The sequence below is a fragment of the Bos indicus x Bos taurus genome, chromosome 12 (assembly GCF_003369695.1).
Source record: "Bos indicus x Bos taurus breed Angus x Brahman F1 hybrid chromosome 12, Bos_hybrid_MaternalHap_v2.0, whole genome shotgun sequence".
Taxonomy (NCBI): domain Eukaryota; kingdom Metazoa; phylum Chordata; class Mammalia; order Artiodactyla; family Bovidae; genus Bos; species Bos indicus x Bos taurus.
This window is the reverse complement of record NC_040087.1, coordinates 54,671,079-54,815,257: the sequence shown is the minus strand read 5'-3', so window position 1 is coordinate 54,815,257 and position 144,179 is coordinate 54,671,079. Positions and strand designations below refer to the sequence as shown.

The 144,179-nt window shown below is 40.3% G+C and overlaps 1 non-coding gene across 1 annotated transcript; it reads left to right on the top strand.

Moving 5' to 3' along the window:
• The first annotated feature begins 36,237 nt into the window (after positions 1-36,237).
• On the top strand, positions 36,238-36,310 carry TRNAW-CCA. The gene has a single exon. It is a non-coding gene; the product is annotated as a tRNA-Trp (tRNA).
• The last annotated feature ends 107,869 nt before the right edge of the window (positions 36,311-144,179 follow it).

Below are 144,179 nucleotides of genomic sequence, written 5' to 3'. Positions count from 1 at the left end.
ATAGTTTCAAATATTAATATGTGATATTAAAATGTCAATATGTTAATCAAAAAGCATGATTAAATATGGTAAACTAAGAAACTAAGACATCCTTCCACAAAACACTAAGGGTAGGATCTTCCTATATTTTGACCACATTGAAATACACAACTGGATCAATTGTTAAAAAGAACAATTCAGTAAAAAGACTCAGTCCATAAAATTTTGGTTAAATTGATAGTTACAGCCTTTGGTTTTTTAATGAAATAATCTGTTTCTGCCCTAAATGGGGACACCTTGATAATGGCTTCTACTAGAGATCAAATTCCTCAAGGGGAACCATCATCTCTACTTCTTTTGAATTTCATCCCAGTCTCAGGACAAGAATTCTGCACCGAGTGAAACTTACTGAAGGTTGAATAAATCAACTTTGACCCTCTTTTCATACTATTTAATATTAAAATGAGGGCTTCCCTGGTGGCTCAGCAGTAAAGAATTTGCCTGCAATGCAGGAGATCTGACTTTGATCCCTGGTTGGGAAGATCCCCTGGAGGAGTGCATGGTAACTCACTCCAGTTTTCTTGCCTGGAGGATCCCATGGACAGAGGAGCCTGACAGGCTATAGTCCATAGGGTCACAAAGAGTTGGAAATGACTGAAGCGACTGAGCACGCATGCATGCACACAATATTAAAATGAAATAAATTTAATCAATACACATTGTTTTATGCATCCTCTGCTCTCTGTACTCTTTCTTATCATGGAAGCTCTTTGGCTCTGTGAATCCTGGAATTGCATGAAAGTACTAACCCTTTGGGAGAAGGCAATGGCACCCCACTCCAGTACTCTTGCCTGGAAAATCCCGTGGATGGAGGAGCCTGGTAGGCTGCAGTCCATGGGGTCGCTAAGAGTCGGACATGACTGAGCAACTTCACTTTCACTTTTCACTTTTCATGCATTGGAGAAGGCAACGCAACCCACTCCAGTGTTCTTGCCTGGAGAATCCCAGGGACGGGGGAGCCTGGTGGGCTGCCATCTCTGGGGTCGCACAGAGTCGGACACGACTGAAGCGACTTAGCAGCAGCAGCAGCAACTAACCCTTTAGAGTAGAACAGTACTGAATAAGATGGGCTTCAGGCACATTTTAGAAAACTAGTGATCTGTGCACTGTTGGTAGGAAAAACTGCCAATTCATTGGTAGAGATAAGGAAAAAAAAGAGGTGGTGTTGCAAGAGTAACGTGGGAGAGGCATAAAAGGTGACATGAAGAGGAGAGATAGTCGCTCAGTCGTGGCTGACTCTTTGCGACCCTATGGACTGCAGCACACCAGGCTAGAGGGCAGTGATATTTAAAAAGTTGGGTTTTAACTTCCTATGAAAGGAAGCATTTACTTTTCATTTTTTAAAAAGTTGTACATTAGAAATAAATTTCAAATCCAAATTATTGTCCAACAATATTGAGTACATTTGCTACTCGGTTCTGTTTCGAGAAAGCTCCACTGAAAGCTGTGTGATCTTAGTGTAATGAAGAAGAAAAAAAAGAAACCTTGAAAATCTCTCACTTTGTCATGACTGGGCTGAGAGCAGATGACTCAGTGTGAATTCAAGTTAAATCATTTAACCTTTTTCTCTTACTCAACCCATCTGGGGAGCTGAAACACAAGCGCTTCACCGTGAAACAGATGGTGCACTAAGGCTAAATTTTCCCAGATTAAAAAAGAAGAAGAGAAATGTGTTATAAGTGCTAAAGGAACCAAACGTGGAAGAAGACCAAGGATTAAAAGGAACAGAGCTATAAACTGGATCAAATTTTTTCCTTTGTAGAAAATAATGTAAGTAATTAAAAAATAAGCCCTGTGAAATGATCTGGGGACAAAGTAAAATGTTTCCTCAGCACCATATGTGTAAAGGTGATCATTAGCAGTGGTTATGTACTGAAATAAAATGCTCTTTGTTGGTACAGAATTCTGTGTTCATTTACCTATCTGTCTCAGAGAACAGGTATGATTCCTTTAGAGTATTTTTTTGTGTGTTATTTATTTGATATCTGTGAAGGTAATACTAATAACATTTCTTGAGAAAATGTAGGGGACCCATCTGATTATAGCTCTGATGAAATTTATCACTAGTTGACAAATTTAAAATATTTCTAGTGTGGTCTAGAATAATTATGTTTTCTAACCTATTCTCACTCAATGTATTATATATTTGCCTACATATGTGTGTATTTATGTCTATGTATATATATATATAATTCTAATTTTATTGTATATGAAAGAGTATTTCGTTCAAATCTATGTATATGCCAGTAGTTACATCTGTCATATTTTATGGGAGAAGATGTGTACTGTTGCAGTGAAAGTCAAGATATGTTGATGAATAAAGTAGAACATAATAGAAAGTAGAAATATTTCCAGGCTGGTTGTGATAAACTCAGGGGAAGTAGGCTTACTATTTAAAAGACATAGTTCATAGATGAGGCTAAATGTGAAACCCAGGAAATTCACATTGCAGAATCCAGATGCCATAGAATAGAAACCGAGATTGGACTTTAGGCCCAGGACTGCCTCCAAGGGTAGGTGGCACTGTGGGTCATACAAACCAGTGTTGCCTTTGATAGAGAGCCTTGGTCCTCTTTGATGGTCATATTGATTTTTCCACCATTATGTCTAGAGTGAAAATGAAAGTGTTGCTCAGTTCTGTCTGACTCTGCAACCCCATGGACTGTAGCCCGCCAGGCTCCTCTGTCATGGGATTCTTAGGGAAGAATACTGGAGTGGGTTGCCACACCCTCCTCCAGGGGATCTTCCTGACCCAGGGATCAAACCCAGGTCTCCAGCATTGCAGGCAGAGTCTTCACCATCTGAGCCCTCAGGGAATCTCTAGAGTACCTTCATATAGTTTCCCTTCTGAATGAAATACAGAACATAAATTCCTCTGTATCTACTACTGAATTTTTCTCCCTTTCCCTGCTAAACTAATCCTGAGATATGACATGTAATCTGGGTTCCACGTAGATTAAGAATCATTTCTAATCCTTTAGCATGACCAGAAGTACATCATGACTGACAGTAGGTAAGCAGTCAGGCTCACTTAAGAACAGTGCATTTACATTCCTTTATTGATGGTGTGTAATGGAATTTGCCGAGTATAAACTCATATAAACACTTTAAAATCATTTCTACTCTCTCCATAAATCTAGCATAAAAGCATCTGGTGCTGTGTCTATAATTAACATTAAAAATAACTAGTGTTTTTTATAAAGTCGTTGTTATCATTTCTCTCTGAGCATCAATTCTCTATATATTCAAATCACACAAGCTGTTCCCTGTCCTCACTGCACGGCAAGAATTGCAACCAAAACAACGAATGTAATTTGAACACGTCACAAAATCCCAATCGGTGGCTTCAAGTTTTATGTGCTCCATAGTTGCACGAACCTTATAACTCTCAGTGGCTAGGAAGAGTCTCTAAATAGGTGAAAGATATGAAAAACATTTCCTTAAAGGAAAATCCTCTAGATTACTGTCTAAGCTGAAACTTTATTTCAACTCTGCTGTAGTATAGTGAGGGCTTCCCTGGTATCTCAGCTGGTAAAGAATCCATCTCCAAGGCAGAGACCCCGGTTCAATTCCTAGGTCGGGAAGATCCCCTGGAGAAGGGATAAACTACTGACTCCAGTATTCTTGGGCTTCCCTGGTGGCTTAGATGGTAAAGAATCCATCTGCAATGCGGGAGACCTGGGTTTGACTCCTGGGTTGGGAAGATCCCCTGGAGGAGGGCATGACAACCCACTCCAGTATTTTTGCCTGGAGCATCCCCAGGGACAGGGGAGCCTGGTGGGCTATAGTCCATGGGGTTGCAAAGAGTCAGACATCACTGAGAAACTAAGCATGGCACACAGTATAATGCATTTAAGTTACAACATTTTAGAATAGATAACCAAACTTATGGCCACTAAGATGACTGATGGTTCTATCAAATGAGAAAGTGAATCTTCCTGGTTGTAAGGTAGTGGCTGACAGCATACTCTTAGCACACCATGAAGAAAGAAAGGAAACACTTTTTGTATACCTTCTATTTCCTAAACACCATGTTGAAAATTTTACCTGCTCAGTCACATCTGATTCTTTTGTGACCCCATGGACTATAGCCTGCCAAGTTCCTCTGTTTATCCAGGCAAGAATACTATAGTGGGTTGCCACTTCTTTCTCCAGGGAATATTCCTGACCCAGGGATTGAACATGAGTCTCCTGCATCTTAGGCAGACTCTTTACCATCTGAACCAACAGGGAAGCATTTTAATACCATATGCTTACTCTTTGGAAGAAAAGTTATGACCAACCTAGACAGCATATTAAAAAGCAGAGACATTACTTTGTCAACAAAGGTCCGTCTAGTCAAGGCTATGGTTTTTCCAGTGGTCATGTATGGATGTGAGAGTTGGACTATAAAAAAAGCTGAGCACCAAAGAATTGATGCTTTTGAACTGTGGTGTTGGAGAAGACTCTTGGGAGCCCCTTGGACTGCAAGGAGATCCAACCAGTCCATCCTAAGGGAGATCAGTCCTGGATGTTCATTGAGGTTTCAAGCTGAAACCTCAATACTCTGGCCACCTGATGCGAAGATCTGACTCATTTGAAAAGACCCTGATGCTGGGAAAGATTGAGGGCAGGAGGAGAAGGGGACGACAGAGGATAAGATGGTTGGATGGCATCACCGACTCAAGGACATGGGTTTGGGTGGACTCCGGGAGTTGGTGATGGACAGGGAGGCCTGGTGTGCTGCGGTTCATGGGGTCACAAAGAGTCAGACAGGACTGAGCAGCTGAACTGAACTGAACTGATTCTACCTTATTTAATCTCCAAACTCCCTCTTTGGTAGATGTTATTATACCAATTTTACAGATGAGTGAACTGAGGCACAATAATTAAATCATCCCAACTCTAATCTTTATGGAGCTGAAGTCCAAGCTCTTCCCACCAAATTGCATCAACTGCCACAAGAAGGAGAAACTTATATTTGCATTTTTAGACATCTTAAACACAAATATTTTTATGTTAACCTACAGATGTCCCTACTGCTTCAAGGACTTTAACAGCCCTGTTCAATTACATGTGGTTTATTAGAATTAAGATTCTCCAAAATGAGTTCTTGAAAATTCTGGATTTCCACTCAAGAGCAGAGAGAAATAACACAGATCTCCTCCTTTTTCTTCCTTTTAATGGTCCTGAAATAAAATGAAACTTCTATTCTGCAGTGTGTTGATATTTTTAACACATATGCATCAGCACATGTTTAAATAATTTAAAATCTCTAATATTATTCTTAAAGCACTATCTTATTTGGGATTCTGAGTGCAACTTTCTGATTAAATTAACTCATAATTATCATGTGTGAAAAGAATAACATATCCAGGCTTCCATCAACATGGCTCTTTTGGTTTCTGCTTTTTAAAGCCTTTTCTCTTCTTGGAGTTTGCTTCCCCCAAAAGGTAAACTGTAAGAGAACTTTAACTTGTCTTGAAAGTTGCAACAAAATAGCTAAAAATCCTTCAAGCTAGGCTTCAACAATATGTGAACCAGAACTTCTAGATGTTCAGGCTGGATTTAGAAAAGGGAAAGGGACCAGAGATCAAATTGCCAACATCAGTTGGATCAATTCCAGAACGACATCTACTTTTATATCACTGACTACGCTAAAGCCTTTGACTGTGTGGATCACAACAAACTGTGGATGCTTGGGGCTAGTGCACTGGGACGACCCAGAGGGATGGTATGGGGAGGGAGGAGGGAGGAGGGTTCAGGATGGGGAACACGTGTATACCTGTGGCGGATTCATTTTGATATTTGGCAAAACTAATACAATTATGTAAAGTTTAAAAATAAAATAAAATTAAAAAAAAAAAGAAGTTTACAGAAGTCACAGAAAAAAAAAAAAAAAACTGTGGAAAATTCTCAAAGAGATGGGAATACCAGACTACCTGAGCTGCCTCCAGAGGAACCTATATGCAGGTCAACAGTTAGAACCAGACATGGAACAATTAACTGGTTCCAAATTAGGAAAGGAATACTTCAAGGCTGTATATTGTCACCCTGCTTATTTAACTTATATGCAGAGTGCATCCTCCAAAATGCTGGGCTGGATGAAACACAAGCTGGAATTAAGACTGCCAGGAGAAATATCAATAACCTCAGATATGCAGATGATACTACCCTTATGGCAGAAAGTGAAGAGGAACTAAAGAGCCCCTTGATGAAGGTGAAAGAGGAGAGTGAAAAAACTGGCTTAAAACTCAATATTCAAAAAACTAAGATTGTGGCATCCATTTCCATCACTTCATGGCAGATAGATGGGGAAACAATGGAACAGTGACAGATTCTATTTTCTTGGCCTCCAAAATCACTGTGGACAGTGACTGCAGCTATGAAATCAAAACACACTTGCTCCTTGGAAGAAAAGTTATAAGAAACCTAAACAGTGTATTAAAATCAGAGACATCACTTTGCCAAACAAAGGTCCATTTAGTCAAAGCTATGGTTTTTTTCCAGTAGTCATGTACAGATGTGAGAGTTGGACTATAAAGAAAGCTGAGTGCTGAAGAATTGATGCCTTCGAACTGTGGTGCTGGAGAAGACTCTTGAGAGTCCCTTGGACAGGAAGGAGATCCAACCAGTCAATCCTAAAGGAAATTAATCTTGAATACTCATTGGAAGGACTGATGCTGAAGCTGAAGCTCCAGTACTTTGTTCACCTGATGGGAAGAGCCAACTCATTGGAAAAGACCCTGATGCAGGGAAAGACAGAAGGCAAGAAGAGAAGGGGATGACAGAGAATGTCACGGTTGGATGGCATCATGGACTCAATGGGTGTGACTTTGAGCCAATTCCAGGAGATGGTGAAGGACAGAGAAACCTGGCACACTGCAGTCCATGAGGTCACAAAGAGTTGGACATGACTGAGCGACTCAACAACAACAGCTGAAAATTGTGTAACATTATTTATTTTCTTAGTATGGCTTTCATAAACAATATTTCTCACAATCAAGGCCAAATGAACAATTACTGAATCATTAAAGATGTGAGCAGTCTGATCTGAACCAGATTTCTCCAGTCTGTGAACACATCCAAAAGACACATAAGAATAAGAGCATCTTGGATGGCTTCCTCTCCAACTGCAATTTAGGTGTTATGTAAGTAATTCATATATTAATCACACTCTCAGTCAATATCATCCAGGATTTTCTAAGCTAATCCTTGAGCTGGTAAGCATAATAAAGCATTCTGTGGACAAATAAGTTTTAGAGAAGTTCTCAATACTTCATTGACCTCATGGAGTTTCATATTATACATCCATAATCCAAAAGGTCCGTCTAGTCAAGGCTATGGTTTTTCCAGTGGTCATGTATGGATGTGAGAGCTGGACTATAATGAAAGCTGAGCGCTGAAGAATTGATGCTTTTGAACTGTGGTGTTGGAGAAGACTCTTGAGAGTCCCTTGGACTGCAAGGAGATCCAACCAGTCCATCCTAAAGGAGATCAGTACTGGCTGTTCATTGGAAGGACTGATGTTGAAGCTGAAACTCCAATACTTTGGCCACCTGATGCGAAGATCTGACTTATTTGAAAAGACCCTGATGCTGGGAAAGATTGAGGGCAGGAGGAGAAGGGGAGGACAGAGGATGAGATAGTTGGATGGCATCACCTATTCAACGGACATGGGTTTGGGTGGACTCTGGGAGTTGGTGATGGACAGGGAGGCCTGGCGTGCTGCTGTTCATGGGGTCGCAAAGAGTCCGACAGGACTGAGCGACTGAACTGAGCTGAACTGAACTGAATCTGTTTAATACTAACTTTGAGGAGATTTGCTGTAAAGGAGCTATTTAACTTTTTTTAGTCTTTGGCTTCTCAACATTCCAAGAAACTACTGCTTCTTATACCAGACACTGGGAAATTATGGAGTGGGGAGATTTCTATAGGCTGTAGGGTTTTAAGTAGCTGAAGTGCTCATTAATTAACTTTATGACATAAAAGAATATAAAGAAGAAATATAACATTTACAGCATACATAATTAAAAGAGACAGAATATCTTAAAATTTTTTCAGTACAACCTTCGACTTATCTAGTTTATTTATCTAGTTAAACTTTTCCTACTAGAGAAGACTGGTAGTATTTAAGTGTGTTTTCCAATAGCTGTATTTACTTTTGTTGGTAAATAAAGTTACACTGAGGTTTTAGACCAAGAAGTCTCCCTAGATCTTATTCTCTAATGCAAACATGCAGAACTCTTTGTAAAAACTTTTCAAGAGCTCCCTGTCATTCAAACACTGAGAATCAGATCAAGGTGGACAGCAAACCGTGACTTTTGTTCTCCTCTGAAATTGGCCACAAAGATTCCAAAAGACAGTTTGTTACAAATAAACAGGGTTCTATGGTTATTGATGGTCTTAAATTTTCATGCTTTTGTGTTCATTTTCGTTTGCAAATATGGAGGGATAAGATCCAACCTCCTGTTCTTTTACCTCTTACCTAAAAATCACTGCATTCATATATAGATGAGTAGAAAACTGTGTTCACTTTGAAGAGCTCATTAGAGTGTCTACAGTTCCAAAAATACCGTTAACAATCCATCTTTTTTTTTTTTAAACTGAATACCTATTAGAATAGCTAAAAAAAAAAAAAAAAAAAACACTGACAGTACCCAATGCTGGCAAGTATATGGAGACACTGGCTGTCTCATAAATTGCTGATGGGAATGTGAAATGAGGCAGCCACTCAAGAAGTTTCACAGTTTCTTTTAAAAATTAAACACAACTTAACATGGCTTTCCTGGTAGCTCAGATGGTAAAAGCGTCTGCCTACAATGCGGGAGACCTGGGTTTGATCCCTGGAGAAGGAAATAGCAACCCACTCCAGTACTCTTGCCTGGAAAATCCCATGGACCAAGGAGCCTGGTAGGCTACAGTCCATGAGGTCGCAAAGAGTTGGACAGGACTGAGCGACTTCACTTAACGTGTAATCATACTCCTGGACTTTTATTCTAGAGAAATGAAAATATGTGTTTATGCAAAAACTTGTAGATAATGTCTACAGCAATTTTAATTGTCACAGTCCCAAACTGGAAACAATGTATAAGTCCTTCAGGGGGTGAAAAATAAACGCTGTGGTAATTCATCCTAGGGAATACCACTCAGCAATAAAAAGGAATCAACTATTTTTACATGCAGAAACACGAATTAGTCTCAAGATAATTATGGTGAATTTCTTTAAAAGCCAACCACAACATGCTACATACTGTGTGATTTCATTTGTATAACATAACATTTTAAATGATAAAACTATAGGAGTGGAGAATAGATCAATGGTGTCCATGTGTGGTGAAGGAGGTGGTGAAACTATAAAGGATTCCACAAGGGAGCCCATTTGTGATGAGCTGTGTATCTTGACTTTTGTGGAGCTCATATGAAAAACATAATAAAACTTCAAAGAATTATGTACACACGTATACAAATACATATATATATATATATATACACACACACATTTAAAAACCTCTAAAATCTAAGTAATGCCTGTGGGCTAGTTAATTGTACTGTGTCAATGTCCATTTCCTAGTTTTGAAAAATGTGCTACAGTTATGTAAAATGTTACCATTAGGAAAGACTAAGTGATGGGTACAGAGGACTTCTCAATACTATTTTTGCAACTCCCTGGAGGTTATAATTATTTAAAAATAAAACACTTAAAAGCTTTTCAAAATTTCACCTGTTTTTCAGGGACAGGGGAGTGGGAGGGGTGGGTGAAGATATAAGCTTCTAGCTATAAAATGAATAAGTCATGAGGGTGTAATGTACAGCTTGGAGACTAGAGTTAACATTATTGTATTGTATTATTGAAAGTTGTTAAGAGAGTAGATCCAAGAAGTTCTCATCACAAGAGAAAGATTTTCTATGTGTGGTAACGGCTGTGACCTAGACTTACTGTGGTGATGATTTTGCAATACAAATAAATATTAATCATTATGCTGTAAACCTGAAACTAATGTCAATTATACCTCAAATAAAAAAAGAAAAAAAATTCATCCATTTTTAAAAGTCTTGTGTCTTAGGTCATCTATCCAAATTCAACTATGATCAAACTGTCTGAGAATTCCACATCATTTTGTTCTCAGTATAATTCTTTACAGTGAAACTTAGAGGTTAGATTTATGTTAATGTTTTTCATTATAAAAATGCTATCTTAGGCCTCATAGAGAGCAAATGAAGATCATTTTCAAATCAAATTTAGAAAAAAGGTGTTACCTACTTTCTAAACACAATGAAATTTAACATGGTAGGTGAGGCTTAAACTGCAGCTTTGTGGACAACACCTTTTAAGCTATGGTGGAAATTACTAATATTTTCTTTGGTATAAGTGCAGAAGGGAAAAACTAAAATAGAGTAATCATGTCATGTGGACAATGATTTTATTAAATGCTTTCGTGATTCAAAAACAGTGTCAGATGTATGATTTTGGGAGTTGCACATGGAGGAATTACCAGTGAAATTCTGTGAAAAGTTGTAAACTTCTTATAGATGATTTGAAGGTCTACAAAGAAAACGTTGATTAAAAAAACAAAAGTGTTGGATCATGTCTAAGATACAACATGATACTGAACAAGCTTCTTGAGTGACCCACTAGAAAGTCATTTATATATTTCCGAAGTTGACTTTGGCCATATCTTCTTTATGTAAAGCTGTAGATGATCCATTTAGTGGAGGAAAAAAAATACATAAGTTGTTTAAAATATTTTTCATGATTCAAATCATGACTAGATCGACAGTTATAAATGTTTCTCTTTGCATTGTCTTAGGGCTTCCCTGGTGGCTCAGAGGGTAATCTGCTTGCAATGCAGGAGACCTGGGTTCGATCCCTGGGTCAGGAAGATCCCCTGGAGAAGGAAATGGCAACAAACTCTGGTACTCCTGCCTGGAAAAACCCATGGATGGAGAAGCCTGGTAGGCTACAGTCCATGGGGTCACAAAGAGCCGGATATGACTGAGCGACTTCACTTTCTTTTGCATTGTCTTATCCAAGACATTCTTTTGCATTGTCTTAACTCCAGTACTTTGGCCACCTCATGCAAAGAGTTGACTCATTGGAAAAGACTCTGATGCTGGGAGGGATTGGGGGCAGGAGGAGAAGGGGATGACAGAGGATGAGATGGCTGGGTGGCATTACTGACTCGATGGACCTAAGTCTCAGTGAACTCCGGGAGTTGGTGATGGACAGGGAGACTTGGCGTGCTGTGATTCATGGGGTCGCAAAGAGTCGGACATGACTGAGCGACTGATCTGATCTGATCCAAGGCATTTACAGTCTCTGCTTTGCTTTAGGCATTTATTCCCAAAGACTTGTAAATTTGTTGTCCTGTATGTCCCAGGGGCCTTTCATACCTCAGCCTTAATGTATCAATACTGAGTTCATGATCTGAATACAACTTCATGCAAACTTTTTTCTCTTCTGGAGTTTCAGTATTGGTTAATGATATAGCCATCCACCCATTTCCAGGCTGGAATACCTTTCTCCTTCACCTGCATCCCATCACCAAATACTGCCAACTCTCACATTTTCAAATTCAGACTCTAGTGGCCACTGGAATCACCATCTCTACCTGAGCATGTCACCACTCTGTGTTAAACCTCCACTGGCTCCTTAAGAGACTAGGGCTTAACTGTTCTCAACACAAACAAGCAAGGATAACTATGTGACATGCTAAAGGTGTTAGCTAATGCCTCTGTAGTAACTGTATCATGACATATAAATATATCAAGCCAACACATTGTATACTTTGACCCTGCACAGTGTTATGTATCTGTTATATCTCAACTTTAAAACAACAACAAACAAGTGAAAAACCTCTCCCTGGCTCCTGATGATATTCTATGAGTTTTCTGTGGTTGCCATAACAAATTACCACAAACTGAGTGGGTTAAAACAACGCGAATGATTGGCTCCTGTGCATGTATGTTAGTCACTCAGTCATATCCAACTCTGCGGCTCCATGGACTGTAGCCCACCAGGCTCCTCTTTCCATGGAGTTCTCCAGGCAAGAATACTGGAGTGGGTTGCCATTCTCTTCTCCAGGAATCTTCCCTACCCAGGAACTGAATCTGGGCCTCCTGCATTGCAGGAAGATTCTTTACTGTCTGAGTCACCAGGGAAGCCCAAATGATTGGTTACCTCACAGTTTTCTAGGTCACAAGTCTGACCCGGGTCTTACTTGGTTAAAATCAAGGTGTTAGCCAGGCTATGTTTCTTCCTTTAGACTCTAGGGGAGAACTGCTTTCCTGCTCATTTGGGTTGTTGGCAGAATTCAGTTCCCTGTGGTTGTAGGACCAAGGTCTCATTTCCTTGCTGGCTTTTGGCAGGGAGTTTATTCTCAGCATCAGGAAGCTGCCCACATTCCTTGGTTTGTGGCTTCCATCCTCCATCTTCAAAGCCAGCCACGTCTGGTCAAATCCTTCTCATGCTGAATTTCATTTCTCTGACCCTTCTTCCATCCTCACATTTCTCTCTGACCCAGCTGGAAAGACTCAGTTTTTAAAGACTCATGTGATTAGACTGGCATAATCCAAGATAATCTCCCCATCTCCAGGTCCTTAACCTTAAGCACTTTGCGAAATTCCCTTTGCCACATAAAGTAACATAGTCACAGGTTCAGGGGAGGAGGATGGTGACACCTTTAGGAACCATTATTTTGCATTCCAGAAGTGTGATGTAGTTTTAGGAAAGCCAATAGGTAAACTCACTCTTCTTCCAAATCAAAAAAACAATTGAGAGAGAAAATGCGGAAGTCAGACAGACTGCAGGGCATAGAAATAGCAGCTTCCTTAGTGATAAAGCTGTTTTAGAGATGTTGACTTTAGACTCACGGCAAAAAGCCTTTCTAATACGCCATCCCTGAATTAGCTTGTAGTCACAGCTCATAGGAGCAGACACAAGCTCCTGTAAAGATCTCAGTGGAGGAGCAGAGTGTTTGAACTGCGCACGTTCAGTTTCATCCCCAAATTTTTGAACCTTCCAACTTTGCAGAGATGAGTGTGAAGTGGGACAGTGTGGTGAGAGGACAGTGAAAGTTCTCTACGAAAACATGGTGGAAGGAGACTAAAAGTGACATAATTTTAGCTACCATTTCTTAAACAGTTAGTATGCGCCAGATATTTCACATACTCTATTGTCAATATGCCACCAATCATGCAAGATGGATATTATTAAATAGTAAACAATTTGCTTGACTCATCACAGTCTGCCAACTGAATCCATACCTCAAGTACTATATTTTTCAGAATAGAACCACACTCACTACTTTATCTCCAGCCAATGCCTTTCTTGTATTCAGCATCCCATTGACTAGGTCTTCTTACTGTTCCTCTGAAACACACCAACTTTCTTTTTAGACCATCTCTTTTCTATTTAGACCATCTCAATGGCAACCCACTCCAGTATTCTTGCCTGGAGAATCCCAGGGACGGGGGAGCCTGGTGGGCTGCCTTCTATGGGGTCGCACGGAGTCAGACATGACTGAAGCGACTTAGCAGCAGCAGCAGCTGCAGTCTTTCTGTGGTAAACTCTTATTCCTCCTTTAAGACAATGTGGTATATCTCCTCTGGAGACAGCTCTGTACCTCTCTCCAGACTCCCTTTTCTGGAGGTCATACCTGTGAGTGTATCTTCAATGTCTCACACACTGGCATAATAGAATTTAGGCATAAATTCTATAATAGGATTTGGGTATAATAGAATTTCACTGAATGTTATTATATGAATGTAATGGGTTTTGAATAAAATTTGTGAATGAATTTCTCTGTTTACATTTCTGTGTGCATGCTCAGTTGCTCAGTGGTGTCTGACTCTTTGCAACCTCATGGACTGTAGCCTGCTGTTTACATGTCTGCCTTCCTCTTATTCACTGTTTTAGCCCCAGTACCACCATCTCCATGTCTGACATATATTAACATAATGTTCTGCATAAACTTTTCCTGAAAGAATATGTAAATTAATGATTTAATTAATTCTGGCAAAGACAGAATATATTATTGGAGTTGTCTGCATAAATATACCTGGATTCTGTGATCAATTGGATCTTGTTCTCTAAAGGGAACTAATGATATATAAATCAAGAGGCCTTCTCATGGCCAATAAAGTCCTAAATAGTCCATCCTCAGGACGCTTCTCTGATCTGATGACCAAACAATCTTTCCTGGTTGGTTGCCCTGTTTGTTTTTATTTTATAGCAGGTATAACAACATACCTAATATTATACTATGTTATATTGTATATTGGTTTATTTCCTTTATGCTCAACTAAATGATCAGCCCTGTAAGAACGGTGACTTTGTTTTATTCAACAGCTCACACAATGCCTACAGCATAATAGGCTTTAAATTAATTCTTGTTCAGTGAATGAAAGGATGAATGAGATAGTGTGGAATGGGAGAAAAAACAGGACTTTGTAATCAGAGAGGACTGGATTAAAATCAAAGTTCTCCAATGTCACTAGCTGTCTGGTCTCAAGCAAAGCGTTTAATATTTAATAGTATCCATCTTGCCCTGTTGGTGGGATATTGACAGCGGTATATGTAAAATATCTGGCACATACTGTTTAAGACATAGTGGCTATAACTATGTCACATACTTTTATAGTTCAAGGTTTTATGTTAAAATTATTAACGGAGATCAGTTTTCTCACTGCTGGTCAAGTATATTTTTACGTACCTCTTCACGAGGAATGAAGTGAAATTTTAAGCAACATACCCTGCTGCTATCAGCAGGGTCAAGTATCTTTAATGGAGTGTCCTAATATCTACTAAACTTACTAAGAATGCTATAAAAGGATTTTAAACATTCCTAAGCAAGAAATATTTCAAAAGCTTCCAAAAAGCTCTCCAAGGTTAGTGCTTCTCATTCAACCCCAGAATGCTGGGCCAGAGTGGCAGTCATAAGACACCCAGGGCCTCTGCAAAGCTAAAAGGTCTTTGTGTGCATATGTCACAGGCTGGTTGATAAAACAATAACAAAAACCAGCCTTCTATCCTTTTCAGAATGTTTCATTGTGTCTGCAATTATCCTAGATATTACACTAAATATAGTCACAGTTTCAAGTTAGGTGATAAGAGAGAACTTTTTATCTTAAATTATTCTGATTATTTTAAATATAATCACTATTTTCTATCTGGCATCATATGGATTTCAAAGAAAAGTTGTGTCCATTGTATCTGCAGGATAGGGAAACACAAACTATGCACTGTAGGCACCTCATCTCAATTAAATTTGAACCACCCAAGGCTGTATATTGTCACCCTGCCTATTTAACTTATATGCAGAGTACATCATGAGAAACGCTAGGCTGGAAGAAGCACAAGCTGGAATCAAGATTTCTGGGAGAAATATCAATAACCTCAGATATGCAGATGACACCACTCTTATGGCAGAAAGTGAAGAGGAGCTAAAGAGCCTCTTGATGAAAGTGAAAGAGGAGACTGTAAAGGTTGGCTTAAAGCTCAACATTCAGAAAACGAAGATCATGGCATCTGGTCCCATCACTTCATGGAAAGTAGATGGGAAAACAGTGGAAACAGTGTCAGACTTTATTTTTTGGGGCTCTAAAATCACTGCAGATGGTGATTGCAGCCATGAAATGAAAAGATGTTTACTCCTTGGAAGGAAAGTTATGACCAACCTAGATAACATATTAAAAACAGAGACATTACTTTGCCAACAAAGGTCCGTCTAATCAAGGCTATGGTTTTTCCTGTGGTCATGTATGGATGTGAGAGTTGGACTGTGAAGAAAGCTGAGTGCTAAAGAATTGATGCTTTTGAACTGTGATGTTGGAGAAGACTCTTGAGAGTCCCTTGGACTGCAAGGAGATCCAACCAGTCCATTCTAAAGGAGATCAGTCCTTCCAGTGATATCCCAGGACTGGGTGATCACTGGAAGGACTGATGCTGAAGCTGAAACTCTAATACTTTGGTCACCTCATGGGAAGAGTTGACTCATTGGAAAAGACTCTGATGCTGGGAGGGATTGGGGGCAGGAGGAGAAGGGGATGACAGAGGATGAGATGGCTGGATGGTATCACCGACTCGATGGACGTGAGTTTGAGTGAACTCCAGGAGTTGGTGATGGACAAGGAGGCCTGGCATGCTGCGATTCATGGGGTCGCAAAGAGTCGGACACGACTGGGTGACTGAACTGAACTGAACTGAAAGTAGGTATTCCATAGAGTTTTTGATGAGTTTAAAGTATAAGTCTGTGACAGGGTCTAGTGTCTTTTAATAGACATATTTTCCATGTGGTAAAAAAGCAAACAAGCAACACACCATTTTGTTTTTCATTTTGTTTTCTGCTCTTGCGGTTGAGTCTTCCATCATTCCTGAACCACTTTTATAGGACATGTACTACATGCTTTACTGAATCATGGTCAAATCATCCATTCATCCTTTCACTAACAGATGCTTATAAACAACTATTATATTCCAAACACTGTATTATGTATCCAACTTGCGTGTTGAATAAGATAATCAAGGCTTATACGCCCCTGGGAGAGCCAAAAAAAATTAAATAATGGAACAAACCAAAATATTAGGTCTTTGGATTATTATCTGAGCTATAATGAAAACATGTGACAGAGTAACTTGGAGCACATGTAGACTGGTGTCTCAGGGAAGACTTAAGAGAAGACGTTTCTGAGAAACTGACACACTGAAACCACGATGAGGAGTCAGCTAAGTAAAGACCACAGCAAGAGTTTTGGATTTTGTTCTTTATTTAATGGGAGTTCATTCTGGAAGCTAAGAGGACAAGTGTTGTAACAGTGGCAACAGTGAAAACAATGAGATGAAGTAGAAAGCTATTTGTCATTAAGAAAAGGTAATAAAGGTAACAGAAGATTGTACATTTCTAAGAACTTGCCCATTTCTTCAAGGTTGTCCCATGTATTAGAAATAGTTGCTCATAATAGTATCCTTTATGCTCAATAGATCCTTTGTATTTCTGTATTGTCTGTTGTAACTTCTCCTTTTTCATTTCTAATTTTATTGATTTGGATTATCTCCCTTTTTTTTTTCTTGATGAAAAAAAGTCTGCCTAGTGGTTTATGATGAACCTATATGCCGGGTAGCAATGGAGATGCAGACAGTGAAAACAGACTTGTGGACACAGAGGGGAAAGAACAGGGTGGGATGAATTGAGAGAGTAGCATGGAAATATATACATTACCATATGTAAAGTAGATAGTCAGTGGGAATTTGCAGAGAGCTCAAACTCAGTGCTCTGTGACAACCTAGAGGGGTGGGATAGGATGGGAGGTGGGAATGAGGTTCAAGAGGAAGGTGACATGCATACACCTGTGGCTTATTCATGTTGATATATGGCAGAAACTAACACAATATGGTCAAGCAATTATTCTCCAGTTCAAAATAAATAAGTAAATAACAAGAAAATTTAAAAGCAATAGAAAGTAATAAGGGGATAGGAAAAGATGAGCAGTGGTGATAGAAAGAGTGATCAGGAAAGGCATCTCTGTGAAAGAGTCTACATTTGAGAAGGGATCTGAGTGAGGTGAGGGAGGAAAAATATTTCAGGCTGCTGGACGCAGCAGTAACAGCAGGAAGGAGGAGAAGTGAACACATGGAGGCTGCAGAGATGACACAGTCTGCAGGTGGATTGGATGCTGAGTGTCAGGGAGGAGAGAGACCTTAAGGCTTGAATGGTTTCATGAAGGCTGATGTAGAAATCTAAGAGGGGAGATTTTTTTTTTCTTTCTTTGCTGTGCTTTTCATTGCTTTCTTTGGTTAAGAGTTGCTGCTTGTGGGCTCTCTAGTTGTGACACATAGGCTTAGTTGCCCCTTGGCATGTGGGGTCTTGATTCCCAGACCAGGAATTGAACCTGTGTCCCCTGTATTGGAAGGCAGATTCTTAACCACTGGGTCACCAGGGAAGTCCCCAAGGAGATTTTTGAAAGGCTTGGTGAATCAAGAATGTATTTTGTTTATCAATGATAACTTTAATGATCTGTGAGACATAAAATAGGAAAGCAGTAAACCTTTACATAGAAAGCCACCTGCAGTCCCCTTATCTGGTATGATTCTATTTTCCAAAGATGATCAAACTTTCGCTCTTTTATTGAAGACTGCCGAGAAAGAGCGCAGTCAGGAGTCATCTCCCCTGGGTTGTGTGAAGGTAGAAGGCAAGACCACAGCATGAAGCTATAACATCCTCCTTGAGAATTAATTTTACTCATAGTTTAGGGGAAAAACAGCATTTTCACAGAAACACAAATACAGAGAAGTTATGGAGTCGAGTAAAATATATGCATGGATTTTAAAGATGAAATAAACCCAGAAAATGCTACAATGAAAATACAAACGCTTGTGTGTATAACACCTTGGGGAAACAATGTATATGTAAATCAAAAGAAATATTTTATAATTTTTAAATATAGAAAGTTGGAATTATTGATTTTTTAGTTTTTTGCTTAAAAGCAGAAAAATTAGGGGAAATATGAAAATTTTGTAAACGAGCAGCAGAAAATGTACGGCGAACTATTGACACTGACTTCCTCAAAATTCAGGTAAGAAACAGATGGCTTTTCTGTCACAGATTTTTTTCATGCATAATTACCTGTTTAAGTATTTAATTTTATTTCCTCTTCATTTTTCTTATTTCTAGAATCATAATTGTGAGATCAATTGCATTCTGCTTCAACCATTTAGCCAATAACCTGCTAATCCATTAACCTATCAAATTTTGGGGAGAAAAATAATCCAGGCGTTTACATACAAAGGAGGTTAATCACTTTCAATTGTTTGATTTTTATTTAGTTTGATCATCTGCAACTGAAATGCATGGGAGGCCTGGGTTTTAACCCACCAAATTCTCTGGACAAATGTCACTGCCTATTCCTAGGTCTGATTCCATTGTGCCAGGCTTCCCAGTGGCAGTTTGGGTAATCTGTTATTCAGATATCTCTGCCCTGCCAAGTTTCTATTTAAGCAGTAAAGGAAGTGATTATGGATTTGTCCTCCTTAAAAGAAAAGCCTGAGGGACAGATTATTGTCAGAGTAGCAATGTTTAAGTTATTGAGGCAGAAATAACTTGTGCAGAAAAAAAAATACATAAAGTGGTCCCAAGAGGATTAACACATGACTTAAATGCCTCCGCATCAACCTTATTAGACAGTTCAATGATAATTTTTCCATTGTAAGTACATGGCACTTTTATTCATAATGATGTTAAGAAAAAAAAAGAATAATTATCTTTTCTAGCATTTAACAAAAGATTTTACAATGACAAAATAGTTTACTGAAAATAGCAGTTGAGAGGTCTGTTATAATTCTATTGTTACTTTCAGAGCAGATGCCATGTCACATGTAAAATGCCAAGACCATGGAAAAATATTTTTAGCTGGGTAAAAATATGTGACATTTAGGAAAGAAATGGTAGTGCCTTGATTCATTTGTTAATTGAGCACTCCAACATTTTCTATACACAATTGTTTGAAGGTTACAGAATGTAAAAGAGATGCAATCCTTGTCTTCATGGAATATATATCTTTAGACAATTAAGAAATACTTTTCTTTATAATTTTTAACATACAAGAGACAAAAAGAGAAAGGTAGATAGATCAACCCACTCCAGTGTTCTTGCCTGGAGAATCCCAGGGGTGGGGGAGCCTGGTGGGCTGCCGTCTATGGGGTCGCACAGAGTCGGACACGACTGAAGCGACTTAGCAGCAGCAGCAGCAGCAGATAGATCAAATGTGTTTTTGGTCTCATCAAGAAGAGGTCCCAGTATTGACTCAATATGACCAAAGCTTGGGCTGGACCTTAATGGGGAAAAAATGTCTTAAATGAGCAAAGGGGATTTTCTGGAGTAGAAGCTGCAAATGGGAGAGAAACATTGTAAGAGAATGTGGGAGAAACTCACATAAACTTCAGACAAAATTAAACAGGGGTTGAGGAGACAAAAGACAGAAATTACCTTAATTCACTGGAAGGTCTTTGAGCAATATTTAAGGTAAACAGGTGTAAGGTAGGTTAGAAATAGATGACGTTTTTTGTTTAAAGTTGGGATATAGGCAACAGAATCTTAAACTTTGGGAAATCTTGAAAAAATCAGTCACATAAGGGCATCAAATCTACAGGCAGTGAGGCTGTTATGTGTCATTTTTTAGTCACTAAGTCAGGTCCAACTCTTTGCAACCTCAAGGACTGCAGTGCACCAGGCTTCCCTGTCCTCATCATCTCCCAGAGTTTGCTCAAACTCATGTCCATTGAGTTGGTGATGCCATCCAACCATCTCATCTTCTGTGGTCCCCTTCTCCTCCTGCCTTCAATCTTTCCCAGCATCAGAGTTTTTTCCAATAAGTCAGCTCTTCACATCAGGTGGCCAAAGTATTGAAGCTTCAGCTTCAGTATCAGTCCTTCCAATGAATATTCAGGGTTGATATCCTTTAGGATTGACTGGTTTGATCTCCTTGCTGTCCAAGGGACTCTCAAGTCTCTTCTCCAGCACCACAGTTGAAAAGCATTAATTCTGAGGTGCTCAGTCTTCTTTATGGTCTAACTCTCACATCCGTACATGACTACTGGAAAAACCATATCTTTGACCATATGAACCTTTGTCAGCACACTCTATATAAGACCTCAATAACTTTTAAACAACAACAACAACAAAAACCCATTATTTATATATTGCCTATTGATTTTTGTCTCCAAAGTGAAGAGACAAATTTCACTTTGGAACAGATTTTTTGGAACATTGTTTCATATAATAATTTAACATTGTAAGTGTATATATATATATATATATAGAGAGAGAGAGAGAGAGAGAGAGAGAGAGACAGACAGACAGACAGACAGACAGAGAGGCCGTTTATGTCCTGATGGGTGAGCTGGATGAAAGGAATTAAACAAAAATACTACAAAGAGCATGATTGGTTGTTCAGTTTAGAGCCATAACCTGGGTGTGTTAGGAATTCTAAGTCTCTTTAAATCTTATTTCTGATAGAGACACAGTTACTTTCCTAAAAGTAGGTCTAGACCATTTTTACATGCATATTTTATCTTGCTCTTTGGAGGCATGTATGTTCTGTTGCCTAAGCAGCTGCCTACACGTGATGGGTGAGGAGACCCTGAAATATGAAAGAAAGATAGAAAGACCTGATGTTCCCCTCATCTTATGGCCACATGCTATAGGAGGCAGACCCACATTTATGTAGTACATCCTGGACAGAGAGAGGGATGTTTCACCTGTAAAGCTATTTAAGACAAATAACATGGAATTTGATGAATGTCCTAATACTAATCTGTTATATCTTGATGCCTTCTAAGAGCCATTATAATCCTGGGTATAAAGCAGGATATGTCTCTGCGGTAGGCAGGCTGATAGCTCCCAAAGATGTCCATGTTTGACTCCCTAGAATCCATGGACATGCTGTGTTACATAATTAGGGGCGATTAAGGTTGCTCATCAGCTGATCTTAAAATAAGGAAATTATTCCAGATGGTCAGGGTGGACCCAATGAAATTACAAACGCCCTTTAAATGTCAAAGAGAGAGGCAGAAGAACCAGAAGAGGAGTTAAGACAACACAGTCAGAGTGATGTGATATGAGACTCAACAGGCCATTGCTGGCTTTGGAGATGGAAGAGGGTGGCTGCAAGCCAAGAAATGCAGGCAGCCTCCAGGAGCTGGAAAAAGCAAGGAGACCAAATCTCTGCTAGAGCCTTCAGAAGGAATACAGCCCTGCCACCTTCTGGATTTCAACTCCCTGAGACCTGTGGTGAATCTCTGACCTTCAGACCTGTAACATAATATCTTTGCATTGTTTCAAGCCGCTGCAATTTTTCACTTGTTACAACAGCAATAAAGAAAGAATACAACTTTAAGTGCAGTGGATTATGGAAGATCAATGTCTTGGTGTTCATCCTGTGAACTACACCAATTATACTGCTGATCCTGCTCACTGAGTCAATTGTCTTGCTGTTCACACTGTTCACACTGTTCAGTGAACCCAGAGGAGGCAAGGCACGAGCTACAAGATGGGAAGCAGACTCAAGGAGCAAAACTGCAGACATGTTTATTTTCTCCTGACTGATGCAGCAGCTGCTACAGCTGCTAAGTCACTTTAGTTATGTCCGACTCTGTGTGACCCCCTAGAAGGCAGCCCACCAGCCTCCCCCATCCCTGTGATTCTCCAGGCAAGAACACTGGAGTGGATTGTTGTTTCCTTCTCCAATGCATGAAAGTGAAAAGTGAAAGGGAAGTCACTCAGTCGTGTCCGACTCTTCACGACCCCATGGGCTGCAGCCTACCAGGCTCCTCCGTCCATGGGATTTTCCAGGCGAGAGTACTGGAGTGGGGTGCCACGCTATATTCTCTCCTCTCGTGGCTGACCCAATGGACACAGCCATGATGCAGCAGTAATCAGTTCAGTTCAGTTCAGTCTCTCAGTTGTGTCTGACTTTGCGACCCCATGGACTGCAGCATGCCAGGCCTCCCTGTCTGTCACCAACTCCTGGAGTTTACTCAAATTCATGTCCATTGAGTTGATGATGCCTTCCAGCCATCTCATCCTCTGTCATCCCCTTCTCCTCCCGCCTTCAATGTTTCCTAGCATCAGGGTCTTTTCCAATGAGTCCGTTCTTTGCATCAGGTGGCCAAAGTATTGGAGCAGCATTAATATGCCACTGCTTTCTAGGCAAAGTTCATATATATGTGCACCACACGAAGTAGCCCAAGACCAAGCAAGTACTTCATGATGCCCATGTGCGGTGCTATCAGTGATCTCAACTGTTACATAAACCGTGCAAAGTCATTGTTTACAGAACATGGGCCGAGGAGGCCTGAGGGCATGGGGCGAGAGAGCCAGACTGGCGCCATCTTGTTAATTTCCCCACAACCAGTCATTCCAGAGGAGAGTCAGCTACAGAGCAGAGACAGAACTCAGGAAAAAAACTTGAAAGTGAAAAATTTTCCTCTTTCTGAGGGTCAGAGTTCATGTTTAGGACTCTGTGCCATGGAGATAGAACAGCTCTATGGTGGACAGTAAGGCAGTTCTTACCTCATAGAGTTAGACCCAGAGTAAGGGAGGGAAGTGGCTTAAAAAGAGAGCCCAAAGCATGGACACAGACGGGTGAAGTTCTGTTTCCTTCTCTTAGAACCTTCAGCAGAGTACCGTTAACTGCAGGACTTATTAGTCTTGGCTGTGCAGTGAGAAACTGAGCCAGCTCAGGAAAGAGGGAGCAACACATTGTGTCCCTTATCCCAGCAGGAGAGTGGTGAGCACTGTGGCCTCTTCCTTCACCAGCAGAAAACAGTTCATCTACCAAAGTGCCAATCCCACTGGAAAATGAATAGAAGGAAGATGAGGGGCTGAATGAGAGGGTTTTCCTGTGTGTCTTTTAGCCGTTCTTGCAACTAAAGCTGGGGTTAGTATATGACAATACTTATCTGGTGTTAGCCTCAAGTGATCATAATTTGGGTTCTAGAAATAAATAGATTTCTGACTCATAGCAATAAACAAAAATGTGAAAGAAAACCATTAAGTAAATTTAACTGAGTTCAAAACCAAAATGGACAAAATGAACCAGAAAGAGAATAAGCTGGAAGTGAGAAACACATGACCAATCTAGACGCATATTGAAAAACAGAGACATTACTTTGCCAACAAAGGTTCGTCTAGTCAAGGCTATGGTTTTTCCTGTGGTCATGTATGGATGTGAGAGTTGGACTGTGAAGAAAGCTGAGGGCCGAAGAATTGATGCTTTTGAACTGTGGTGTTGGAGAAGACTCTTGAGAGTCCCTTGGACTGCAAGGAGATCCAACCAGTCCATTCTAAAGGAGATCAGTCCTGGGTATTCATTGGAAGGACTGATGTTGAAGTTGAAACTCTAATACTTTGGCCACCTCATGCTAAGAATTGACTCATTGGAAAAGACTCTGATGCTGGGAGGGATTGGGGGCAGGAGGAGAAGGGGATGACAGAGGATGTATGGTTCGATGGCATCACTGACTCGATGGACACGAGTTTGAGTGAACTCTGGGAGTTGGTGATGGACAGGGAGGCCTGGTGTGCTGTGATTCATGGGGTCGCAGAGTCAGACATGACTGAGCAACTGAACTGAACTGAACTGAGGAACACATGAAGAGATCAGTGCCAAGCAATAATTCAATCAACCATTTGAAAAGAAATTCATGATTAATTTCTTGGCATATAGGGACCTAAACTGATAGTCTGATAATAGTCATCTTTTGAATACTCAGAAACTGATACACACAGATAGCTATATATGTAACTTTGTACATAACAGACATGGCATGAATAGTCATTGGGAACTTTTAAATAAATCATGGTGGGATAATATTTTTCTAAATGGAAAATGTAAATTAAAACACTACTTCACACAATATTAAAAATAATTTCCAAGTGAATCTAACCTATGACTATGAAAAGCTAAACTTTAAATCTTTTAGAAGAAAATTCAACATAATGACAATACAATAATTGGTTAGGGAAAGATTTCTTTGCTACAAAACCCAGAAAGCATAAAGATTAAGGGACAATATTGATAACTCAGGTAGCACTGAAGTCTATCAATTGGACATTTAAAAAAATCTGATCACATTATACAGAGAGAGTATGAATCTGTTTAAACAAAGTTTCAAAACTTGCAAAACTAGAGTGCATATTGCTTTTAGTTGTATAGCAACATAGAAAAACACAAAAAATACATAAGAATTCAGACACATGGTCTAAGAAAATATTTTTTTTTAAGAAAATATTTTTAAATGTTAAGATTTGTTAGAGCTAAGAAGTGATTTTACATTTATTTTTATTCCTATAATTAATTTTTCCTAGAATTTCATAAATTGAAAATACAATAAAAAAGCAAAAAGGGGTGACTTTGGTTTCTTGAGTAATATATTTCAGACATATAAGATGGGATGATATGAGCTGATATGGGATGATATGGGATGATTTCATATATATGACAGGAAGAACACTCAGAGAGGACTGTACCTCATAAACAGGACAGCACTGTGTCAATTACTCATGAATAGTAAGAAGCAAAATGAGTGAATGTCAGTCATGTAACATTTTCCATTCAAAAGGACATATATTTTGAAAAGCCTTTGGGAAAACTCAAGCTCACTAAAACTATAGTTTTATAAACTGAATGAATATAACCTGTTATAAATCACCATTGATAGAATGTTCATGATGTAAGATCAAATTCTATTATAGCTCCATGCTTCAAGGGCTATAAGAAAAGCTTTTATTTCCAGTTTCCACGTTCAGATCCACTAAAAGCAAACCAACTTAAAGTCTTTGCAACAATTTCTAATGCCAGAATATCAAGTGGACTGAGTCAAAGAAAATAAGATTTAACCCCAGATGAGTAATGCATTAAAAAGAATCATGAAATTTGTTTGTTAGGTTTTTTTTTTAATTTAATGCTTTTTGAAAAAGAACTGTTTAAAAATGCACATTTTCTTCAGCCTTATCTTCTGATTTCTCAATAAAAAGAAACATTTCTCCTAGAATTACCATCTAAATAATAAGTGGCAATTTGCTGTATGACTCAGGGAGCCAGCCCAAACTGGCACTCTGTGGCAACCTAGAGGGGTGGAATGGGGTGGAAGGTGGTAGGGAGGTTCAATAGGGAGGGTACATATGTATATCTGTGGCTGATTCATGCTGATGTACAGCAGAAACTAACACAATATTGTAAAGCTATTATCCTTCAATTGAAAATAAATAAAAAATGAAAATGTTTATGTAAACTGTACTACTTAATCACTCTGCTTTTTAATGCTTAACATGTCATTTATATAAATTTAAGTGATTCACAAATAAAATTTCAAATTCTATTTTTAGATTACTCTTGGTGATAGTACTTCTGTTTTTATCTTATTTGAAACTTTGAATATAGGAGAAATTGTAAATTTTATACCTAAAACATTAAAATACTAAGATGACACATATCTTTGATACAAAGTGAATGTATCAGTGATTGTTTAAGAAGGAATACATGCATTTACAAATTAAATATCAATGAGTAAATATTTACAGATGCCTACTACCAAAAAGAATTTTTAAAATTATAAAAGATTTGTAATATAATCCTGAGAGTATTAGCCAGTTAGAGTTCAGTGGGCTAAACCCAAATAGTAAAGCTTGGAGCTTTCTCAACATTTACAAAATGCCTGACTTATTGAAAAAAGAAAGTGTCTACACACTCCTTGTCTTGTCATTGCCATCCCACTCACAGACTTCTACTTGTGCTGGACGTACTGCAGCCATATATTAAGGCAGAAACAGGCATAGCAGTCAGTGGAGAGGAAAGCGCAGGGAGAGGGACCCATCAAAGACAGCAAAGAAGTCTCCACACAAGACCACAAAGGAAGGGCTTCTGTAGGTACTGGAGGGAGAAATGTTTGTTGTGGAATGAACTTCGTGCTAGTCGTTTCCACCTCAAATACTGTGTAACAAAGCGGGATTATTCTTGAGTCAATATTAGAAAACCCTCATGATTCACCCTAAGAACCGAAGATAACTATTGGTAACCCGTCCTGACTCCATGAGACATTATCGCCTCATCCGCCTTCACCAGCACCACCGCGTCCCTCCCAGTAAACTCATCACTCTCTATTTAAAAAACACAATGTTATCATTGGCAGGATTATTGATGTCCAAAAGGAAAAAAGTACAACTCACAGAAAAGCCCAAACAGACTGACCACTCGTTCAGTCCAGCAGCAACACTGAACAGTGCTCTAGTCACAGACACAGATAAAAGAATTTTGGAGATGGCCCAAAGTCAGTGGAGAACGCACTCAACGCTCATGCTCAAACAACTCAAACACAGAGAAGGGAGAATATTACAGGCATGTAGATTTAATTGATATCATACTTTGCCATATTTGAGTCAAATCTTTCTCATTAAAAAAACAGATAAAACAGTTCAAGGTCCACTTCCAACCCTTCATTTCCATTAATGACTACTATTCTAATATCAGTCTCTATCTTACCCATTGATTTAAGAGTTCTCATTTTTCTCTTCATATATTTTCTTTTATTTAAATTATTATTAACTTCTTGGCTGAACCCTAGGTATGTGGGTAGTTCCCTACACGTCCTGCATTGGAAGGTGGAGTCTTAACCACTGGACCCCTGGGGAAGTTCCATGTATTTCAACTACATATTAGAATTCGTAAATGAAATAACAATTGTCTGAAAGAATAAATGTGGGTTCTTAAAAAAACTTGCTTAAAAGAAGAATGAGAAACAAGAGGACAGGAATGAAGGAGGAAGAAAGTTGGACCACAGGTCTATTGGTGTGTGGTTTCTGGGTGTAATTTAAAATGTGTCCATCTTAGAGATCTGCTAAAACATCTACACTTCAGAATTTCTCTGCCTACAAACTATTTTAGGGTCTCCAAACTGAGAAGACAAATTGAAAGAGAAGAAATAAAAATTTTTATCTTTGAGAAAAAAGATAGAAGAAACCTCTGAAAGTCCAGTGTTAAAAAGGACAAAATATAGAGATGCAAGTTTGAAGTTTAGTTATGCTTTTCTTTTAAAATAACTGCAAACTATGGAAACAGGAAGATTAACATCTAGGTATCTATGTAAACTCGATGACAGTCATTCGAGTAAGTCAAAGGTTATTAAGATTGTTTCTAGTTTGTACTACAGTAATCGGTCCAGTTCAGGCTCCACGTAGGGACTGATTAACAAAAAAAGGGGAGAAGTCCCTCTCCAGGGAAACTATCTACTCTGCAAAGGGCTACTGCCAGAGAAATAAAGTCTCAGCCCATTCAGTGCTTTGGTAAATCCCTCTCTATCGCCATCTTAGAGACATCCCACATAACCATTTCATTTAACAATGTTTTGGTGAATCTACTGAACCAAAATAGCTCCTTGTGGCACTAAGGTTGCTTAGATCTTTGGAAATGATATGATGTTTTTCATGTCAAAAGGATACCATTACATTTACTAGGATACCACCATCAGCAAATCAAATACTCGAGGGAAGAAGATAAATATGAACAAAAAACTTGAATTAGTAAATGGAGATTTGTATTTCAGATCAAGACCTAAGAAATATTTCTTTTTTCACTGGAGAGGATAGAAGTTTCTATCTCAAGTAGTAGAATTTAGACATATCTGTGCACTGAAATTTCCTTGAACATTTTAGTTGGGATTATGGGCTGAACTGTGTTCCCCTCAAATCCATTTGTTGAAGTCTTAACCTTCAGTTAGGGCTTCCCTGGTGGCTCAGATGGTAAAGAATCTGCCTGCAATGTGGGAGACCTGGGTTTGGTCCCTGAGTTGGGAAGATCCCCTGGAGAAGGGAAAGGCTACCCACTCCAGTATTCTGGCCTGGAGAATTCCATGGGCTGTACAGTCATGGGGTGGCAAAGAGTCAAACACAACTGAGTGACTGTCACTTCACTTAACCTTCAGTACCTCAGAATGTGATGTGTACTTGGAGACAGGTTGCAAGTGAAGGCGTTAGTTGCTCAGTCATGTCTGACTCTCTGCGACCCCACAGACTACAGCTCACTAGGCTCCTCTGTCCATGGGATTCTCCAGGCAAGAATACTGGAGTGGGTAGCCATTCCTTCTCTAGGGCATCTTCCCAACTCAGGGATCGAACCTGGGTCTCCCGCATTACAGGCAGATTCTTTACCATCTGAGCCACCAGGTTATTAAAGAGTAATTAAGACTAAATGTCATTACGGTGGGCCTCGATCCAATATGGGCAGTATTCTTAAAAGAAGAGAAGGACAGAATGTAGACAAGCATTGAGGAAAGCCCATGTGAAGACACAGGGAGATGGTCATCTACAAGGTCAGGAAAGGCCTCAGAAGAAATCAACTCTGCGGACATGTTGACCTCAGAGATCCAGCTTCCAGAACTTGGAGAAGATATTTCTGTTATTTAAGCCACCTGATCTGTGTTACTTTGCTATGGCAGCCCAAGCAGGCTAATACAGTTAATGTCTGTCTCTTTTAGATTTCATGGGTTGTGGCCACTTCACCACCTACAAGTTAGTTATAGACTGAGAACATGCATCTTCTTTCATGAGCATCTTAACAATGTCAAGAATCTAGAAAAGTTGCCATTTCTACAGTTATTAAAACCTAAAACAATATTTTTATTAGAAGATTTCCCCAGATAGCCAGAAATAAATTTTAACACTAAGTTCTGGTTCTCCCTTCAGTCCTAAAATAAGGGTGGTTGGAATAAGTAAAAAAATTCTATAACTGATATTAACCTTTACTTGATCATTGATAAGAAATAAAATGGATCCCCTCTAGGCAATGGCTTTTGCTTAATGACTGCCTCCCTTTCTTATCCATGGTTTGTTTGTTTGGTTTAACCAGGATCAGGGTTACTTGCAAAATACTGTTGAACTGACTGATAAAGGAGGAACTCAGTATGAATCATATTGTCTACAAAGTCATTTGTAGAATAAGACATTCTAAAAGGGAGGTTAATAATTTGACATCTCATTATTAATACTTACTGTATGGTCTAGCATCTCTTGTAGGTGCTGGAAATTCTACATTGAGCAATATAAGCTTGCCCCATGAAGCTTCAGTTTCCTGAGAGAAGCTGTATTTAGCCATCAGAGTTCTATGGGCACTTAAGGACAGCAGTTTACTTGATTAAGAAGTCTAGGGCAAAGGCCAGCAAACATTTTCTTTTTGTAAAGGGCCAGATGGTAAATATTTTAGGCTCTGGTGCCACACAGAATATGACAACTACACAATTCTGCCGATAGATAGTAAAAGTGGTTTGAGATACTGTATAAACAAATGGGGTTTTCTAAGAAGACGGTTTACAGGCACGGAACTTTGAATTTCTTATCCTTTTCATATGTCATTCAATGACCTTTTGAACTTTTTTCCAACTATTTAAAAATGTAAAACTCATTCTTTGCTAGTGTTCACAGCCGAGGCATTAGAGAAGACCTGGTGAAGAGAGAACATGTATACTGAGAGCTGGGGGTAGATAAAATCAGACAAGGTAAATTGGGTGGGATCGGGTGGGGTGGGGTGGGTTGGGGGATGGAGCCTTCCACTAGTTGATGAACAATGGACAGTATTAGAAAAAGTTGTCTCAGAATAGTTCATCTTGTTGAAGCTGTCTAAACTTAACAACAGCAGTTCAGGGGATACAGAACAGAGACATTTTTTGTATCTCTATAATCACACAACATATGTGCACACCTCCTCAGCCTACCCGGAAACTGGACAGACTCCTTATATAAGCTGTGTGTAATTCTCACTTGACTCCGTTCGCCTGAAGGCCTGTGAAAGTAGCAAATGATCCTCTTATTCTCATGCTGCTTTGGCAAAGCGATCGTATTAGAGCAGAACAAAAATGAGTTCACAAATGTATGTTTGTCCAACCACGATTTGGCAATAAGTTTGCTGATCTTTAACTCCATTGGCGTAACTCTTTGTGATGTTGAACAACCCACTTTATGTCCTCTGCACATCCATTTCCTTCCTGCTAAGTAAGTAAAAATAGTATCTACCAACAGACCTACCAGAGTTATCCATGGAACACACAAAATACTTTGGCATGCACATCACAAGCAAATTCCCAGTTTTAGAGCAATTAGATGAACATAGATCTAAGATCAAACATTAATATTTTCCAAAGACCAATTCATCCAAAATCAGATTTAAAAAAAATGACGGGTGTGCTGGTACATATTTGAAAATAAGATATAGTTTTCACTACTTGGCTGCTGCCAAAACAAACGTATTTAGCTAATTTAGAAGGAGCAACAGGCTTTTTTTTTTTTTTTTTTTTTAAAGCTTATCTGAAAAATAAAGTAGTTTTATTGACTTTAAAGTGACATTCAATTTTAATTGGTATAGTATTTGTTCAGTGTGCTAAAATGTAATGATTATCTGGCAAACATAGAGAGCATGCTTTTGGCCCTGGGTTCAGTACTTGAGTGGGGATGAGGCAAAAAGGTTTTTCTAGTAATCAAGCCAGCACTGAGTGCCTGCAGTCCTAATATAACTGCAGTCACTAAGATGTTAAAGGGCTATCAAGGGTTTGAGTCCACATCGGTTGGTAAATAAATAAATAAAACAGCCCTTCTGCTCATTAGGAAACCATCCAAAGCCAGGGAGAGAGAATCAAGTTCCTAATTTATGAGTCAGCCACTTAAAAAAAAAAAAAAAAGGCAATGCTAGCAAGATCGTTCATGAAGCCTTTTCCCCATGCTGATCTTTCTGGAAAAATTAATTCTGCAGTACTCGGGATCACTACCAGTAAGATCTAATATACTGTCAGACTTAGGAAAAAAAAACCATGTTGCCATGGGACTTCAAACAGGAGAGTGAAGAAATGATTATGGCAAATTGCTGTCCCGAATTAATTAAAATAATTTATATGACACGCTGTATAATTGAAATATGCAAAGTGGGGGAAAAAAGACCCCCATAGTAAAATAGATGCATAGTCAAGACAAATGAAATAAAACTGAAAAATAAGGCTCCATCAGTGTGTTCTCCATGTAAGCCATCAATTTTGTCTTCATTGTTGGCAGCATATTGACCAGTGGATGGAGATTTACCAGAAAATTGTTGACCATAATTATTAAATTCTACAAGAAAATATTCTCAGATTGGATGTCACCCTGAGAACCGCGAGACAATTGAGAAGACGGGATTTATTTTGCTTTTGATTTTCAAAAGCAAGAGTTTTATGTGTTTAAAATTCCCCATTAAAATAGCTTTTCATTCTCTTCTCATTGTCTCTTTCGCTCCTGGTTCCCTCCCTTCACTTCCCCTGCTGCCCCTTCCAATTCTGACCTACTCTGGTCTCCTGGCATTGTTCTGACATTTGCCTGGCAGAACATAAAACAACAAATATGTTCAATTTGAGTGGTTTCCTGCAATGTTATTCTGTCAAACTGGCAATTTCCGAAAGGATTTAGAAAGGAGTGTACAATTCCTCAGACAGCCGGGAGGTCCGACAGTGACTGCCAAAGCTGGCCAAGCTTAGATCGGGTCCTAGTATCTGAGCAGAGAAAAACATCCCTTTTTCTCAGGTTTATTTTTCACACCAAGTATCAGGCAGACTTCAGACACCATCTAAGTGGCCCAAAAGCTCTATATTTAGCACCTTGAAACTCAAAGGAGTTTAGGATATTTTGATATGTGTGGTGCATGGGCAACGATTTTTTTTTTCCAGCAGTCATGTCAAGTAATAAAATGTTAATCAAGACATTTAAATTATATCTAATGGCCTCATATAAGGACCAGACACAAAATTCATTAAAACAGGTTCCTTGATTCCCTGAAGAGTCATTTCCTGCTCCCCCACGCAGCATTTGACATTTCCAAGATGGTGGCAGCTTTGGAAATTTTGTGATTTGATTGTGGCTTGGCTTGAATTCAAATTATAGGGTCTGATTTTGATCAAATTAGACATCTAATGCCTCAGGCAGAACAGTGCATGCCAAAGTCAATGACAGCACAATGTACTATTGCACTAACTGAAGACAGAATCCTGCAGACTCTCAGAGCTCATGATAACGCACTTCGTGTCCTCAAAGTATACAGGCCCTCAAAACCATAACAGGTTAGTGTGGCCCATCACATGTTATCATTTCAGCCTTTGAGGGGCTGAAATCTTCTGACCCAGCAATCTGGACTTGTGGGCCAGTGTGTGTTTGCCAGCGTGTATAGCAACAGTCCCTTATCCTCAACCATCTGCAAAGGTAGCAAGAGCTCTGAGTAGTTGGGGCACGCCCATGTGAATTCTCCCATAACCTGCCTTAGTTATGCATTCACTTTTCCATTTCATATCAGTTTTTGGCACTGGGTTGAAAGATGTTTGGGCTTCCCCAGGGTGGCTCAGTGGTAAAGAATCCACTTGCCATGCAGGAGCTGCAGGAGACGTGGGTTTGATCCCTACCCCTGGAGGAGGACATGGCAACCCACTTCAGTATTCTTGTCTGGAGAATCCCATGGAAAGAGGAGCCTGGCAGGGACACGACTGAATTAACTTAGCACTCATGCACACATGCATGAAAGATATTCTTGTGTATTTTTTGCTTTAAAACCAGAGAAATAGGAGTTGCTTGTATATTTTTGAGATTAGTTGTTTGTCAGTTGCTTCATTTGCTATTATTTTCTCCCATTCTGAAGGCTGTCTTTTCACCTTGCTAATAGTTTCCTTTGATGTGCAGAAGCTTTTAAGTTTAATTAGGTCCCATTTGTTTATTTTTACTTTTATTTCCAATATTCTGGGAGGTGGATCATAGAGGATCCTGCTGTGATGTATGTCAGAGAGTGTTTTGCCTATGTTCTCCTCTAGGAGTTTTATAGTTTCTGGTCTTACGTTGAGATCTTTAATCCATTTTGAGTTTATTTTTGTATATGGTGTTAGAAAGTGTTCTAGTTTCATTCTTTTACAAGTGGTTGACCAGATTTCCCAGCACCACTTGTTAAAGAGATTGTCTTTAATCCATTGTATATTCTTGCCTCCTTTGTCAAAGATGAGGTGTCCATATGTGGACACCTTATATACAAGCAACTCCTACAGCTCAACTCCAGAAAAATAAATGACCCAATCAAAAAATGGGCCAAAGATCTAAATAGACATTTCTCCAAAGAAGATATACAGATGGCTAACAAACACATGAAAAGATGCTCAACATCACTCATTATCAGAGAAATGCAAATCAAAACCACTATGAGGTACCATTTCACACCAGTCAGAATGGCTGCGATTCAAAAGTCTACAAATAATAAATGCTGGAGAGGGTGTGGAGAAAAGGGAACCCTCTTACACTGTTGGTGGGAATGCAAACTAGTACAGCCACTATGGAGAACAGTGTGGAGATTCCTTAAAAAACTGGAAATAGAACTGCCTTATGATCCAGCAATCCCACTGCTGGGCATACACACTGAGGAAACCAGAAGGGAAAGAGACACGTGTACCCCAATGTTCATCGCAGCACTGTTTATAATAGCCAGGACATGGAAGCAACCTAGATGTCCATCAGCAGATGAATGGATAAGAAAGCTGTGGTACATATACACAATGGAGTATTACTCAGCCATTAAAAAGAAAACATTTGAATCAGTTCTAATGAGGTGGATGAAACTGGAGCCTATTATACAGAGTGAAGTAAGCCAGAAGGAAAAACACCAATACAGTATACTAACGCATATATATGGAATTTAGAAAGATGGTAACGATAACCCTGTATACGAGACAGCAAAAGAGACACTGATGTATAGAACAGTCTTATGGACTCTGTGGGAGAGGGAGAGGGTGGGAAGATTTGGGAGAATGGCATTGAAACATGTGAAACGTCATGTATGAAACGAGATGCCAGTCCAGGTTCAATGCACGATGCTGGATGCTTGGGGCTGGTGCACTGGGATGACCCAGAGGGATGGTGTGGAGAGGGAGGAGGGAGGAGGGTTCAGGATGGGGAACACATGTATACTAATTAAATAATTTTCTATTAAAGAAAAAAAAAAAAGAACTTAAACACTAAAAATAAATAAATAAATAAATAAATAAATTCTATCTTTTCCTGAAAAAAAAAAAAAAAAAAACCAGAGAAATAAGCTTATGGGTTCCTGCCTGGAAGATAATTAAATGGACAAGGCATTGCATTTTTATCTTTGATAAAAACTCATCACTTTCCCCTTACACAGACTATCTCCTATCCTGAAATTCAGCAAACACAGGGACTTCCAAAACAACTTTTGGCCTTCATGCAGTGTCACAACACGGCCTTTTGGCAAAATGTACTGGCACCAGGCAGTGACCTAAAAAATGCAATGTCAACCGTGGTAAATCCTAGGTTCTGGAAGGGGGCTCATAAGATTGGAAGTGAGAAGTATTCAGTTGCTCAGTCGTATTCAACTCTCTGCAACCCCATGGACTGTAGCCTACCAGGCTCTTTTGCCCATGGGATTTCCCAGGAAAGAACACTGGCGTGGGTAGCCATTCTCTTCTCCAGGGGGTCTTCCCAATGCAGGGATCAAAGCCAGGTCTCCTGCATAGCAGGCAAATTCTTTACCATCTGAACCACCAGGGAACCCTGCTCATAAGATTGTCCTTCCCTGAACTTCCAAAGCCCTAGTGGCTCCTAGAGTAGACAAAGAGATACTGTGCCTTACAGCATCCACCTCCGATCATCCTCTCCTTGAAGGACTTGGGAGTCCAGCATTTTTGGGGCCCAAAAGAAGTCTCTGAATAAAATGTGATATTCTGGGAGAAAGCCGCAAGACCAGACTCATCTACCTGAAAGCAGCTTGGTGACTAACTGCGTGCCCTTGAGCATGTCACTTCATCTCCCAAGGCATTGATCCATTCAACTACCGCCCAAATAAGAGGTTACAGTCTATGAATTAACAACAGGAATAGTGACTGGATTCTTAGAAACTAAAAAAATATTGAGTAAACAGCATGACTGTTGTTGAAATGCAGAGAGGGGTTCAATCCAAGTTGTTGAATCATTCCTTCATATATGAATAACATTCTCCTGGCCTTTGTGATAATTTTTTAGCAATCACTTTACTGTGGGCATGTTGTCAAAAAGTGACATTGGGAGTTTGGGACTTCACTTCTGGTTTTATATGAATTAGGTCTTAAAGAGCTGTGTATCTTGGACAACTCACTTAACCACTCTAGACCTCGCCTTTTCTCTACAAGGAAGGGAGAACTGTTTCATGATCTTGAAGATCTCTTCCAGTCTGTTCTATAAATGATTTCTGTCCCCAGCCTGGTGTCTGGGGACACCAGGAAAGGAAAGCAGACATAAAATGATTAGGAGCTGAGCTTTCTCTTTGGCCTCCAACCTGGAAATAGGACACCTCAGGATAAGATATCAGGAAGACAGATTATTGTACATCTGTTTTTTCCTTAGGGTTTGCATTTTCAGTTACCAAAGCCATCTCTATACTGGGGACTTCCATTGTCATGTATATAGCACCTCTCTTCTAGGTCGATTATCAAGTCTGTGGCCTTTATTTTATTAATATTATTTAAAAAACATTTATTTGGCTGCACTGAGTCTTAGCTGGGGCACATGGAATCTTTAGTTGTGGCATGTGGGATCTAGTTCCCTGACCAGGGATCGAACCCAGGGTCCCCTGTATCAGGAGCACAGAGGCTTAGCCAATAAACCACTAGGGAATACATGTCTCTGCTGCTCCCTGGTGGCTCAGAGGTTAAAGCGTCTGCCTCCAATGCAGGAGACCCAGGTTCGATCCCTGGGTCAGGAAGATTCCCTGGAGAAGGAAATGGTAACCCACTCCAGTGTTCTTGCCTGGAGAATCCCATGGATGGAGAATCCCATAGGACGGTAGGCTATAGTCCTATGGGATTGCAAAGAGTCGGACATGACTAAGCGACTTCACTTTCACTTTTCATTCAACTTTACTCAACACTATCAAATCTGCCTTGGTAGCTGTCTGACCTTCCTCCTGGATATGGTGATTCCCTAGTCGAAGAAAAAGATAATATCTCAAAACTATTTTGCTACAATATACCATTTCATCTGGTATATTCTGTGCTGCCCTTCATATATATTTAAAAATGAGAAGTGAGATAAAGGTTGATCTTTTCTTGGTTCAATGCCAAGACAGCTGACAAGCCAGATTCACAGCAACACCTGAGAGCTAGGATAACATCATGAAACCAGGAGATGGAGACTCCTGGTCTGCAATTCTATTAGGTCCCCAAAACATGGCACCATTGACTCAATGGTCATGAGTTTAAGCAAACTCCAGGAGATAGTGAAGGACAGGGAAGCCTGGCATGCTACAGTCCATGCGATCACAAGGAGTCGGATACAACTGAGAAAATGACCAACAACAAAGTGTGTGCTATTGCAGTTAAAATATTCCTGATTTGTTTCATGCATCTTAAATCCATCCTAAGACCTAATAAGAAAAGCATGCTTTTATTAAAACAATATTGAAATTATCTTTTCATATGTTCATTTTTTTCAGAGTCTCTGGTTTTTGTAAAAAGAAAAGATTTTGTTTCATTTTTACAAGGAATACAAGGAATATTATATACATGAATCCTGTAATACAAAATGACTCAGTTTTTACATAATTTCATTTTCAGAAAAGATGTAGAAGATGTAAAACAGTGTATTTGTAATTAAGAATTTTCAGAGAAAATAGCTTTCAAATATTGGAAGTATTTCAGATATATATATATTTGTATATAGAGAGATTATTTGTATATGTTTATATGCTTTTTTCTCAGAATAAAAAGTGGCTGAATTCTTCTAAGAACTCAAATCAATAAAATTGAGAAACCAGGATTACTATGGTAAGTTTATCATAAATTGCTCTCTTATCCAGGGAAAAATTAACTTCTTAAAATCTTTCTATTTATCAAGAGGCCTGTTTTAAAATTGAATGTATGTAGTCCAATGATTAAAGTGTGGCTTTTTTTAATCTTAAAATGTGTCATCACTATAAAAAGACAGTGAAAAAATGAATGAAACAAATGAACAATATTTGCTGAATCTGTACATTTTCAAATGTCTGTGACATATTGGTAAGTGATGTTTGTTCAGTGACCTGCCTATAAAATAGAGATTTTGTCAACAGTGCCCTCAATTAGATTGTATACTTAGGAGTTTATAGTTCACAGATATCAATTTTGATTAACCTACTAATGTTAAAGAAATAATTTCTCAGTAGGGCAAAAAACCATTAGCTAGTGAGCAAGATGGCATTCCTTTTAAAATTTCATTATGTTAAGAGCCATGTGATTCAGAAATGCCAACTAACCTTGTGATTCATGTATGATATTTAGTGCTTGTGCAGTCTTTGCAAACTAACCTTTGTCTTGGAATCAAGTTTAAGTTATAAGACTTCTTATGAAACTTTCTGGAGAGCAAGAAAATGTGAGTGCTTAGACATACAGGAGAAATGGGATAGATGTATAAATTCATGCCGATGTGAGTGAAAGTGGAAAGCATAAGTAGACATCTTAATTGTTGGATAATACAATCCTGCTAAACTGAAGAATCTGCCTGCAATGCAGGAGACCAGGGTTCGATCCCTGGGTCGGGAAGATCTCCTGGAGAAGGGAATGGCTACCCACTTTAGCATTTCTGCCTGGAAAATTTCAGGCAAAGAGATTGGCACACTACAGTTGGTGGGGTTGCAAAGAGTCGCAACAGCAGCTAAACAGCAACAACAAATGATAGATATGAAGGTCCAAGAATCATTTATACCTCTGATTATTAACCCAGTTTCATTCCTTTAGGCAAACCTATTTCTCAGTAACTTCTATTTGCTAAGTCCAATGCCAGATACCATGGATTCACAGAAGAATAGATAAAAAATTTGACTCCTGGAAATCTTATAGTAATAGTGTGAGTCTAGCTAGTGTGGAGTTATGTAGAGGCTAATATAGTGGTGTTAAGGGGAAAATGGAAGTAACAAAGCATAGTGCTTGAGAATGTGACTTCTGGAGCCAGCTGAATGGGTTCATGTCCCAGCTCTGTTATTTATTACATGTGTTTGTAATAGTTCTATGGCTCATCTACAAAACTGAGGATGATGATAACAGTATTGCCTTCCTTGAGTAGTAATGATGAGAAAATGAGTTATTTTTTATAAAGACTTCAAAGCATACCTGTCACATGACGAACAAGATACAAGAATTTTTGAATAAATAAAGTTCTATGTCTTGGGAAATGATTAGAAAAGTAGAAGCTACTTTGAGGTAAGTGGTTCATTTTATATGGGGAAGAAAGAAACATATTATCCATATCAGGTACTTAGTCCTGATAACTTACAAATCTACACATAAAATAGGAACTCTCCCATTTAGCATAGAACTTGCACACGTGGCAATCCCAGATGGGATTTTGTTGATGAAAGTCAGATTGCTTTAAGTTTCATAACTTTATAAAATGTTCCTTCCATGAGCAACTTCTGAAATTCTTCAGCTCTCATTTTAAAAATAGATACGGAGGAATGGGTAGAAAATGTTAATCAATGCTTATGTAAGTGTGTGTAGAAAATGGAATCTGTCTATACTCTTCCTAGAACCAGTTATTCATGAATTACTCCAGAATCAGACCAGCTCCATTAAGGTAAGTTACTATTGCACTATATAAAAAAGCAGCACCCACCTCCTAAAACTGGTTAATTCTCCCACCTCAAAATAGTCTCTGTGTAAATCAAAGCAATAAAACTAAACAAGAAATTCTCAGTACTAGGCAAAGACCTTTTCCAAGCTCACCTCTTATCCACAAGACATCCTGGTTGCAATTGCATCTCCTTGTTCTTGAGCCCCATCTGTAGCCATTAGAGAATTTCTCTTCAGGGGAACAGTACTGGAAGAAAATAATGATCTTTCAGAATTGAAGATTAATACTTTAATCTTAACTTTTCCTTATGGTTCTCATGTTCCCACTGCAACTTTAGAAGAAAGGAATCCATTTTATCTATAATGTCTAGACACTAGTATTTCCATAGTTAAAGCCTAAACTGGTTCTAACATTACCTACCAGATAAATTTTGAACATGATCAAATGTCATACAAGGACCTCCTGAGTATAGGCATTCTCCTAACCCCCTCGTCTAGAGCTTTACCTCATCACCCCTTGAAGCAGATTTAAAATGACCACACTTTCTTTGACTCTTCTCCAATCAAAATTGGAGCCTATATCCAGTTCCCTGAATCTGGACTGGTTTGTGGCTCCTTTAACAAAAAAAGTATGATGGAAGAAATCTCATGGTGTCAGGTTCCAAATACAGGCTTTAGGAAACTAGCAGCTTTACTTCCTGTTTCTTGGAACTCTCTCTCTCTAAGGGAAATTGCCAAGTCTGCAATCCAAAAGTCTACAAGCAATAAATGCTGGAGAGGGTGTGGAGAAAAGGGAACCCTCTTACACTGTTGGTGGGAATGCAAACTAGTACAGCCACTATGGAGAACAGTGTGGAGATTCTTTAAAAAACTGGAAATAGAACTGCTTTATGATCCAGCAATCCCACTGCTGGGGATACACACTGAGGAAACCAGAATTGAAAGAGACACGTGTACCCCAATGTTCATCACAGCACTGTTTATAATAGCCAGGACATGGAAGCAACCTAGATGTCCATCAGCAGATGAATGAATAAGAAAGCTGTGGTACATATACACAATGGAGTATTACTCAGCCATTAAAAAGAATACATTTGAATGAGTTCTAATGAGGTGGATGAAACTGAAGCCTATTAGAGTGAAGTAAGCCAGAAAGAAAAACACCAATACAGTATACTAACGCATATATATGGAATTTAGAATGATCGTAACAATAACCCTGTATGCTGCTGCTGCTGCTGCTAAGTCGCTTCAGTCATGTCCGACTCTTTGTGACCCCATAGATGGCAGCCCACCAGGCTCCCCCGTCCCTGGGATTCTCCAGGCAAGAACACTGGAGTGGGTTGCCATTTCCTTCTCCAATGCATGAAAGTGAAAAGTGAAAGTGAAGTCGCTCAGTCGTGCCTGACTCTTAGTGACCCCATGGACTGCAGCCTACCAGGCTCCTCCATCCATGGGATTTTCCAGGTATGAGTACTGGAGTGGGGTGCTATTGCCTTCTCTGAATACGAGACAGCAAAAGAGTCACTGATGTAAAGAACAGTCTTTTGGACTTTGTGGGAGAGGGAGAGGGTAGGATGATTTGGGAGAATGGCATTGAAACATGTATAATATCATATATGAAATGAGTCACCAGTACAGGTTCAATGCACGATACTGGATGCCTGGGGCTGGTGCTCTGGGATGACCCAGAGGGATGGTACGGGGAGGGAGGAGGGGGGAGGGTTCAGGATGGGGAACACGTGTATACCTGTGGTGGATTCATGTTGATATATGGCAATACCAATACAATATTGTAAAGTTAAATAATAAAATTTTTTAAAAAAGTATTACTGCCCTGAGACCATCATCCTATGAGAGAGCCCAGGTTAGCCACGTGGAAGGGCCATATGGAGAGGGAGATACCTAAGTGAACTCTAGCTGGTGCAGCCATTCCAGCCTAGGAACCAGACCTCCAGGCAAGAAAGTGAAAGAAAGCCAAAGTCTCTCTGTCGTGTCTGACTCTTTGCCATCCCATGGACTTTATTCTCCAGGTCAGAACACTGGAGTGGATAACCTTTCCCTTCTCCAGGGAATCTTCCCAACCCAGAGACTGAATCCAGGTCTCCCACATTGCAGGCAGATTCTTTACCAGCTGAGCCCCTGGGAAGCCCAAGAATACTGGAGTGGGTAGCCTATCCCTTCTCCAGTGGATCTTCCCGACCCAGGAATTGAACCGGGGTCTCCTGCATTGCAGGCAGATTCTTTACCAACTGAGCTATCAGGGAATGAATCCAGACTCAAATATCATTTTACTGCAATTGCACCAGATCACCTAGGTGAGCCCGTTAAGTCCCACAGTCACAAGATATAATAGTAAGTTGTTGCTTTAGGCACCTGGTACTGGGAGAGTTCGTCATATACTGACAAGTAACCAGAAGATTGCCATGGAACACCCCTGTGCCCCTATCCTTTCCAAGTTACCCAAGATCCTAAGCTGTTTATGAACAGCTTTTCTATCTACTTTTCCCTCTGCTTTGAGACTTTCTGTTCCAAACCTCAAGACTCACCATAACCATTACATTGTTAAAATGTTCCTTTACTTCTTTGTCTCCAAGTGCAACTCCAAGCTGAAGCTGACTGTATGGATGTATATATGTATGTATGCTAAAGATGAGATGGTTAGACAGCATCACTGAATCAATGGACATGATGTTGAGCAAACCCGAGGAGATAGTGAAGGACAGGGAAGCCTGGTGTGCTGCAGTTCAGGTGGTCTTAAAGAGTTGGACACGGCGTAGCAGCTGAACAACAAAGACAACAACAATATATTTAACAAACACAAATAGCACTTTATTCAAATATTTAGCACCTTCAGTCCCCTTATATCACCATTTTATACATGAGGAAACTGAGGCAAAGAAAAGTTAAGGAACTTGTCTAAGACCAAACAACTGGGAATTGAAAGAGTCATGATTCAAACCCACAGAGTTTGGCTCCAGATTTTGTGCCTGTAACCAGCACAGGATGCCTCTACCTGGAGCATTTCCCCTTCACTCCTGCCATTACTCAGTCCAAGTTCACTGTGCTCACCGCATAACACACCAATAAACTGAGAGATGAAGTGTTGAGGCAAGGAATACGACTTTATTCAGAAAGCCAGCAGACTGAGAAGATAGCAGCCTATCCCTAAAAACCCATCTTATCGGGGTCTGGGATGCCAGTTTCTTTTATAGACCAAAGAAGGGGAGGAGATGAGGAAGTAAAGTAAAAAGAACATAAGCATCGCAAATATCCCCTGGAATGGTCAGCTTTTGGGAGGGATGTGTTAATTTATTCCCTCTTAGAGTCATTCACCAGTGGACAGGGTCAGGAGGGTTCCCTCAACAAAGACACTTTGGTTTAACATTCAAGCAGAGAGGCAGGGTTCTCCAGGCAGGCCATTATATAGGCAGTATCATTTTTCTGAACAAAAGCAACAGGAACCAAAGGTTAGAGTACAAAGATGCATCCAACATGGAGTCAAATTTGGCTCTTTCCTGCAACACTTCTAGAAATTCTCGTGACTGCCTTTGCTTTCCTGCCAGGCCTCAGCTCAAGAATTCATCGTCTAATTCAAGTAGCAATTCTCCTCTGCCCCCCACCTCTTGGTGGGTCAAGTTCTATCTACGCTGCTTTTATTTTCTGCCTAACATTTATGATAGTGAAAACAATCTTTTGAACAGTGAAAACAATTTCTTTTTGTCCTTCTTATTCCCCATTATATCCCCAGAATCTAGAGCATTACTTGATGCATATATATATATATATATATATATATATATATATATATATATAGTGAAGTCACTCAGTATAGTAGGGCTTAATAAATATTTCCTGAAAGAATGAATACATGTACTTTCTGTCTTCTGCATTGTAACTGTGGACACAGATGCAATCAACTCAAACTTACCATTATCGTTAGCAATTTGCTTCATAACCACTCACTACGACAAGACAGTAGCATGAGTTTAGCCCATATCAGCATAACTCAGCTGCTTTTGTTTATTTATTGGTGCCTGAATATATCTGAGTTCCTAAAAACATCCTGTAACTAATGAAGGGCACTGTTTGCTGATACTTAACTGCTTCCTAGAAACTTTCTCAGAAAAACAAAGTGGTAGAAGTCTGCAGGATCTAAGTTATATTAAGACTGATACTATAATGCCTGAGATCGATATTACCTAGAATCGTGGCGGTGGTTGTTTAAGTAATACAGAAGTTGTTCAGAGTTGGCTAAGATAAAAGCTGTAGAAAATTTAGGAAAACTGAGGATTCTCAGTTAGCAAGGTTTTTGTTTGTTTGCTTTTGCTTAAAAATTTAATTATGCGCTTTATTTCTCTTCCTCTTCTATCAGCTTGCCTTTCTTCCTACTTCATTTCTCCTTTACTACAACCTCATCACATCCACACCTCACTCCTCCTCTCTTTCTTTCTTCCTTGCTACTTCATTGCACACGATATTTGAGACAGGTCATTGTATATCTTTGTCCTCTTGCAAGGGATCTTATCTCTTAATTTCATGCCATCTCCTTTGTCCTTCCCAACAAGGCTTCAGGTAAGGCCCTATTCTATCTTCCCTAGCTCAGCAGGACCTCAAACCTCCGTTTCCAGTCTCTCCTTCTAATCCCACACTAAGCCTGTCACAAAAGCAATGACACCATGGTACAGATCAGATCTCACTATATCCTAGCATCTGGGATTCAGATGGCTAACTCAGTCCATAATGGATTTATGAATAAACACTCTGTAGTCATTTCTTTGAGTTGTTTATCTACGCACATCGTTGTTTGTCTCTATTATAGTCACCATCACTGGAGTCTACAAAGTTAAGAAACATTCCATGTATAAAATATCACATCAGTGAGGAAGGAATTCCCTGACCTGGGTGTATGAAAGCTTAACTATGTCTATGGAATGAAATGTCTGCTTCAAGCTGATGTCTTCAACAGTTGATAAGGGGGATTTCTTATCAGAAGGGTTTGAATGATGTTTGTTTTGCTTTTCTGGCCAGTAGCATTGCCTCAGCTCCTAGGTTTTAGCATCATAATCATCTTTTCCTCAGGGGAAAAATATATCATGTAGACTCGATCAATGCTCTACAATTCTCCATACTTGGAAGATACTGTCCCCATGAGTCCTTAGAGCCAGTCCAGGTGAGTCCATATGTCCGTAGCAAGAGATTTGGGAGCTAATAAAAATCTGCGGCAACCTCTGCTATGATTAATGCAGATTATCTCTCAGCTAAACAAAACAAACTGAGAAAAGAATTTTTTTAGAATTAACAGGAAAGTTGCAAACATAATACAAGTACTGCCTTATACCCTCATTCACTTCCCTTTATGTAAAGATCTTACACAGTCATAGTATAATTGTCAAGAATAGGATATTAATAGGTATGATATTAGTAAATAAGCAATAGTTCTTATTTGAACTTCACCAGTTTTCACTGATGTTCTTTTTTTTCTGTTCTGAGATCCATGACATGTAAAAGGCTTCCACTTAAACTCTGTCCTTTGCCCAAAATAAATTAACCTGGAGGATATTTGCAGTGACAGAGAGGGGTTTGCAGGTATTCATAAAGCAAATCATAGAGAGAAGCCAGCCCCTGCCTGGTGATTACTGAGTGGATACAAAGAGCAGGTGGCCTGAGGCACATCTTTTAACTTTAGGCTTCTTAATTGTGCCTCTACTCTTTGGGAACTTTATAAAAGAATCATATAAAGATAACATATTTGATAAGCTGAAGCCAAAGGTTTTTCTTACTCTGCTAATACCAGCTGCTAATTCTCACTGATTTTCCCCCCTCTGGAACAAGCACTTCTGAGCATTGTACAGTAATGCTCTCATGTAATCCCCCAGATGTTATTAGAATCCCCATTTGACAGTAAGGAGAAGGATGCTTAGATATTATGTCAGTTCTCAAAGTCATTCAACTTGTAGATATTAAAGCCATCCTTGGAACCTAGGCCTTCTGATTCTAAAATGACACAACTCATCTTCTTCTGCTGCTTCCTCTCCTCCTCCACTTTCTTCTCTTTTTACCCAATTCAAGATAGATTTCTGAACTATGATTCAAGAAGGTGCATGTACCCCAATGTTCAAAGCAGCACTATTTGCAATAGCCAAAACTTGGAAACAAGCAAAATGTCCACTGACAGATGAATGGATAAAGAAGATATATATATACATACATATATAAAGAAGATATAGAAATATTTATTTATATTATATATAAATATATAATTATTAAATATATATATATATGCATATATATGGACTTCCCAGGTGGCGCTAGTGGTAAAGAACCTACCTGCCAATGCAGGAGATGTAAGAGATATAGGTTTGATCCTTGGGTGAGGAAGATCCTTGGGAGGAGGGCATGGCAACATACTCCAGTATTCTTGCCTGAAGAATCTCCATGGACAGGGGAGCCTGGCTGGCTACAGTCCATAGGATCACAAAGAGTTGGACAGAATTGAAGCGAATTAGCAAACATATAATATAGATATATAAACACACCAATATACACACTACTTCTTATGGCTGAATACTACTTAACCAAAGGAACAAAACAGTGCCATCTGCAGTGACCTGAATGGACTTAGGGATTATCATACCAAGTGAAATAAGCCAGACAGAGAAAGACAAATATCATATGACATTGCTTATATGTGGAATCTAAAAAAATTATACAAATGAACATATTCACAAAACAGAAACAGAGTCACAGGCACAGAGAAAAAACTTGTGAATAGCCAAGAAGAAGGGGATGGATAAATTAGGAGTCTAAGGAAATGGCAACCCACTGCAGTGTTCTTGCCTGGAGAATCCCAGGGATGGGGGAGCCTGGTGGGCTGCCGTCTATGGGGTTGCACAGAGTTGGACACGACTGAAGCGACTTAGCAGCAGCAGCAGTAGCAGCAGGATTTAAATACACACTACTACATATAAAATAGGTAACCAACAAGGACCTACAGTATAGAAGAAGGAACTATGTTCAGTATCTTATGATAATCTGTAAGGGAAAAGAATCTGAAAAAGAATATGTGTGTGTGTGTGTATGTGAATCACTTTGTTATACCCCTGAAACTAACACAACATTGTAAATCAACCATACTTGAATTTAAACAAGTAGATTAGGACTTCCCTGGTGCTTCAGTGGCTAAGACTCTGTGTTGCTAATGCAGGTGGCCCAAGTTTGATCCCTGGTCAGGGAACCAGGTGTCACAGCTGCAACTGAGTTTGCCCGCTGCAACTAGTGTTCCTGTGTGCCCCAACAAAGATTAAAGATCTCATGTGCTGTGACTAACACCCAGTGCAGCCAAATAAATTTTTTAAAAATTACAAAAAAAAGAATCTGCCAAAGAATTTAAAAAATAGATTAAAAAAAGATAAATATTTGAGTTCTAAGTCAAGACCACACAGACATAGTTTCAGTAAGAAGTATGAATGTATCCTCAGGATTTCTTAGGACGTGATGAACCTCACTGACAATCCATTAACTAAAAAAAACCAAACATTTAATAGGGATTTGCCACTAAGGAAATGGGGCGTAAGCACTGGGAACCAGGGAACACAGCCTGGTTCTGTCCTAGGATGCTCACAGATAGCAAAGGAGATGATGGTTAAGTAAATGACCGGAAGAATTACAGGTGCAATAGTAAAGGTGAATGCAAGATGCAGAAGTGGAGAAACTCTGCCTTTACCATGGCTGATAGACAGCTACAAGTGCCTAAATGTAAGAAACAAAGATAAGGGATTTCCCTGGTGGTCCAGTGGTTAAGAACCTTCCTTCCAATTTGGGGGACGTGGGTTTGATCCCAGGTGGGAGAACTAAGATCCCATATGCCTCAGGGTAACTAAACCCACATGCAGCAACTAAGACCCAACAAAGCCAAAAAACCACAAAAGGGAGAGAGAGAGAAACAAAGTTGAATTAATCTATAATATATGATGGCTTCACAGCTAAAATAATTTCTGAACAAAATCCATACTATGTGTTATCCATCACTCTTACATTATTTCCAACTTTATGGAATGTTCAGAAACCTTAAATGTCAGTCAACCCACGCTATGGACATTGAGGTTATGGACACCCCTCCCCTTAAAATATACACCATAATCACAGTGCCTTTGGCCATAGTTGCTTCCTGTATGATCTTGATGTCACAACTCTTCTAAAAGTTTTCATCGTTATCTGAGCCGCCCTTAGTAGTCAGGATTATGTGAAAGAGGCCTTCCTCGTCAGAACAGGGCCCCAGCTTGGAGGCCCAATCAGCAGGAAATTGATCTCTTGTGTCTGTCACAGAAGTATGAAGCTCTGCATGGTGCAGTGTCGTGTTACGGCTGCAGGTGCTTTGCTGAAATGACGTGCTGATGGCCAGGGGGTGAGGTAGCCCTGTCGGCTTTCACAGCTGAAGACAGAAGTGTTGCAAAGACAAGGAGGAGAACTGGCATGCTTCACATACCTCAGTGTTGAAAACAATCAGAGGTGGGGGAATGGGAGGAAAATCAAATTTCTATGAAGAGATGTCAGCAGTAAATTTAATGCAGGTGCAATATTCTCCAAACAAAGGACATTTTGTTTCTACCTTCTGTGGCTCTCTGAAAACTGGCCCCGGCCTCCTCCCTGCTGTGTGTTTTTCTTTTTATCAGTGTAAGGTAGATTAAAATGTGGATACCCTTCCTGGGCAAAAGTATTTTTAATGTTCTTAGTACAACTGTTGAAGAAGTATTAACTTCCTTCAGAAGTAACCTTCTGGGTGTGTAACAGAGCTTTCTCTACCCTAAGGTTCAATTAGTTTGTTAAGCTTTGTGCTTTCCTGATTGCTTCCATATATTACTTTGACATACTTTTTACCATTTGTTTGCCTTTGAATCTAGAATAGAGAAAATAAAAATTTTAGAAAGAAAAAGAAGAAATTAAAAAATGAAAAGCCAAGCATTTACTTAGCTAAAATAGCAATTTTATCACTTAAAAATAACAAAAATCCCTATCAAATAAAGAATATTTTATGAGACATACACAGAAGTGCAAGTTATTCACCCTCCCTTATTTAAAGGCTGTCATAGGCAGAGTGATTGCAGAGCAATCAAGAGGTGTGACTTTCTGATTGGTTTTACTTGGTGATTGCCTAGTGATTTGTTAGACTCCACTCGATAATAGTTTACCAGAGAAGGATTTCCTGTGTCACTAATGGAGCTTAACTTCAGGCTTTGCCTGACTTTGTGAGAGGCCTTAGCAAGCCATTAGAGGTATTTCAAGCTTTCTTGTGTAGTGACTCATTTTATTGGGGTTACATAAGGGATATATCATGGATGTCATGATGTTATTTCTCCGGGTGAACCAACACAGAAGGCCGGTTCCTTTACCAGGACAGCTAGCAATAACTGAACTACACATGGACGTGACTGCAAATGCTATACTATATTCATAAAATTTCTAAAATTTGCAAAATCAAGACATTTCAATTCCAGTTGACTGTCCTTTCTTATTCCAACATTTCCTGTCAAGCTCACACCACCTGCCCTTCCCCACTTCCCATCCCAAGTGGGAATAACATTTCAGGAGTTGGGAAAGTTGGGGATATGGTGTTATGGCTTATGGTCACTTCTGTGTACAGTTAAGTCATTGCTAGCTGTCCTGGTGTTAACATTCCTACTGCCTACTATGCCAGTACACCCAAGAGTAATAACATGATCACATCGATAGCTCATCACTTAGTGTCTCCAGCTAAATGAATCACTACACAAGAACACTTGAAATGCCTTCTACATCTGCAGTTCATATGTGACAGAAATTTGATAGTTTCCAAGCTTGATACCAACCTAAACATTTAAACAATATTATCAATACCAGGTCGTGTAACTGAAAAGCAACTTTTCTAAAGTATCAGTTCAGTATAGTCGATCAGTCACATCCCACTCTTTGTAACCCCATGAATCACAGCACACCAGGCCTCCCTGTCTATCACCAACTCCTGGAGTTCACCCAAACTCATGTGCATTGAGTCGGTGATGCCATCCAGCCATCTCATCCTCTGTCGTCCCCTTTTCCTCCTGCCCCCAATCCCTCCCAGATCAGGGTCTTTTCCAATGAGTCAACTCTATGCATGAAGTGGCCAAAGTATTGGAGTTTCAGCCTCAGCATCAGTCCTTCCAATGAACACCCAGGATTGGTCTCCGTTAGGATTGGACTGGTTGGATCTCCTTGCAGTCCAAGGGACTCTCAAGAGTCTTTTCCAGCACCACAGTTTAAAAGCATCAATTTTTTGGTGCTCAGCTTTCTTCACAGTCCAACTCTCACATCTATACATGACCATTGGAAAAACCATAGCCTTGACTAGAAACCATAGCATGGACCTTTGTTGGCAAAGTAATATCTCTGCTTTTTAATATGTGATCTAGGTTGGTCATAACTTTCCTTCCAAGGAGTAAGTGTCTTTTCATTTCATGGCTGCAGTCACCATCTGCAATGATTTTGGAGCTCAAAAAAATAAAGTCTGACACTGTTTCCACTGTTTCCCCATCTATTTCCCATGAAGTGATGGGACCAGATGCCATGATCTTCGTTTTCTGAATGTTGAGCTTCTAAAGTATAAATAATAATAAATTTATTTAAAAAAGATCAATGCTGCAAGAGAAAAAGACTAAATTATCTCCTTGGTGTTTCTATAGAAAATATTACAAAATGATCATAGCAAAACATTTTGTTCAACTGTCACCACATAGGGTATTGGCCATGTACAAACCAAGGCTGTTATGTTAGGGAAAGTAGTGTGAGCAATTAGGAAAGGTGGGATCTGCCTTTCTTTTCTCTTCTTTGAGCCAAGTCCTACCAGAGATAAATGAGTCAGACTGTGATTAGACCATCTGCAAGCAGAGATGGATTAACAAAGTAACTGGGCTGAGAGACACATTTCCTGCAGATGACCTGGAAACAAAGTTGAGTGAAATTCTCATGGTTTGAACCTTGGAGGCTAGAAAAAGCTAAGGTCTTCTTCATCTTAAATGGAGGATGGCTTAGAAGAGGAGGTCTCAGCTTAGTACCTGGGGTCTTGAGCACATCCCTTCTATAAAAGTTCTCTGCCAAATACAGGGGGAAATTATTAGAAAAAAAAATTGTTACTCTAAATGTTTGTATCCCCCTCCAAGATTGTTTCTAATTACCTCAAGGCACTGACCAGGAGGACTGTAGGAAAATGGTCAGCTCACAGAAGCCAGTAGATAAAAGACTTAATGCATAAAACTATGTCTACATAAGGTCCTTGGCTATTGTTACTCAGAGAATTGACTGGAGCAAAGAGCCTGAAAGCCTACTAAAGCTTTGAGGGACCAATCTTATCTAAACAAACATCCTGAGACAGGACAAGATCTATGTGTGACTATTCAGCTCCCAAAGCAATCCTTGGACTCTGAACTGCACTAAAAGCACAGGTAGCCCTGAAGGTGAGCTCCTACCCCAGGGCTTAACACTGCAGAGGAGACCAGAAAGATCTCTCAAAGTACCTAAACTGGGATAACAAGGTGAGGCAAACAAGAGCTGCAGTTCTTATCAGCAGGATCCGATATAAGTCCTGAGATATGGCTTCACTTTTTTCCCCACATGTAAATTTTTATTGCAACTAATGCTTTTCCTACTCCACCATAGTACACTGAAGGTTTTGCAAATGGATAACTAGATTATGGGCTTCCCAGGTGGCACTAGTGGTAAAGAACCTGCTTGCCAATGCAGGAGAAATTAGAGACTTGGTTTGATTCCTAGGTCAGGAAGACCCCCTGGAGTAGGAAATGATCTACTCAAGTATCCTTGCCTGGAAAATTCCATGGACAGAGGAGCCTGGCCGGCTACAGTCCATGGGGGTCTCAAAGAGTCAGACATGACTGAGCACGCATGCAAGAATATTCCACAGGTTGTTATTGTTTAGTTACTAAGCTGCATCCAATGAGAAGAAAAGGAAAGACTGGGTCTCATGTGGTGTTCTTGGCTACTGTATCAGCCTTGTCTACTCCTCCCCAGACCTGCAAGAGCAACATCAGCCCCTCAGTTAATTAAACCTTTGTTGGAGTTTCTGTTACTTGCAGTCAAACTCATTTCTAACAGATACAAAGTGAAAGCAACTCTTTCTGTCCTAGTCTCAATAAAGATTTCATGGACTAAGGAGGCATGAAGGAGTGGAAGAAAAGAGAAATAAAGTAATGCTGTAGTTTTGTATAAATAAATACAATAAAGTAATGTGTATTTTTGAGAATCCCAGGATGGACCTCCCCCAAGGTAAATGTGGGGATTCAAGTGAAGATGGAAGCTCTTGCTGGATTTCTTTTATATCCCCATGAGTTAGAGACCATTTTGCCAATATCATAAATATAACTTACAGGAATGCTCAAAATAAATATTACAGGAAGGCAAAGTATTAGTGAAAGTGTTGGTTGCTCAGTCATGTCTGACTCTTTGCAACCCCATGGACTGTAGCCTGCCAGGCTCCTCCGTCCATGGAATTTTCTAGGCAAGAATACTGGAGGGGGTTGCCATTCCCTTTTCCAGGGGATCTTCCTGACCCAGGGATCAAACCTGGGTCTCCTGCAGTGCAGGAAGATTCTTTACCATCTGAACCACCAGGGAATCCTTATGGGGTGGGGGTAAAGTAGGGACTGCTACTGTTATAAACTTTTACTCCATTCAAGGTAAAAATACATCCTGTGGTGGGGGGATGGATAAATTAGGAGTTTGGGATTAACATATATATATGTACATATATATACACAAGAGGAACTAAAAAGCCTCTTGATGAAAGTGAAAGTGGAGAGTGAAAAAGTTGGCTTAAAGCTCAACATTCAGAAAACGAAGATCATGGCATCCGTTCCCATCACTTCATGGGAAATAGATGGGGAAACATTGGAAACAGTGTCAGACTTTATTTTTCTGGGCTCCAAAATCACTGCAGATGGTGACTGCAGCCATGAAATTAAAAGACGTTTACTCCTTGGAAGGAAAGTTATGACCAACCTAGATAGCATATTCAAAAGCAGAGACATTACTTTGCCAACAAAGGTCCGCATAGTCAAGGCTATGGTTTTTCCAGTGGTCATGTATGGATGTGAGAGTTGGACTGTGAAGAAGGCTGAGCACAGAAAAATTGATGCTTTTGAACTGTGGTGTTGGAGAAGACTCTTGAGAGTCCCTTGGACTGCAAGAAGATCCAACCAGTCTGTTCTAAAGGAGATTAGCCCTGGGATTTCTTTGGAAGAAATGATGCTAAAGCTGAAACTCCAGTACTTTGGCCACCTCATGCGAAGAGTTGACTCATTGGAAAAGACTCTGATGCTGGGAGGGATTGGGGGCAGGAGGAGAAAGGGACGACAGAGGATGAGATGGCTGAATGGCATCACTGACTCGATGGATGTGAGTCTGAGTAAACTCCGGGAGTTGGTGATGGACAGGGAGGCCTGGCATGCTGCAATTCATGGGGTCGCAAAGAGTCGGACATGACTGAGCGACTTCACTTTCACTTTTCACTTTCATGCATTGGAGAAGGAAATGGCAACCCACTCCAGTGTTCTTGCCTGTAGAATTCCAGGGACGGGGGAGCCTGGTAGGCTACCATCTATGGAGTCACACAGAGTCGGACACGACTGAAGTGACTTAGCGTAGCGTAGCATAGTGTATAAGAGAAAAGTATCTGAAAAAGAGTATCTGTGTGTGTGTATGTATATAGCTGAATCACTGAACTATACACCTGAAACTAAAACAACATTGTAAATCAACCCCATGGGATTTTCCAGGCAAGAGTGCTGGAGTGGATTGCCATTTCCTTCTCCAAAGGATCTTCCGGACCCAGGAATCGAACCTGGGTCTTCCTTGTTGCAGGCAGACGCTTTACCGTCTGAGCCACCAAGGAAGCCCGTAAATCAACTATACTTCAATTAAAAATACAACCTGTGACATGATAGAGGATTTTTCTCATTGTTTCAGGTGTAGTTTCAGTTCAGTTCAGTTCAGTCGCTGAGTTGTGTCCGACTCTTTGCAACCCCAAGAATCGCAGCAGGCCAGGCCTCCCTGTCCATCACCAACTCCCGGAGTTTACCCATACTCATACCCATTGAGTCAGTGATGCCATCCAACCATTTCATCTTCTGTTGTCCCCTTCTTCTCCCGCCATCAATCTTTTCCAGCATCAGGGTCTTTTCGAATGAGTCAGCTCTTCGCATCAGGTGGCCAAAGTATTGGAGTTTCAGATTCAACATCAGTCCTTCCAATGAACACCCAGGACTGATCTCCTTTAGGATGGACTGGTTGGATCTCCTTGCAGTCCAAGGGACTCTCAAGAGTCTTCTCCAACACCACAGTTCAAGAGCATCAATTCTTCGGCACTCAGCTTTCTTTACAGTCCAACTCTCACATCCATACATGACCACTGGAAAAACCATAGCCTTGACTAGACGGACCTTTGTTGGCAAAGTAATGTCTCTGCTTTTTAGTATGCTGTCAGGTGTATTTTACATTTGTTCAAATCAATTGGTTGAGACCTTCCAAGTATGAGTAGCTTGTTTAAGCACAAGTAGGAGTAAAGCACTCAATCCCAAGTGGGAAAAAGCAAGAATAAAATAAACTGCCCCCTTTCAAATGAAGAACATATATAGTTGAAAGAGGTACTACAACGGACATTTGAAGTGAAATCAGTTAGTAGTGTCACATGCCTATAGTGTCTCACTCTGAAAATATCCCTTAAGAGTTAAATGAAGCTGGAACCACATTCCAAAAACCCAGTTGCAACAGCTGCTCTCTGAGCCTCTTCTGCAGAGAGGAAAGAAAATAAGTTTTAATTAAATTGTATTAATTGGTTTAGCTGATCTGGAAATAGAGAAAGAGCTCTGCTCTAATTTTGTTTGTTGGCTCAAGTCCACTTATCCTTGACATGAGAATAAAGGAATGAAGCAATAAAATGCCTACAAATGCCCTGGTAGAGACTTTTAAACTGTCTAAGGTTAAAGAGTGATGCTATCTCAGAGATGAACTTAAAATTCTGTTGCCAACTCAGAGAAGTCAGAAGTGCAAGCAAGAAAAGACTGTGATTAAAAACCCTACTTCCTTAAAGCTCTGCAAAGCTGCAAAGAAAAGGCAGGCATTCTTCCCATAATAGTGAGCACTTGTTATAAAGAAAAGGAGAAGGTTGTGAAAGCGTCAGGGTATAATGACCTTATTTCAGGCCACTCGGCGTAAATGTTCGTATATAAGGTAACTGGGATTTCTAACTGAGTGAGGCTTTACAGTTTGATGTTGCTCTGTGCAAAATACATTCTATTAATACTTAAAACCATATTTGAATCCATATTCCTGCTTGTGTTTCAGGATTTTTAATCAGTATTATTCTTTAGAGATATTAAAGATTTAATGCTAATACAACCTACTTTTTTCTTTTGCTTCCAAGTTCCCACAAACTAAAATTTGAATATAATCACAACTACTAGAAACATGTCTTTAAACGGCAACATTTTATGACACATAGAAGATCCTCTGTAAGAACAGTTTACATTTTGTTGTCTAGAAGAAATTTCCTTGGAAGTTGGTATGGAAAAAATATAGATGGGATGATGAGTCTGCTATGGATTAGATATTTGTGTCTTCCCAACATTCATGTGATGAAGCCTTAACCCCATTATGATGGTATTTGGTGATGGAGCCTTTGTGGGGTAATTAGGGTTGGTTGAGGTCATAGGGGAGGCCCTCATAATGGTATTAGTGTCCTTATAAAAAGAGACACCAGAGAGCTTGTTCCCTTCCCCAAATCCCCGGACCTTCTCTCCCGCCTCTCTCTCTCCACCATGTGAGGACAAGGTAAGAAGATGGCCAGAAAGAGAGCTCTCAAGCTTATAACAGAAACCAACCATACTGTCACTCTAGTCTAAAACTTCCAGTCCCCCAAACTGTGAGAAAATAAGTATCTATTGTTTAACCAACACAGTCTATAGTATTTTGTTATGGCAGCCTAAACTGACTACTACAAAGTCAGTGGGGAAAAAATTAACAGACATCATTTCTAATAGAATGTTTATAGAAATGAGGTTATATCTCTGATTTTTTGTTTTAATCCATACTGGGACTCTGAGAGTTGTCTGATTATTAATCTTTGACTGTTCCTTGTCACAATCCTGCATCATCATGCATTTGCCTATAGGATGACAACCGCTGAAAGCAAACCTCTAAATGTCAGTGATGCAAGCAGGCACTAAGTGTATATTTCCCATCTGTCCTGTGTGTTAGAGCAAACTGTGTCTCCAAAACTCAACTAGAATATCTCTAGAAAGAACTATATTTGCTGTTTCCCTTCCACTGGAAGGCCCATGTGTTTGTGCTACAAGAATTGTAGCCAAACGACGGTATGATTGACAATGAGTTTTCCACCAGGGAGAGGAGTGGTGATGGCCATTGGAGCGGATACAACTCCAGAGAGGGACCAGTGCCTAACTGGATGGAGAAACTGACTTAGGGCGGGGCTTGGAGTAAGGGAAGAAGGAGGAATTAATACACAAAAGGGCCAGAGCTTCCTCCCATTTTCCCTGTCTAGATCCACTCAGCCATTTATCTGAGTTTTCTCCCTCCCCTTTGAGCACCTGGAGAAGGAAATGGCAGTCCACTCCAGTGCTATTGCCTGGAAAATCCCATGGACAGAGGAGCTTGGTAGGCTACAGTCCATGGGGTTGCAAAGAGTCGGACACAACTGAGCGACTTCACTTTCACACCTTCACTTTGAGCACCTGTCTTACCTTAACATATACATAATTACACACTTAGTTTCAAAAGCCAAAAATGCCTGGCTTTGGAAAATTCTGACGTACAGCACCATACAGAATGCTCACCTGGATGCAACTTTTTACTCCTATCCCAACTATAATATCTTATTTTCTAATGAGACTGGTTAAAGACTTCAGTGGTCAAGGATGACCATTGCTTACCCCATCCACTACAGCGAATATTTCCTGGAGGCAGTTCTCAGGTGGGTCCCCAAGAGTGAGGTCCTAGAAATAGAGTTGAGAGTTACCAGTCCTGACAGGCTCCTCTGTGCAGCCTCCGCTGATAATATCACATGGTCAGCACTAGAGCCTTTTAATTCTATCATCTCTTATAGGGTGGAGAAAAGAAACCTTTAGTGTCACAGTATCTCCTTTTCCTTCTTTTCTGGGGAGGTGGGGGTAAACCCTTATAGGAAATTGAAGATTTCTTCCAAATATATTTAAAGCAATTACTTCTGTAAGCAAGTTTCTAATTCCAGGATAAATGCTCTTCCTTCCAGATCATTTGATCCTCTGGGAGGGCAGAAGGATGAAAACTCAAATGCTGATGTTTTCCCAGTGACCTTTCCTGCTGTGAGCTTGTGCCAATATTCTGTGCTGTGGAGTGATGACACTTGCCCTCTTTCCCTCCTTCCCAGGGCCAGGGGTCAGCTTCTACAGGTACAGGAAATATTCACAAAGTCCCTTAGCATCTCAAATTCAGTTTTAATGTGAATGTCCTTTTTAAAGAGACTTTACTGCTAAGTTTATCTAAATAATACCTTCATGTGCTAGTCATTTACTGTTGTTGTTTAGTAACTAAGTCGTGTCTGACTCTTTTGGGACCCCATTGACAATAGCCCACTATTGTCCATAGGATTTTCCAGGCAAGACTACTGGAATGGGTTGCTATTTCCTCCTCAAGGGGATCTTCTCAATCCAGGGATCAAATCTGCATCTCCTGCACTGCCAGGCAGATTCTTTACACTGAGCCATGTAGGAAATTACTCCCAAACTTAGCAATTTAAAACTGACCTAGAGCCAGACATCCTGGAACGTGAAGTCAAGTGGGCCTTAGAAAGCATCACTACGAACAAAGCTAGTGGAGGTGATGGAATTCCAATTGAGCTATTCCAAATCCTGAAAGATGATGCTGTGAAAGTGCTGCACTCAATATGCCAGCAAATTTGGAAAACTCAGCAGTGGCCACAGGACTGGAAAAGGTCAGTTTTCATCCCAATCCCAAAGAAAGGCAATGCCAAAGAATGCTCAAACTACCGCACAATTGCACTCATCTCACACGCTAGTAAAGTAATGCTCAAAATTCTCCAAGCCAGGCTTCAGCAATATGTGAACCGTGAACTTCCTGATGTTCAAGCTGGTTTTAGAAAAGGCAGAGGATCCAGAGATCAAATTGCCAACATCCACTGGATCATAGAAAAAGCAAGAGAGTTCCAGAAAAACATCTATTTCTGCTTTATTGACTATGCCAAAGCCTTTGACTGTGTGGATCACAATAAATTGTGGAAAATTCTTCAAGAGATGGGAATATCAGACCACCTGATCTGCCTCTTGAGAAATTTGTATGCAGGTCAGGAAGCAACAGTTAGAACTGTACATGGAACAACAGACTGGTTCCAAATAGGAAAAGGAGTTCGTCAAGGCTGTATATTGTCACCCTGTTTATTTAACTTATATGTAGAGTACATCATGAGAAATGCTGGACTGGAAGCAGCACAAGCTGGAATCAAGATTGCCGGGAGAAATATCAATAACCTCAGATATGTAGATGACACCACCCTTATGGCAGAAAGTGAAGAGGAAATAAAAAGCCTCTTGATGAAAGTGAAAGTGGAGAGTGAAAAAGTTGGCTTAAAGCTCAACATTCAGAAAATGAAGATCATGGCATCCAGTCCCACCACTTCATGGGAAATAGATGGGGAAACAGTGGAAACAGTGTCAGACTTTATTTTTCTGGGCTCCAAAATCACTGCAGATGGTGACTGCAGCCATGAAATCAAAAGACACGCTTACTCCTTGGAAGGAAAATTATGACCAACCTAGATAGCATATTCAAAAGCAGAGACATTACTTTGCCAACAAAGGTTCGTCTAGTCAAGGGTATGGTTTTTCCTGTGGTCATGTATGGATGTGAGAGTTGGACTGTGAAGAAGGCTGAGTGCCGAAGAATTGATGCTTTTGAACTGTGGTGTTGGAGAAGACTCTTGAGAGTCCCTTGGGCTGCAAGGAGATCCAACCAGTCCATTCTGAAGGAGATCAGCCCTGGGATTTCTTTGGAAGGAATGATGCTAAAGCTGAAACTCCAGTACTTTGGCCACCTCATGCAAAGAGTTGACTCATTGGAAAAGACTCTGATGCTGGGAGGGATTGGGGGCAGGAGGAGAAGGGGACGACAGAGGACGAGATGGCTGGATGGCATCACTGACTCAATGGACATGTGTCTGGGTGAACTCCGGGAGTTGGTGATGGACAGGGAGGCCTGGTGTGCTGCAGTTCATGGGGTCACAAAGAGTCAGACATGACTGAGCGACTGATCTGATCTGATCTGATTATCTCAGTTTTGGATGGGGTGGAGGATGGAAATTGGGAATCTGGACACAGCCTAGCTGGGTCCCCTGCTTCACATACTCTAACAAGGCTATAATCAAAGCCTCAGTGCAGGTCTCATCTGAAGACTTGACTGAGGTTTATCCACTGTGAGTCTTAGTGGTATGGTAGCCTTTGTCTTCTCACAGAATTTTGCCTGAGGCCCCCTGTCCTTTGTGGGCTGCAGACTGGAGGCTCCTCCCAGTTCCTGGTGCAATGGGCTCTTCCCATGTGGTAACTTGCTTATCAAAGCACACAAGTCAAGAAGGTGATGGAGAAAGTTTGCTAACAAGACTGAAGTTACAGTCTTTTGTGATCTTATTATGAAAGTGACAACCCCTCATCTTGGCTATATTGCATTGCTTAGAAGTAAGTCTTGCCCACATTTAGGAAGAGTAGATTATTGGAAGCTGTGCATTCCAGATGTAGGAATGCTCAGGGGTCATCTTAGAGGCTGCTTTTCATACCAATCATTAGAGAAAATTTAGAAGATGCAGAGAAATTAGAAGATGATCAGTGTGACCGAAAATCAACCACCCACATTTTTGACACTTTTTGTTGTTCTAGTCTTGGCTTCCATGCAAATGGTTAATAAAACGTAATAATCACTACAATCTACACCATAAATTCAGCTTTTTAAAAAAAAGTTATCTCTAAGTTTTATAGCTAATTAACTTTATCTAAATTATTTACTTCAGTGTATAGATGTTTCTATATTATTACAGCACTCTCTCTTTTGCATTAAAGTCCATTTATTGTTATTTATTTAAACATTCTTTTGATTTTGGAATTTTCTCATTATTTCTCTATTATAAGTAAGAATACTGAGCATCTTTATGAACTCACTTTTTCCTCTGTAGTTTGGAATTCTCTTCTAACGGATTCTTAGAAGTAGCATATAAAAGTTAGGGTTGTGTTAAAAACGTGGGATAAATATTCAGAGTATTTTCCAATATTCCTACTAGTAAAATAACGTGGTAGCAAGTAATAGATGACACTTCAGACAGATCTTTGATGTAAGGGAGATACTAAAAGGGGTAAATTTGGAGAAAGTCCATTGGAAGAAATGGAGGCAGGTGAGAGTCAGAGTTTAACATGATGACAGTTTGCTTTAGGGAGACTGAGTAGACAGGGAGAAATGACCACTGAACTAATGAAGAGATAATGGATGGGATGCCAACACAGTCATCTTTTGGTGTCTGCAGGATATTGGGTCCAGGACCCTTGTCAATACCATTTGCAGATGCTCAAGTCCCTTATATAAAACGGCATAGCACAGTCAGCCCTCTGGGAGTTCTGCATTCATGATCCAACCAACCATCAGTATGGAGGGCTGACTGTATCATAAGAAAATGGACAAGAGAAAGGATGATAATGGGGAAGGATGGGTAGGTGATCCAGGTAAAGACTCAGGGATGGGTTAATATGTCTGACAATCAGCTGTTGGTGAAAAAGGGGGCCCGCTCTGTTACTGGGACAGATCAGAAGCCTAACTACTAGGTCTGCTGCTGCTGCTGCTGCTGCTAAGTCTCTCCAGTCATGTTCAACTCTGTGCAACCCCATGGACTGCAGCCCACCAGGCTCCTCCATCCATGGGATTTTCCAGGCAAGAGTACTGGAGTGGGATGCCATTGCCTTCTCCTAACTACTAGGTCTAGACAAGGTTAATTTGATGTTCATTAATCTGAAATATTAGTAGTTAGTAGTTTAGCACTAGCGCTCCTTCAATTTCCCTCAATAACAAAAGAATTGTTCTAACATTTATAATTCAGCTGAGCCTGTTGATGGAATTTAATTAGAGAGTTGCAGAATAGGGGTTTGGGAGCAATCTGAGACTTTTAGCATCATTTAGGATCACTTTGCTTGATGGGGATAAAAAAGCTGTGAAGTGAGGAAAAAAATGAGTGCTCCAAGGAGTGTGCAAAATTTTATAAATTAGAAGAAGAAAATTATCTAATTATTTAGAAATTTAATTTAATCATGTTCTTGTGCATATTTTAAAAAATATTTTATCTTAATTTGAGGAATAAGAAAGAAAAAGAAAATATCGACCTGTATATGCTGATTTTGCACAAAACATTATTATGAACTTTGTCCCTGGGCCAAAGAAAGGGAAACATTCTATTTAGTGTGTTTAGGGTTCAGATGGAAAGTATGTTTTGACTCAAACTATAGCAAGAATCAAAAATAACTTTATGTGTTGGTCAATAAGATCTAGGTACAAGAATAATTCACTTTATTAAATTTAACCTAGACAGCATATTAAAAAGCAGAGACATAACTTTGCCAACAAACGTCCACCTAATCAAAGCTATGGTTTTTCCAGTAGTCATGTGCAGATGTGAGAGTTGGACCATAAAGAAGGCTGAGCACCAAAGAATTGATGCTTTTAAACTGTGGTGCTGGAGAAGACTCTCGAGAGTTTCTAGGACTGCAAGGAGATCAAACCAGTCAATCCTAAAGGAAACCAACTCTGAATATTCATTGGAAGGACTGATGCTGAAGCTGAAGTTCCAATACTTTGGCCACCTGATGGGAAGAACTGACTCATTGGAAAAGACCCTGATGCTGGGAATGAATAAGAGCACAAGGAGAAGAGGGTGACAGAGGATGAGACGGTTGATGGCATCACCTACTCAATGGACATGGGTTCAAGCAAACTCCGGGAGACAGTGAAGGACAGGGAAGACTGGTGTGCTACAGTCCATGGGGTTGCAAAGAGTTGCACAGGACTGAGTTACTGAACCACAACCAAGAGCAATTGTGGCAATAATAATTAGAATTTCACTTCTCTCCAAATAGATCTTTGGTAGAGAAAATAAAGCACTTGGAGAAGAGCCCCCATGCCTCACTGGAGAGGGATCAGTGATGAGTCAGCTTTGCTGGGAGGAGCAGGGCAGCATGATAAAAGGACCGAGGCTGGGAGTTTGGGATTCCAGCCACGGCATTTGGATGTGCCGCAGGGAGACTCAATGCTACTCTTTCATCTCTCCCTGGGACAGGAAATGGGGGAACCGCATAACTGAACTCTGGTCCAAGAAAGGCCAATAATATCACATTCAGAATTCTCCCATTCACCCCACAGAGAAGAATGCCAATTCATGGGGGTATCCTCCCTTGGACTTTGGATGGGAGAATGAAAGGTAGGTATTTGGTTCTATTTCTTTGCTGTTCCCCAAACCCAAATAAGTAAACTTGTTATTGTTTGTAGGGACTTGTCCTAAAGACTGCTCAGCTTGGCAGAAATCTGTTAGTGGGAGCCTGCTATAAAGACTGTTTAAATGGTAGAAGCCTGTGTGGGGGTGGATCAGGAAGAAGTAAATAGAACATCTATAAAATGCTCTTCCTAGTTCAGAGGTCAAGTATACACCAATTCATATCAGGAACTTGGACTTTACGACAAAGACAAGAGAAAATGGTTACACAAACAAATCTCCTTATGTAAGCTAGCTGGATATTGAGAGCAAAAATTGAAGTGTAGGCTGATTATTATTCTGGAATTTTAATAGGATCACCTAGTAAAAGTTATTATTATAGAGCACTAATTACATAATACTGGTAGACTGCCTGCTAAGTCACTTCAGTCATGTCAGACTATGCCAGCCTATGGACTGTAGCCTGCCAGCCTCCTCTGTCCATGGGATTCTTCAGGCAAGAATACTGGAGTGGGTTGCCATGCCCTTCTCCAGGGGAACTTCCTGACCTGGAGATGGAACCCTCATCTCCTGAGTCTCCTGCATTGACGGTGGATTCTTTACCATGGATTCTTTACCACTGAGCCCCCAGGGAAGTCCAATATTAACAGCACTAGAGAGTAAAAACAAAATGTGGAAGGTGGACCAAATGATGTCCAGAGATAATTCACATCTTATAATAGCTTTATTTCTATGCATGAATGAAGAAAGAAATTACACATTAAATTCACAAGTGTAGAAGAAGATTAACTAAGAAAGGTAAGTTACATTATAGAAAAACATTTAAAATGGAAACTTTTTAGATAAATGTAAACTATTAAGGTGACTTCTCTCTGAAGCTCCTAACCAGTGCGTTAAGAACGACTAGAAATGATGATATGAGTGTGAAAAAAATGTCCCAAATACCACCATGCTTACATATGCCATGACCGAGTCATTGCTGTCTTATTTCTAGTATGTGGTCTTCTTTAGGAGAGATTCTGTGTCATAAGGTATCCCTAATGTCAAATTTCATGCTTGATAAAATTTGATTAAATGAACATTTTCATAAATAATCTTTAATGCTATATGTTATTCAAACTACATATATTCCTTATCCAGTTTTTCAGATAAATATTTTGTCAAACTTAATCCCTACTAGGAACTTTTCTCAGTCTTCATTTTTTGGCACAGAATTCTAAAGTCTAAATGAGAAAAGCATCCTCCTCATGGCTTGAGAACAATTGCATTGCATCTTTCCTAATATCTAAGCTTGACTAATTCTCACATGTATCTCAGAAATATGAATAACATCTTCATGCAATTCATATAAGGCACAGGAGATAGGTATCATTATTTCTGTTTTAACGACAGATTTTGAGGTTAAGGTGACTCATGAACAGCTGAGCAGCCAGTCAGTAGGAGAAACCAAAATAGAACGGAAACGCCTCCACTGCCAGCCCCACGCTCCAACCTCCAGAGCAACCTCCTCTGGGGATTGGAGCGTGATGCGCCTGGAAGGGAACCGTGCAGCCTTCCTTCAAGCTGATGAGCTGCAGGAGGAAGAGCTGGCCGTCCCCCATGAACGAGCAAAACTCACACTCTATCTAGCAGATAAAATTGGAAGACAAGAAGAACTCAGAAAAGTGAACCCTTGAAGCACGGAGCTCGTTTTATTTGGAGGAAAATGATTCATTCACCTCTAACTGAGTAATTTTCAAAAATCACCATACAAGTCATCTAAACAGAGTAATTTTTACATCCCAGAGAATGTCACCATAAAAGGCCAACAACCTTATGTGTTATGCCTAGCCTGCTTTACCCTCTGTCAGGGGAAAATATTTTATTAGATGGGTTTCTCTGATTCTTTTTATGTATACAAGAAAAGAATAGTAAGGCATGCTTCCATTGCAGATTACATAGAATGAAATTACTTTTAAAAAATCAGTGATGGAATATAGCAGGTGTCAGTCTTTGATTTGCAAACAAATTTTTCTTGGAATTTTTAAGGAGCTTAAGAATGTTCTTAGAATACTTAAGGAGCTTAAAGGTAATTTAAAAAATGTTTTAAAAATATTAACAGTCATCCTGTGTCCACAAGCAAAATGATCCTGAATGGATGAATTAAAAATATCTGTAATGTGTTTGATAAGGTTAAGATGCATCTCTCCCTGCTCCATCCAATTCAAATAATCCTGTAGTCCAATGCAAATATGAGCTTCCAGTAACCAGTCAGTACTTTCCCTACACCTCTGTGACTGGAGGCATGCATGTCTATCATATTTACTGAGGCTGCTTTCATAATTTCAGTGGGCAGTGTTCTAAGAGAAATTTTAAAACTGTTTTCCTCTCGACTGAATTCTTTTTTTTTTTTTTTTGCCATAGTACTATAGCTTACAGCAACCCACATCTCACAAAGAGGAGGAAAAGATGGTTACTAAAACTTTTGCTTAATTCACCAGAGAATTTCTAATACTACTACTGCCCATCCCATACTCAAACTATTATTGAATCATTCCCCACAGCCTTACATCATTGGTCCCCCTTGCTTGCTTTTCTCTGCTGTACACTATTGCCTGTGGTTTTGTTTATAATCATTCATTTCTCCTCTAAAGTTAAATTTCTAGAATTTATGTTCTCCAGTCTGACTATCCCAGCTCCTCTGAAAAAACAAGCATGAATGCAAAGCAGTCAAGTCATTGGATATAAAGAGAGGAGGCTGTGAAAGAGATAAATAAAGTACACCAGGCACGCGAAACTCACACTTGGCCACAAGGAACAGCCTGAGTCTGATAGAAGGACTTCAGCCAAAACAGAAGGTTCTTGTGGTGAGGCGGCTGATACGGTCAGGCTGGAAAAACCTCTCCACTTCTTCCTGTGGGCACCTGAATTCCACAGGCTTGCAAATGGCAAAGTCACTGAATAACGATTCCTTAGAGTTTTCTGTGTGCTCGTTGGAGGCCTTAAACATGGCATGTGGCTCCGAACATGATGATTTCAGTTCCTTGAGCAAACTCAGATAAAATAGGAGGGGGGAGGGAAATATTTCCCTGCTTATCCTGGACACTGTCCCATGAAAGCTAGGCAGTACAGTCAAGGAAAGTTTTCTGAGGAGTGTTAGTAAAATGTGACACTATTCCAGTGTAATCTAGCTAGTAGGAGGGTCAATGGCCGCCAATGGCTTCACACACTGTTTGATGTGGACAAGCTAAGGAGCCATGAAGACACACACTGCCTTACTCTTCGGATAAACCCAGTGGAAAAATTATATTTGGCCAATGAGTCCCTTTGAAAGACCTGTATCTACACAAAATTTGATAGTGATTTACTTCTCCCTGGAAGCTATGAATATAGTATGGAGCCTGAGAAATCTTCATAAGTTTAGTTAAGATTAAGGCTAGACCTGAGAGAGGTTGGCTAAAGCTTGAGTAACTCCACTGCAGGAAAAGGATTCTTGGGGCCCTTCTTTGACTTTGTGATTTCGCCCTGCACAGTTTTGCCTAACCTAAGATTTTGCACAACTAACACAGTACTGGCTATGTATTCTTACTTCTGCCCACTGAAATGGGGAATTTGATGAAGTGTCAAACACATGCCAATGTTAGACAGAAGCCAACCTTCAGGATGAAACATTCTCTGGAAAATAAAGCTGGAAATCTTCACTCTGGTATCCATAATCCCCCTGAGAGGATCTAGGATGAGTCTCAGCAGATCTCAGATCTTATATGCCAAGTGATAGCATAGTATTCACAAACGGGTGCAGGACCCCAACCTGTTAGGACTCAGCATCTAGAATCTTATTTCATTTTTACGTTTTCTTGTTTGTTTTTTGCCCCCTCACCAGTTTTTTTTTTCCCAAGGATATGCTATGATTTCTTCCACTATCATTGCTTCCCCCATTCAGTTCAGTCTACTCCCATAAATGCTCATCTTCCACGCTTTCATTCACTTATTGATTCAACAAGCATTTGCTAAGGTGCAGGTCTGGTTCTGAGTGCTAGGGTAAGAAAAAAAGATGCACTGCTTTGTTCCCATTAGAAAATCAAATGAATCGTTTAATTCAAGTGGGCATATTTATGGTCATCTGGGGGCAACAGTCCTATAGGGAAAGTAACATAGTGGGCAGTTCCTATTTGAGGTCTCATTTGGAGCAGATAGATCCATAGAGACAAAAAGTAGATTGGTGATTGTCTACAGCTTTGGGAGGGGGAACGGGGAGTGATTGCCAGTAGGTATGGGAAGTAGATGGGGAAACAGTGGAAACAGGTCAGACTTTATTTTTTTGGGCTCCAAAATCACTGCAGATAGTGATTGCAGCCATGAAATTAAAAGACGCTTACTCCTTGGAAGGAAAGTTATGACCAAACTAGATAGCATATTAAAAAGCAGAGACATTACTTTGCCAACAAAGGTCCATCTAGTTGAAGTTATGGTTTTTCCAGTGGTCATGTATGGATGTGAGAGTTGGACTGTGAAGAAAGCTGAATGCCGAAGAATTGATGCTTTTGAACTGTGGTGTTGGAGAAGACTCTTGAGAGTCCCTTGGACTGCAAGGAGATCCAACCAGTCCATTCTAAAGGAGATCAGTCCTGGGTGCTCTTTGGAAGGAATGATGCTAAAGCTGAAACTCCAGTACTTTGGCCACCTCATGCGAAGAGTTGACTCATTGGAAAAGACTCTGATGCTGGGAGGGATTGGGGGCAGGAGGAGAAGGGGATGACAGAGGATGAGATGGCTGGATGTCATCACTGACTTGATGGACATGAGTTTGGGTGAACTTCAGGAGTTGGTGATGGACAGGGAGGCCTGGAGTGCTGCAATTCATGGGGTCGAAAAGAGTCGGACATGGCTGAGCGACTGAACTGAACTGATGGTATGGCCGGTGAATTATATCTTAATGAAGCTGCTATAAAAAGGAATGGGAAAAGGCTGGAGGATTTGTCAGGATAGTCTCTACGATGCATTGATTATTTCATCTTTGAAGCTCTTGAAAGGCTTTTAGAATCACTTAAGAATCAGGATGGCCCAGAATTCTGAACCCTAACAGGTTCTTCTTTGTGCTGTTCTCTCTTGAACTTTGTTACTTGCCCAGACAGAATATGTTATCAAAAAAAAGAAGAATAAACTGCCTTAGTTCCCATGGCCTGCAAATCTGGGTGGGATACATTACTGGAATGATTAGAGCAGGGGTGTACAGATTCAAGGGATTCGATCTGATAGACAGAGTGCCTGAAGAACTATGGATGGAGGTTTGTGACATTGTACAGGATGCAGTGATCAACACCATCCAGAATAAAAAGAAATGCAAAAAGGCAAAATGGTTGTCTGAGGAGGCCTTATAAATAGCTGAGAAAAGGAAAGAAGTAAAAGCAAAGGAGAAAAGGAAAGACATACCCATTTGAATGGAGAGTTCCAAAGAACAGCAAGGAGAGATTAGAAAGCCTTCCTCAGTGATCAGTGCAAAGAAATAGAGGAAAACAATAGAATGGGAAAGACTAGAGATCTCTTCAAGGAAATTAGAGATACCAAGGGAACATTTCATGCAAAGATGGGCTCGATAAAGGACAGAAATGGTAGGGACCTAACAGAATCAGAAGATATTAGGAAGAGGTGGCAAGAATACACAGAAGAATGTTACAAAAAAAGATCTTTAGGACCCAGTTAACCACAATGGTGTGATCTCTCACCTAGAGCCAGACATCCCAGAATGCAAAGTCAAGTGGGCCTTAGGAAGCATCACTACGAAAACCTAGTGGAGGTGATGGAATTCCAGTTGAGCAATTTCAAATCCTAAAAGATGACGCTATGAAAGTGCTGCACTCAATATGCCACCAAATTTGGAAAACTCAGCAGTGGTCACAGGACTGGAAAAGGTCAGTGTTCATTCCAATCCCAAAGAAAGGCAATGCCAAAGAATGTTCAAACTACTGGACAATTGCACTTATCTCACACACTAGCAAAGTAATATTCAAAATTCTCCAAGCCAGGCTTCAACAGTATGTGAACTATGAACTTAAAGATGTTCAAGCTGGATTTAGAAAAGGCAGAGGATCCAGAGATCAAATTGCCAACATCCACTGGATCATAGAAAAAGCAAGAGAATTCCAGAAAAACATCTACTTCTGCTTTATTGATAGCACTAAATCGTTTGACTGTGTAGATCACAACAAACTATGGAAAATTCTTCAAGAGATGGGAATACCAGACCACCTTACCTGCCTCCTGAGAAATCTGTATGCAGGTCAAGAAGCAACAGTTAGAACCGGACATGGAACAACAGACTGGTTCCATATCAGGAAAGGAGTACGTCAAGGCTGCATATTGTCACCCTGCTTATTTAACTTATATTCAGAGTACATCCTGCGAAATGCCAGGCTGCATGAAGCACAAGCTGGAATCAAGATTGCCAGGAGAAATATCAATAACCTCAGATATGCAAATGATACCGCCCTTATGGCATAAAGTGAAGAGGAACTGAAGAGCCTCCTGATGAAAGTGAAAGAGGAGAGTGAGAAAGCTGGCTTAAAACTCAACATTTGAAAAACTAAATTATGGCATCCAGTCCCGTCACTTCATGGCAAATAGATGGGGAAACAGTGGAAACAGTGACAGCTCCAAAACCACTGCAGATGGTGACTGCAGCCATGAAGTTAAAAGACACTTGCTCCTTGGAAGAAAAGCTATGACCAACCTAGACAGCATATTAAAAAGCAGAAACTTTACTTTGCCAACAAAGGTCCATCTAGTCAAAGCTATGGTTTTTCCAGCAGTCATGTACGGATGTGAGAGTTGGACTATAAAGAAAGCTGAGTGCCGAAGAATTGATGTTTTTGAACTGTGGCTTTGGAGAAGACTCTTGAGAATCCCTTGGACTGCATGGAGATCCAACCAGTCCATCCTAAAGGAAATCAGTCCTGAATATTCATTGGAAGGACTGATGCTGAAGCTGAAGCTCCAATACTTTGGCCATCTTATGCAAAGATTTGACTCCTTGGAAAAGACCCTGATGCTGGGAAAGATTGAAAGAAGAAGGAGAAGGGGATGACAGACGATGAGATGGTTGGATGGCATCACCAAGTCAATGGACATGAGTTTGAGCAAGCTCCAGAAGTTGGTGATAGACAGAGAAGCCTGGTATGCTACAGTTCATGGGGTCACAAAGAGTCAGATATGACTACGCGACTGAACTGACTGTACCTTGACATTGTTGGCGTGGGAGGCAGGTGTGATGGAAGGCTCCATAGATGACCTCAGACTGCAACCTTCCAAAAGGTGTATGTCACTTGTGAATATGTGGTTAGCTGAGTTATTCTGGAAGAAGGTACTTTTATCAGAGAAATCTATTGCACCCCCTGCCAAAAGTAAAACAGGTACACTTTAAACATTTGAAATAGAAAATGCAGACTTTAGGAAAAAATGCCACTTCTTAAAGAAATTGAAAACCGATTTGTTTCGTTGGTTGGGGGAGGAGGAATGGAGAGAGGACAGGAAGAGAAAAGACAGAGATTTCTGAAAGAAGGAAGCAGCATTTCCTACAGTGAAATCTAAATTAGACTTGGTAAAGCAGGAAGAACTGATTGAATCTACTTGTTCTCTCTTCCTGTAATCATTTTAGGGGAGGGTATGGTTTACAAGAATAAGCATCAGCTCTGATGAAGCAAATGAGATGAATGAGAAAGCCATACTTCATCTAAACACAGCAAATCAATGTTATCTCTCCTTACCCTCTCGTTGAAGATGCCTGCCACATGAATGATTCATGGTGAACCATCCACTCCGCACAGTCACTCTGCAAGAACACCAAGGGTTTGCTTACACATAATTACTCAGAACTGAGTAGGAGGAAATCCCTGTCTCGGATCATGAGAGATAATGGGATTTCAACTAAGGATGCCTTGGCAAAGTAGAAGGACTTTCCCTTGGACCTCTGAAATCCTTAATGAGTTGAATCATGTCAAGTAACAAAATAAACAAGGATGAGAAACGTCAGTTGGGTTTGGCCCAAAGTCTAGCCTCCTTAAGGCCTGGCTTCCCCCATCACTGCTTACACATTACAGGTTTCTATCAGCCAAACCTGAGGTTTAATTTCATTTTTTTTTTCTTTCTTAAATCAGATTTCAAAAGCCAGGCCCTAACTGATGGTAATTAGTAGGCATTGGTTGAAGTTTATTCTTACCGTTCTTTCCAGGCATGCATAATTTTTGTGAAGAGAAAAGAAAATCCAATTATCCCCAAATCCAGCCAGTGTGGCTCATCTGCTCTTGTGTTAGATCCTTAGAAATAGTTCTAAACAACTGAAAGGAAGACATATGGCATTTGAGAACAGTGTCTTGTAACTTCGTTTATAATATTAAGGGGAAAAAAAACCCAGGCTTGTGATCACTTCCATCCTTCTTTATGAAAATCTGACACAAGAAATATCAGTCCTATAAAAGCTGGGATGTATAGGCTTGTTCATATCATAAGGAATTTATTGGTGATTTTATTTCTAAGTTCCTCTTACATTTTAAAGGATTTCCTTAAAAATGCTCGACTTGAAATTTTCCAGGACCACATCTACAATATAAACTAGAAACATCTGATATAATGAAGGACTCAGATTTTTCATATCAAGGAAGGTAGGAACTTCTACTCAACTTTGCAAAGGTTGCATCTATGACAAAATAATCAGTAAATGAAATAATCTCACTAATGAAATTCCTCCTTGAAATGTTGGGTAATTTTGAAAATTTCATTGATCTTTCAGTACCCACAAAGCCTTTAGTATTAAAAAAAAGTAAATATTAAATAAAATTTTGGTAATAAAATATGCCCTTTATCATTTGGATTAGCATTGTTTAGGTCATATTTTTATTCTACCCATATTTATCTCTAAGGGATAAATATGGTATGGAAGGCAAACAATACCCAAACTGCTATTTTTTTTTTTAAATCAATTTTTGCTCCAGAAAATTTTCTTATTCCCAATAGTGAAAACTGAAAAAACTAATTGAAAAAAATCAAGTTTACATTTTAAAATGAGCCTGTATTGAACCCTTGTGATAAAACCGTTACTTCAAGGATGATTTAGGTGTATAATTGATTTTCATCACCCCTCATTTCTGAATAGACATATTTTTGGGTTCGAGTGACTTCAGGTCACAGATAAGCAGAAGGACAATCCCAAGATGGCTCTCTTTAGCTCCAGGGAATTTTTTTTTTTTTTTTACTAAATTAGTGACATTGATTATGGACAGAATTCTCTTGTCATAAAAACTTTTTTTCTTGTCTGGATAATAATTTAATAATACCATATTTCTATTAAAGGACTTCTAACAGATTCTGTTAAAGGTGAATAGGTCACAACCTCTGTTTTGAGGAACTCACAGTTTAGGGTAGAAGGGCGACATGTCAACTATATGTGAGATAATGCAATGTAGTAAGGGCATTTGAGGTTTTATTAAAGGTTTATTTAAGGGAATAGCATAACCAGAAGAGGCAAAAGTTGACTGGAGCCTTGACAGATAGTTAAGAGTCTGCCATTAGAATCTGAATTTTGTCTGGTGAATTTATTCATGTATATTGCATAAGTGCATGCTCAGTCGCTTCTGTCGTGTCCAACTCTTTGTGACCGTACGGGCTGTAGCCCACTAGACTCCTCAGACCATGGGATTCTCCAGGCAAGAAATACTGGAGTGAGTTGCCGTTTCCTTCTCCAGGGGATCTTGCTGACCCAGAGGTCGAAATTGCATCTCCTGCACTGCAGGTAAGTTCTTTACCACTGAGCCACTGGGGAAGCCCCATTCATGTATATTACAGGTTTTCAGAAATAACTGTTAAATGAAAACGCTAAGAAGATGCTATGCTAGTTTTCTCCCCCTGACACATTTCTCTTCCCAGTTTTTACAATAGTCTTTTGAAGTTCCTAATATTACTGGCACTTTACAAATAAAAATATGGGTCCAATGGAAGTTAATCCAATAAGTAGATCTAAAACCATATTCATTCTTCTCACTCTAGGGCCTGTGTTCTTTCCAGTCTGCCTTCCTAGTCCCTCACCTTCCTTTTTTTTTTTTTTTTAATTTATTTTTATTTGAAGGATAATTGCTTTACAATCTTGTGTTGGTTTCTGCCCTACATCAACATGAATCAGCCATCTTTTTTAACTTCCTGACTGCTTTTATAACCGGGTGTGAACTCAGAGGAGATATCCGACAATTACTGATTGATAAAGAGAGGCATACATAGATTTGACATGAAAATTTTAACACAGATTTTCCAAACACTCCAACAGCCTCTAAATTGGTCCTTTATCCCTCTTAAATACTACCTTAAACAGGGCTAAATTGCTTGCTTGTATGAACACAGAAACACATAAACTTTCAGCAGCCAAGAGTGGCCCATGTTGAAGACTCTTGTTCCAGAGCTCTTGTTGGAGGAGTGTTACAGGAGAGGAGCATCCAAAGCTCTGTAGAAACTTCTCAGAAGCCACTTATCTCTTGAGCAAATACTCCCCATGACTCTGCAAGTTTTCTCTGCTACCCCAGCATGGGGTGTGGGGATCTCGTTTTCTACCTGCTTACTTTAAGAGGCTCCAGGTCACCAAATTTCCATGACTGCGTTCATGTGTCTGTTGAATTACTCCTTTCCAGAAGAAACGGAAAACCTCTGATTCACAGTCAGAGTTTCCTGGTCTTTGTACTTCAACACATACCCACAGATAGTTGATGGGCAAGAAGTGGGGTTGTGACAGGGGAGAACTGCTCTGCCTGGAATTCTTGCTTCCCTTTCAGAGAAATTCCTAGAACACGCCATTGACCCTTTGTGCTCAGGATGATGAAAGACATTCCTGGATGAGCTGGTGTGTTTTCCACGATGTGTTCTCAGATGCTTTCCATGAATGACTCAGGCAAGGGTAAGCTCCTTAGAATTCTAGTGCAGAGGAAGGGAGAGAGCAGTGGTGTGCTCAGGCATGAGTGTTCTCCTTCTGAGCAAGCTGAGTAATGCTGTGCTGAAGGTGACTCTTCCAGGGAGAAGCTAGGGAGTAGGAGTAAAGCTCTCTGAACTTAATTGCTAACAAACAAAACAAATTTGGGCTGGCGATTTAACTTCTTTTGGGCTCCTTTTCTAATCTGTGAAGCAGGAAAGCGAATGCTTTTTTGGCCCATTTGTCATGATGGGAAAGGTCATGTGCAAAAACCAGGTTGACCAGGATTTATGGACTGTTTGACAAAAGAAGGGTGGCTGAAAATACTCACAGTCATTAGGAAAGGTGCCTGAAGGCAAAAGAGATTGTTCAACCCATGTTTAGTGTCTGGTCCTAAGAATGTGGTTGGTAGTAAACAGATGTGCTATTTGCCCTTAAGGGCCTATGTGGTAATTTAGGAGAGAGACACTGAAAAATTAATTGCGCATTTAATCAAACAATTGAAATTGTGATGTGTACCACAAAGAGTATTATGGTATTAATGTATGAAAACCGAAGAAGATTTAGTCAAGCCTCATGGAAGGGTTCTGTATGGGAATAACATTTAAGTTGAATTATTAAAGATGAAAGGTAAGAGGGAAAGTGGCAGGAGGTGGAGATGCTTTTTAGAAAGAGGAGGCACTGGCTATGCAAAGGTTTGTGAGATAGGAAACACTTGGCAAGAATACAGAATTGAAAGCAGGCCTATGGGGCAAGAACCAAAAGAACAAGGGACAGGAGAGTGGTACCTGATAAGGCTGAGAGTTAGGTGGACACCAGCCCAAACAGGGCCTTGTGGGTCAAGTAAAACTGGAATGTTTATCTTTAGAAAAATAGGAAGCCTTTACAATGCACTGGTCAGAGAAAACAACTGCAAACCATATATCTGATAAAGGATTAATTTCCAAAATATATAAGGAACTCCTACAGCTCAATAGTAAAAAATAAAAAAGAATAATCCAATTTAAAAATAGACTTGAACAGATCTTTCCCCAAATGAAGTCAAACACGTGACCAACAAGTGTATGAAAAACTGCTCAATGTCACTGATGATCAGGGAAATGCAAATCAATGCCACAGTGAGGTATCATTTCATATGTGTTAGGATGGCTATTACGAAGAAAAAAAGAGCAAGTGATGGTGAGGATGTGAAGACACTGGAACACTTGCATTCTATTGTTGAGAATGCAAAATAGTGCAGCCACTATGCAAAACATTATCAGGGTTTCCCAAAAAAATTAAAAATAGAATTACCATATGATCCAGCAATCCCAGTTCTGGGTATTAATCCAGGAGATACTAGCACTCTCACATTCACTGAAGCACTATTTATGGTAGTCAAGACGTGGAAGCAACCTAATTGTTTAACTATGGATGAACGGTTAAAGAAAATGTGGTATATACACATACAATGGAATGTTGCTCAGCCTTATAAGAGAAGAAAGTCTTGTAATACGTGGCAACTTGGACAAATCTTGATGACATTATGCTAAACTGACATAAGCTGGTCACAGAAGGACAAATACCATGATTCCACTTACATAAGGAATTTAAGATAGTCAAACATATAGGAGTAGAAAGCATGGTGGTTAACAGGAAGTAGGGAGAGGAGAAAACGGGAAGGTGTTGTTCAGGGGGTATAGAGCTCAGTTATGCAAGATGAATAAAGCTGAGGGGTCTGCTGTAGCGCACTGGACCTGTAACAGTACTCTATCGTACACTCAAAAATCTGGCAAGAAGGTAGAACTCATGTTAAATGTTCTTGCATGCATGTGTGTTAACTCCCTTTACTCATGTCTGATTCTTTATGACCCTATGGTTGTAGCCTGCCAGGCTCCTCTGTCTATGGGATTTTCCAGGCAGGAATACTGGAGTGGGTCACCGTGCCCTCCTCCAGGGAGTCTTTCCGACCAGGGATCAAACCTACATCTCTTATGTCTACTGCATTGGCAGGCGGATTCTTTACCACTAGCGTCTTTCTTACCATGATAAAATTTAAATGAGAGGGAAAAAGGAAAATGGGACATCTTTAAAGAATTTTAGTGAGAATGATATAATCAGATGTCAGTCTGAATCACACTGAATGCATAGTGGAGGATGAATTACTGAGGTGTGAATGCATGAAGAGACACCAGAAAGGATATTTTGAAAAAGAGTCTTTTGATTCTTTCCTGCTATGGAACAGGGACCCAGGGTCCCTATTCGGGTGCCTATTTTCAGGCTTGACCTCTTGAGTAGATTGTGAAATTTTTGTCCTCCTCTTACACACCCATAAAATGAAATTTTCCTATATTCTGTTCTTTCCAAACCGCTGCATGATAAAGGAAATACGATCTTTTTTCTCTCTCCTTTTTTTTAAAATATGATTCTTGATATGATGTTGATGGGTGGTAACTTTCCCAAGTAATATAGCTCAATTCTAACAGTGCTGTGACTATGTTTCCTGATCATTGAATATTTATTAAGCAATATAGCCTGCCAGGCTTCTCTGTCCATGGGGACTCTCCAGGCAAGAATACTGGAGTGGGTTGCCATGTCTTCCTTCAGGGGATCTTCCCAACCTAGGGATTGAACCCAGGTCTCCTACATTCCAAGGGAATCCTTTACCATCTGAGCCACCAGGGAAGCCCAAGAATACTGGAGTGGGTAGCCTATCCCTTCTCCAGGGGATCTTCCTGACCCAGGAATCAAACCAGGGTCTCCTGTATTACAGGCAGATTCTTTCCCAGCTGAGCTACCAAGGAAGCCCAAAGAAAAGTTAAAGATAGATTAACAGATGATCAGTAGATAGCAGAATGCCCAGCCCTGGGCCCAGCAATGTGTCTTTTAAAAAGTTTACAAGGGATGCATAGTAAAGTTTGAGAAGCACTGATATGGAATTAGAGAACAAGTTAGAAGGTTGTGTCACCTACAGATTGACATTTGGCATCTACATTTACAGGGATTAAATCATGAGCTGCTGCAGATGCTGACTTTCAATACCCACTGAAAGGATTCAGGGTGGAGAGCAGAAATGAGGCCCTCTGTGTTCCTGGAAAAACTGGCAGAACAAGTCTTTAGATAGTTAGATATTTTCAGGAGGTGATTTTATGAGCCCAACTCTTGCACTTCCTCATATCTAGAAAAGCAGTAAAATCTTTCATGGTTGATGTCTATTGCTCATGACTAGCAGTAACATTCATGAGACTAGCAGCTACCTTCTGCAAGAAGTCTGTGTTTGATTGCATGTACACCCTTCACCAAAATCATATATATCCTTTCTCTTTGGAGCAGTTTCTCAGAGCTATCTGAAATGCTATCTCCTGGGCTCCTTCAGTTCAGTTCAGTTCAGTTCAGTTGCTCAGTTGTGTTTGACTCTTTGCGACCCCATGAATATCAGCACGCCAGGCCTCCCTGTCTATCACCAACTCCCAGAGGCTACTCAAACTCATGTCCATCGATTTGGTGATGCCATCCAGCCATCTCATCTTCTGTCGTCCCCTTCTCCTCCTGCCCCCAATCCCTCCCAGCATCAGGGTCTTTTCCAATAAGTCAACTCTTCGCATGAGGTGGCCAAAGTATTGGAGTTTCAGCTTTAGCATCAGTCCTTCCAATGAACACCCAGGACTGATCTTCTTTAGGATGGACTGGTTGGACCTCCTTGCGGTCTAAGGGACTCTCAAGAGTCTTCTCCAGCACCACAGTTCAAAAGCATCAATTCTTCGGCACTAAGCTTTCTTCACAGTCCAACTCTCACATCCATACATGACCACTGGAAAAACCATAGCCTTGACTAGATGGACCATTGTTGGCAAAGTAATGTCTCTGCTTTTTAATATGCTATCTAGTTTGGTCATAACCTTTCTTCCAAGGAGTAAGCGTCTTTTAATTTCATGGCTACAGTCACCATCTGCAGTGATTTTGGAGCCCCCCAAAATAAAGTCTGACACTATTTCCACTGTTTCCCCATCTATTTCCCACGAAGCGATGGGACCAGATGCCATGATCTTAGTTTTCTGAATGTTGAGCTTTGGCTCCTTATATTGCCCCAAATAAAACTTAACTCAAAACTCTCATACTGTGCATTTTTTTTCAGTCAACAGTTGAATGACATCAAGCAAGGAGTTACAAAGATGAAGCAGGAGTGTGGGAGAGCGATCAGACCTGGAAAATGTGACAGGCCAATGGAAACACAAGCGTCACTTAATACCTAGTAAAGGAGACATTTTTCAAGGAAGCCATTTACCATCCTCTAACTCATATTGCCTTTCTTATCTATGGGTTGAACACATCCTGACTGCCAGAATAAGACGAATGGGTAAAGCTAAGAAAATATCCTGCAAAAACTATATGAGGAAAGCATAATAAATAATTCCTTGGGAACAGTGCCCAGGCATAAAAGAATTTGAGGTTTTGAATTTGGGAAATTGATCGTGATTCTGGAACATAAATATGGAAATGAAGTCAGAGAGTGGTTGGAAGACGTGTTATTTTACAGGTCCAGGATAACAATCGTAGGTTCTTTTTTCTGGACGTTTCCAGAATGATGATCAAAGAAGAATGCTTGACATGGCTGCAAACCATCAGCTAATAAATCTATACAAAGGTTTATATTCTAAATGGGAAATACTTTTGAGAAACTGAAATGTGGGAGAATGGATCACAGTTTTTTTGTATATATTTTTAGCTGTAGGAGTACATGTGGAAGCCACACATCTGCTCTGGATGTTGCTCTAAGGAACATGGAAGCCTGGTTTGTAGCAGGTTGAACTGTTTTAAATATGAAGGGAGGAAATAATATGCAGTGAATATTCATTAGAAGGAATGATGCTGAAGCTGAAGTTCCAATATTTTGGCCACCTGATGTAAAGAACCAAATAATTGGAAAAGACCCTGATCCTGGGAAAGGTTTAAGGCAAAAGGAGAAGGGAGTGACAGAGGATGAGATGATTGGATGGCATCACTGACTCAATGGACATGAATTTGAGCAAACTCTGGGAGAGAGTGGAGGACAGGGAAGACTGGACTGCTGCAGTGCTTGGGCTCACAGAGTTGGATGCAACTTATCAAATGAACAACAACTGTCGTGAAGGATGTCCTAGGCCAGTCACATGAAAAAGAGATCCAAGGACTTTGGCTGCCTGGACACATCCCAGCATGGTGGCCCACTGCATCAAACCACAGAAGGCCAGTTTCAGAAGAGAGGACAGGGGAAATACTGGGTCCACAGGGGATTGTTAATACTTACAAGGTAAAAGAGAAAAACCAGCCAGGCTTCCCAGAACAAGAATAATAATCTCCCTAAAGTGCCTTGGCTAACTCGGCACAAAGTGTAATGTACAGTTAGTCTGTGTATTATTTGTCATTCTCTCTGGCCCTCTTCTTATGCAGGGGTTCTCAAATTTGAGTGTGTGTCAGCATCACTGGGAGGGTCTGAACAAAAGCATAGCTTCTGATTCATGTAGGTCCTTGGAGGTGCCTGAGAATTTCATTCCTAACAAGTTTGAAAGGCTCTGGGTTCAGAGCCATATACTGAAAACCACTGAAAGACTTTAAGATTCTTGAAGTTAGACTATTAATTTTTTGTATTCCTTCTGTATTTTCCACTTCTCCCTTAAATATCCCAGTACACATACAAACATACACAAAGACCTAGAGATTGTTCCGTAGTATAGTCCAGGAATCCTGTGATTCTTGGTGGTTGAAGACAGCTAGTATTACACCAGTTCTAATTCAGCTCATGCTAACCACCCCGTACACTTATAACATCAGAAGAGCAGAGGAGGAAGGCCCACAGGTGTGATGATTCATTTTTGTTTAACAAAGGAATGAGAACTTCTTAAAATTTAAGCTGGAGTATAGGTATTCTGTGTGTGCATGCGTGATAAGTCACTTCAGTCATGTCTGACCCTTCGTGACCCTTTGGACTGTAGGCCACCAGTTTCCTCTGTCCATGGGATTCTCCAGGCAAGAATACTGGAGTGGGTTGCCACACCCTCCTCTGGGAGAGGTATTCTACCGTTGCTGCTGCTGCTGCTAAGTTGCTCTAGCTGTGTCCAACTCTGTGCGATCCCATAAATGGCAGCCCACCAGGCTCCCCCGTCCCTGGGATTCTCCAGGCAAGAACACTGGAGTGGGTTGCCATTTCCTTCTCCAATGCATGAAAGTGAAAACTGAAAGTGAAGTCGCTCAGTCATGTCTGACTCTTCACGACCCCATGGACTGCAGCCTACCAGGCTCCTCGGTCCATGGGATTTTCCAGGCAAGAGTACTAGAGTGGGGTGCCATTGCCTTCTCCGAGGTATTCTACTAGGAAGCAAATAATGAAAGAAAGACAAGTCATAACCAAAAATTATTTTTTTGGTCGTTTTAGAGAATAACATGCAACTCAGAGAAACTGGATACGTGTAGACCTGGAAATAAAATTAACTAATAATACATAAGACTTGGAACAAGCCATGGAGACCTAAGTTTATCGATATTTCAAAAAGGATAATCAGTTTTACCAAAGATGGTTGAAGCTGGACTAAGTGAAAAAATGGGAACCGAGATAGGAGAGTAAAGACATTCTTTCAAATGTTTTGATTCTGTAATTTTTCATTTGAAAGAAAAACAAGTTCATGAGCTATGTGTGTGAAGAGTAGTATTGCAGAGTAACTGTTTTTAAATGTATATACATTTTAAAATATAAATTGTGTTTTATACCAAGAATAAAAATGAATACAGAAGTTTTGGAAAATTTGACTAAAATTTTAGAATATTTACCCATATTCTCACCATCCAAATGCAAGTTTTAATATTTTGCTGTATTTTAGCCTGTTTTCTAAGTAACACCCTTACATAATTTTGATACAAAATTGATATAGATACACAATTTTTACAGTGTTTCTTTTTCTAAGTATTATAACATGAATGCTTCCCATTATTTAAATATATCATTAGCATATTTAATGTCTAAATACACACTAATAAAATAGATATCACAATTTATTTAAATTTCCTTTATTGCCAAGCACTTTGTTTCTCCCCTTTCCCCCTATTCTAAATAATACTATAATGAGTACCTTTGTCCATAAAATTCTCTCTATATTTAAGATGATTTTTTTTTTTGATAGATTCCCAGATTTTGAATTACTTGTCTCAGCTTGGAAATTTAAAAGACCCTTTCTACATATTGTCAGACTATTTTCCAAACAGGCTGTAACTCCTTTTTTCTCTTTATCACTAGCAATACTCTGTGTCCAGTATTGAGCACTCTGAAATTTTTTTTATCTCTGCCTTTTTTATAAAGAAAAAAATATGTCCTGTTTTGGTTTTACCTGCATTTCCTTGTTTACTAATGATTGATTCTTTCTCATGTTTGTTGATGAGATATATGCTTTCTTGTATGCATTTCCTAACATTGAATTCAGTTACTTTCAATTCATATATTCATATTTATTTATGAAAAGTATGAGAACATAGCTTTAAGAATTAATAAAATCTGAAAACACAGGAAACAATTCAGTTGGTGTTAGAGAACCAAGTATTATGTACAGAACTCATAGGTTCCTATTTTCATCTTTGGAGCTCAGATTTCAGAACTGCATTTGAGAAAAATGATTTCAAAATAAAACAGTTTTCACATGGGGATAAATATATGCCAGTGCACTTGAAATCTTCCCAGCCTAAGCCCAGCATCAACGATGTGGCAACATTAAAGACTATCACTCTCAAATGGAAGAACAACTTTGCTCCACATCAAATAGCTTCTGTTCTTTCCTATGTTATCAAACTATTTGAGGATGAGGGTCTAACTGCTTAGGGCAAATATCCTGAATAACTCCCCCACTGTTTCCCCAACTCTTCACTGGCCACAATAATGAACACATCTGTCAAACCATTGCTTACTAAACACCGCTTGGAAGAAAGCAAGCTTGTTGATTTTGGTAGGTTTTCTAACTCCCTTTGCCTGGGGAAAGGTGATAGAAAGGTTGTCCAAAAGGCCAATGAAACACCTGGATATGAACAGCATATGGGAGGCTCTTTTTTCAAGATTCACCCTTTGGAAGAAATACTTGGTCTTTGGTCAAAGGGGCAATTGATCTCTGGGGTTATTGACAAAAGCCATAAATGTATGCTCATTATTCTTGTTCTGTAAGCCTTTGAGGTTTCTATTTGGCTCCTCATGGATCAGTCGTGGGAAAATACGTAATAAGTAACTTGTTTTCCCTTAAGTTCAGAAACGTAAACATCTCAGAAATCAAATTCTTTATAATTTATACTTCTGCTTTAGATCTGTCCGAGAAGTGAGGCATGGTTAATGCTATACATCCATGTTTATACTTGGTGGATTTTTTATTCTATTCAAGAAGGTGCCATGATGATGTTCTAGATACCATTCTGTTTATTAACTTTTGCTAGAAGAAATTGATAAATTTTAGAAGAGTGAAATTTTAAACAACCAACCACAGACAACGTTAATGTACATGCTTCGAAATCTATTTTATTTGTGTCAGTGATAAAAAGTTTCCTTTAGAAAAGTGAGAGCACTGCCGATGAGGAGAAAACAATGATTTCATTAAAAATATAAAGACAAAACTCTTCTAACGTTGAAGTATCTGGGTTCCGTATGGAAGCTTTGGATGTAACTATTCTAACCTTTCTCCTCTTCCTGCTTGTCAAGTAGAACATATATAAAAAATTTAAAATACAAATTCTGTCTCCCACATTTTCTCTGAATACTCCTTCTGCCAGCACTTCTCTTGCATGTGCTTCGTCTCCAGGGAATCGTAATGGCTTTTCTTTCCTAAGTCTATGCCCCATAGCAGCAGTTCTCCAGCAGCAAATGCACTAGGGCCATTTGATGAGGTCTGGAGATATTTCTCAGCTTCTACAACCACAGGTGCTACTGGCTTCTAATGAGCACAGGCCGGAGACTTTGCTGAAGATCCTACAGTGAGCAGGACATCCCTGCTCCACTGCAACAAAGTATCCAGCCCCCAAAGTCAATAGTGCTCAAGTCAAGAAACCCAGTGCCCCAGCCACAGTCAGGACTCTGTGGGAGGACTCAACAAAGGTGAGGAAAATCCTAAGACAGTTGACCTCTCCCTTGCTACAGTCTAGAAAATGATGCATTTGGAAAAGAAAGGAGACAGGATGGACGGGAGGAAGCAAGTTGAACAGAGATCACCTTGGGGTCCCAAAGAGACATGTACTCCCTCCGCCTCCATTCCCTACCTCTGACGTTGGGTCTCAGGAAGAGAAGGGATGGTGTGTGTGTTTGGTGTTGGCACATGGGGCCATGAAGAAATGATGGTTCCTGTGTCTCCACACAGAAACATAAAGCATGGGTTCCTTTGGCCAGGCTAGGAAGACGCATAGAGAATGCCACTTCTGAAGGAGACATGCAGATGGGAACAGGAGACACCTCAGAGGCTACCGGCATGGGCCAATGGCCAACGCACAGAAGAGAGGATGGATAGCTGAGCAGAGACACCTGTATCTGGTAGCCCTCTCATGTCTCTGGAACATAGATATGAACCTGAAAAAGTGGGGTAACCCAAATTGGCTAGCCTCTCACCATAGGAAAGAGAGGCTGAAAAAAGAAATGGATTTAAATACTTAGGCTATAGGTACAAGTTGCACATCAGACTTTGTAGTCCACGATCAGTACATGCTGCAAGTAGATGTTCCATCAAAGATTATATATATTTGATATATATACCAAATATATAAATATATATAGTATATATAAATATATAAAAATATATATATATAAATATATATCAGAGAGATATATTTATATAAGATATTCAAAAGCAGAGACATTACTTTGCCAACAAAGTTCTGTCTAGTCAAGGCTATGGTTTTTCCTGTGGTCATGTATGGATGTGAGAGTAGGACTGTGAAGAGGCTGAGCACCAAAGAATTGATGCTTTTGAACTATGGTGTTGGAGAAGATTCTTGAGAGTCCCTTGGACTGCAAGGAGATCCAATCAGTCCATTCTGAAGGAGATCAGCCCTGGGATTTCTTTGGAAGGAATGATGCTAAAGCTGAAACTCCAGTACTTTGGCCACCTCATACGAAGAGTTGACTCATTGGAAAAGATTCTGATGCTGGGAGGGATTGGGGGCAGGAGGAGAAGGGGACGACAGAGGATGAGATGGCTGGATGGCATCACTGACTCGATGGACATGAGTCTGAGTGAACTCCGGGAGTTGGTGATGGACAGGGAGGCCTGGTGTGCTGCGATTCATGGTCGCAAAGAGTCGGACACGACTGAGCGACTGATCTGATCTGAACACAATCAAGTTAACTAAAAGTAATCCTTTTCATTTTGTTATATTGAGAAAGAATAGGTATTACTAACTTTTCAGCTTGATATTGGTGTTTGATTCTGAGTGCTCCACCTCTTCCATCAGAAACACACAAACACAGAGTTTAATTAGAATTTTACTCTGTGTTTGTATGTTAAGACCAGTGACACAACTGAAAAGTCTTCTGGGTTGAAAATGGAGAGAACTGCCAGGTGGTGCAGTGGTAAAGAATCCACCTGCCAATGTAGGAGATGCAAGAGATATGGCTTCGATCTCTGGTTGGGAAGATCCCCTGGAGGAGGAATCGGCAACCCACTCCAGTGTCCTTGCCTGGGAAATCCCATGGACAGAGAAGCCTGGTGGGTTATAGTACATGGGGTCTCAAAGAGTCAGACACGACTGAGTGTGAACTTAGTACAACTGCCCACATCAAACCCATTTCACATATTGAATTGCTATAATTTTAAGAAGAATCAAATTTATTTTTAATCATTATCCAGTATGACAAGTAGAGTTTTGGCATATTTGATCTGGCTAATTTTTTTTTTTAATGCAAGATTATGTAACAACCTGTCACTGACACCTCTGTTAACTAAAGCCAGTATTATCTTTCAAGGGTGTCACAGTTCTATTGATATGAGTCCCCACCCAGAAACCTAGGAAATTTACCCAACTATTCATCTAGGATTCTGGACACCATTATCAAAGGAAAAGGACACGTGTTGGCATGGGACACAACACCATCTGGTGCCAGCCCCGGCAACAATCCAGTGTTTGTCCACCAACCCCCAACCAGAGGAAGGCTTTGTTCCTCTAGCATGTCTACTCCATTGTCCCCTTGGGCTGCAAGCTGGTCTTCTCCCTCTTCTAGTAAGCAATCTGTTTATTTGCTTTCTCCAAATCATTTGGTGTCCTTATCTCTCACTGGAGACTAGATGATGTTAAGATGAGAACCTGGGAATTCTCCTTCCTCAGTGAGATCGATTACTTATTAGACAATCCTTGACATTATACTCATCTGCCATAGCAGCAAGTTGACTTGGGGATAAGTGACACTGATATCCCCCCTAATTTCCTTCCAACAAAATATACATCTGCATTGGGTATCCTTCCCCAAAGCATCACTGCTTAAGGCTATCTATTCAGTTACATTGATAACCCTTCCATTTACTTCCTGAGGCTCTGGGACATGCATGCATGCCTGCTCAGTCAGTTCTATCATGTCTGACTCTTTGCAATCCCATGGACTGTAGCCCACAAGGCTCCTCTGTCCATGGGAATCTCCAAGCAAGAACACTGGAGTGGGTTGCCATGACCTCCTCCAGCAGATCTTCCTGACTCAGGGATCAAATCCATGTCTCCTGCATCTCCTGCATTGGCAGGTGGATTCTTTATCCACTGAGCCACCAGGGAAGCCCCTCTGGGACATATACAAATTCATTAAATAAAAACATTACCCTGGTATAAAGGCAATTTCTTGGAGGCCAGAAATAACAAATTCATCAGAGTTCAAATCTACAAAAAACATTTCTAATCTACAAGTTAATCTCTTCTCCACCAATTAGAGGGGTTTCCTAGGTGGTACTAGTGTAAAGAACCTGCCTGCCAATGCAGGAGATGTAAAGAGACATGGGTTCAATCCCTGGGTTGGGAAGATCCCCTGGAGTATCATGGCAACCCATTCCAGTGTTTTTGCCTTGAGACTTCCATGAACAGAGGAGCCTGATGGGCTGTCCATAGGGTCACAAAAGAGTTGGACATGACCATAGTGACTTAGCATAAACATCACCAATTAGATTTTGTCTTCCTACACAGTCTGGAGTTATTGGAAATGTGCCATGGTTTCTTCTCCTCTTGGGATATATAGAAGTTGCTTTACTGTTTATTCTGGAACCTTATTCCCATCTTCGACATGTCAAAGTGAAAGTGATTAAGGTGATTTCTGATCTGCACAAAATTTTATCTAGCAATATCCTTGGCACTGACAGAACTTTTCTACCCAATTGGAGTCACCATCATTTTACCCAAAAGTGATCTTATTGTAAAGTGTCATTTGTAGAAACAAAGGAAGTTAGAAGGGTCTTAGGTAGGTTCTCAGGAGAAATGTCAAAGCATAGAGAAGGAGACGTGTGAGCAGAAGCTTCATATTTGTCTTCATATTTATGGAAGGTTATCATAAGAAATCAATCCTGAATATTCATTGGAAGGACTGATGCAGAAGCTGAAACTCCAGTACTTTGGCCACCTGATGCAAAGAACCGACTCACTGAAAAAGACCCTCATGCTTGGAAAGATTGAAGGCAGGAGGAGAAGGGAGACAGAGGATGAGATGGTTGGACAGCATCACCAACTTGATGAACATGAGTTTGGGCAAGCTCCAGGAGTTGGTGATGGATAGGGAAGCCTAGAGTCCTGGAGCCCATAGGGTCACAAAGAGTCGGACATGACTGAGTGACTGAACTGAACTGATCATAGTTAGAGTACTTTTATTATCCTTCTTCTATGAAGAAAACACCAGGGGTGGTTGGGGGGAAGTCATAAACTATGAGTAAGAGAAAATGGTACCAATAGTAAAGATTGTTGGCAGCATGACACCATGGAAGGACTGGATTTTAATGTAATACACTCAGAATCCTTATTTGTTGTTGTTTAATTGCTAGATCATGCCTAACTCTTTTGCAAACCCATGGACTGTAGCTTACCAGGCTCCTCTGTCCATGGGATTTCCCAGGCAAGAATACTGGAGTGGGTGGCCATTTCCTTCCCCAGGGGATCTTCCTTCCCCAGGGATAGAATTCTCATTTCCTGTGTTAGCAGGTGGATTCTTTATCACTGAGCCAACAGTGAAGCCCAGAATCTCTAGTATGTCAATATTATGAAGCATCAGATTTCAGGTGAGAAGTTAACTTCACTTTTATTATAAAATAGGAAATAATGATACAGGATTTGTGTATGGCTTAAATAATATGAGCATATTAATACACTGAGCACAATAACTGTCAAGGAATAAGATCTCTGGAGGAGGGAATGGCAATCCACTCCAGTATTCTTGCCTGGAGAATCCCCACGGACAGAGGAGCCTGGCAGACTACAGTCCATGGGATTGCAAAGAGTCAGATACGACTGAGTGACTAAGCAGAAAACTTCAGCTACAATGGTTTTCTATTCAATCTTTCTTGAATAGATTTTTAAAAGTGAATGACCTTTAAATTTTTAAAGTTTTAACTTGATTTTTTTAAGTTAATGGCTTTCTTCATTCTGTGTGACAAACTCTAGGTGCATCTATGTCTCTTCAAATGACCCAAATGCATTCCTTTTTATGGCTGAGTAACATTCCTCTGTAAGTGGAGCTCAGCTCTGTATTTTGTGGTGACCTAAACAGGTGGGATGGAGGAGTTAGGAGGCAAGTCCAAGCAGGAGGGGATATATGTATACTTAGAGCTGATTCACTTCATTGTACAGCAGAAACTACCACAACACTTTAAAGCAACTATATCCCAATTAAAACAAAATTTAATGACTTTCTGTTATTTTTGCCCAGAGCTGTTGATATTCACCTAAGTCTGATAATAGTACAAGACCTACAGAATAATTTAGTAGGTGTTTGAGATAAAAAAGAAAAAAAACTTTCAGTAATTTGCAGTTCCCTATGTAGACATTTCTCAAACTTCCCCTCTGTACAAAGAACTTGGGAGCTCGGCACTTCCTACAGTAAAGTCATCCCCCTTCTACTTTGCATAGCTCTCTCCACCCATGCTTCACGTCTTCTCCTCACCACACACCCAGCACAGAAACCCATCTCTATCATGCCCAAAGCTGCACTGCTAACACCTCCCTCTCCCTGCACATTTCACTCCACTTCTCTCATCTCTCTTCAGCCCTCAATTACTTCTTTTGCTAACTGCTTTTCAAAGGACTGTCCCAGAGAAAGACAAATATCATCTGATATTACTTATATGTGGAATCTAAAAAATAATACAAATGAATTTATTTACAAAATAGAAATAGACTCACAGAATAGAAAACATACTTATGGTTACAGAGAAATCTGTATGCAGGTCAAGAAGCAATAGTTAGAATCAGACATAGAACAATAGACTGGTTCCAAATTGGGAAAGGAGTATGTCAAGGCTGTATATCGTCACCCTACTTATTTAACTCACATACAGAATATATCATGTGAAATGCTGGGCTGCATGAAGCACAAGCTAGAATCGAGATTGCTAGGAGAAATATCAATAACCTCAGATACGTAGATGACACCAGCCTTATGGCAGAAAGTGAAGAACTAAAGAGCCTCTTGATGAAAGTGAAAGAGGAGAGAGAAAAATTTGACTTACAACTCAACATTCAGAAAACTAAGATCATGGTATCCGGTCCCATCACTTCATGGCAAACAGACGGGAAACAATGGAAACAGTGAGAGACTTTATTTTCTTGGGCTCCAAAATCACTGCAGATGGTGACTCAGCCATGAAGTTAAAAGGTGCTTGCTCCTTGGAAGAAAAGCTATGACAAACATAGACAGCATATTAAAAAGCAGAAACATTTCTTTGCCAACAAAGTTCCATCTAGTCAAAGCTATGGTTTTTCCAGCAGTCATGAATGGATATGAGAGTTGAACTATCAGGAAATCTGAGCACCGAAGAATTGATGCTTTTGAACTGTGGTGTTGGAGAAGGCTCTTGAGAGTCCCTTGGACTGCAAGGAGATCCAACCAGTCTATCCTAAAGGAAATCAGTCCTGAATATTCATTGGAAGGACTGATTCTGAAGCTGCAACTCCAATACTTTGGCCACCTGATGCAAAGAACTAACTCATTGGAAAAGACCCTGATGCTGGGAAAGATTGAAGGCAGGAGGAGAAGCGGATGACAGAGGATGAGATAGTTGGATGACATCACCAACTTGATGGACTTGAGTTTGAGCAAGCTCCAGGATTGATGATAGACAGGAAAGCCTGGCATGCTGCAGTTCATGGGGGTCAAAAAGAGTCAGATATGACTGAGCGATGGAATTAAACTGAACTGATGGTCACCAAAGGGGAAGCAGGTGAGATAAATTGAGAGTGGGGGATTAACAGACACACTAATATGTGTAAGATAGAGAAACAACAAGGACCCACTTATAGCACAGGGAACAATATTCAATACCTTAGAATAGCCTATAATAGAAAAGAATTGGGAAAAAAGTATAGCTATATACATATGTATGTATAACCAAATAACTTTGTTGTATACCTGAAACTAACACAATATCATAAATCAACTATACTTCAATTAAAGGAAAAGAACTGTCCCATGGATCACATCATATAGAAAGAACGTTCTCATGCTGCCTGAACAGTTATATAGAAAAAGCTTCACACCAACTGAAATTTTGTATGAAACAAACTTTTGGGAGGAATGGATCACTGTACAGATTCAACTTGACCTTCCAAACTACCTTCTGCTAGTTGTCTTAATATCTCTATCAGTCCTTTTCTTGGTTTCTTAATAGGCCTATCTCATCCTTAATGGCCAATGTTAGTTTCCCATTATTTAACTCTTACACTGTGGTAGGCACTGTTCAATAGCCTAATTTCATTAAACAGTTACTGCAACCCTGAAATATCATCCCATTTTTACTTACAAGAAAATTGAGGTTATTGAGGTTACATATCTTGCTCCATAACTTGGCTGTGAAATGGAAGCTGCTGCTGCTAAGTCACTTCAGTCGTGTCTGACTCTGTGCGACCCCATGGACTGCAGCCTACCAGGCTTCTCTGTCCATGGGATTCTCCAGGCAAGAACACTGGAGTGGGTTGCCATTTCCTTCTCCAATGCATGAAAGTGGAAAGTGAAAGTGAAGTTGCTCAGTCGTGTCTGACTCTTAGTGACCCCATGAACTGCAGCCTACCAGGCTCCTCCATCCATGGGATTTTCTGGGCAACAGTACTGGAGTGGGATGCCATTGCCTTCTCCCAAAATGGAAGCCAAGTTTATTGTAAAAAACAAAACAAAACAAAACAGGATGTACAGTTGATAGAACATCTGCAGTCAACTGGAAAATTCTGGTCAAAGACTGATTTATTTTCTACCATGTTTCAATGAGTCCAAGAACCTCTAAGATTCCTGTTTTCCATGAAGCATAGAATCATACCTATCCTAATACCTCTGAGACCATTTCTCTGACTTATAAAGCCTTTGTACTAAAAATAATCATTTCCACATTATCTCAAGTCCAGTCATGGAAATTAGTGGTACCAAGGCTTCCCTGGTGGCTCAGACTGTAAAGCATCTGCCTACAAAGCCGGAGACCTGGGTTCAATCCCTGGGTTGGGAACACCTCCTGGAGAAGGAAATGGCAACACTCTAGTATTCTTGCCTGGAAAATCCCATGGACGGAGGAGCCTGGGAGGCTACAGTCCATGGGGTCACAAAGAGTCAGACATGACTGAGCGACTTCACTTCACTTAGCTTAGATAAAAAGCTCCTTACCTATCTCCTATTACTATATGAAAAAAGTGATGCTGAATTTTATTCCTAGAGTAGAGAGACATCCATACTTATTTATGATAGTTATATTTTGACTTGGTTAAATAACCCTTAGTAAGGGTTGAATAACATAATTCCTGGTTGTTTTTAGGTTTGGCTAATTGTAACAGAAACTCCAAATTATTGTAATTGAAAGAAGACAGATTTTTTTTTTTTTTTTTTTTTACTTCATCTGTAAAAACAGGATGAGAAAGCTCAGGGCTGTTTTGGTGGCTCCACAGTTATTTGGGAACTTAGTCCCCCCAAGCTTCTATTCCATCTTTGCAGTGATCTTGTTCTCACTTTCCAGGTCTCAAGTGGATGAATTCATTTCCTGGGGCTGCTGTAACAAGGAACCACACATTTATGGCTTAACTCAACAGAAATTTACTCTCTCACAAGGCTGGAGACCAGATGTCTGGAATCTGAGCCCAAACCAGGAGGGCTGTACTTTCTCTGAAGGCATCTTGGGGACCATCCATTCCTTGCTTCTTTTAGCTCCTGGCAGCCTGGTCATTTCTTGGCTTGCAGCCACATCATTCCAATCTCTGTCTCTATGGTCACATGGTCTTCTCTTTTTCTGTGGTGGATTTCCCTCAAACTTCCTCATAAGGATGCATGTGTGATTGCATTTAGGGCCCATGTGGATAATTCAATACGATTGTGATCTTTAATCACAAACACAGAATTTTGTTTACTATATTAGGAGACATTCACAGGTTCTAGGGACTAGAATGCGGGTCTCTTTTGGAAACAGGAAGGGAGGGGCATCATCCAGCCTACCAAAATGGCTTGCTAGCCATTTTACCTCTGTTTCAAGAGACAGGACTGATGAAGGGGAGAAGGAATACACCCACTCCCTTGAATATGTTTCAAAAATCGCAGGCATCATGTCCTCTCACATTTCACCAACAACATGTCAGTTATCTTCAAGTCAGGCTGGGAATTAAAGTCTCATTCCAATTGACTATGATCTCTAGTTTTACGTAGTAGGGCAGAAGAGAAATCATGGGACAAAAACTATCAGTTATCACCTGCCATTTTGGGCACCTAGACATTCATATACACCTTTCTTTCCCCAAGCTCTTCCTGCTCAGACTCTCCCCAGGGGAGAGAGTTCCAAAGTTCATCAAGCCTGGGATATCTGAGTTGATGAGCAGTTATCTCATTTCTGACAGATACATATATGACTCCACACAGTCCAGTTATCTGCTCCCAACAAAAGTACCCCTCAGTGCTCCAAAAACAAGGCAACCACATTAAAAACTTCCATCTAGAAGATGGAGAATGGGAAACAGAACCCTCTCAGACGTTACTACACCTAGCTGGGAAGAAATAACAATGATTCCTTTGGTTAAGCAGAGTAAGTTTCCAGTTCACCTTGTCTTAAAACGCCTCTGAGTGGACTTCCCTGAACACTATTCTCTGTGGCTTCTCTGAGGTGGACTCTGGAGGAAGTGCCCTTTTCTGCATGGCTTTCTGCATGGCTTTCGTTAGCCTGCTCCTCACTGATAATGGTTTGGAGGCCAAGGAAATGGCTTCATTTAATCCCAACTATTTTGGGATTTAACAGGATTTGGGTTTTTCTAGTAATATAAGGTCCTCAAAAATCTAGTGGACTTCCAGTGTATCTGCTTCTGGTCAGTTCTGTGTGTTTATAATGATAGATAAAAATCTGGTAGAGTCAGAGTTTTTAAAACTGACGAAACACAGGTCTTTTACTTGTTGCCTCTGGGCTGTCTGCCCGTCCCCACTTCTTTCATGTTTCAGCCTGGTTTTCTCAAAGCCATCTGAAGCAAAGAGCCAGGGTGGGAGACAAGACTCTTCATCTGATCTTCTGACCTGGCTCCAATCGTCTGGCAGAGAACAATTAACCACAGGTGCTTAGGGAAGACTCCGAGGCACCATCTTATCTTTTGCTAACTCCGTCCCTTTACCTAAAACTGCTCCATTCTGAGATACAAAAGCAGTTAGCTTTTTCAGTCTCAAAAGGTCCAAACTACTGACTGTTAGGAATATGGACTTGGGACCCAAATCACCTAGTTCAAAGCCAGTCCCTTACTTATCAGATGTGTAACTAGCAAGTTACTTAATCTCGTTGGTCCTCATCTGCAAAACGGGGCTAAAAACAGTATCTGCTTCATTGTGTTTGAAGATTAAGTTACTTAAAGCATATAAAACATTACAATGGTACCTGGCACAGAGTAAGCAGCTTGTATCTGTAGTTAGTATTAACTCACTCTTGAGCAACTTGAGGATGTAGTTTGTTACCAAATCAATGAGCTCTCAACCGAATTTACCTTCTTTGTAGACTCTGCTAAAGCAGCAAGAAGTAACAAACATAAGACAACATCTTGAATTTTTCCTATGATTTCCCCTAATGCTAGAGTCACAACAAGTGGTCTGCTTTCTAAGATAACATAGTAATCATTTCATCAAATATTTTGCCATAATATAATAAGAGTATTTAACTTTTCAGCTTCCATTGTCTGAGGCATCAGCACCCGCATTTTAGGTTTTGTTATAGCCAACATTCTACTTGCAGGCATCAAATTCTGTGTCCATAGGGTTTATATTTGTCAGCTCCTAATAGAGATCTTAAATACAGGAAACCTAAACAAGATGAATCTTCACTTCCTTTTGCCTCAAATCTGAATTGAGGTAGTGTCGAAGATTCCATGGTAATTCCATAGTTGGATCTGGGACACATGTTTCCAGTTGTGGCTCAGTGGTAAAGAATCGCCTGCCAATGCAGAAGTCACGGGTTTGATCCCTGATGCAGAAGATCCCACATGTCCCAAAGCAACTGAGCCTGTGCACTACCCCTGTTAGGGCTGCACTCTAGTACCTGAGAGCTGCAACCATAACTACTGAGCCCAAGTGCCACCAACTACTAAAACTCGCATGCCTAGAGCCCTGTGCTCCACAAGAGAAGCCACTGCGATGAGAAGTCCTAACACTACAACTAGAGAAAAGCCCGCTCAACAACAAAGACCCAGCATAGCCACAAATAAGTAATTAATTTTTAAAAATGCCTAACACATGACCTTTTATTCTGTCTTTACTCCCTATTATACAAAAATGTAAAACCAGTGGGTGTGTATGTATTTAAAGAATAAAATAAAACCGAGTTGCAAAGCAATTATCCTTCACTTAAAAATAAATAAATTTAGTGAAATAAAAACCTAATAGTGTATATCAAATTACAGATCTGTCCTGAAAGAGTTTATGACTTTCCCTTAGGATATAATTGCCTTTCCTAAAATTAAAGTTAACTTATATTTGTATTTAAAAAAATAAGAACCAAACTATTTGCATGTTTGTATGACATACAGTTGGTAGAAGCTTTTTTATTTATATAAGTAAAATACTTATTTTAACCCCTATGCTTCTTAGACTTACATACAGCAAAATTATATTCTTAGAAGGTATAATGACAAAAATATGAGTTAAAATGAAAGACAGGATGTTTACTTCAGTATACTAAACATTTAGAGGATATGTGAAAGGTTGAATATTTCCCATAAATTTTTTTTTCTTTCTCCTTTTCAGTTTACCTTCATGAGAAAAAGAAAATTGAATAAGCCAACAACTAATATTTGGGGGTTTTTAACTGCTATAAAAATTCAAATTAGAGAAAAATTACTAATGAGCTAAAGAAGAATATATAAATGGTTTGTTTTGTTTCTCCATCAACCAACATTGCTGTATCTGTGCCTAAGCTTTTTTCTTTTTTTTTTTTTTTTGGTTGGTTGGTTTTGTTTGGTTTTGTTTTGGGTGATGTTCAGCATTTTGTGTCCTGATAGGAATTTTAATGAATGTAAAACAAAAGCACTGGTACCAAGCTGAGCCCCGTGGATGAATCAGGTAGGCGTGTGTATTCACAGCACCGATTACTGACAATTTTCTTACTTATGGACAATTGGACAATTGCCCAAATGTCGGTCAATCAGACATGGCACCAGAGAGGCATATTTTTAAAAGATCCTGGACACATTTTTTTTAAATAGGTAGACTTCAGGGATGGAATAAAAAGAAAACTTACAAGACCGCTAAGCAAGCCTGAAATACTCTGCACGATTTCTCTGCTTCAGACACAATGGATATAGAAGCAGGATCCAGCCTGAGAAAGTGTCTGTTTCAGACAGTAACTCTTCGACTTGTCACTGAGATAAAGTGCTTCCTTGAAGCCAGGAGGCATTAACCATTTCCTTTTGCAGTCAGTCCAGGTTTTAAATAGAGTAACAGCTCATTTATTTTTTTCCTTCATCTTTAGAATACTAATGTGGGCAACAGGTATTCAGAGTTTATGAGTGGAACATCTAACAACAAAAAATGGAATTTCTGTAAGTTCCAACAGGGCACGAAAGATGCATGACCCATTTGCGCTGGTTAATATTTGGTTATATCTTACTTGACCGTGTTCAGAAAGGATTTAAGGCAACCAACTAGAATTTTTGGTTTAATGCATAGCCCTTCCCATCATCTGAGGGAGACTTTAATACCTGAGTAACTCTTTTCAGGTCTCAGTTTTGCATGGGCTAAAACTAGGATGGGCCTTCCTTAGCTCCTGCTTTAAAACTCTCCATAGGTTCTATATCCTCCATGGTCAGGTTCTTTAACATGGCCTACAAGCCCTTCATGCTCTCACCTCCTGCCAAAGTTTTACGTTTTCCCTAATAGCATATAGGCTTCACCCACGGCTCAGCAGGTAAAGAATCTGCCTGCAATACAGGAGATACAGGAGATGTGCGTTTGACCCCTGGGTCAGGAAGATTCCCTGCAGTAGGAAATGGCAACTCACTCCAGTATTCTTGCGTGAAAAATCCCATGAACAAAGGAGCCTAGCAAGCTACAGTCCAAGGGGTTGGACTGTACACAACTGAGCACAGCACTAGCATATGACTTAGCCAGAACATTAAAGAAAATATTTAAGAACATTTTAATGGAAGGAAAGCAGATCCACATGAAAATGAAGTTTAACTGATGACCAAGTGCTTTGTTTAAGGTATTGGCCAATTGTGCATTGTTTTATTGCTCTTTGTGTATATTAAAGTATTTGTGTTTAATTTTAGAATGTCCAGTACTTTTGCCTGGAGAATCCCATGGATGGAGAAGCCTGGTGGGCTGCAGTCCATGGGGTCGCTAGAGTTGGACACGACTGAGTGACTTCACCTTCACTTTTCACTTTCATGCATTGGAGAAGAAAATGGCAACCCACTCCAGTGTTCTTGCCTGGAGAATCCCAGGGATGGGGAAACCTGGTGGGCTGCCGTCTATGGGGTCGCACAGAGTCGGACACGACTGAAGCGACTTAGCAGCAGCAGCAGCAGCAGTACTTTTTAAATTTATAATTCATTTTTCTGTTTTGCACAGCCATAGAGCAAAAATTTTGAATAGCATAAATGTCCAACAAATGGTGTTTTGCTTAAATTAACTACAGTAGGTTATAATATAGTGGATACACGGTATGATTTCATTTTACAAAAAATAAATAAGAATACATAGAAATCATAAAAAGGACTTGGAAAATATTCAGCAAGATAGTTCCTGCAGTTATCTTTGAATGTGTGGGATTATTGTATCCTTTGTATTTATCCTATTCTTTTCTGCAGTACTAATTCATTACTTTTTTTTTTAATAAGGAAAAAGTAATGGAAGAAGCTAATGATGAAAGAAGCTACCTTCTAACAAGTGAGACTTTACTGTGTGCTGGGCACTGTAACAAGTTTTAGTTTTAATTGTCTGCTTTAATCCTCAATAATTCTGTGTGGTATATATGATGAATATCATTTTATAAATGTGAAAATAGGAACTTAGAGATGCCAAGTTCAAGTTCAAGACCATATTGTCAGCTATGTCTTGAGACTGGATTTGCACATAGACCAACCACGCTTCTAAACAGTCATTATAATTCCTGCTGCTGATGGATATTTAGGTTGTGCTTTCAGCTATTAAAAATAGCCCAAGGAAGAAATAAATAGCTAAGATCCTGATGCTGGGAATGATTGAAGACAGGAAGAGAAGGGGATGACAGAGGATGAGATGGATGGATGGCATCACTGACTCAATGGACATGCGTGTGAGCAAGCTCTGGGAGATGGTAAAGGACAGGGAAGCTTGGCATGCTGCAGTCCATGGAGTTGCAGAGAGTCCAACATGACTTAGCAACTGAACAGCAACAGCAAACTAATTCAAAATTTTTAAAGCAAATTAAAAAGTTATTTTACAAATCAATAATTCTTCAAGTCGTAGGGACTATTTGTTTCATGGTGCACCAAAATGAGCAAACTCTGAAGAAGAAAAAGTAACTAGAGACACTCCTTTCACACAAAAATTTTCTTAAGCAAATTGTTACATTAATCAGCCATTCAAAGAAATTTACAATCAAGCTACTTTAGAGACCAATTATCCAGAGTCCTCTGGCCACCACAGGCACTTACTTGGCTCCCACTATAGCCATTTGGACTACTTCATACTCCCACACACAGCAAGGACTGTTGGAGTCTTGACCTTCCCCCATGCCCTAGAATTTTCTTTCTACTGCTTAGTAATTCTTATTAAATCTTCAAGATTTTGATTCTTCTCCCACAACAAGCTTCCATTTCCAAATTGAAGATGTTGTTCAGTTGCTAAGTCATGTCCGACTCTTTTCCACCCCATGGACTACAGCACACCAGGCTTTCCTGTGTGTGCTTCACTATCTCCTGGAGTTTGCTCATACTCATGTCCATTGACTCTGTCATGCTGTCCAACCAGTTGAGGTAAATATCAATGTTCTCCCACATCTGGAACACATAACAGCTAATATGGCAAATCAAGTGGCCAAGCCAATATGACCTTAGCCAATCAAAACAGATCCAGCTACATAGCAGTCCCTGCCAGAAAGATCACATTGTCTATTATCTCTCCAATGGGTACCTAAGCTCCTTGAGGACAGATTAAATCTGATATTTAATTTCCTATCACAGGACATATTGGCTGTACTGGAGCTGAATTGGACTGATGCTGAGGCTGAAACTCCAATACTTTGGCCACCTCATGCAAAGAGTTGACTCATTGGAAAAGACTCTGATGCTGGGAGGGATTGGGGGCAGGAGGAGAAGGGGGCGACTGAGAATGAGATGGCTGGATGGCATCACTGACTCGATGCACATGAGTTTCGGTAAACTCTGGGAGTTGGTGATGGACAGGGAGGCCTGGCGTGCTGCAGTTCATGGGGTTGCAAAGAGTCGGACATGACTGAGCGACTAAACTGAACTGGACTGGACTAGAGCTGAATCAGGACAGCAAATGGAGCAGTTCTCAAGCATATCCTCCTCTTTCTTTGGTTTAGAATGCTCAGGGAACTTCTTATCCATCATAGAACATGTGGTATTCACAGAAACAGTGCTTTGGTTACATGTCTGATTTCCCTGGAGCTCCAAAACATCATAGCAAAGTGCATGGAACCTGCTCACCATTGGTGTTGGATATATGTGAAGAATCCCATGGACACAGGAGCCTGACAGGCTACAGTCCATGGGGTCCCAAGAGTAGGACATGACTTAGCAACTAAACCACCACCACCATACCTAGTAAAGGGTTGAAGGTGAGGGTGAGGAGCCAGGCTTCACTAGGAGACCATGGGGTCCCTAAAGGAAAACGTACCATGTCAAATCAGGCAGGCAGGGCTGGGCCTCTCACTGTGGCCACTTGTGAAAGGGGAGCAGTTGTTCCAGGTACAAGTGAGGTAGCTAATTACCAACTCCCCACTCAACACTCAGCAAACCAATCCAGAATATCTGTATATTAAAAAAATAAAATTAGAATGTCACCTGGGGGAAATTCCTGGTTGTCCAATGGTTAAGAATCCGCCTGCTAGTGCAGGGAACACTGGTTCAATCCCTTGTCCAGGAAGATTCCATGTGCCACAAGGCAACTGAGCCTGAGTGTCACCACTAATAAAACCTGCACACTCCAGAGCCTGTGTTCCCCAACAAGAGAAACCATCACGATGATACATTGCTCGCACTGCAACTAGGGAGTAACCCTCCCTCTCTATACATGCAGCAATGGGGACTGAGAGCAGCCAAAGATAAATAAATAATAAATAAGTAAATAAATTAAAAAAAAAAAAAAAGACTATCACCAGAGGCCCAAGCATTTCTCAGTGAGATCCATCCCTCCCTGCTAAAGGGCACTGATCGGGGAAACGTAGACACATTCCTCAGTCTGTGGAGACAGAATCATCAAAATTCAAAGTCAGACACATGAGTGCTCAAAGAAAGTGTGGGAAACCCATTTCCCGAGGATGTGGACAGGCAGGACCTCTCCATCCCGCAGGTGCTGCACTATATTATTTCAGTGGCCATAACAAATTAACACATACTCTGTGGCTTACAACAACATAAACTTATGATTTTATAGTTCAGAAATCTGACATGAATTTCTTGGGACCGAAATCAAGATGTCAGCATGGCTGTGCTCCTGCTGAAGCCTCTAGTGGAGTGTTTGTTACCTTGCCTTTTCCAGTTTCTACAGGTCACTCACATTCTTCAGATGGTGGCCCCTTCAAAAGCCTGCAGTGGTAGGTCAAGTCCTCCTGACTTTGCCTCAGTCTGACCTCCTCTTTTGTCAACCTCTTGCATCTAGAGATACCTGTGATTACATTAGGCCCCCCTAGATAATCCAGAATACTTGCCTTATTTTAAGCTCAAGTGACCTTAATTCAATCTGTGGATTAAATTCCTTTTTGCTGTTTAATATAACATATTGATAGTTTCTGCAGGATTAGACTGTGGACATTTTTGAAGGGAATTAGAATCATCCGGTCTATCACATATGTTGTTGTTCAGCCACTAATGTTGTTCATGTCTGACTCTGTGTCCAACATGAGTCCAATATCCATGGACTGCAGCACCACTTTGGGGCCCCCATGGACCAGGGTCCTCTGTCCTCCACTATCTCCCAGAGTTTGCTCAAGCTCATGTCTATCGAGTCAGTGATGCCAACCAACCATCTCGTCCTCTGTCGTTCACTTCTCCTGCCCTCAATCTTTCCCAGCATCAGAGTCTTTTCCAATGAGTTGGCTCTTCTCATCAGATGGCCAAAGTATTGGAGCTTCAGCTTCAGAATCAGTCCTTCCAATGAATATTCAAAGTTGACTTCCTTTAGGATTGACTAGTTTGATTTCCATGCTGTCCAAGGGACTCTTAAGTTTTCCCCAGCATCACAATTCAAAAGCATCAATTCTTTGGTGCTCAGCACGACTAAACAGATTATACCCCGAAAAGCAAGAGCAATAGCAGTGTTGAGTGCAGGATGATGCCTGCATGGGCCTGGCTGTGACATAGGAGCTGAGAGACCTCAGAGGAATATCCAACATGGAGTCCAAGGGAAAGTGGCCCAGGAGCCACTGGTGCAGTAGACAGATGGTATCATCATGTAAGCACCTCATCCATACCCCCACCCCACCCACCACGGGATTCCTAGGGAGTTTAAAAAAGGAAGGGCTGACACACTCTCTTATTTAGCAACTAATCAATGAATCTATGCAAACTGGAAACTAATATTACCAAAAAACATAAATATTGGTGGATTCTGGGATGCTTTTTGACTCCATTTATAGAACCTTGGTGATTCTCTATTATTCAAGAAGGTAGGGGCTTAGAGAATCAACAGACAGAATTGCTGAATGACATCAGATTTGTTGTTACTGACTATCCATCATGGACATTACTCTCCAAAATACATCTCCAAGGTTAGATAACATATGGTTTAAACAGTGTTTCAATAATTACATGATAAATGAACACGAGTGAATGCTCTAATCCCAGGTAGCATTTGTCAGAGTGGACAGATTATTTCTGAGTAGGTTTAAAAATAATTCTGAAATTATATTTCTAGAAAGACTAAAGTATATTTCTTCTTTTGTTTAAACTAATCTTCTCTGACACACCCATCCCTTCAAAATTTGTTCTTTATTTTATTTTTTAATGGGAAAACCAAAGTTTAATAACATGGATACATGGGAGAGACGAAGGAAAACTGAGTAACTCCTGCTATTTATTTTAGAATTGAATTCAAATACATTATTGGTTATCTAGAGGGTGAATATTTTTCCTTTTTTAAAAAAATTAGTGTTTGTATTAGTTACTTGACCTATAAAATCAATTTGAAAAAGACAGTTTATTATACACACAGAAAAGCTGTAAGACAATGGTGATTCCATAACTTCATGTAGACATATAAATTCAATGTGATTGTGGCTCTTAAATTTAAGATAGAGTACCATAATTATTATAATACACCCACCATGTGATGTTAAACCTTAAACTAGTTTCTCCAATAAAATTTCTTAATTGAACATTAGAGAAGGGGTTGTAGATCTGGGTAGAAGATGTTTTCTATCCTTCACTTGAAGATGACAAGAGGAGACAATATATTTTACTCCAGACACTGAAATGTTTACTACTCTTAAATATTATCACAGATGGTAGTCAGTTTTGGGGGAATCTGCTTGAGAGTATTTGAATAAACATGTCAATACATAATATTGTACAGCAATTATGGGCTTCCCTGGCAACTCATTGGTAAAGAAACCACCTGCTGATGCGGGAGTCATAAGAGATGAGAGTTCAATCCCGGGGTCAGGAAGACCCCCTGAAGAAGGAAATGACAACCCACTCCAGTGTTCTTGCGTGGGAAATCCCACAGACATAGGAGCCTGGGCGCTACAGTCCATGGGGTCACAAGAGAGCAGGACATGACTTAGTGACTAAAAAACAACAATGGCAACTATACTTCAATAAAAGATAAAAAAATAAAAATAACGAGTTGCCAGTCCAGGTTCGATGCATGATGCTGGATGCTGGGGGCTGGTGCACTGGGACGGCCCAGAGGGATGGTATGGGGAGGGAGGAGGGAGGAGGGTTCGGGATGGGGAGCACATGTATACCTGTGGCGGATTCATTTTGATATTTGGCAAAACTAATACAATTATGTAAAGTTTAAAAAATAAAATAAAATTAGAGAAAAAAAAAAATTTTTTTAAATAAATTTTAAATAAGCAAAAATATACATATCAGTTCAGTTCAGTCGCTCAGTCGTGTCTGACTCCTTGCGACCCCATGAATTGCAACATGTCAGGCCTCCCTGTCCATCACCAACTCCCGGAGTTCACTCAAACTCATGTCCATCGAGTTGGTGATGCCATCTAGCCACCTCATCCTCTGTCGTCCCCTTCTCCTCCTGCCCCCAATCTCTCCCAGCATCAGAGTCTTTTCCAATGAGTCAACTCTTCACATGAGGAGGCCAAAGTATTGGAGTTTCAGCTTTAGCATCAGTCCTTCCAATGAACACCCAGGACTGATCTCCTTTAGGAAGGACTGGTTGGATCTCCTTGCAGTCCAAGGGACTCTCAAGAGTCTTCTCCAACACCACAGTTCAAAGGCATCAATTCTTCGGCACTAAGCTTTCTTCACAGTCCAACTCTCACATCCATACATGACCACTGGAAAAACCATAGCCTTGACTAGACGGAACTTTGTTGGCAAAGTAATGTCTCTGTTTTTTAATATATCTCCATATAAATTCCATGGACAAAGGAACCCTGTGGGTTACAGTCCATGGGCTCCCAAAAAGTCAGACACAACTGAATTGACTTAACACATACACAATCTGTAAAAATAATGAATCCAAATTCTGCACATCTGAAACTAATACAATATGGTAAATCAATTAACTTCAATAAAAAATAAATATGTCAAATATCTCTATATAAAATGAGTGGTATTTAAAATAATTTGTGATCAAAAGAATTTTAAATTCTACTTGCTTCTTCTTATATTTTCCCTACTGTTTTTATGCTAATAAAATTCATCTGTTTGTTCAATGGATTTCTTGGGGGCCTATTTGTTCTTGAAGTTAGGAATATAAAGATAAAGAAGTCCCAGTTCCTGCCTCCTGCTCTGTCGAGAGGTAGAGGTGACCAGGTGTGGTAATTAAGAAAGGCAGTGCAGGGAAATTGACAGAGGCTGGGTCATGGGCATAGGTTGTCTAAGGTGTCGTGCAGGCAAAACTCCACTAGTGGCCGGACAGAGAGCTCAGAGAAAGGGGTTGGAAGCAGACAGAAGCAAGAGAGGTGGGTTCAGCAATGCTTTAGAGGGTCAAGAACATGAGCTTTAGACTCAAGAAGACCCAAATAGCTTGAAAAATCATGTCTGCCAAGTGACATTCTCTTTCCAAGCCTCAGTGTCCTTTCCTAAAGGGACATCAGTAGTAACTCCTGTGCGTTTATTGTAAGGAGCGATGCACAGACAGGGCTTAGCGCATGCCTAGCACTAGCAAATCTCCTGTGATGATTGGCTGCCTTTTGAAAACATTATTAATTAGGAGGAGGAGGAAGGAAAGCAGAAGACAGGGAAGGAGGAAGGAGAGGAGGAAGAGATTCAAGGGCACATCTCTGGATGAGATGTTCAGTGTCTGCTGCTATAGGGCTGTGCAAATGGCTGCTAATGGCTGAGCAAATCTTCAGGCACTAGAAAGAAGTGAACCAGAGTGGAAAGCAAATGTCAGCCTCGTGTGAGGCTTGAACTGATACTAGGCAGGAAACCAAGGACACTGCATCTATTTAAAATGAATCAAGTCCCAAAATGCCAGGGAGACCAGTGACTTGGAGGAACCACTGACATGACTGGGAGCCCCAGGCAGTCAGCAAGGGTAATTCAGGGAGTAACTCATGAACCCAGACGTGTCTCCCAGAGCACACCCCCTTCATCCAGAAGAGGGACAACCTGGGGGACTGTGGATACTTAAATATTTTGTCTGTATTGTGCCAGTTTCATTTGGGAACCTGAGTGAGATCCACTTTGCAGAAGGCAATTATAGGGAGATGGTAATAACAAGCTGCAGGAAAATGAGATAAGGAACTCACAAAAGAATGTGGGAAAGCTGAACACATAAAAGCAACATACCACTGTGCAAGCCATTAGATGAATCCACAAACAAAAACTCTATACGATGGTGCAAGCATGTACCAAGTGTTTGGGTAGCTGAGGGGAGAGTGCCATCAGTCAACCCAGATGAAGACAGGAGAGGGCTGGGGGAGGATGGGCCTCTGGAGTCAGAGGATACATTCACCAGGAGGGCAGAGGAAAGAGACATTCTGAGTGAGGGAACAGAAAGAGCAGTCATGCAGGTGTGAAAGTGGATGACAAATTTAGACACTGGGTCTGGTGGTTATAACATCAAGGATATGTGTATTAACGACTCAGTGAAGGAAGGAAGGAAAGCAAAGGAGATGGGAGTAAAGGACTGTTTTGTGACATGTTCCCATGTGCCATGTGTATTGATAAACTTGTTTTTAGAAATATATTATTCAGTGTGTAAGGGTCACAGTGATTACATGACCCCATATATATTTTGATTATTAGGGGTTTTCTTCCTTTTATAGATGGCATCACCGACTCAGTGGACACAGGTTTGGATGGACTCTGGGAATTGGTGATGGACAGGGAGGCCTGGCATGCTGTGGTTCATGGGGTCACAAAGAGTCAGACACCACTGAGTGATTGAACTGAACTGAACAGAACTGAACACAGATTGTGCTTTTGGCTTCCTGTACCAAATCTTAGGAGACTTCCCAGGTGGCACTAGTGGAGAAGACTCCAGAGATGCGGGTTTGATCCCTGGGTCAGGAAGATCCCCGGGAGGAGGAAATGGCAACCCATTCCAGCATTCTTGCCTGGAAAATTCCATGGACAGAGGAACCTGGTGGGCTACAGTCCATGGGGCTGCGAAGAGTCAGACATGACTGAGTACACACTCACATATATGATATATAGTATTTTGCTTTACAGTTTACACATGTGCATGTCTCATTAAATTTTTAGCAGCACAGGAAGATAGGTCTTACCGTCTCTGGATTTGCAAATGAAAATAAAGTTTGGAAAAACACTAGTAAGTTGCATGCCTGGGGTTACTGTATATTGACTGAGACTGGCTGCCTCCCTATTCATTCATATTCAGCAAACATGTACTGAGTTCCTTCTCTCCTGCCAAGTGCTCTGATAGATGCTGGGAATACAAACAATGCTCAAATGAATACACAGAAAGGAGGGGAAACTATTATATAAACAATGAATTAAAATACATTGAAGTAAGAACTACTACAGGATGTGCACGGCATTGCAACTCAGAATATGCACACAGAGACTTAGAAAGAGCTGCCCAGAATGAGTGCCACCTGAACTATGAGTGTTTAGGGGAGGAAGAGAGAAAGGTTGGTCTAGGTCTGGGACTTGCACGGACAAAGCCACGGAAACACGAGAGAGTACTATGTGAGGCCAGTCTGTGAGAAGTGCAGGAAGGCTAGTCTTGGCTGACAGATGAAAGATACAGGAGCTAGATGAGAAAAAAAAAAGTCTTTGCAGGCTACACTTGAGGGTTTGAGTTTTCGTGGTCTAAGTGCCTGCAATCCACTGGAAGATTTTAATTGTGCGAGCGACAAGATCAGTTTTGTTATTCAGAAAGCACACTCTGGCAGCAGTTCAGTGGGTGGAAAGGAAAGTGGTTACCCTGGAGACGGGCAGACCCAGCAGAAAACTATGACAATAATCCAGGAGAGAGAAAATGAGGATAGTGGTTGGAGGAACAGGCAGATTCAAAGACATTTTGGAAAATTCGCTGGGTAAAAATGCTGAATGAAAGGCAGACTCAAGAATAATGGTCAGGTTTCTGGCTTGGGCATCTAGGTGAATGGTAAACGAATCAAGAAGTAGAGTTTCAAAGAAACAGATTTTGAGGAAAATATTATGAGTATGCGTGGGATGAGTTCAATTTGAGGTGCCTCTGGGACTTCTACAGGATGTGGTTAATATATTTAAAATTCAGAACAGAGGTTATGACTGAAGACATAGATTTAAGAGTGATCATCAAATGGTTGTTGGGATTTCGACTCTCTCCAAAACTACAACATCTGGGTATCACTGATCCTAACCAATTCATTTGCACCATCTCTGAAGTACTAGATCAAGCTTTGTTCCAAAGTACAAATTAGCATAGCAGCTCAGTAAACAATGTCTCTGAGTTTCTGGAAAGAAAGATGTTCAGTCACCATAAGGCCCAGAATTAATGAAAAGTCACAGAAATAATAGCTCTATTCTCTGGTTGCTTTTGAACCTCAAATCACTCTTTGGCAACAAGGTAATAATTTACAGAAACTGCTGAAAAGACCTTCTGGTAAATGGGGCAGCGAAAAGAGTTGGTTTTTAATATTCATTCTAAACCATATATGTGGTTGTATTTTGAAACTGCTAGTGCACATTCTTGACCTGAATTCCTTTTCTAATTGGAAAGTCAATTTTGATTCTGATTATAGGATATAATTTCTTTAGAAAACATCTCCCATGTAAGTTAGTTCCTTCTCATTGTTCTTTTTTAAATTAGATAAAATGACAAGAATTGGATGATATGTGCTTATGTAATCAATGTAGTTTGCCTATATTTTAATTAGAAGGCAGTTCTTAGAGGAAAAATATTCCTGCTCAGCTGTGAACAAATATCAACAACATAACTTCAAAATCAAGTGGAACATTTTTATTTTCTTTTAGGTTGGGTAGTGATGATTATAATGACCAATAAAGCATTGTAGTCATTAATGCTTGGGGAAAAAACACTGAAAATCAATATTTTGTCCCCAAATTGTCACAGATAGGAAACAATCAATCCCACTACTTTTCCGTTTCCATCCTCCCTGCTTCCAAATTTGGATCGAAGTGGGAAGAGTAGAAAATGCATTTGTCACTACCCATATTTTGTCACCAGAATGAATATCAAGGAGGAAGAAAGGAAAAGGCAACAAATGCTTTACACATTTAATCTTCTCATGATAGTTTTCACAATAATCCTGTTCTGAGGATTCACAGAGCTAATATATTTAAAACTATTAAAACAATAATGGTAAAACAATTAAAGCAGTAAGTATTACATGATAAATGCTCCATAAGTATTCAATAGTTTTATTGTTAATTAGGTATATCTCCAGGCTTTTTCTAAGGAATCCCATACCCAGGAGGTTAAACATCTCTCCAAAATGACATAGCTGGTAAGGGATGGGTCCAGGGTGAGACCCAGGTCTGTCTGCCTCCAGGCTTATGCTCCTTCTATTATTCTATACTGCCACTTGGTGACAAGTAAGCTTAGTCCCTACTGAAAACAATATTCCTGACAGTATATTCTCACGGAGAGACTACTGAAATGGGTGTATAAAAAATCCTGCTTCTATCCTTTGATAACTTGTGCCAAATAATCTTTCCATTTACCTCTGTCTTAGTTTCCTCGTTTGGAACAATAGAGATATCATTACTTTTCTTCTTTGCCAATATACTATCCAAAATTCAATATAGTGTAATATAGTTTCTATGGTATTACTTCAATATACAGAATCCTTTTGGATCTTCAGAATAGAGCTAATTTGATCTAATGGAAGAAGGCACATTGAATTTCCCGTTCCACAAACTTGGACATTTTACTTAAGTTAATGAAATTCGTTGAGTCTCTGTTTTCTCACTTATGAAAAAAGCTAGAGGTTGAATTAGATGTTCTCTGAGTTCTTCAACCATCTTATAAGATGGGGTTATGTGGGAATTATTCCAAAGTTTAGATACAGGAAAGGGCTCAGAGAAGATCAATCGTTTTCCCCAAGGATGTTTAGAAAATAAATGATGAAATCCTAGGACCTGGGATTTTTGACTCCTAATACAATTTCCTTTCTATTCTACTGAGCTACACTTTATCTGATGGTCAAAGACACATTAATGATTCTTGATATGAGTGATGATCTAACTCAACAGATGAATGCTTTTGCCTTTAGGCTGACTGATAAACTTCAAAGTAATTAGCATCTTACAACTAAGCTGAGATCTGGGTGACGTTGGTGACCTGCCAAAAGAAAACAGCTGGCACCAGGCTTTGTAAGCTGCCCTTCCTCAGTAAGCCTCACTTTAGCCTAGCAAAGTCCACTCTACCTCTACCTGAATTGCCCTCTTGAAACAAGCAAGCAGTGTCGTCTTTCTCTTGAATTGGCTGGCACTGCTGTGATATCACTTATCACATGCTATTCCAAAAGGCAATTGTGGTCTCTAGCTTCAAGCTGTTGGCAATCTACTTGGAGAAAATGAGGTTTGATGTTAAGCATTTGGCAGCTTCTATCATAGCTGGATTGAATAAAAGGGTCCTTAAATCACCTGGAATATCCGAGTTCTGTATAAATGTGACTCAGTATTTAAACTGGGTGAGAAGTCCTAAAGCCTCAGGTTTCACAAAAGGAGAGCTTCAACTGTCAAAGCTATCAAGATCTTGGGAATTATTTAGTTTAGCTAATTTATTTTGTAAATGAAGAATTTACCACATTTATGAGGGTGGGGAAAGAAGGAATTGGAGCTAGAGTCACTTATTTTAGGGAACTACAAAAGTAAATGGATGCTTGGCAAAACACTAACATGAGAGGAACCGTGCATTTTCTAAACGCTGCTGCTGCTGCTGCTGCAAGTCGCTCAGTTGTGTCCGACTCTGTGCGACCGCATGGAGTGCAGCCTACCAGGCTCCTCCATCCATGGAATTTTCCAGGCAAGAGAACTGGAGTGGGGTGCCATTGCCTTCTCCATGCATGTTGATGTTCCTCCATATAAATCCAAACCATTCCAGCATTGCTTCGTCAGCAAGCATCCCAGCCCTCAGACAAGGTAGAAACCAATAGGGAACCAAATGCAGCAGCCCTTCCTCCTTTCTTGTTCTAACCATTATCCACCAGCTTCTCTGGTCCATTTTTCACATTGCTTATCCCTAACCATGACCTTCTTAAGGCACTATGTCCCCTCCAAAAACAGACTAACAAGGCAACTCAGACCTACCTGCTATAGATCGAATGGTTGTGTCACCCCGTCATCCCAAAATTCATATGTTGACATTTGAACCGTCAATGTGGCAGTATTAGGAGGTGAGGCTTCTGGGAGGGGAGAATAGTATCCTCATGAATGGGGCTAATATTCTGGTAAAACAGACCCTGGAGAGCTCTCTCAGCCCTTCCACTGTGAGAACACAGCTGGAAGATGGTTCCCGTGAACCAGGAAATGGGGCTCCCACCAGACACTGAATCTGCTGATGCCTTGACCCTGAACTTTCCAGCCGCCAGAACAGTGAGAAATAAATTTCTGTTTCAGTTCCCAGTCTATGCAATTGTGTTATAGCAGCCTAACCAGACTAAGACACTGCCTGTGATTTTCTAATAAAGTGTTGTCCCCTCCCCTCTCTCCATCTCTCTCAGTGGCCCTATGTTGCTTTCATCAGTTGTATTTCTGGTTTGGAGAGCAGCAGAAATGCAAGGGCTTTGGGAACGATTAATGTGCTCTCTACTGTATCTGCCTCAAAGAAAGAGTAACAATTAGTCTTGTGAACAAAATGGCGCACAGGTGATGCTGTGAAAGCTCTTCTCTAGGACACGCCTGTCTTCAGCTCACAAACCCCCATCCAGCTGTACTTAATCAGCTCAGGGTACACACGCTGATCTTCCAATCACAGCTTCAACTGGATGAAAGGGGATGCCGAGGGACTTGGCGGGTCCAAGGCCTTAGTCTTCCAGAAAAAGAAAGTGGCTGTTATCCCCAAAAAAGACCTAAATCTGTTTGGTGTGGCTAGAATAATGTGATTTTCCTGGGTGATCTGTCAAACAAATCTCATTATTCCATAGGATTGTATCATTCACCCCCTACCGCCGCCCCCTGCCCCCTCTTTTTTAACCCCAAACAAAATAATGGATTAACCTGACTCTTTTTCCCTCCCTCTGCCTTCAAACTGCAAGATGATATTTTTGTGTGTCTTTTCTCTTTTAAGACTGCCTTGATGTTCGGCATAACCTGAGCTCATCTGGATAAAAGCATGGGTTAGGAGAAGATACTCAGAGAATCACAATACTGAGTCCAGAGCCTCCAGGGAGGAGCCAGGTTGCAAAGCTTACCAAGGAAAGTCATCTGATATAATTTAAAACACAGAATTCTCACCAGTCTGAATGGAAAGTGAGAATGTGAGCAAGCTGCTTCTCATTGAGAACATAAGACATTGGCTCAAAAGTCTTGTGTTTTCTGTTTAATAAATTAAAGAAACCATCACAAATGGAGTCTAGAGTTGAGTGACCACATCATAATTCACTCACTGTGTGTGATGAATAAGCCACCTGTTTTTGATGGAGACTTCCCCAAAGTAACATTAAAGTAATGAAAATCATTGGGAATTATTCTTTCTAGAGAAAGATGATGTTACTGACCCACCAAGAGCCATCAGGATTGTTTTCAACAGTGAGAAAGGATTTGCAACGTAACAAATGGGAACCAACAAAGTGCTGACCCAGAGCCGTGAAGCAGAGAACATCCAGCAGAAGTTTAAGTCTGTTAGTCAGCGCTCCTGTATCATCGCTGCCACAGCAATTCCCATTCCGACAAATTAAAAAAGGAGGGCACAGGTTTAATGAAACCTGCCTGCAATGCAGGATACTGGATTTGATCCCTGGATTGGGAAGATCCCCTGGAGAAGGGAATGGCTATGCACTCCAGTATTTTTACCTGGAGAATCCCATGGACAGAGGAGTCTGGCTAGATACAGTCCATGGTATCACAAAGAGTCGGACACAACTGAGCCACTAACACACACAAAATGATTAGTGCTTGATGCCTGCCCTCCATACACACAAAAGGTTTTGCCATGGCAATCCCTCCGCTCAAATTACAACTGCGTCAGTGATAAAATCTGATACTGAAATAATATATACACACACATGCACACACACAAAATTGTATGAAAACACACACAGTAAAAGGAAATAGGGAAATGACTAATTTTGAAACTAAATGTTTTCAAAAATAACCTCCATATCCCTAGATTGCCACTCTCTAGACAATAATAAGTTGAAAAATACATATTATAACATAGGCAGAGATGAAATGTGTTTTACCAGTAGCATTTTAATATGTGTGGTAGAGGGGCAGGGAGTGAACTTCTGTTTTGGGCACTGAGAAAGTAGTTTGTATCAGACTCATCCTCTGATTGAACAACTATAAAATCTGTGTATGTGTGTGCTTGAAGTCAGTGTTACTCGTTTAGTCATGTCCAACTCTTTTTGACCCTATGGATTGTAGCCCACCAGGCTCGTCTGTCCATGGGATTCTCCAGGCAAGAATACTGGAGTGGGTTGCCATTACCTCCTCCAGGGGATCTTCCCGACCCAGGGCTAGAACTGGGTCTCCTGCACTGCAGGCGGGTTCTTTACCCCTGAGCCACCAAGGTAGCTACCAGGGAAGCCCCACGTGTGTGTTTAACTATTTGAATATTGCAGAAAGAAACCAATGCAGTTAAGAGTTGAGAACTCTAACGGGACTCTTCTGGCGGTCCAGTGGTTAAGACTGTATTAAAATTGCAGGGAGTGCCAATTCCATCTCTGGTCAGGGAACTAAGATCCTGCATGCTGTCTGGCCAAAATAAATAAATAAAAAGTTGAGGACTCTAAATCCTGAATCCTTGAAATTTTTGCCAGGATTCCAGAGAAAAGGGAGCTATTTCGATGTGAGCCCCACAAACTCTTAGGAAACAGTCTGATTTGGGGCACAAAGCATGGAAGCAAAACAGAAAACAATGGCATAGGGTTTGCAGCACTCACTACACTGCCATGGATTCGCAGAGTCAGACATGAATTAGCGACTGAACAACAATAACACTGCAGAGATAAAAATCAAAGTTTTAATTGAGGAAACAAGAAAAGATTTGGAAACAAGTGATGTGTGTGTGATGTAGAAAGAGTAGTGCTTAAGGAGGAAATTTTTAAGCCTTAAATAAATTTACCAGCATAGGGAGAAAAAAGTTAAAAATCAGTGAACTAAGCATCCAATTCAAAAATCTAGAATGAAAAATCAACCATATTAAATAAAAAGAATAGGAAGAAAACAGCAACTAAAAAAAAAGAGATTAGTATTCATAGTAAAAAAAAAAAAAACAAATATTCATTTGGAAAAATTAATGGGGCAAAAGTCAGTTATTTGAAAAGGTTAATATAATTTATAAATCTCCAGAAATGCAGGTCAGAAAATGGGAAATGTTAGAAACAAACTATTAAAATCAGGAATAAAAAGGGAACATCAGTATACACATTAAATACAGTGAGGGGTAGTTATAGATTTATATCAACCTCATAAATTAGATAAATATATTTCTTGAAAAGAATGCAGCTTATCAAAATTGACTTAAATAAAGAAATAGAAAATCCAAATAATGCTACTATTATGAAAATGATTGCTTTTAACTCTTCTCAGAGAGAAAACTCTGGCCCAGGTACTTCAAAAGAGAAACATTCTAAATATTCCATGAAGAAATAATTTCATCTTGTACAAACTTTTGAGAGTCTAGATATAGAGGGAATACTTTCCAACTCCTGAGGCCATTACAATCTTGACAGTAACACCAGACAAAAACATAAAAAGAAAAATTATAGGCCAATCTTTCTTATGAATAGAAGCACAAACATACTAAATAAAAATAGCACACTGAACCCAACAATATGGAAAAGCACACTCTATACTCACAAAACTGGGTTTAAACCAAGAATGCAAGGTTGATTCATTGCTTAAAAATCAGTTACTGTAACTCATTACATAAACTCTTTATACTTAAGGCAAGAAGCATGTAACCATTTCAATAAATGTAAAAAAGGTAGATAAAAACATTGCAACCATTTATGATGGAAATAAAGTAACAACAAATTCCTTTTAGAAAAATAAACATAGAATGAATCTTTATATGATAATGAGTTTCTTCAAAGAAAATGTATGGCAAACATCATGCTTGATATTGGAAAATTTCTTTCTGAAATAAATATATCTCCGAGAGACAAGGAGAGCTCTATTGCTATTTCCATTTAACAGTGTCCTCGAAGTTTTCCAATGTAATAAAACAAGAAAAAGAAGTAAAATATATATGGATTGAAGAGGAGATATGAGAATGTATATGAAAAAGCCAAAAGATGAACTATGGGAATCAATAAGTGAATTTATCAAAGTCAGCGAATACAAAATGAAAATACAAAATAAGTTGCATGTATAACATACCAACAAATAACTAGAAAATAAAATTAGCATAAAAATTAAGTATCTAATATTATATCTAACAGTGGTGTGTAAGAAGAAAAAGTATAAAACATATGGAAAGAAATTAAAGAAGACCTAAGTCAATACAGTGTATACTGTGTCCTTGAATTAGATGAAAACAGTGTAGGAAAACCATTTATCTCCAGATTGATTTATAAATTCTATACGATTGTTTCAGTTTGATAGTGCAAAATAAATAAACAGCACCTAGCAGTATATTTCGGAGAAGGTAATGGCAAGCCACTCCAGTACTCTTGCCTAGAAAATCCCAGGGACGGGGGAGCCTGGTGGGCTGCCGTCTCTGGGGTTGCACAGAGTCGGATACAACTGAAGCGACTTAGCAGCAGCAGCAGCAGCATACACTTCTAATCAAAATCTCTACAAGTATTTCTGTGAACTTTAAAAAGCTGATTTATATCAATGTAGAACTGATAAAGATCAAGAATAACCATGGTGGCCTTGAAGAAGGAAAACAAAGACCTATAATACAGTACCAGATTTTGAAAGATATTGGTACTGTAGATATAGATACCATAAATAAGTTTATTATTGGTTAAAGAATACACAGTGAACATATTGAAAGAAATATTCCAGAAACACCCCAATTCTTCATTGCTGATGAAAGTGTCATCACAAGCATGAAAATGATAGTTTCTTTTACATTCCCCCCACCAATAAATGGTGCTGTATGGCACCCCACTCCAGTGCTCCTGCCTGGAAAATCCCACGGACGGATGAGCCTGGAAGGCTGCAGTCCTTGGGGTCGCTGAGGGTCGGACATGACTGTGCGACTTCACTTTCACTTTCCATTTTCCTGCATTGGAGAAGGATATGGCAACCCACTCCAGTGTTCTTGCCTGGAGAATCCCAGGGACGGGGGAGCCTGGTGGGCTGCTGTCTATGGGGTCACACAGAGTCGGACACGACTGAAGCGACTTAGCAGCAGCAGCAAAGAGAAACAAAAATGAACCTTGAATCTCTCCTTATTATCTTATATCATATACAAAAATTAACTCCAGATGGAATAAATTTCAATATAAAAAGTAAAATAATACATTTGCTGGAAAATGATATGAGAGAATACATTCATGAGCTTAGGAGAAGCAAAAATCTTTTAAACAGGACATAAAAACACTATTTATAGGTAAATGATAGGTAAGTTGGACTTCATTAATTTAAGAACAGCTGGACCATTGATGCTAGACCCTTTGACATTTTAAAAGAATACAAAATTTAAAATTCATAACTATTTAAAATTTTCACAAACTAATATACGAGTGAAATAACTATATCTACTTAGCAGGAAACTTGTGATCTAAAAACAATTAAAACATTGAGCATTTCAGGAACATGGAGTCCCTCAATAGAGATGCAAGAGACAACTGTGTGTAGAGGCATGTCCAACACGGGCTGTAACCCCATCGGTCTCCTCTGTCCATGGAATTTTCCAGGCAAGAATACTAGAGTGGGTTGCCATTTCCTACTCCAGAGTATCTTCCCAACCCAGGGATCAAACCCGCTTCTCCTGCATCTTCTGCCTTAGCAGGCAGATTCTTTACCACTGCACCACAAGAGACAACTACTCGATTATATTTAGTTAATGCTATTTCAAGTGATGTAGTAGGGAATTATGTCTGTCCTACAGAAAGCATTTTAACATTCAAAAGTGCTTTAAAAGGAAAAAGCTAGTCAAAATGTCTCTGAACATCTGGCTTCACTCTTCTTCAGCTAGGCTTTCCTGAAGCAGTTTTGACAGAACTAACCCACTGAGATGCAGCTTAAAAGTGGAACCAAGTAAATACTGAAAGGCTATCAGAAAAGGCAAGTGAGTGTACGAAACATCCACCAAGATTCTATCTTAGAGAACTAAGGCTGGAATAATATATTCAGTATTTATCATAAAAGTTAGACTTTAGAGCTCTACCTTATATCATTACCTATAGTTAATAGATCATGTTATTAAACTCTGTGTGTGTTGGGAGAAGGGAGACCTAAATCCAATAATAGGAATAGAATAAGAGCATATCCTGTCATCTGGAAGCTATGAGTTATTCAAGTCCATAAGTGTAAATAAATCAGCCCTCAAAGTGAAATTATGCAATTTTAAAAAAGAAAAGAAAAAAGCTTCCTGCGTTATAAAGTACAAAGATAGAGCTGCAAGATAATGGGGCTTCCCTGATAGCTCAGTTGGTAAAGAATCTGATCCAGCACGCAGGACTGGCGACATAATTTGTAAGGCCCAGTGAAAAATGAAAATTTAGGGCTCCTTGTTAAAAAATGATTAAGAGTTTCAATGGTTAGCGATAGAGCATTAAATCAAGTGCAGGGCCATTCTAGCACTGAGTGTCGCATGAGGCAGACCCTGTTTGCAGGCAAGGACTATACACAAAAATCAAACTTTTCTTCTGCACTTGCCTCCAGGAAGAATCACAGCATCAGGAGTGCTGTCTGTAAGCAGAGAAAACTACAAGGTGAAGGCTTGGATTTGATAAGCTTTTCATATGAATTTAAAGAGGGGATAGGATGCTCACACTGAGTGTTAGCTGTGCTTTTACTTCTGAAAATGACAGCTTGATGATTCAAGGCTGAGATTTTCAGAATGCATTCCTATTTGTTTCCAGTCTTGTGTTCCTTAGACTGCCTAGAAAGAAAGTGTTGTATGTGTTATGATTTTTTTTTAATGCTCCAGTAAGCTTTCAAACTGGGCCAATCAGAAACAACGGGTGTGCACATACCATTCAGCTTGCTTTAATTCCATCAATACAGAGAGTGAGACTGACTATTTAGAATATTTAGTCAGTAATGGCATTACATGAAAAATGTAAGAACTAGTTTCAACTGTGTGCTATTCCATCCATCCTCCTCTATCTAGCCACTTTATCTGCATGGATTTCTTCCAGGAGATGTCTTTCAATTAGAATTTTTTTGTTAGTTGTAGTCCGTATCCTGTTAGATTGTATATCAAAATTGCAGGTGAATTTTTCCCTCTTGATTCTGCTAAACTGGAAAAAGACTTACAAAACAAAAAATCTTAGGACATTTCATTTGTTCTAGAAAAATGGTAAACTTATTTTTATCTTGCTGAACACAAAATACCATCTCCTGATATTTCCCCTAGAGACATGACAAAGCACTGATTTTTGTTTTATCTGAAGGACATAAAATGTACATTTAAAGTTATAATTCAGGTGTAATTTGCTATTTCTTACCGCTAAGAAATACATTTTCAAAATCAATATCTACTTCGATTTCTTGGAAGGGAAGAATGACATTGAATATGAGAAAATGTGACTGGCAATGAAAAGTAAGAAAGGGATATTTATACTTTATCTTCTGCAGTCCATCCTGTGAAATAATAATGAAGCCAAGGGACTAATGATAATGATCACTTGCTTTTATGGGCCAGGGAACCACCGTCTCTGATGGAAGAAACCACTAAGGCAGAGTGACTGCTGTGGGGAGAAGCAGACCCCTCATGAATTATTTAGGGATCATGTGTTACAGGAGAGACTTCATCAAGATGTGTACAAAGTGAAGAGCTAGTGCTATGGCATATAAATTAGTACTTGTCTTAGCTGAGGTTTTTAAGGAGAACAGAAAGAGGCATCAGCAAACTACTTACATTTTAGATTATTCTACTTTTAAAACCATCTTTCACTTACTTCGAAATCTTTTCAACACTAGATATTAGGTTTACCACATTCTTACCCTCCATACTTTTCTTTCACGCCATCTGATAAACTCAGAAAATAAAAGTCCTCTTTACCTGCTTGGAGAAACTTCTCACTGCATCTTGCTTGTCATATCCCATTATGATTCCCTTAACCAGCTCTCTTCCTTGTGTAGATCTTCTTGGTTTCTCACCTGGAATATTTAACGACTTTGACTGCCCTAACTCTAGCCTTCTCCCTTTCTGATGTCACTCAGAGAACTTCTAGGTTCTCTTTTGAAAATGCATATGTCATCATGTCACTCCTGTGGCTCACAAGATGAAATCTTGGCTCCCATGTAGAGTCAAATGAAGTCAGCAGAGTCCAAGGGACCAAGGCAGGGGAGAGAAAGTGAAAGTGAAGTCGCTCAGTTGTGTCCGACTCTTAGTGACCCCATGGACTGCAGCCTACCAGGCTCCTCCATCCATGGGATTTTTCCAGGCAAGAGTACTGGAGTGGGGTGCCATTGCCTTCTCCAGTCAAAGTGCTCACTGATACTTAAATTGGATTTAGAGTTTCCTGGCAACACCCTCCAACTAAATAATCCAACTCTAATCTGGAGTTTTCTCAATGTTTTGGGGTGATACTTGGCTTACCAGTATCACTGTTCTATTCCAGAAAAACACACTTTCCAGGAAAAAAAATTATGAACTGAGCCAAGGATACAGATGGAGTTTTTACTGATGAATACCACGTGGTCCTTAGGGGTAGGAGATGAAGCTGTCTGTTTGGACTAGTTCAAATTCTAGGTATAAACTAAGGTGGAAGAAGCACAAGCTGGAATCAAGATTGCCGGGAGAAATATCAATAACCTCAGATATGCAGATGACACCACCCTTATGGCAGAAAGTGAGGAGGAACTAAAGAGCCTCTTGATGAAAGTGAAAGAGGAGAGTGAAAAAGTTGGCTTAAAGCTCAACATTCAGAAAATGAAGATCATGGTATCTGGTCCCATCACTTCATGGCAAACAGATGGGGAAACAGTGGAAACAGTGTCAGACTTTATTTTGGGGGCTCCAAAATCACTGCAGATGGTGATTGTGGACATGAAAGACGCTTACTTAAAAGACGCTTACTCCTTGGAAGGAAAGTTATGATCAACCTAGATAGCATATTGAAAAGCAGACATTACTTTGCCAACAAAGGTCTGTCTAGTCAAGGCTATGGTTTTTCCAGTAGTCATGTATGGATGTGAGAGTTGGACTGTGAAGAAAGCTGAGCGCCGAAGAATTGTTGCTTTTGAACTATGGTGTTGGAGAAGACTCTTGAGAGTCCCTTGGACTGCAAGGAGATCCAACCAGTCCATCCTAAAGGAGATCAGCCCTAGGTGTTCTTTGGAAGGAATGATGCTAAAGCTGAAACTCCAGTACTTTGCCACCTCATGCGAAGAGTTGACTCATTGGAAAAGACTCTGGGAGGGATTTTCTGCTGGGAGGGATTGGGGGCGGCAGGAGGAGAAGGGGACGACAGAGGATGAGATGGCTGGATGGCATCACTGACTCAATGGACATGAGTTTGAGTGAACTCCGGGAGTTGGTGATGCACAGGGAGGCCTGGCGTGCTGTGATTCATGGGATTGCAAAGAGTCAGACACGACTGAGCAACTGAACTGAACTGAACTGAAGGTTCGATAGAAGTTCTAAGGTTCACACGTGTTCCAGGCCATAGCAAGAGGTTCAAGGTTTCATTGAGATTTGGAATCAAAGCCCATACTAATGGATTATGTGTTTGAAATGTCCCTTCTGTGTATACCATTGGGAATCTAGCATGGATTCCTCTTTATGAATTCGGAATCCTGACAGATCTCTATCAAGGTTCATTAACGAAGACTATCTACATCACAACAGCCTACAGTAGGAATTTGAATGGTTTCCCCCCCAGTGACATTAAACGAATTCACAAACAAAAGGGTAAAACCAAAAATGAGAAGTCACATTACCTACAATTGAATTTTATAAGCTTTTTATTCAAAATCATACATATAATATAGTACTTACATGAAGACTGAGGAGAAGGATATTGTATCTCTGAAAGATCTTAACAAATTATGTAAACCTCACTTTATTTGCAGTGTAGAGCCAAATGTTTCCTATTAATGAAAGATTTCTTTACCAAATCCCCATACTAAAGCCGTTTATGGTATTTTCTAAATGAACAGAGCCACGCCCGTCCTCAAAGCCACACTGTCGCCTTGTAGCCTTAGGAGATCTTTCATATTCCACAAGGGATTTCATTTAAGAACTAGTCTTTTAACAATTCTGTCTTTCTTAATATTTTAACAACTTTACAGTCCTCTTGGGGTGCCGTGTTATACCAAAGTCTCTTCAAGCCCCACAAAAATGGATATAAAAATGCTCAGAACTAAGCCCAGAACCAGACTAATCACTTCATGGGAGAAACTTCAATCACGAAATCTCAGAAAACCTCACTTTTTTGGCGGCACGTTAGGATTTCTGTATAAACCTGTGTCTTCTGTTGTTATCTTTCTCTCAATGGAAGAAGTTTTAAAGTGAAAAAGAAAACAAAGGATCAACTCAACTTGTAGTCCTTGGTAGCAATTGATTAGCTGATAAGAAGAGGACTTTCTAACCAGGGAGCTACTCGTTTTGACGTGAGAATACTCAGTCAGAATGTGCCTTCTGCATCCACATATGGACAGATAGTGTTTCCTGAGGCCTTCTGGTGAGACTTCACAAGGAACTTGTCTTCACCATTTCAGTCACTTAAAAATAAACAAAAAGTTAAGGCAGTTGGGGCAACGGAGCTCACAGTTCAGACAAATGGATAAAACGTCTCTTTGCTAGATTTGTAAAAAACTGGAAAAATATTTCTGGCATCCTTCTATGTCAGCCTGCATGCACTCCCACCAGGAAACCCAGTCCAGTTTGTTGCTTCTAGAGATCCTCTGATCTCTCCTCCCTCTCCCTGGCATGATGGTGTTTTCCATGACGGCAGTGTGAGTTCTCTTACATGAAGGTGCTGACATCTGCATTAGGTTCAGGGCCTTCTTCCTGATGTCTCAATATTTTTGGAAAGCATGACTGCCAAAGCCCCTGACCACAGAAATCACAAGATGGATTTGGGCCTTAAAAGTCTGACCAAAAATAATTTTAGGCCATGATGAAAGGACTCAGTTCAATCACAACTCCCTTTCAGTGTGTTTGCTAAGATCCTATGTAGATGGAGTTTGGTATCCTAAAGTGAAATGAAGTCGCTCAGTCATGTCCGACTCTTTGAGACCCTATGGACTGTAGCCCCCCAGGCTCCTCTGTCCATGGGATTCTCCAGGCAAGAATACTGGAGTGGGTTGCCATTTCCTTCTCCAGGGGATCTTCCGGACCCAGGGATCGAACCCAGGTCTCCTGCATTGCAAGCAGACCCTTTAACCTCTGAGCCACCAGGGCAGACCCGTGGTATCCTAAAGGTGAATAGCAAAGTTGACAGACAACAAAATGTACAATGTCGATGGCTATGTTTTGAATCGTCAGTTCTATTGGGTTTAACAGTCAGTCAATGCAGATGGTCCAAGAATAAAATTCCAGTCAGCCCCCAATATGAAAATAAAAGGAATTAACTTAAAAATCATACAGGAAATGATAGGTATGGTATACATTCTGGGTGTCCACTTTGACCAGACTGAGACACCAGGTCGTTTTCATGTGTCCTGTTTGGATTAACGTTCCAAAAGTTTCTGGACAATACAATGAAGAAAATTTATGGAAATGATAATTACTGTCTTCTCCAAGAACATAAAGGTCACTGAAATGAACGCTCTTGAACAGAAAGGCATGGTGAAGTCCACCCACCAACAGGTACGCTGGCAATCAAGGAACTTTCTCTGAGATAAGATAAGTCTCCTGAGTTCTGTCCTGAGCATGGTGATGCAGCACTTTGCAAATATGCTCTGCCCCAGGCCCTAGGCAATCTTCTCGAAATGGTTATAGATGGTGGTTTATCGATGGAAAGAACAGGGTGGCTTGGAGGATAAGAAGATACTCAAGGGACAGCCATATTCTCTTCATGGCAAAGACATGGATGAAGAAGAGTGTTATGTCCATAGTGAAGTAACAGGGATACAAACATCAGTGGCAATGAACTCAATGTCCCTGGTATCTCTAGCATGCCTGTGTTTTATAGAGGCATAGTAACCACTCAAGAAGGCTGTTGAGTGGTGTTCTCTTAGCATAGGCAAAGGGAATTCTGGGGACAAACATCTACACTCTGCTTTTAGGGGCCATTGGATAATAGGGCAATGGACAGATGGCTCTGGAGAAGGGACAAGTGTGGAGATGTACAAGTAACAGCATCTGAGTATGAAAATAATCCCACTGCCTCTGGTGCTCATAAGACATGAGCAGATTTTTTTACTTCACAGCCAAATTAATGAGGTTAGGCAAGGAGCATTGTGATGGGAGAAAATATTTATCATTCTATGATCACATAATTGAAAGTTTTCTTTTTTTCCTTAGAAAAGATTAATAAATGCAAGATATAGATTTTTATAGTTATCATAAAAATTTGAAATTATTCTTGGTTATAATTTATTAATATCTAACATTATTTTAAAAGACTCTTCTCAAGGAGGTTTTCCATTTAAAAACATTTATGTCATTTGGCAGAGTTAACAACTGAAGTATTGAATTACTGAACTATTGAGTCTATGAAAGTGAAAGTGTTAGTCACTCAGTCGTGTTCGATTCTGCAACTCCATGAGCTGTAGCCCCCCAGGCTCCTCTGTCCATGGGATTCTCCAGGCAAGAACATGGAGTGGTTTGCCATTCCATTCTCCAGGGGATCTTTCTGGCTCAGGGATTGAACCTGGGTGTCCTACATTACAGGTAGATTCTTTACCATCTAAACCACCAGGGAAGACTTTTTGGGTCTTAGTTCAGTTCAGTTGCTCAGTCCTGTCTGACTCTTTGCGACCCCATGGGCTGCAACATGCCAGGCCTCCCTGGCCATCGCCAATTTTCAGAGTTTACTCAAACTCATGTCCACTGAGTCCGTGATGTCATCAAATCATCTCATCCTCTGTCATCCCCTTCTCCTCCTGCCTTCAATCTTTCCTGGCATCAGGGTCTTTTCAAATGAGTCAGCTCTTCACATCAGGTGGCCAAAGTATTGGAGTCTCAGCTTCAGCATCAGTCCTTCCAATAAATATTCAGGACTGATTTCCTTTAGGATAGACTGGTTGGATCTCCTTGCAGTCCAAGGGACTCTTAAGAGTCTTCTCCAACACCACAGTTCAAAGGCATCAATTTTTTGGTGCTCAGCTTTCTTGATAGTCTAACTCTCACATCCATACGTGACTACCGGAAAAACCATAGCTTTGACTAGATGGACCTTTGTTGGCAAAGTAATGTCTATGCTTTTTAATATGCTGTCTAGGTTGATCATAACTTTTCTTCCAAGGAGTAAGCGTTTTTTAATTTCATGGCTGCAGTCACCATCTGCAATGATTTTGAAGCCCCCCAAAATAAAGTCTGTCAGTGTTTCCACTGTTTCCCCATCTATTTGCCATGAAGTGATGGGACTGGATGCCATGATCTTGTTTTCTGAATGTTGAGTTGTAAGCCAACTTTTTCACTCTCCTCTTTCATCAGGAGGCTCTATAGTTCTTCTTCACTTTCTGCCATAAGGGTGGTGTCATCTGCCTACCTGAGGTTATTGATATTTCTCCCAGCAATCTTGATTCCAGCTTGTGCTTCATCCAGCCTGGCATTTCTCATGATGTACTCTGCATAGAAGTTAAATAAGCAGGGTGATAATATACAGCCTTGACATACTCCTTTCCCTATTTGGAACCAGTCTGTTGTTCCACGTCCAGTTCTAACTGTTGCTTCCTGACCTGCATACAGGTTGCTCAGAAGGCAGGTCAGGTGGTCTGGTATCCCCATCTCTTTCAGAATTTTCCACAGTTTGTTGTGGTCCACACAATCAAAGGCTTTGGCATAGTCAATAAAGCAGAAATAGATGTTTTTTTCTGGAACTCTCTTGCTTTTTCGATGATCCAGAGGATGTTGACAATTTGATCTCTGGTTCCTCTGCCTTTTCTAAATTCAGCTTGAACCTCTGGAAGTTCATGATTTCCATACTGTTGAATCCTGGCTTGAAGAATTTTCAGCATTACTTTACTAGCATGTGAGATGAGTGCAATTGTGTGGTAGTTTTAGCATTCTTTGGCATTACCTTTCTTTGGGAATGGAATGAAAACTGACCTTTTCCAGTCCTGTAGCCACTGCTGAGTTTTCCAAATTTGCTGTCATATTGATTGCAGCAATTTCATAGCATCATCTTTTAGAATTTGAAATAGTTCAACTGGAATTCCATCATCTCCACTAGCTTTGTTTGTAGTGATGCTTCCTAAGTCCCACTTGACTTCGAATTCTGGAATGTCTGGCTCTAGGTTGGTGATCACACCATCATGATTATCTGGGTCGGGAAGATCTTTTTTGTATAGTTCTTCTGTGTATTCTTGCCACTTCTTCTTAATATCTTCTGCTTCTGTTAGGTCCATACCATTTCTGTCCTTTTTGTGCCCATCTTTGCATGAAATGTTCCCTTGGTATCTCTAATTTTCTTGAAGAGATCTCTAGAGTTTCTCATTTTGGTCTACAGGTATTATAAATTTTTTAAAATTTTATTTTATTTTTAAACTTTATATAATTGTATTAGTTTTGCCAAATATCAAAATGAATCAGGTATTATAAATTGTCTCTGGCATCTCAAGACCTTTACAGAACTCTCCCCCTTTTTGCTAAGTTCATCTTTCCTTCCTATGTCCTGCATCCCACAGGCTGTCACCACTATTAACTGAATGGCCCAAGCCACCAAGCTGGAGATCATTCTCATTTTCTGTTTCTCTTCTAATTCACTGATTCACCCATTTATATATTCTATTGCTTTCCTCACTCAAAAAAATATTTTGGAATATCATATTTAAAGCAGGGCACTTTAATAGATGTTGGGATAAAAAACCCAGAGCACATTCCTGTAACTATGGCACCCTTTACATCAAGTCAGTTACCAAGCCCTTTTGATTTAACTTCATTAACATTGCTTTAATCTGTCCACTTCATCCCATCTCATTCCCACATATTGGCTCAGGACACAGTTTACCAACACAGGCACTAGAAGGGACCATAAGAGACAGGAGGCCAAGAGTGGCCCTCCAATTCTATGTGTGTGTTGAAACTGGAGAGTGGGGAAAGGTGCCACAGCGGAGAGGAAGCCCGGAACTTGGCAATGACCTCCTCTCTGTGTGATCCCTTTCTCCTCCAGAAAGAAATTGAAGCTACTGCAGAAAGTGCCTTTACAATCTCCCCTTATCTTGTCATCTTGTCATCTGAAAACCACGTGGACTAGTGTGTATCCAGGCCATCCAGCCTCATTCTATACCTTATAGATTAGAATGGATAATTATTTTTGTTGTGGAATCTAACCCGTTCCAGTATTCTTGCCTGGAAAATCCCATGGACTGAGGAGTGGGGCAGACTCCAGTTAATAGGGTCACAAAGAGTCAGACAGGACTGAGTGATTGAACACATATATTCTGTGTATATTATATTGTATGTATGAGAGTGAAAGCGTTTGTCACTAGGTCTTGTCTGTCACTTTAAGACCCCATCGACTCCTCTGTCAATGGAATTCTCCAGGCAAGCACACTGGAGTGGGTTGCCATTCCTCTCTCCAGGGCATCTTCCCAACTCAGAGATGGAACCCTGGTCTCCTGCATTGCAGGCAGATTCTTTACTGTCTGAGCCACCAGGGAAGCCCCCTCCCACACACAAATACACACACAAACCTCTGATTTGTAGAATGTGTAGCAGCATCCCCAGACTGTAACCACTGGCTGCCAGCTGTGACAACCAAAACTGTCTCTAGACATGGCCAAATGTCCCCTCACTCCCGACCATTGAGAATTACCAACATCTCATTACTGAGTTACTGAAATAAACTTAATAAGCCTCCTTTTTGCCTATCTCCTCCTCTAATTTGTCCCACACATCAGGGGCACCTCCATTTATCGAGCCATTTCTAAACCTGATCCAACTTCATCCGTTGTTACAAACAGGTCAGTGAAGGTCCATGGAGTGATTTTCCCACAGACACAGAATAAGTAGGAGCTTGTATTCCAAATCAAGATCTCACTGAATTAAAAAAAAAAAAAAAAACTTTTAATAATAAAAAAAGAATATCTTAAAAAATAATAAAAAATAAATAAAGTGGATTGTAAACAAAAAAACACTTCAACACAAAAAAATTTTTGACTGTGCTTTTAACTAATAAGTGATACTTTTCAGATTGTTTATTCTAGTGAAAGTGAAGTTGCTCAGTCATGTCCAACTCTTTACGACCCCATGGACTGTAGCCTACCCGGCTCCTCTGTCCACGGAATTTTCCAAGCAAGAATACTGGAGTGGGTTGCCATTTCCTTCTCCAGGAGATCTTCCCGACTCAGGGATTGAACTTGGGTCTCCCGCATTGGAGCCGGACGCTTTACTGTCTGAGCCACCCGGGAAGTCCGAATAAACGTTGTTTATTCTAATACGAAGCACCAAATATACTTTTCTCAGATTAAACTTATTTTATGGCTCCCCATGACCTGCATGACCTACTTCTGCTTTATTGATTATGTCAAAGCCTTTAACTTTGTAGATCACAACGAACTGTGAAAATTGTTCAAGAGATGGGAATACCAGACCACCTTACCTGCCTCCTGAAAAATCTGTATGCAGGTCAAGAAGAAATGGTTAGAACTGGACATGGATCAACAGACTGCTTCCAAATTAGGACAGGAGTACATCAAGGCTGTATATTGTCACCCTGCTTATTTAACTTTTATGCAGAGAACATCATACAAAATGCCAGGCTGGATGAAGCACAAGCTGGAATCAAGAGTGCCAGGAGAAATATCAATAACGTCAGATACGAAGATGACACCACCCTTATGGCAGAAAGTGAAGAAGAACTAAAGAATCTCATGATGAAAGTGAAAGAGGAGAGTAGAAAAACTGACTTAAAACTCAATATTCAAAAAATGAAGATCATGGCATCTAGTCCCATCACTTCATGGCAAATAAATGGGGAAACAATGGAAACAGTGACAGACTTTATTTATTTATTTATTTTTGGCTCCAAAATCACTGCAGATGATGACTGCAACCATGAAATTAAAAGACATTTGCTCCTTGGAAGAAAAGCTATAACCAACCTAGACAGCATATTAAAAAAAAGAGACATTACTTTGCCAACAAAGATCTGTCTAATCAAAGCTATGATTTTTCCAGTAGTCATGTATGGATGTGAGAGTTGGACTATAAAGAAAGCTGAGAACCAAAGAATTGATGCTTTTGAACCGTGGTGTTGGAGAAGACTCTTGAGAGTCCCTTGGACTGCAAGGAGATCCAACCAGTCTATCCTAAAGGAGATCAGTCCTGAATATTCATTGGAAGGACTGATGCCGAAGCTGAGACTCCAATACTTTGGCCACCTGATGTGAAGAACTGACTCATTGGAAAAGACCCTGAGCCAGGAAAGATTAAAGGCAGGAGGAGAAGGGGACGACAGAGGATGAGATTATTGGATGGCATCACTGACTCAATGGACATGAGTTTGAACAAGCTCCAGGAGTTGATAATGGACAGGGAAGCTTGGTGTGCTGTAGTCCATGGGGTCACAAAGAGTCGGACAGGACGGAGTGACTGAACTGACTGATGACCTGCATGGGTTTCTCTGGTGGCTCAGACAGTAAAGAATCTGCCTGCAACACAGGAGACCTGGGTTCGAGCCCTGGGTCAGCAAGATCTCCTGGAGAAGGGAATGGCTACCATCAAGTATTCTTGCCTGGAGAATTCCAAGGATGGAGGAACCTGGTGAGATACAGTCTATGGAGTCACAAAGAGTCAGACATGACTAAGAAACTAACACACTTAACACCTTCATGGTGAACCTGACTTTTCAGGAGTCAGTCCTTAGTCACTTCTCCACCTCCATCTCTTAACACCACCTCCACTTCCCGCCACATACTTCTATTCCACTGACCTGTGTGCTTTTCCTCAGACATTTGTGCTCTTTGTGGCTTCAAGGACTTTCTCAGGCTCCTCATCTGCCTTAAAAGTTTTCTTCATTCTTCTCTTGTCTAAATCCTACCTATTTTTTAGGACTTAGTTCAGGCACCATTTTTGCAAGAAGCCTTCACTGGTGCCCTTGTGAAGGCACCCTTAACAGTCTGTGTTAGGGGCACCGATTCTGTCTCTCATTCCCATGCTGTGTGAATTGCTATTATTACCTCTCTCCTCACACCCCCACCCTCGTGCTATGCAGCTCCTTCACTGGCCTCACTTCTCAAGGACTGCATCATTGAACTCTTTCTACGACCCTGGGCAAGTCATGAAACCATGCAACATCTCAGTTTCTTTACCTGTAAAGTGGGGCTGATAACAATAACTACTTTGTTAGGTCATTGTCAGGATTAAATGAGTTACATTAAGTGCTCAAAAGAATGCCTGACAAGTGTGAGTGCTGTATATGAACTAGTAATTATTATTTGAATTTCAAAAATCTAGTACACAGCCTAGTAGACTGGAAGAAACACAAACTGGAATCAAGATTGCCGGGAGAAATATCAATAACCTCAGATATGCAGATGACACCACCCTTATGGCAGAAAGTGAAGAGGAACTCAAAAGCCTCTTGATAAAAGTGAAAGAGGAGAGTGAAAAAGTTGGCTTAAAGCTCAACATTGAGAAAACGAAGATCATGGTATCCGGTCCCACCACTTCATGGGAAATAGATGGGGAAACAGTGGAAACAGTGTCAGACTTCATTTTTCTTGGCTCCAAAATCACTGCAGATGGTGACTGCAGCCATGAAATTAAAAGACGCTTACTCCTTGGAAGGAAAGTTATGACCAACCTAGATAGCACATTCAAAAGCAGAGACATTACTTTGCCAACAAAGGTTCGTCTAGTCAAGGCTATGGTTTTTCCTGTGGTCATGTATGGATGTGAGAGTTGGACTGTGAAGAAGGCTGAGCACCAAAGAATTGATGCTTTTGAACTGTTGTGTTGGAGAAGACTCTTGAGAGTCCCTTGGACTGCAAGGAGATCAGCCCTAGGTATTCTTTGGAAGGAAAGATGCTAAAGCTGAAACTCCAGTACTTTGGCCACCTCATGTGAAGAGCTGACTCATTGGAAAAGACTCTGATGCTGGGAGGGATTGGGGGCAAGAGGAGAAGGGGACGACAGAGGATGAGATGGCTGGATGGCATTACTGACTCGATGGAAGTGAGTCTGGGTGAACTCTGGGAGTTGGTGATGGACAGGGAGGCCTGGCGTGCTGCGATTCATGGGATCGCAAAGAGTCGGACATGACTGAGCAATTGATCTGATCTGAGTACACAGCCAGCACATGTTGGAAACTAAGACCGTTGAATAAATAAATGACTGGTTTTATTCACTGCAACTCTCAGGCTAATTGTTCAGTTGAAATTCAACTTTGTGTCACCATACTGCCAGGACAGAGCCAATTAGCTCAGACCGGGTCTTGGTTGAGTTGGACCTGCAATGGTGATACAGATAATCACGGCTTATGCCCTGCAGTGAGTCCGGCAGAGACAAGAATCTTGTAAGCTGCCTCTGATACTCCAGACTCAAAGGAGATGATCTCTACAACTACTGTGGCAGAGAAAAATCAAAAGCAGTTCTAGGTGGGTTTTCACCTCACTTATCATATATGCAGTTTTGTTTTTTCTTATAGTTTTTCTACTTTCATTCTTCCTTCTCCATTTCTTGGGAGTCATTTTCTCCTCTTTTTAAGTTTTATGTCTTTGCTCTCCCCTCGCTTTCAGTAGTTTCTCTGTGGCTCCCCTGAACCGTTCAGAGTCACTAAGCATCAGCCAGAACATTTTAAAGTCTGATTATTACTGTTAAACAATTTGCTTTCTTAAACTCAAAGAAAACTGTGAGAATGTTATTGTAGACAAAAACATCAGACTACTCACCAGATTAGCTTGATGTTACAAATTCATCAGTCCTAGGTGTTCATTGGAAGGACTGATGCTGAAGCTGAAACTCCCAATACTTTGGCCACCTGATGCGAAGAGTTGACTCATTGGAAAAGACCCTGATGCTGGGAGGGGTTGGGGGCAGGAGGAGAAGGGGACGACAGAGGATGAGATGGTTGGATGGCATCACCGACTCGATGGACATGAGTTTGGGTGAACTCTGGGAGTTGGTGATGGACAGGGAGGCCTGGCTTGCTGTGGTTCATGGGGTTGCAAAGAGTCGGACACGACTGAGCAACTGAACTGAACTGAATTAGAAAAAAGATGTTTTCCAATTTATATTCTCATAAAAAATTTCTCTATCATTGACCAATTGTACGTATTCTTTCATCAATTCAGTGATGCCATCCAATCATCTCATCCTCTGTCGTCCCCTTCTCTTCCTGCCTTCAACCTTTCCCAGTATCAGGGTCTTTTCTAGTGAGTCAGTTCTTCCCATCAGGTGGCCAAAGTAATGGAGTTTCAGCTTCAGCATCAGTCCTTCCAATGAATATTCAGGACTGATTTCCTTTAGGATAGACTGGTTGGATCTCCTTGCAGTCCAAGGGACTCTCAAGAGTCTTCTCCAACACCACAGTTCAAAAGCATCAATTCTTAGCTGCTCAGCTTTCTTTATGGTCCAACTCTCACATCCATACACGACTACTGGAAAAACCATAGCTTTGACTAGATGGACCTTTGTTGGCAACGTAATGTCTCTGTTTTTTAATATGCTGTCTAGGTTGATCATAGCTTTTCTTCCAAGGAGCAAGTGTCTATATTATTTTCCATCTTTTATTAAATTCTCCACTGGAAAAGGTATGGATAAGTTTTAAGAAAAGATGCCATTTAAATGTAAATCAAAGCACCTAAATCTTACCTAGATTCATTCTTTCCCATAATAATTTGAGTTGCTTGATGTTCCAAATAAAGGATCACATTGTTCTGTTAAAAGAACTTTTGAAAACCAAATTGTACACTAAAGAGAAGGATAATGATTTCCTTGGGAATAGTAATTCTGACTTTTCAGACTTTGGAATAATTGAAGTCTTATTCTTAACCTGATATTAAGATAATTTAGGACCTCAAAAGTCTATTTTATTTTTTATTAAGCTTTCTTTCAAAATTCTTCATACTAAAATGATTTATTTTTTAAGCAAATGCTTACAAGCTTAAACAAATGCATTTTGTGACTCATATTTAGAGATAGTCTTGGTTTGGTTTAGTAAAAGGGAGACCATATTGACCATAATGATTTCATAAGTAATTCTTCTTTTATCATATAACAAAGTGTAGGATGAATCCCTTATGAGAACTACATTAGGGTCTTTCTGAATTAAAAAATGGCTGAGTTTTAGCTAGCAGTTTAGTAAACATAAAATTATATATTTTTCTGCTGTGATAAGCTCATGAAGTTGGGTTAAAAGGAAATTATATATAAAATGTGTGTATACACATGTATATGTATGTATGTAATGCCCATATTTTATGTATAATTTATACACACATACATTTTGTTGAAAATGGAAACAACTTTGGTTTGTTTTTGTATTTATTTGTAAAGCATTCTTGACCTATACTGAGTAGTGGTTTTGTAATCATTCTGTCCCTTTGAAGCACTACGAATGAGGTAATTTGATAACAATACCTGTACACCTAAAACATAGCTGCTTTTTGCAATTGACAATCATGCCATGACAGCAGCTACTATTGTACAATGTTAATTTTAACCAGTAAGGAAATTATAAGTGAAATGTGGAATGGGCTACATGATGAGAAGAATATAAATGCTTTCATCTTTATCTAGCTTCATAAGCCTTAGATACACACAAACAAGGATCTGGTCCTTTTTTAAACAAATATGTATTCAACACTGCTAGATACTAGGCACCAGACTAGGCACTGAGGATAAAAAGAGTAAGACTGACTCTTTTCCTGCTCTCACAGAACCGGAAATTTCTCAGGAAAGACAGATAATTCCACAAATAGAGTATGATATGGGCTCTAAGCTTTTACGGGACATCAGGAAATGTTTCTCAGAGAAAATGCCTTGTGAGTGGATGTCTGAAAGGTAAATAAGAATTAACTGGGACTTCTCTGGCTGTCCAGTGGCTAAGAATCCATTCTAGCACTGAGCGGGTACATGCTTGATCCCTGGTCGGGGAACTAAGATCCCACAAGCCATGTAGCACAGCCAGAAAATAAGTAATTAATTCATTACAACTGGTGTGACATCAGGACAGAGTTATTTGGGGAGAGGCTGGAGGTGAGGCAGGAAGGTACAAATAGAAGATGGATCATGAAAGTCTTGGAAGCTGTGTTAAATTTTGACTTTGTCTTAAGAATACTAGGAAAATATACAAGTGGTTTGAACTGGGTAATGGCACAAATTGGGGGATTGGCATTTATACAAGATTGCAGGGATTAAGGGGCTTCCCCAGGGGCTCAGTGATAAAGAGCTGTGTCAGTACATTAGTGGCTCAGTCATGTCCTACTCTTTGTGATCCCATGGACTTCAGCCCACCAGGCTCCTCTATTGGGCTGGCATTTTCATCTCCAAGTGCTCTTCCTCACCCAAGGATCAAACCCGGGTCTCATGCAATGCAGGCAGCTTCTTTACCATCTAAGCCACCAGGGAAGCCCACCAGTGGTAAAGAATCCACCTGTAATGCAGGAGACCTGGGTTTGATCCCTGAGTCAGGAATATCCCCTGGAGGAGGGCATGGCAACCCACTCCAGTATTCTTGCCTGGAGAATCCCAGGGACTAAGGAGCCTGGTGGGCTACAATCCATGGGGTCACAAAGAGTCAGACACAACTGAAGCAACTGAGGGCATACACACTCAAGTGGGGATTAAGAATGGATCCAGAATGGATAAAGAAAATGTGGTGTATACAATGGACTATTACTCAGCCATTAAAAAGAATGAAATCATGCCATTTGCATCAACATGGATGGACCTAGAGATAGTCATACTGAGTAAAGTAAGTCAGAGAAAGAAAAATATCATATGGCATTATTTATATGAGGAATCTAAAAAGAAATGATACAAATGAACTTATAAAACAGAAAGAGACTGACAGACTGGAAAATCCCATGGACGGAGGAGCCTGGTGGGCTGCAGTCCATGGGGTCGCTGAGGGTTGGACACAACTGAGCGACTTCACTTTCACTTTTCACTTTCATGCATTGGAGAAGGAAATGGCAACCCACTCCAGTGTTCTTGCCTGGAGAATCCCAGGGACGGGGGAGCCTGGTGGGCTGCCGTCTATGGGGTCACACAGAGTTGGACACGACTGAAGTGACTTAGCAGCAGCATGGTTACCATGGGGGAAGGCATAGGGAGTTTGAGATCAATGTGTATACACAGCTACATTTAAAATGGATAGCCAACAAGGACCTACTGTAGAGCACAGGGAACTCTGCTCAATATTATGTGGCAGCCTGGATGGGAGGGGAGTCCGGGGGAGAATGGATACATGTATATATATGACTGAGTTACTTTGCTGTGCGCCTGAAACTATCACAACATTGTTAATCAGTTATACTCGAATCTAAAATAAAAAGGTGTCTGTGTTTGTCTTTTTTTTTTTTTAAAGGAATGGACCCAAACTGTGAGGCATTTTCAGTGGTCTAGGTGAGTGATGGTGATGGCTTGGATTAAGGATGGTGACAGTCATGCTGGAGAGATGAACTAAACTGAAACATAATTCTTTTTTCACTACTGACCTGGTGTTTGATTAAGCCCTGAGGGAGAAATCACAGATGGTCCCCATGTTTCCTACTTGAGTAACAGTGCTACCATTCAGTGACACAGAAACCCTGGAGGACACAGCATTGAGCAGATGAAAGATTTGATTTCTGACATGTTGAGTTCAAGGTTCTTAGATGCCTCTAAGCAGAGCTATTCAGTCAGAAGTTGGCTATACGGCTCCAGTTTTCTGAAAATAGGTCTGACTTTGAAAGATTTGGGAGACATTTCACAAGGCTTCCAAACAAAATCCACATTTTCTCTTTCAGGGGGTCGGGAAGATCCCCTGGAGAAGGAAATGGCAACCCACTCCAGTACTGTTGCCTGGAGAATCCTGTGGATGGAGGAGCCTGGTAGGCTACAGTCCATGGGGTCACAAAGAGTCAGACATGACTGATCAACTTCACTTTCACTTTCACTTCACTTTCACAAAGCTTCCAAACAAAACCCACATTTTCTCTTTCATCGCGGTGACATAAGTAGACCACATTTCCCTGTATCTTTTGCAGTTGGATGCTGCTGTGACTAAATCTGACCAGTGGAGTATGAGAAGAAAAATGAGAAAATATGAGAGGAAAAAACCTCACTTATGGACTTGCTTACAAAAAACTCCCTGCGTACTCTGGTCCATGATCTTCTCCCATGCTCTTTCTTTTCAGCAAATGCCGAAGATGGCAGGAGCTCTGTGAGCCTGAGTTACTAAACAACTGAGAGGGGCCCTTCTGCTGACCTATTTACTGACCCAACCCTGCTACAAGGTCTTTCCAGAAGGCGCTAGTGGTAAAGAATCCACCTGCCACTGCAGGAGACATAAGAGATTCAGGTTCAATCCTTAGGCCGGAAAGATCCACTGGAGGAGGGCATGGCAACCCACTTTAGTATTCTTGCCTGGAGAATTCCATGGAATTCCATGGGACTCCTCTGAGTCTGGTGGGCTACAGTTCATAGGGTCGCAAAGAGTCACACATGACAGAAGCAACTGAGCACACACACAGGGGGTCCTGCTCTGTGAGTGACATTTAACCTGTATTATGATTGGTGAATCACATATTTTGGGGGTGAATTTGTTACAACAACAAGGTTACCATAACTAATTCAGGAGTCTTCAGATGAGCAAAGAATAAATGACCTGAAGCCTCAGAAGAGATTGTCCAGGGAGAGGGTTTCTGTCTCAATTTCTGACTGCTGCTATAACAAGTGATCACAAACTCAATAGCTTGAAACAAGACGAATGTGTTGTAGTTCTGGAAGTCAGAGGATTGAAGTGAGTCTTAGAGTGTCAAGCTGCTGGCAAAGCTGTGTTCCTCCTGGAGGCCCTAGAGGAAAATATATGTCCTTACCTTTTCCAGCTTCAGGAGGCTCAAATGCTGCATCCATCACCATAACTCCTCCACTGACTCTCGTTTTCCTTGTTCCCTTTTAAAGACTCTTGTGATTACACTGGCTCACTCTCCATCTCACAGTCCTTACCTAATCACATCCACACAGTCCCCTTTGTAGGTAAGGTAACTCATTTCCAGGTTCTGGCAATTAGGATGTGGACATCTCTGGGGAGGGTGCTATTGTTCTGCCTACTGCCAGGTGTGGAATGACAGTGGAAAAGCATCAAAGACAACACTTGGAGTAGCATCGATTTAAAAGGTATGGGGTTTTTGCCATAGATTCACATGACTCAGCCATGGGTGTACATGTGTTCCCCATCCTGACCCTCCCACCCACCTCCCTCCCCATCCCAAAAACCACCACAATATTGTAAGGTAATTAGCCTCCAATTAAAATAAATTAAAAAAAAAAAAAAACTAAAAGGTATGGAGGAGACAGCGAGGTAACCATGAATGGACATATACAGATGTGGGGGGCAATGAGGCAGTGCTGTGTCATGGAAAATGTGAGAGAACATATTTAAAGAAGGAAGGAGCAATCAGTGTCATAATTTTATCAGTGAGAGATCCAGGAAGATAAAGACGGACAAACATTTTTAAAAGTTAGCTACAAGGGCTTCCCTGGTAGTTCAGCTGGTAAAGAATCTGCCTGCAATGCAAGAGACCCTGGTTCAATTCCTGGGTTGGGAAGATTCCCTGGAGAAGGCATAGGCCACCCACTTCTGTATTCTCGGGCTTCCCTGGTGGTTCAGATGGTAAACAATCTGCCTGCAATGTGGGAGACCTGGGTTTGATCCCTGGGTTGGGAAGACCCCCTCAAGGATGGCATGGCAACCCACTCCAGTATTCATGTCTGGAGAATCCTCATGGACTCACAAAGAGTCCATGGGGTCACAAAGAGTGGGACATCACTGAGCGACTAAGCACACAGCACAAGGAAATTGTGACCTTTTAAAGATCTGTTTGAGTAGAGAATTAAGAATGGAGGACCAAGTTGAGTTGTGGTTGGGTAGAGGTGCTGGGTGTATCAGTAAAGACAGTTGTCTCAAGAAAATGTCTTGGAAAACAACTAGGGCAATAGCAGTGGGCAGAAATTAGAAACAAGAGTGCCCCCGCCTTAACCACTGGAAATATATATGTATATTTAAATTCCAGTGGAAAGGGAGACATTAATATTAAATATGAAGACTGGGATGGAATAGAGTTAAGCCCCTAATCTAAAAAAAAAAAAAATATATAGTACAAATGAACTTATTTACAAAACAGAAATAGAGTCACAGATGTAGAAAACAAACTTAGGGTTACCAGAAGGGAAAAGAGGGGAGGGATAAATTGGGAGATGGAGACTGACATATACACATTACTATATATAAAATAGATAACTAACTATGACCTACTATATGCTGTGCTGTGCTAGGTTGCTCTGTCGTGTTCCTCTCTTTGCAACTCCATGGACTGTAGCCCCCCTGGCTTCTCTGTCCATGGGATTCTCCAGGCAAGAATATTAGAGTGGGTTGTCATGCCCTCCTCCAGGGGATCTTTCCGACCCAGGGCTCAAACCCATTTCTCCCAAATTGCAGGCGGATTCTTTACTGTCTGAGCCAAATGGGAAGCCCACAAATACTGGAGTGGGTAACCTATCCCTTCTCCAGGGGCACTTTGCAACCCAGGGATTGAATCGGGATCGCCTGCATTGCAGGCAGATTCTTTACCAGCTGAGCTACCAAGGAAGCCCCCAAGTAGCACAGGAAACTCTACTCAATACTTGGTAATGACCGATATGGAGAAAAAAATCTACAAAAGAATGGGTATATGTAAAACTGACTCACTTTACTGTACAGAAGAAGCTAACATAACATTACAAATCTACTATACTTCAATAAATTTTTTTTTAAAGTTAAGCCCCTTAGCATAAGGAAGAGGATCTCTTTCATTTTAACAGGGGAGAGAAGGAAAAGGTAGGGATCTATATAAGTAAACTGAAGTAATTACTGTTTAAGTACATATTTGTTTTCTCTGTGAAACAAAAGATCAGAGGCTGGAGGTGAAGGGGAGCTGGGGATGGAAGGTTTGTCCCTTTGAGAGATATCGATATTGTCTGAAACAGCACATGGAATAGGAGCGTGTTGACTAGGAAAAATATAATATACACATAATATAACATATATATACACATAATACATATCAGGGAGATACAGGTGCCCATCAAGATTAGAGACATAAAGCTGCAGTGGCCCAATTCTGGCTACTGTGTGACTTTTCTCTTGAAATGTCAATGAGTTGAATGCAAAAGTAGAGAAGGAAGCAATTAGCTTTAGTAAGGTTTGTGGAATTTTTCTCCCATCCGGTGTGGTAAGGGAAACAATAGAACAAGAGGCTTCATGGTATTGGTAAGCAAAGGGATGAAATGATGGCATGGGTAAGGAGCTGATTGAAGAGAAGTGGGACCTAATGGGGAAAAAGACAAAGGGCTCTAAATAAAGATACACAAAAGTCAAAGAACTGGTGTGTTGGGATCAACGAGGGGTTGTGGAGGGAGAAGGAGAGGATGAGGAACACAGGTTGAGAATGACTGTGATGGCACTACAAACTCACTACAGGCAAATCTATCTGAAGTTTAAGCATTTTTATAGGACTTTTTAAAATTTTATTTATTTATTCATTTTTGGCCCTGTGGCTTGTGGGATCTTAGTTCCCCAAACAGGAATCAAACCTGCACCCTCTGCCTTGGAAGTGCAGAGTCTTAACCACTGGACTGCCTGGGACTGTCCCAACTATTTTTATTGGTTTATTCTGTAGCACGGACATTTATGTTTTGTGTATCACTCTTCCACCTTGCTATCTTTAAATTAAAATAGTATTTATGTATTTCAAAAAGAATGGGTGTGATGTTTTGAATGGCAGCAAGATCAACGTGACAGGTCCAGGGTGTGGTCATGGAGTAGGGCCTGAATGATTTTCTTGAAAGTGAGGCAGGCATGGAACCATGAGGCGAGGTTGTCATGTTGAGTCACCCCGAATGACATCAGGCCTGAGGGTGGAGAAGATGACTGTTGGTCAGGTGTTGAGGTCTTCCGGGAAATCTACTGACCATATCATCAACAAATAGGCCAGAAGGAAAAACTCCAAAGCTGCCCACAGAGCCAAACACACTTAAACAATTATCTCAACAACTCAATTAAAAATCCTTCTTCTGGTTTTTTTAGGTAGAGAAAACTTTGTGTTAGCCTAAATGAATTCAGCTAATAATTTACAAAATCCTCAACTACCTTTCCTGTCTCAATAGTCAGGAGCTCAAGGACCCACCTCTGGTCCCATCTGGTCTCAGGCCTGAGGATGGACTAATACTGGACCTACTGCCAAAGAAAATGCACAAGAGAATGTTGGCAAATTTCTTCTGTTAGTCAAGTCACAGTGAGAGTGCTGTGGTGGAGAGCTTGGGTTGGAGAAAGTACATTGACACTGAAAGTTGTTTAGTCCCTAAGACATGTCCGACTCTTTGTGACCCCATGGACTGTAGCCCACCAGGCTCCCCTGTCCATGGAAATCGTCAGGCAAGAATACTGGAGTGGGTTACCATTTCCTTCTCCAAGGGATCTTTCTGACCCAGGGATCAAACCCAAGTCTCCTGCACTGGCAGGCGAATTCTTTACTAATGAGCCAGCAGGGAAGCCCAACATTGAGAGCTTTCCTGTTCTAATCTGCATACATAGCATTGATAAAACATAAGATTTTAATCTACTACCAAAATTATTTGAAATAAATAAATGGCATGTATTAGAGGATGGGTGGAGTTCCCAGGTGGCTCAGCAGTAGAGAATCCGCCAGCCAACACAGGAAACACAGGAGATGCCGATTTCATCCCTGGGTCAGGAAGAGCCCCTGGAGGAAGGCATGGCAAGCCACTCCAGTATTTTGCCTGGGAAATCCCAAGGTCAGAGGAGCCTTGTGGACTACAGTCCGTGGGGTCACAAAAAGTCAGATGTGACTTAGCGACTGAGCACATAGAGGGTGGATGAGCTCTGTTCACTTGAAAGTGAGTGAAATATGGCTCTTATTCTTGTGCAGCTCATGGTGCATGAGGTGGGAATGGAGAGAAGCAGCAGGCACACAGGTAAACTTCAGAGCCATAGAATGTTTCTATCAAGTCCTATCAGAGACTTGGGGGACAGGAAAGAGGAATCACTACAGGAAAAGTTAGGAACATTCTCTCAGGGCAGATGAAATTAGAACCAGGTCTGGAAGCCACAGCAGAAACTTGCTAGAGAAGGGGGATGGTGGAAGAAAGGTGAGAGATAGTATTCCAGGTCTGAGCCTTCTCAGTTGCTTTCTCTGCCTAACATCACTCAAAATGGGTCACGTGCTCAATAATCCATAGATTATTAAATCCTTCGGAACTACAAGGAAGTAATGTCAGGGATTCTATGGTTTCAAAATCTGGTGGAGAACATTGAAATTCAGAATTTTCAAAGTTCTTATCAGAGCTTATACAGCTTATCAGGGGACAAATTGGGATGAGATAAAATAAATGTCTGGAATAAATGATCACACAGGCTAACCAGTGCTGGGACAAAATCTGCAGAAGAGAATGAAAAGAGGCAATAAAAGAAAATGCTCAATGTTGAACAGTATTACTAATGGTTATGACAAAGCTTCTTTTATTGCTCTTAGGATTCTGCTCAGTGCCTTTCAACGCCACAGTAATTCAACTAGACACAATTTGGTTAAAGGAGGCTTTATTGTCCCGTTTCCTTGACAAATATTCTGTGCTTGCTTATGATATTTTTGAAATTGCAACTGAGTCATTTACCTTGGGTGCGGGCCCTAGAGCCACAGTGAGCAATTGTTTATCGGGAGGGACAGGCAAGGCAGACTCATGCTCCACAATGAAACCTCTGCTGCCCCAGAGGTCAACAAGCAGGGTATTACTGTTGAAATTCACTGGACAAAGTGAGAACTAGATGTACTAGAACTTCACACACAAAAAAATGTTCCTGATGACCCAAATATTGTAAAACAGAAAGATCGAAGCCCAGCCTACAGTAAGCCATCAATAATCAAAACTTATGGGGCTCCACAGATGCTGTGGATCAGTGTGAGTATTTAGTGGAGGACAGGTTGACTTCTGGTTTCTGGTCCAACATGTCAAGAGCTTAGCAGTCACTATTCCATCCTAACAAGTCAAAAGATGAATGAACTGAAAAGTCAACAGGTCTTCTTAGATATGTCAGCTAAGTCAGGTCACAGGGAAAACCACTGCCCCTAAAACTGAAGACACAGATGGAGACAGAGAATCACACCTTACTAGAACAGATATCCACAAACAGAAACCTCCATGGTACCAGTGCCTGGATAGGAAAACCTGAGCTGTAATTGACAAATTGCTGGAGGTTCAGTGCAGACAATTCTGAGAGTTAAAAATTCCCAGAGAAACAAGCCACACAGGAGTCCCACACTTTTGTGCAAACACCAAGCTGGACAAGTGCAAGCACAAAAAGGAACACTACACCTAGGATAGAAATATATCATTTTCAAGCTACAGAAAATCATAGATAATTTTACTTCTTGGAGCTCTATCAAATTGTCATAGTGAATATTTTAGAAAAACCCCCTCATACTTCTGGAAAAAGAAGGAAAAAAGGAACTATTTGGAAATACGTCAGAATATTCTGTTCTTCTTAATAGGACCTGCTCTTCAGAGAAACTATTTTTACCAGAGCTTAACCTGGTTGGGGGGAGGGGTGACTTTCCAGGTGGCATAGCAGTAAAGAACTTGCCTGCCAATGCAGGAGACACAAGAGATGTGGGTTGAATCCTTGGGTCAAGAAGATCCCCTAGGGGAGGAAATGGCAACCACTCCAGTATTCTTGCCTAGAGAATCCCATGGACAGAGAAGCCTAGCAGGCTATAGTCCATGGGTTTGCAGAGTTGAACACGACTGAGTGACTGAGCAGGCATGCAGTGTGATGGGATTTTAGCAAAGCCTAACCTACCTGGCAGAAACAGAACTATCCAACGTAGCTCCCTCTACCCATCCTGCTCCACCTAAGAGAGTTGATGGAACAGAGAAGCACTGACAAAGTTCACAGTCCAGGGGTATCACAGGACTAGAGAACATTTCCCTTCCCCCACACACTAATGTTACAGCATAAAGCTGTATTTACGGCAGATCTTTTGCCCACCTACATCTTGCCCACCTGCACACAAACAAACAAACATGAAGTATTTTAAAAGACAAAGAATACAGTTTAAAGTGACTAAACAAGCATCAGAACCAGAGTCAGATATGGTAGAAATGTTGGCATTATCAGACCAGAAATTTTTAAAAAACAATGATTAATATGCTAAAGATTTTAATGGAAAAAATAGACAACATACAACAGATGGATAATATAAGCAGAGAGATGGAAATTTTAAGAATTTTAAAGTAATGCTAGAGATCAAAAACGTTGTAACAGAAATGAAGAGTGCCTTTGATGAGCTCAGTAGGACGTGACATAGCTGAGGAATGAATCTCTGGGTCTGATGATATGACAACAGAAAGTTGCCCCAAAATGAACAAAGAAAAGACACACAAAACCAACAACAGAGTGTCCCAGAACAGTGGGGCAACTACAAAAGGTGTAACACGCATGGAGTGGGAATACCAGAGGAAGCAGAAACCGAGGAAGAAACATAAGCAATGTTTGAAGCAATAACGATTAAGAATTTTTCCAAATTAATGTCAAACACAAAATTATATAACCAGGAAGCTCAGAGAACATCATGCAAGATAAATGAAAACAAATAAACAAACCTACCCTAAATATGTAGGAGTCAAGCTTTAGAATGTCAAACATAAAGGCAAAAATTTGGAAAGAAAACAGAAAAGGAAAAAAATTCTACTTTTAAAGAAGCAAAGAAGTGCTCTTGATGTTTCCTCAGAAATCATGCACTCAAGAAGAGTTTATGTGAAATATTTAGAATATTAAAAAAAAAAAACCCTAGAATTCTGTAGCCTGCAAAATTATCCTTCAAATGTGAAGAAGAAATAAAGACCTTAGAGGGAATTTGTAGCCAGTAAACCTGCCTTTCAAAAAAATGCTGAAAGTTCTTCAGAGAGAAGGAAAATGACATAGGTAAGAAATTTGGGAAAGAAAGAGCATCAGGGAATGAATAAGTGAAGGTAAAATAAAAACTTTTATTTTCTTATTCGTAATTAATCTAACAGATAGTAATTTGTACACAAAATAATGGTAACAATATATCTGATTAAGAATGTATGTATACCTATATGCTTATGTGTAACTGCAATGAATGACTACAAAGGTAAAAAAGGATGGAAGGGGGGGAATTGGGGATATTTGGTTATTATAAGATAGTTGTACTGCCTGCAACATGGTATAATTTTTTTTTTCAACTGCAGTAAAAGTTACATAATATGTTTTATACTATTTTAATTATATTTAACAATACAGTTCAGTGGCACTAAGTACATTCATATTGTGCAGTTCTCACCATTATCCATCTGCCTAATTTTCACCTTCCTAAACTGAAACTCTGTCCCCATTAAACACTAATGCCCCACTCTCCCTTCCCATATGGACTTGGATTGATTTTAAATGTGTACTATAAAGTTTACAGCAATCACCAAAAATAATTCTAAAAGCTGTATAGTTCAGTTCAGTTCAGTCGCTCAGTCGTGTCCAAAGTTGTATAACTGATACATAAAGAAAGGAGAGAAAACAGAGAGGGGTGAAGCAGTGAAAGGGTAAATGGGAACTCTAAACATTTTCCATTCAATTTTGTTCATTTAAAACTGCTCTAAAATTTTTTAAAATTTTTTTTTAAAAAGAAGGGGTGGGTGATAGAATATTTAGTATTTGGATTCTTAGCTAATAATGTGACTGGGAATTTGAGTCAAAAAAAGATGAGCACTGGGGAGGAGGAGCCAAGATGGCGGAGGAGTAGGACGGGGAGAACACTTTCTCCCCCACAAATTCATCAAAAGAGCATTTAAACATCGAGTAAATTCCACAAAACAACTTTTGAACGCCGGCAGAGGACATCAGGCACCCAGAAAAGCAACCCAACTCTTCGAAAGGAGGTAGGAAAAAATATAAAAGACAAAAAAAGAGACAAAAGAGGGAGGGACGGAGTTCCGTCCCAGGAAGGGAGTCTTAAAAAGAGAGAAGTTTCCAAACACCAGGAAACCTTCTCACTGCCGAATCTGTGCCGAGCTTTGGAAGCACAGAGGGCAACATAACAGGGAGAAAAAATAAATAAACAATTAAAACTCGCAGATTGCGAGCCCTACAGTAACTCCCCCAGCGGAGAAGCGGCGCAGACGCCTGCACGCGCCATTAGCAAGCGGGGGCTGGGCAGGGAGGCGCAGCGCGGGCTGCAACGCTTAGAGTAAGAATCTGGCCTGAATACCCTGAGCGCTTTCTGAGCGAAATAATTTGGGCTAGCAAACCAGACTGTGGGATATCTACCACGCAAAAAGCCAGCCCCAACCTAAGACACCGCCAGGCCTGCGCACGGAACAAAGGACTGAACAGAGATAGCCGGCTGCAGACCTTCCCCCTCCGGTGACAGGCAGCCAGAGCCGGAAGGGGGCAATTGCAGCCCCAGAGAGACATTATCTATAAAACTGTAAGCAGGCTTCTTTGCTAACTAAAACTTCTTGGGGGTCTGGACGGTTAACATCTGCCTGAGAAGGTGCGCCGATTTGACACCCAGATAACCGAGTGGCGGGGAGGCGATAAGTCGCAGCATTGGCGCTCGCCAAACACCTCATCACCTGAGCTGCTCAGACCTGGGAAGAGCACAAAACGCAGGCCCAACTGAGTCTGCGACTCTGAGGACTACCCGAGTGCCTGAACCCGAGTGGCTTGGACCTGGAAGGTACATGCAGCCAAGGGCCGGCCTCGGATTGATCCCGGCGGAACAACCTAGAGCCCGAGCAGTGTGGGCAGGGAGGCTACACGCGCCGTGAGCGGGGGCAGACCCAGTGTGGCTGAGGCACTGCGAGCGCACGCCAGTGTTACTTGTTTGCAGCATCCCTCCCTCCCTCCCCACAGCGTGACTGAACAAGTGAGCCTAAAAAAAAAAAAAAGTTTCCTCCACTGTCCCCTTTGTGTTAGGGCAGAAACCAGACACTGAAGAGACCAGCAAACAGAAGAAGCTATAACAGAGGGAAACACCCTGGAAGCTACAGGCAATAGATGAAAACCCTGTGGTTACTACGGACTACATAGGAAGGGGCCTATAGATCTTGAGAAATATAAGTCTGACCAAGGAACTAGCCAAAAATGAACTGAACCCACAATACTCACAACAAAACCAGAAAAAGTCCTAGATATATTTTTACTATTTTTACGATCATTCTTTCTTTTTTTTTAATTAAAAAAAAATTTTAAGTCCTCTATTGTTCCTTTAATTTTCACTTTTATAACCTATTACTTTGCAAAAAAAAAAAAGACCCTATTTTTTTCTTCTTCAGCAAACTTCATATATATATATTTTATAATTTTTTGACCTTGTTTTTTTTTTTTTTTTCTTCTTTTCTTTAACATTGTGTTTTTGAAATTTCAAACTCTACTCTAGTTTTTCAATTTTAGCTTTTTGGTATATGTTATCAATTTTGTACCTATAGTTCTTTTTATAATTTCTGTGACTTTTTTTTTTTTTTCTGTTTCTTTCTCTTCTTCTTTTATATAACATTGTATATCTGAAATTCCAAACTCTACTCTAGATTTTTAATTTATGCTTTTTGGTATTTGATATCAATTTTGTACCTGTATTTTCTTTATGATTTTTGCGACACTATTTTTGTTTGTTTGTTTGTTTTCTCTCTTTATGCTTCTTCTTCCTTTTTTTTAACATTGTATTTTTGAAATTCCAAACTCTACTCTAGATTTTTAATTTTTGCTTTTCGGTATCAGTTATCAATTTTGTACCTATATTTTCTTTATACTTTTCGCGACCTTGTTTGTTTTTCTTTGTTCGTTTTTTCTCTCTTTCTTTTCCTTCTTCTTTTCTTTAACATCATATTTTTGAAATTCCAAACTCTACTCTAGATTTTTAATTTTTGCTTTTATGTATTTGTTACCAATTTTGTACCTTTAAGAACCCAATCTTCAGGACCCATTTTTCACTAGGGAGTGAGATTACTGGCTTGACTGCTCTCTCTCCCTTTGGACTCTCCTTTTTCTCCACCAGGTCGGCTGTGTCTCCTCCCTAACCCCTCTCTACTCTACCCAACTCTGTGAATTTCTGTGTGTTCCAGATGGTGGAGAACACTTAGGGAACTGATTACTGGCTGGATCTGTCTCCCTCCTTTTCATTCCCCCCTTTTATCCTTCGGGCCACCTCTGTCTCCTTCCTCCTTCTCTTCTCTGTATAACTCCGTGAACATCTCTGAGCGGTCCAGTTGTGGAGTGCGCATAAGGAAATGACTACTGGCTACCCCACTCTCTCCACTATTGATTCCACCTCATCTCATTTGGGTCACCTCTAACTCCCTCCTCCCTCTTCTCTTCTCCCTGTAATGCTGTGAACCTCTCTGAGTGACCCTCACAGTAGAGAAACTTTTCATCTTTAACGTAGATGTTTTATCAATGGTGCTGTATAGAAGGAGAAGTTTTGAAACTTCTGTAAAAATAAGACTGATAACTGGAAGCAGGAGGCTTAAGTCCAAACCCTAACTCCAGGGAACTCCTGACTCCAAGGAACATTAATTGACAGGAGCTCATCAAACGCCTCCGTACTGACACTGAAACCAAGCACCACACAAGGGCCAATAAGTTCCAGGGCAAGACATACCAAGCAAACTCTACAGCAACAAAGGAACACAGCCCTGAGATTCAAAATACAAGCTGCCCAAAGTCACCCCAAAACCATAGACATCTCATAACTCATTACTGGACATTTCATTGAACTCCAGAGAGAAGAAATACAGCTCCACTCACCAGAACACCGACACAAGCTTCCCTAACCAGGAAACCTTGACAAGCCACCTGTACAAACCCACACACAGCGAGGAAAAGCCACAATAAAGAGAACTCCACAAACTGCCAGAATACAGAAAGGACACCCCAAACTCAGCAATTTAAACAAGATGAAGAGACAGAGGCATACCCAGCAGGTAAAGGAACAGGATAAATGCCCACCAAACCAAACAAAAGAGGAAGAGACAGGGAATCTACCTGATAAAGAATTCTGAATAATGATAGTGAAATTGATCCAAAATCTTGAAATTAAAATGGAATCACAGATAAATAGCCTGGAGACAAGGACTGAGAAGAGGCAAGAAAGGTTTAACAAGGACCTAGAAGAAATAAAAAAGAGTCAATATATAATGAATAATGCAATAAATGAAATTAAAAACACTCTGGAGGCAACAAATAGTAGAATAACAGAGGCAGAAGATAGGATTAGTGAATTAGAAGATAGAATGGTAGAAATAAATGAATCAGAAAGGATAAAAGAAAAACGAATTAAAAGAAATGAGGACAATCTCAGAGATCTCCAAGACAATATTAAATGCTACAACATTCGAATCATAGGGGTTCCAGAAGAAGAAGACAAAAAGAAAGACCATGAGAAAATACTTGAGGAGATAATAGTTGAAAACTTCCCTAAAATGGGGAAGGAAATAATCACCCAAGTCCAAGAAACCCAGA